The following is a 137,592-nucleotide window of genomic DNA, read 5'->3' on the forward strand; positions in this document are numbered from 1 at the left end:
GTAAAAAGTCATCCCACTTGGGATGGGATAGGGCTCCATTTCTCTTGAAGTCAATAACTGTAGATGAGGATTATATAAAATAAACACAGTTGATCAGGCCAAAGGTCCATCTGCTGATCCCTCACAGGACCCCCTAAGTCCTTAAGGAAACTAGAAGAAATAAGGTTTTATGAGCTCCTCTCAGATTCCAGAAATCACTGTCTTGGTGACAATCAGAAGTTTTGCATCAGACTAGAGTATTCAATAATCTTTGATAAACCTGCCTTCTGTAAATTTGTCTGTTTGCTTCTTTGATCTCCATTCTTTCTGAGTAATGCTAACATATTCAACTCATAAGGTTATTATGATATGTAGCAAGTCAGAGCTAGCAAATATAAGTGGCTAATCCAGGGTTACTCACAGTTGTTCATCACATAAGGTACTGATTGGTCTTTTGACATCTCTACTAAATCAATATTTCAAAAAATTGATAATATCCTGTGCCATCTTTGTTCATCACTTAGTTTTTCTTGAATATTGCAGCAACTTATTACAGACTAGATACACAGAGGAGAGTATTGGTAGCATATTCAGTTTTGGCTCTATAGAGCAAGCACAGGTTATATAATTACTCAAAAATATTCAAGCACCATGATATGAATCTTGAACTAGAGCTGGTTGCTCAAAGCCCCATCCAACATGACCTTGAATGCTTCCGATGGTGAGGCACCCACAACTTCTCTGGGAAACCTGTTTCAGGGTCTCATCACCTTCGTCATTAAAAATCTCATCCTCATATCCATTTTAAACCTATCCTTGTTCAGTTTAAAACGATTGCCCATTGTTCTGTCACTACATGCCTTAGTAATAAGTCTTTCCCTGTAATTCTTTATATATTGAAGGGCCACAATAAGGTCTCCCCTCTTCTCTAGGTTGAACAACATCACTTGTCTCAGCCTTTCTCTACAGGAGAGGTGTTCCAGCCCTCTGATCATTTTAGTGGCCCTCCTCCAGATGCACTCTAACAGGTCCATATCTCTGTTGTAGAGTCATCTATGTCAACATCCTCCTGAGCACTGAGGCAACCAGCTACATCTGAGCAAAACAAGCAAGCAAACAGCACCTATTTTTCCTCCAAAGTGGCACAATTAATAGCAGCTCAAAGCCTAGGACTGGGTAAGCAGTAGCAGACACCAAGCAGCATTGCTTCATGTGGAAAATTCCTTCTTTTCTGTATTCAGGGTCTAATCTCATTCACACTCCATTTGGAAAATTTCCATCAGTGTCAAAAGCCAATTCACAGTGAGAATATTAAGGTTAAGATGAGATCTCAAAGGATTCCAAAAGTTCTGAAAATGCGTTTGATAAAATCTATGGTATGGTCCTGGCAGACACAGTATAGAAAATAGTGAGGTGTCTATTAGAATATGCACTGCCAAAGTTTTGTAGCCTGAATTCAGAGCTTGATCGGTGATATTGCAATTACATATAAATAATTTCAAGCCTATTAAAATAAGGTTTAGCAACCTGCTCATAATTCCAGGAGACAAATCTGTTGTCACCTTAAAACAAATGCTTGTTCTTTTTAATACTTTTATTTGTATTAGAATTTAATTTACCAGTTCCACCGAAAGTAATGGTCTGAATAACAAGCAGATGCACTCTTCCTTCAAATGAGATGACAAAACTCTGAGCTGCACAGTAAATACCTACAGTACAACACGCAGTAATTCACCTGCCCTGTCATTTACTGTTCTTCATATTTTACTAGGCTGGGCCAACCCTTTACTCATATATTCAAAATTGTTTGCAGTATTTCAACAAAAGTGTATCATTTGTATCATCCCAACTTTGGCAAGAATAAAGCCTATTGCTTAATGCAGAAAGTACTTAAGACTAGTTAGAGGTCAAGTAAGGAGTACCTACCCAACTCAGCCTATCCCCATTTCTAGGATTTCTGGCACCTCAGTTACTGTGCAAACATATCCAAGCTTTTTGGAAATCACCTGACTTGTAACCTGCTCATCGTGTAGGAATAAATTTCAAACTGGATTGGCAAAGTGGACTTATATTGTCAGCCTGTGAACAGCTCAAATCTAGGAAGGTATCTATTCTCCTAATAGACCTTAGCCGGCTACTTCATAGCTGCCTCAAGCTTGTATGTGTCCAGGAGAAAGATTTTTTTTTTTTGCCATCAGTAGCTTTATCTTTGGAAAAGTAGGGCAATGTTGGAGGTTGTACTTACTAAAAGCCCTTCTTCCTTTCTCTACTCTTTCCTTTTCCCCTCACAGAAACCACTTGGATGCTTAGCTGTGGCCAACGAGACAAACCAGCTCCTTTAGGAAAAATTTCATTTCCTAATACAATCCTCTCTGTGCTAAATGGTACCTTATTGTTTTCTACTCCAAGGTCATACTCAGCAAAGCCAGTACTTCTCCTGAAATGCATTCTCAGTCTCCAGCAGGCAATATGTGGATTCAAGAAACCAAATGAAAGTTGAAAGTTATACATAAAGAACAAAATGCACACACAAAATTGTCTGTTGGTCCTCCAAAGCCACTCTGCAGCAAATACTTATTTAGGTTTCAAGGCAGAAACCTATATAGTCTCCAAATACAACAAGGACTCCTGTATACTTCGATAACACTAATGTTCGTGATTTCCATACAGTAAGTAAATGTTTTTTACCATCACTAGATTCTTGATATCAACAACTTCTTGGGACAATAAGTTCCATAATTTAACCATATTTCATGTGAAGAAATTCACTAGATTAGAATTTTGTATATATTAAATCTACCTAGTATTTCCAACTTATGTGTTGCACACCAGGGAAAATGTGGTTAATAAAAAAATCTAATTGAAAAATCCAAGACTTCTCACAGCACCTACTGTATTTCACACAAACCTGTGATGTATTCCTTGACACAGTGGTTTAAAAAACTTGGGCACAAATATGAATGGATATCTTCCTACCAACAATGTGAATATGCATCCTTCTTACTGAAAGGAACTGTATTTTGAACAAAATAAAGCAAATTATCACTGTTTTAATTACCACCAAATCTACTGTGTGCTTTTGTTTCCATTCAGTTAAGATTATTGATCTATGACATCCTCAGAATTCATAAGGATCAACTCCCAAAAAGTATCACTGTATAATTCTCATATTTGATCACTAATAAACATTCCTCAGTAAAATGAATTTATTCTTGGTGTCATTGTACTGTGCACCTGTCTGGTACTGCAGGTTATGTACCTAGGAACTGGCAAAAATCTTCCGCAGATTATTATTTTAGAATAATAATAATAGGGACACAAATAATTAATTGCCTTTTTTGTGTGCAAATTTCCATCCACTCACAGTTGCATCACCTTGATTCACAAACATCTCATAATTCTCCAGTATTTGTAACTGTGAGTTTGTTGTATATATATATACACATACATCTATAGCACACCAGGATTCTAATTTCTGGATGTGGTTTTAGCTAAGCAACAGTAGATCATGCTTCCCAGTAGCCATACCAGTTTACCTGAATTATATGAAAGCAGGCGAGCAAGATAATTGTTCTCTGCCCACTTTTTATTTTTTTTCCTTATGTAAGAAAAAAATTTGGAAGAGTAATCAAATATCTTCACAGAGCATCTAAGAGAATTTGTATGCTTCTAATAACACCTGCACTGATGAGTGACTCGCGCTGTCCAGATCCGAAAAGTCAATAGAAAGTGGTAGGCTCCCCATTCAGATTATTTGCCATGGGTATATAAGCTGAGTGTCATTCTTAACATGACACTTTTTTAAGAGAGGATCAACTCACTCTCCCAAGCTTAATCATTATGTTATACACATTAGAGAAAAGCAGCTTTCAGGCACTACAGTGATTAATGGGGCTAATATATCCACCAGGCCAAGCCTCCATCCTGGCCCATATGGACAAACTGGAAACCTGGGGAGTGCCTAGTTTGCACTTTAATATCAATCCAAAGAGTCAAAACAAGGGTAGAGGTATAGGACATTCACATTAAGCACCAGCGGAGTGATTTGGCATTCAGAAGAAATCAAACAAAAAAGCCTAGATTTGGGTATGGTCAGAGTGAACGCTGCTCGGATTCTGCATTTTCTTTGGACACCCACAAAAATACAAGCCTGCTGAAATAAAATGACCTAACTTTCCTATGAATTACATTATAAGCCAGCTGAAGTAAAAGTGAGCCTACACCACCAAGTCAAGTTCTTATGAAGTGCATTGTCCTTGTCATCTGCTTAGATTACTCATTGTCAAGCTAATGCTAGCCTCAAAATAACAACATAAATTGAGCAGGGTAGTCACTGCACACCATGCTGTTCCACTGCAGCAGCCAGAAACCCCACTAACTCCTTAAGAGAGAAACACATAACTCAATGATACAAATATTTCCATTTTCTTAATTTCTCAGGCATTTCTTTTACCTCAGAGAGTGGACGTAAGACAGAGAAGGCTGATCATATGAGTCTGGGAGTTACTGAAATGATAGTTCTGGTAAGAAGAGTCTCTGATGGGATCCTAATGAATAATGTGCATTGGTGACATTAGCAGCAGTCATTAACTTTTGGCCTATATCATCAGCCTCAGGAAACGTGTGTCTTGCAACATACATCATAGTTACTGCTAATTTCAGCTTTAAGCAGCTATGGGCTAAAAAGCTTCCACTGTTGTCATTCTGCATTCATTGCTACTGAAACTGTCAGACAAAAATTGCATTTTCCTGCTGCTCCAAGCAGCAGAATGAAAATGAAAAAAGATCAATGATAACGTCAATCATAGAGGGGAAATACAATGGCATCTTTCAAATATATGTGGCTGTTCTTTAACGAGCATAGGCTCTTTATTTCCCCCTTCTAGTCCATTTATTGTTTTAAAATAATAACTGCAAAGAAAAGAAAAATAACAGCAAACAATGACCCAAATGGACTGAACCCTGAATGTATTTCCCATTGATTTTTTAACTCCCTGTGTTTTTAATTGTTAGGCTGTTGTAAATATGTTCTACACACTCAATTTACTTCAAGTAACTTGTGATCGTTCATGCTTCTATCCTCATAACACCCCTTTTCAGACAGGGCACTGAAGAACAGAGGACTAAGGTTCTTTGGAACATAATTAATGTTCTCTATCGTTTAGATGTCTACTCTGTAGCTGAGGCTACAGTGGGACTGTCACTAGGATCATTTGATGGTTCCTGAGAGCATTTCCTGACCAAAACCACATGTCTCCCTTGGAATGTGATGAAAATGAGATTAGAAAGCCTGGTTTCATGTAGCTATCTAGATATAGATATAAAAACTTCCAAAGAAAAAAATATCCCACCCTAAAAGATTCAGACAGAATTCAGATATCTTATACTGGCAAATCTTAAAGAGCAATTCCAACTACACTGCTGATAGCCCTGCAGTTTCCCAAAAAAAAGCCAATAACATGCCTAGTAGTCTTGTCTATGTACACGTACTCTGAGGAAACTCTACATCTTCTCCAGTCCCATGTTTCAAGCTGTCTCCAGCCCAGCAGTCAGGTCCTTGCATTAGTAAGGCTCTATGCATAAGGCAATACAACAAGGCACACCTCTCAAAGACAAGTACAGTATTGCATTAATGCTGCTCCGAACACTTTGGAGTGCAGTTAGCTTTCACAAGTGAGCTTTAAAGCAGATTGGTGCCTGTCTGCTACCTGTGACCATCCTGGATCCAGAAAGAGGGTATTTTGCCACCTCCATTCCCTGAGCATGTTTGCCCAGTTGGTGTTGACACAATACTTCCATTATGCACCATTACTATTTGTCTCCTTTCCAAACCTTTTGCTGAGACTTATATGGTAGTAGCCTCACTGCTCCAGAGCCTCTAGTACTCTCAGTTCTCAGTACCTCAAATTTCCTATTATGCAAAAAATCTGCTTTTCTTATCAAATTCACAGAGCTATCTTTGGGTCTCAGTTGATTCTTGCAAACTTCTGTTAGAGTAGCAGAAACACAGATATTTTAACTAAAATTTAGTAGCTTGTGCAGTGTCCTGAAATACTTCTCAGTATGAAGGTAACACTGCATGCTCTTAGGTGTTTCTGTCCAAGCACCTACAGAGCTCTATTCTTATTGTATTCAGAAGCAATGGCAGTCATTAATTGTCCTTATCCTCACAACACATCCATGAGGTGAAAAAACACAACCTTTTGTTTTCCTTGTGGAACTCAGACACTGCAAACTCAAGTCAAGATCTTTCATTCTCTGGGAATGAAGTACCCTCATGCCTTTGATTATTACAGTTTAAGCAGAATAATGTCCAGTATTGTAGTGTTACCTCCATGTTGTCATGCTGCCTTGCAAAATTCATACTTTGCATCAGGTTCCAAAAGAGCAAAGAACAATGTATTGGAGCAGGTAGACACCTGCTGCAAGAATCCAAGGATGACATTTAGACAGGTAGAGGCACCACCTACACCAGCCAAAGAAGGGGATGATCCTGAATCTCATTCCTCAAGGTAGCAAATAAGAATGTCAGGAAGAAGTGGTTTTGGCCACAACTGACCTGCAGAAATTACTAAGCCAGACTCTTCCCAGTTCAAAAACGGTGCAAAGGCTAAAGGCCTGTTTTCAGATCTCCACTTAGCATTACCAGGATTGTAGGTTACATCTACGGTTCAATCAAGCTAGGCTGGATTTTGCATCTGGAATGGAGTCATGCCAGGCACAGTATGAATTGGGAGAGGAGTGGTTGGAGGGTAGACCTGCAGAAAGCAGCATCGGGGTGCTGGCTGACAGGATGCCCAACATGTCTCAGCAGTGTGTGTCCCGGCAGCCAGAAGGGGAAACTGCATTCTCTGGTGCATTAAACACTACATAACCATCTGGTCCAAAGAGGTGATTATCCCACTGACAATCCCACTGATTATCCCACTAATTATTATGCATTTTCCTTTCCTCTTTGCAAAGGATTCCCACAAGGCTGAAGTAACACATCCTGAAATAATTCACGATAGCTGTACTAATCCTATTTCCGTACAGTGGGGTATCACAGGACAGGAATACAATCCCATAAATCAGGATCTGCAATTTAAAAAGGATCTTAAGGTATTTGGATGCATCCAGAGGAGGGCAGCAAAGCTGGGCAAGGGAATAGAAGCCTCGCCTTGCGAGGAACAACTGAGAATTTGGGGTTTGTCTGGTTTGGAGAGAAGGAAGCTGAGGGGCAAACTCACTGCTCTCTCCAGCTTTCTGAGGAAGTGCAGAGAGCAAAATGAGGACTGATACCAATCACAGACAAATGTAGAAGTGTGTGGTACCATGGGGTATGTTCCAAAGAAGGGCACAAAGCAGTGACAATCACACTTTTTGCCTTACAAAACCTACTTTGGTGTGCTTCTTGGCCAGTGATGCAGGACAAGGGCTCTTGTGCCTGACCTGCGCTTGTGTTGCATGCAGAGAGAGCTGAAAAGTGGCAGCTCCAGATAGTGCAGCCAGCCCTGAGCCCTTTCAAGCACAGGCTACTTTGCAGAAGCAAGAAGCCCTTGGGAAATGTAGCCCAGGGAACAGCAGAGCTCAATCCTGCTACAAAAGTGGACTAAGTAAGAGAGTCCACGGGCACCAGTGGTGCCTTCAAGGTGCAAGAGCAGCAGGCAAGAGTGGAGCTGAAAGGCCCTGAGGAGCCCTGACAAGCAGCTGTGCTCAGTGCTGCAGAGGACAAGAAGCAACCCCTGGGAGTCACCCTTGAGGCCCCCTGGGAGTCTCAAAAGCTTCCTCCCCCACAGATGCAGGGCACAAGAGCCACCTTCATGGAGCACAAGCAGCAGCCACCCAGACAAAATGGCCCAAAGGGGCCCTTGCATGGGGCCACGCTCAGTGCTGCAGAGGAACGCAAAAAACCTGCAGGGACACTTCCTAGCTCACTGTGGTGGACAAAAAGCCTTCTTCCTCCCAGTTGCAGGGCACGAGAGGCTGCCTTCGTGGTGCATGAGCAGCAGGTAGTAACCAAACCAAACGGGAGCAGAGAAGCCCTGACAAGGGGTCATGCTCAATGCTGCAGAGGAAGGCAAAAAATTCCCAGGGATCAGTGCCAATCTGCCAATTCTTTCCTGACCCCAGCACTGGTGATCAGCTGTTCCCTGAGCATGTGAGCAAGACCTAACTCCTCATCTCACAGTTGATCACACCACCCAGGAGATGCCCAAGCCCTGTCCTCCCTCAACCTGGAGCCATCTCAGGGGCTACAGAGCAACCAACTGCCCCCAGCTTTATCTGGCTTTGGGGAAAGAAGCCTTCCCACACCCAGCACGTCACCAGTGGCTGCTCCAGATGGGACCCCGGCAACATCTCTGCATCCCATTTCTTACAGCTGCTGCCCCTGGCTCTGTAGGGGATGACGACAATGAGCCCCTGCAGTGCTCCTCAAGTAGGCATTGCCTTGCTCTTGCCACTGCTCTCCAGCTGAAAACGATTTCTGTCCCTCAGATGAGGTTTGAAGTTGGCCCTTCCTGGGGAACTGACCTTGCAGTAGAGAATCTCCAGCAGCCTTGTCCAGCCTCCTGTGGTCTTCATTCTCAGCCCCCACCAAGTGACTCCACTGGCTCCTCAAGGACTTGCTCTCAGATGACTTCAGGCTGCCCCCGGGTCAGCTCTGTCAGCTGACACGGGAGTATGGTCCTTCTTATCCTGTGCCGGGGCATTGTGACTGCTGCGTTGCCGGGTGGTTGCACTGTGACATGGGGGTGACAGGGCCTCCCCTGTGCAGCCCTGCCCATCGCCATGCTTCAGAGTTAGGCCTTTGTGGTGCTGCTCCCAGGCAGCCCCTGTGCCAAAGAGGCCCCGGGGGCTGTCCCTGCCCTTGGTGGCCAGGCATTGGGCACAGCTGCTGAGCAGCCCTGTACATTAATCTGTACATTCAGACTGTGCAAAGAAGGGCATTGATACCATAGACATTCCTTTGGCTGTGGGCATGCCAGAGGGGAATGAAAGGCATTTGGTTCCCTTTGCATAAACTTTGCAGAGACACAGACAGCATGCAGGATTTTCTCCCAATTCCTTACAGACGCACCAAGGGACATCTGCTACTAGCCTGATTATGGTGAGGTTGTCCTCTTGGAATGAGAACCTGAATTGTTTTGTGTTCTCGACCATCTTTTTCCTTGCACTTCAGTAGCTCTTCTCCTTCACCCTTGTTACCTTTCTTGAAAGTGATGGCAGCCTTCTCAGCCTTTGTCTTGCTCTTGCTACTAACCATCTTCTTTCTTCTGTTAACTCTTTGCTGAAGCTCTTGCAACCCATGGGAATACATGCTTTCCCAGCCGTTTCTGAATGCAAAAATCCCACAAGTGGCAGCAACTAAGCAATGTCAGCTAACTGCTTAGCAAGCCTGTCACTTCTCTCATGGCCTAAGCATATCACTCGGGATCACCTACTGCTCAAATTCTAGGAGGGATTTTGAACCAGCTATTTTCTTTCTATTTGAATCTCTGCCTATTTTCCTCTGAGATCCTGTTGTAAAATAGAATTGATTTGGAAATAGAAAGCAAGCCAGATTCTTGGTCCCAGATGTGATTTTCCTGGCAATGGAAACAGCCTTTGGGGTAAAGATAGCAAGCTCCATGCACTAGACAGTAACCACTAACACTTAGTACGAGTTAGGTCAAAAGATCCAAGAGTTACCATTCTGATTCCTTATTAATGCACACAGCTGTTAAGAACTGGACACTGCGGTTGCTTTCTTCGTTAAAACACCCTAAATATTCCTCCAGATTTAGCCACTGGAGCTGTATTAAATCAGCAGCGTTGCCTCCCACGCACTGTTCTCTACCCTTCTATCTAGTACACCAAAATAATAATGGAAGATCACACTTTGAATGGAGAAGACAAACAAAAAAAGATTAAATTTTCACATCCAAAGCACACAGCAGTGACAGAATCCCTCCTCCTTCTGCCACAGCACATGAAGGAAAATCCACTTTTATTCTTAGAATCTTACATTTCTTAGACTCTTTGAAAAGTTGACACTAGATTTTATTTTCAAATTAAACCAGATCTGCCATTTGTTTAAAGACCACAATACATATCTAGCAGTATGATGTCATCAGGTGACAGTTTCTTCTCAGTTTAGTACCTAGGCCAATCTGGTTTATATTGAATTAGGGTGGCTGATACCTCTTGGATCAGGTGAACACAGTTTCAAATGAGCCAGAACTGGTCAAGAATTTGCACCAAATATGGCAATCAGATTGAAATAGACATGTTTTTCAAAAAGTCTAAATTTTTCTATGTGATTTCCAAACTCAAGTTTTGAAATTTGCTTTGAAGTTTGTTTAAATTTAAAGTAAAATAACAGAATCACAGAATATTAGGGATTGGAAGGAACCTCAAAATATCATCTAGTCCAATCCCCCTGCTGGAACAGGAACACTTAGATGAGGCTACACTACATGTAGAAAAGAAAATTATTTGGTTTTGGCCACACAAAATGCTTAACCAAACAACCTTTTGGATCAAATGAATGGGTTGTATTTTTTTTTTTTTTTATTTCACCACTAGTTTTGGTGGGCCAAAACATTTTAATGCAGAAAGTAATAGTTAAGTAGAAAAATAAATCAAAATCCTTAGTACTTATGTCATTCTTCTTTTATGAAGAGCAATTTTATGCTAGCATCTAAAGAATAAAAAAGTAATTTTGGAAAAAAACATACAGGGAACACCTTAGAAAATTAATTATTCTAACACCAGGATAATGAAAAAACAAGCCAATGCCTTCAACCCTTGTGAAAGGATATGAAAACAAACCAATATGGGTACAGGTGTTATTTATCTAACTAAATATAAACAATTACTGTAAGGGGGACACGGCTAATTTGATCCAAGCTTAGAAACACTTCACACACAGACAAACCTAAATCTCAAACACTGAGCCAGGATTTTAAAGGAGAAAAATCTAACTAGCAGAGGTATGAAACACCATTACTCGGCCATTCAACCTGTGTTTTTTTAATGTGCATAAGGTATGGAAAAGAGTCACTTGTAACAGCAATTGCTCACTTGTAATAGAAGAGCATTTGACTGAAATGCATTTTATAAAATGACAGAAAATAAAGGTGTACAACACAAACATGGAAGTTGTTTTACTTTGGGCATATGATATTTATTTAAACTGTTACATAGGAATAGCTTTATACAATAAGATTTCTGAGTAGAATTTTTTCTCTTTCCTCCTGTGTCTGTTCCAATCCTTAATGTCCATACTTTAGTTTCCACACTCTACATGGGATGAAGAATTATTTATGTACAAACTTGAACTCTGAAAGGCACCTCAATCAGCATGACACCTTTATATTTATTTGTAGGATATCCCTTGCACAAAGAGAAGTGAGAGCGGGGAGTATACATTGAACACAAGTCAATTAGAATAGTCATTAAAGAATAAGAAAAATTAAAAATCTGGCATATGAAAGTCCCTTAGTATATTTATAATCAAACATTTTTTTCTCACATTTTCCTGCTCTGTAACATAAAACCTGTATATCTTCCCAGAGTTTGTTTGTAAGCCATACAATTCCAAATAGCCATGCTTAAAGGCATTTTATGAACTGTTTTACAACATGGCATGATAATTTCCCTGTGGAGATAGTCACTGGACACAAATCGTTCCTTTGTCAGGACAATACTTCAAGTTCTTGATAATGTTTCTTATTAGCTTCCGGGAAAAGCTGCCACTTGGTTACATCCATGTTCAGTTCCTTTGCCAGTCATCTATCCAATTCACAAGGTTCACAGACGAAAACCTCGAGTGTCCTGCACAAAAACTCAACAGATATCATCTCCTCCGCAGTCAGTGTTACACCATGCATACATACACGAGCTGCCTGTGAATTCCGTGCTGATGAGGCCTAATGGAAGCAGAAAGCTTTGCACCAGCAACGTCGATGACCAAGCTCAGAAACAGTGACTTTCAGCAGCAGGCAGTCTTTGCTCTCGGAAGCCTTGTCTCTGTCTCAGCATCTCACAAGTTCCATTTCAGCAGATTTGAAATACTTATGTTGAGTTTCGCTCTTCATCCTCCTTTCTTAAGAGTTTTTGGAAGAAGGAAATGGAGAAAAAGAAAGTCCAGAGGAACAACTTACACCAGGATATCACTTCTCTTGCTGCACCATACTACCAAGGTTATCATGGCACATGTCAACATGACTGGGATCAAGATGAGAGTTATGAGAATTTCATCTGGTGGATCTTCCCAGTGAACCTTTTCTGAAGTACAGTTTGAAAAAAACTGTTTATGAATTCCAGTAATAAAGCCTTCTGTGAGGGGATTTGGCCAAAAGCAACTCGCATTCTTGGCTTCATGTTCTGTACACTGAGTAAAGTTGTCATAATACCTAGGAGAAGAAAATGAAGAGAAGTTTAAATAGAACACATGCATACTACACTTAGAGAAAGCCATACAGAATCTATAAGAGTGGGTCTATAATGTAGATACTCTGCTGAAGGACCTTTAATGGAGGCTGTGGGTACCAAATCCTGCCCAGGAGCCAGGAGAACTGACTCACACATACTCATACAACTGAGAGACTTCATGTGAAATACTGAAATCGTGGATGGATGGTGGTCAAAACCCAGTATTTTGGATGCTGTTACTACAGCCAGGACCTCCTAATGCCACTTAAGTAGAATAAGAACTTCCTCACTAGAGACATCTACGCTGTCTTTAAAAAACATACACACAAATGTGCCAAGAACAAGACATTCTGAGCAAAAGATGGATAATTCATACCTCGTCCATCATTGGGTATGATGTTCTGGCAAAAACGATGATGTGACTCTGGGACTGAGCCACAACATTCAGTATTGTGTAACAATTTAAACTCTGTTGTACCGTCAGGCAGCAAGAAGATAATGGTAAAATAAATACACAGAAAGTTAGCTTTTGACAATCTTTATCTTCTTGTCTCCAGCAAATGGCCAGCAGGAAAAAAAAAATCCTAATTACACATGTTCACAATGCTCATGAAAGACTGGAAACCCCCTGTAATTCCTAACACTTCAACACAGCATGTGCCGAAATTTGCCTGTCCAAGTAAAACTTATATTTATGAGAATTGGCCACCCGGCAGGAAAAAAAAAAAAAAAAAAAGGAAAAATAAAAGCCTAAATGAGTAATTGTATGGGTTTTGTGGTGTTATCATAAGCCAAGGAAACTCAGGAAGTGAATGGAGCATGGGGGAGGAGATCAGAAATTAAGAAGACGAAGAATGTCTGGTCAGTACCTGAATAGGATAAGACATAAGGAAGCCGAATTATTATCTGATGCATTTTTAAATATTTTTTTCAGTCCTGTGTGACTCAATAAACTCACTTCAAAGGTAAATTAAATATAGAGATGAGAGAGCAAGAAACCACATGACACCCCAAGGAACAGCATCCTGCACTAGTAGCTAAAGGCCTTTCCTTCCTTTTCAGTACATATAAATACAGTAACTCCTGATGAATGACTCATTCTGATATTAAGTACTACAGGTGACTAATGCTGACTCAATCCTTTGCTGTGAAGTAGTAGAGGAAAGATATTCAGTGTCTGGGTCAAGACTGAAGTCCACTGTCTATTGCCTGCCTTTCAGAGGAAATGTCTGCCTGCCCATGCTACAAGCACACAGGTTGAGAACACAGGCTGCTGCTGAGCATCTATGTTCTCAGGGCTGTGTTCACAGAAGAAGAAAAGGCTTCACACAAAAGTCCTTCTGCAACCTCCTCACAGTCCTCAAGGAGTCTGAGCTGATGCTGCTTTATTCATAACCAAATACACTGAATGATCTGACAAGTCCACACCCAGATACTCTGGCACACAGATGCACATATGCACAATGTATGTATATTTTAAGCAAAGCAGCTAGAAAGGAAACTTTTGTAACAATGTCAGCAGCTACAGGGAAACAACAGGAAATAAGTTAAAAATAAAATAGAAATCTTAGTGTTTGTTATTTTACTAGGGTCATTCTTCCATATGACCTAGTAGCATCCATTCTTTGTGTCCTTGGACTAAATTAGAAGCTGAAGATGTCTAGCTGAATATGGGAGCGACAGTCCCTGAGGACCTGAAGAATAATACATCTAAAGGCACGCCCACAAGGTTTAAACGGACTACAATGCAGAGACAGTGGAGCTAGCATCCAGTTGCCCAGACAGGTCAGTGTCCTCTGGCACAGACACCAGGCAGGGCTTCAGAGAGCATCAGACTCCGCTCCAGCCCTGCTCTAGGCCATGCTCTGGTGAGCAAGCTGTTCCCATCAATGGTTGCTTCAGCTCCCTGCTGCCACAGCCACCTCAGTTCGCCCATCTCTTCATGGAGAATGACAAAAAACAACAACCTGAGCAGACTTCATGTAAAAGTAATTATATAAAACCTTTCTTTTTTTCTGTTTTTCCTAGGTGTAAAATCCTATAGGAAGTCCAGTGTTCTTGCAAGAATTATGTAGATTTTTTTTCATAAATGTTAGATGGTGTAAACAAAAACATTTCCACTCATTTTGCATTTCAAGTACAACACAGTTAGAAAAATCTGGTTAAAAGTTGACAAAAGGCCAGATAAAACTAATTAGGGAATTATGTTGTATTGGAAAGCCTGAATCCCTAAGAGCCAAGCTAGAATAAAAATGTTGTCTTAATAGTTTGAATTCCTTACAATTTTCCCTTAATACCCTTTCCCTCAAGAAAAAAAAAAGCTACCTGCACAATAACTGCTTTTTCACACAATTGTGAGAAGGTGGATAAACAAGCCTCAGCTAATTGACAATTACATGTCTGCCAGTATAGTTCAATTCAGTTAAATATTTATGTAACTTAGCAATTTAGAGTTTATGCACAGCAACAGAAAGTTCATGTAATAAAAGTCCTCTGCATGGTACAAGGTAACAGCTGCCTAGGAACGGAGCAACTCATTAATATGGCACAGGCATTTTGCAATTGATCAATTCATTTGCAAATTGTTGGGCTTTTTTAAGAGAGAGGTAGGGGTTAATAGTTATTTAATTCCAATTCAATTCTCCTATGCTTAATTTTCTTATGCCTTACATAATTCTCTTTAATCAAATGGTAAACGCTAGAGTAGGAAACCTTTTCATTCTGTATAATAAAATTACTATCACAAAGATGCCCTAGCCTGTGACTGGAGGTACTTCAACACAAATGCATAAAAATTACACGCTTTGTGAAAGGAAGGAATAAGAAATGACATTTTCTACTTACTCCCAGAACAAGTAATGGGAGCACAGTACAGAAGCACAAGCTCCTTCACCTCTCATATTATAAAGAGGTACGGAAAGATTATTCTCTGTGCTCAGTCACATTTTCATCTCTTTCAGGTTAGCTACAAGGACCATGGTTAGCTAATAATCAGAAAAGGTAAATTCACTGGGAGCAAGGACACAAGCTTTCTGAACAGGCCTGAAGAATTAATGCATCTATGAGTTTCAACTCTGTTCAGGAGACCAGTACCAAAACCAAAAAACTAAGCATATTCTAAGCACCAAAATTCATATAAATACATGCTTTCTCCTGATAAGCTCAGGAGAATCATTTTACGTTTTACTGAGGAACCACCTACTTCGTTATAGAACCACAGAATATCCTGAGTTGGAAAGGACAGACAAGGATCATCAAGTCCAACTCCTGTCCCTGCATATGACAACTCCACAGTTCATGCCATGTGTCTGAGGGTGCTGTCCAGTCTCTTCTCGAACACGGTCAGGCTTGGGGCCGTGACACCTCCCTGGGGAGCCTGTTCCAGTGCTCCAGCACCCTCTGGGTGAAGAACCTTTTCTTCATGTCCAACCTAAACCTCCCCTGGCACATCTTCCTGCCATTCCCTCAGGTTCTATCATTGGTCACCAGAGAGAAGAGATCAGCACCTGACCCTCCTTCTCCCCTTGTGAGGAAGCTGTAGCCACCATGAGGTCTCAGTCTCCTCCAGGCTGAACAAACCAAGTAACTTTAGTTGTTTCTCATACCACTTCCCCTCCAAACCCTTCACCAACTTTGTGGCCCTCTTCTGGACACTCTCCAGTAGCTTTATATTCTTTTTATCCTGTGGCACCCAGAACTGCACACAGTGCCACAGGTGAGGCCGCACCAGTGCAGAGCAGAGCAGGACAATCACCTCTCTCGCCCGGCTGGCAATGCTGTGCTGGATGCACCCAGGACACAGTTGCCCATCTTGGCTGCCAGAGCACACTGCTGGCTCATGTTCAACTTGCCATGGACCAGAACCCCCAGATCCTTCTCCAAGGAGCCGCTTCCCAGCATCTCACCCCCAGTCTGTGTGTACAGTCAGGGTTGCCATGTCCCAGGTGCAAAATCAGACACTTAGCCGTGTTGAACTTCACGCGATTGATGATTGCACAGTTCTCCAATTTGTCCAGATCCCTCTGCAGGGCCTCTCTGCCCTCAAGAGTGTCAACAGCTCCTCCCAATTCTGTGTCATTGGCAAACTTACTTAGTATTCTCTCAAGTCCTGAGTCTAAGTCATTTATAAAGACATTGAAGAGTGCTGGCTCTAGGACGGATCCCTGCAGAACCTGCTAGTGACTGTTTGCCAGCCCAATAAAACCCCATTTACTAGAACCCTTTGAGCCCAGCCCATCAGCGAACTGCTCACCCACTGTATTGTGTGTTTATCCAGATGGTCATATGGCATATTGTTGAAAATACTTTCAGAGAACATGAAAAATACTTAATTCATCTTTGGAGCAATCTCTGAGCTGTGACACATTTGTCTTGAAAGACAATTTTCAATATTCTAGAATAATACTTTCAGAGCACAAACATGTTTTCTCCAGTACTTATGTTTCCACCAAGACAGATAATAACAATCATGTGGTTAGTTTTTCTAAAAAGTGTGTAAAGTTTTATTTTGTGAGTTATTTTACTCATGAGAAAACACATTTATAGATATTTACCAAGAACCTGGACAACAGGCAGTTATTATTAGGAATACTAATGCACACATTTGCCTTAATGGGACAGTGCTTCATGGAGTGTCCATTCAAACTATTTAGACAGCTGAATGCCTCACCCATCTCAGGGTACTCAGTTGCCTACCACTCAGGCACTGTTCAGTATAAGTGGGGGCTTGAATCTCAACCATGGTTTCCTACAGGAAGGAATGTGATAAATTATTGCTCTTTTCCACAATAACAATGCACAAAAAAAACTGCAGAGACGTCTGGTTTACAAATACATGAAAAAATACAACTCCCTCCTCCAAGAAAACAAATCACTTGTTTCATTAAGAGTTTCAACAAATGAGAACTTTCTGAAGAAAAATTGTTCTTCCAAAAAATCCCAAACAATTCTCAAAAAGCAGAGTCCTATATGTCATATTACTGAAGACAAACTTTTGAAGACATTCACTGGCTGCAGCCAGTAGACCCAGCAGCAGTTCCAGTAACAGAATTTTGCCACCTCTCCAGAACTCATGGATAGACTACTCCAGAGACACTCTGCACACATGCAGTCAAGGATGTTCAGTCATTGCTTAATGAGAGGGTCATAAATTAAAAATAAATAAATAAATAAATAAATCACTGCACTTTCACTGTCCCGTTTTACATAAGTCTGTTTCACACTTAGTGATAAAATCATAGAGGGGCATAGCAGAGTATGTACATTATGAGTTATTTTTTGTTATTTTGAGTTCATTAAGTATCTGGAAAATACAGGGAATATTCTCTCTAGAGTAAATGAGTCTTGATGTAAATCAGTTAATATATATTCCAGGGACACTTGCTCCTTCTGCTGTTCTACGATCTTGGACTGGAATCTAGAGGAGCTGTTTCAGGATAGTACAAGTTATATAATGTACTTTAATAAAGATGGTTTAAAACTTTTTTTCCCCCATATGGTTCAACCAAGAAATTTCTTTATACACAGTCATGTATTAAATTAGAGTTCAAAGTGAATGATCATCCTTGCAACCTCTACCCAGTCTGGAACGAGAAATGCAGACATAATAATTATAAATATCATGTGATGAGAAAGGCTCTTTTTACAGCATTTCCAGATGAAGTGGAGGCAGGAAGTACCTCACAAAAAAAAAAGCAAGCCTATTCTTGTGTGAAATGCAGCCAGATTTTGTACAACCGGGTGTAATAGTCTGGATGAACCTCAAATAATCATTCAAACTTTAGGACTATTATCTCCTGAGATTTTACTATCACATTAAAAGTCAAACTTTAGTTTTATAATCAGCTACGAGCCTACAAATACAGTGGAATCTTTTTGAGCTTTTTTCATTCAACATCTCTCCAATCATACTTGTGGCTGTATCTCACCATTTCTTTAACCCTGTATCTTCTGCCAAGAGGAGTATTCCCACAGACACACTTCTTCCACCCTAATCAGATCCGATCTGTTGTTGTACCTCTCCAACATAAAATTCAGCCAGAAGAAAATAATGCACTACAAAACATAAGGAAGCAAATGAATATGGGGGGGAGGGAAGGCAAAAAAACCCTTGCTGGTTTAATGACAACATTATTTAGTTCACTCTCATGTTAGTAAATAATAGGCACTGTGACAGAATTACTCACTTAGGTTGAAAATAATAAATACATTGTGGTGTCCTCTGAACTAACTACAGATCACCACCCTTGGCTTCACATCAACAGCTGTCTGAAAAATGAAAAATGTTTGAATAAACCTAACTGAGAACCTTAAAATGCACAACTATTACTAAATTGTTATTAATTTCCTAAAGATACGGCAAGAAAATATAAAGAGCAACTGTAGATGTAAGCAAATAGTTTATATACCCAACAGCCACCTCTGATAAGCAACAAAAACTACTACATTAAGCAAATGTAGAAGGAGGGAAATCCAGCCTGACACACAGTGTTATGTTATAAAGATCTGAAATTCAGTAGCACTGGAATTTTACTAAGCCAGAGGCTTCTATTAGCAAGTGGGCTTTGCCTTCCATCATTCCTGAATTATATTTTAATGATTACTCTGTCACAAACTCAGCCCATTTTGGGGGAACACCAGTTCAGAAGGGAGGTGTTCTCTGAAGCCATCACTATATCAAGTCTACAGGAGCCAGTTCCAAAACTCCCTTGAATTAAGACAGAAATCAGAAGAGCAAGCAAAGGCAAATCCCACAAAAAATGAAGCAAATGTATCCAACTTCTTATATGTACCACAATTCCTAAAGTAGCCATTCCCATCAGTGAAAATGTGTGGAAAAAGGTGTATTTAATATACTGAAGAAAAGTCTGTGCTGGGTCTCAGAGGCTGTCAGCCACCTCAAAAATTCCCACCTCTCCAGTTGAGAGAGAAACAGAGATACAGGGAATGTTCTGGAGAGGGCACACGAAAATGCAGGCTGCAAGACCAGCACATGGAACTGGCACCCTGCAATCCAAATACTGAAATGCTCCGCAAATGTCTGGCTTGTAAAGGTTCATTCATATATTGTGTCTTCCAGATAACAGTTTGTTTTGCTCCTTAGAGATGATTACAACATTTCAGTGTTACTCTGCTCTATGCAGTGATCTGGCTCAAGAGATGTGGCTTCAATATAGTTTGTCTAAACCATTATTTACTATGGTATCGCATGAACAATGAATTATGTCAGAATACATTATTTAATCATGAACTCATCAGGGACAAAGACTCAAATGAAGAAGGTTAACTTTGCCAAATAAATCCTTCTGGAGCTAACTTTCAGAGTAGCAATGAAGAAACACGTGCTATTTAAGTGGTGAACATGAATTCCCCTCTAAGTTGCCGAAACTGAGGCAAATCCCTTCCACCAGTTTGACACAACAGATATTAAGTTGCTATGTTAATTAACACACATATAGACACTTTGCATTTCTGGCTTAAAATTGTACATTTCTTAATCCTAAGAATAGGGTCATCTGTAACTCCTTGCTTTTAAATCATCACAGCTCAGTTTCTAAAGTTGACTTGAATTACAGCTTTGATGATAGTGCAGCAACCACAGTTACAACCGCAGCTCATTTCTGTGTAAGCTCATCAGACATAGTAGGGCTGCTTGTTAACAAGTTCCTTGGTAAACAGATGTCGCCATGTCTGCAGCGGAAACCCCGCTATCTCAGTTCAGAGTGATGTTAACATGTAACAGTGCGAACAGGACTCAGGGATTCAGTACTATTTTAGGAAGTCTGATGCCTGCTCTCTGCCCTGGTCCAACACCAGCAGCTATTGTAGTAACACTGACATTTGATGGGAAACAGAGAGAAAGGCAAAGAGGAAAGAAGAGCTATTTTTTATTCACCAAAAGTCAAAAGAAACCAGAGAAATTTTTAAAACAGACTTTAGTGCTGAGAGCTAAAAAAGACACCTCCAATTCCCAAACCTTGAGAAAAAAGCTTGGAAAAAGAATGAGACTATATGTGGAGAAGAAAGAGGACTAATTAAAAATGTACCTTTTTACTATACTGTACCTTTCATTTTAGAAAACTGTGACATTATAGCTGATGAAGATAACAGTAATTCCAGTGTATTTTCTCACTTTTCCTGTTTTCTTCTGTCTTCTGTGAAGGATTGTTTGAGACATATTTGTTTAATATTTTGCGCATAATTTTATGAGCAGAGCTTAAGTGTGTAGTGTGGGTCTGGAGGGGCACAAGCCATTATGAGATCTACAACAAATGTTTACCAACAGGTTTTTAAAACTAGTGAAATCCCTAAAGACAGTCACTAAAAGCCCCTGAAATTGTGCATAATTGTGCCAGCAGAAAATAGATAACAGGGCACACATGAGTTCTCTGGGAGGTATATATAAATCCTCTTTCTTTCCTGTTTGTTTGGTGACTAGTGAATTTTCTGCAGCTGAATTTCAGCTGCAACCATTCAAAAACTATTTGGGAATTCAGGTCATGTAGCCAAAAAGCAAGGCCAGTTTAACTTGGCACAGATTACAAGGTTTCTACACTCCGCTGTATTCCTCTTCCAGCACCACAACATGCACTCTTCATGGACTGGTTTCTGAATCATCACGCTGTACAGCATGATGCTGGAGGACCACAAGAAACTGTGGTGGTTTGCTCTGCAGATGCTCATGAAGAAGAGGTATGGCCAGCCCAGTCTATATGTGCTCATCAGTTTGACAACTCTGTTCCTTATTTGTCCCTCTGTAAAATGAGGCTAAAGTAGCATTGTCCAACCTCACAAAATTACTGTGTAATAAGACTATATGGTCTCTAACGACTACCGTAAGATGGACCACATGTGTCATATACAAATAGTTGGCACCCAATTTAGATGCTCAGAAACTTCCCAAGTACATAACAATCCCTGTGTTCTTTGATTTATTGTCTTTCAGGTGTTAAAATGAAGCCACAGTAGCTGTATCTGTTTCCCATTCTCAATCTTGTTTGCTGTGGTGCTCAAACTGTAGGTAGCGGCTTAAGCAAAGCAAAGCAAACCTTCCCTTTACAATTTATGCTATAAAAGAGCCAGAAAAATGTGTCATATTTTCCATATCACTTTGCAACATCTGTACTTCAAAAACTCACACATGTAAGTACCCCTGCAGTGACAGTGAGAGACCACTGAAAAATGAATAAACAAAGCCAGCATGGATGACTGTATAGTTTTGGTTTCAAAATCAGAGGGCTGTTATGAAATGCTAGCTAAAATAGAACAACTGATTTCTAAATAAGGGATGGTAACACAAAAAGAAGGTGCAAGACTGCTATTCCAGACACTGACTTGTATATGCAAACATTTTAGTGGTTTGTGGTTTTTACCAATGGATACAGGCAAAAAAAAAAAGCTAATATGGCCTATGTGTCATCTAACTAATACCTTTCATTCATTGATTTGCAAAGGAAGCAAACATCCTCATTGTTTTCTAGATGAGAAACCTCAACCATAATATGGAATCACAATTTTCCCACAGCAGAGTAGTTCATGGCAGAATCAGGAATAGAGCCTGGGACTGCTGGGCTCAGGATACAACCCACACTGCTTACAATGACTCCAATTTTTATCCTGCAGCTATGGTACTTAACAACACTATCCTTGTGAAACCTCTACTGTTTGAGCTACACACACACACACACACAAACAATATGCCTACATATGACTTAATTCCTTAGGAAAACAGGCCAGAAAGTGGCCTGTTTTTCAGAGAAAAGCTCAGTCTTTGGGGATTATTTGGACAACAAAGCACCAGGTACACCAGAACCTGACATAGGAGAATGGAAGGATGCCATGAACTTTTTGCTCTGCATTTGACTGACATACACAGGAAAGGAAAATGCTGTCCATACTGAACTCAGGGACAGAAAAAAAAAAAAAAAAGTTACAATTGAGCAATTATCTCAGAAAACACACAAAATTGCAACAGCCTGAAAGAGATTAATGAGTGACTGAAACCTGAGCTGCTCAGTTGCAAATAAGGAATATATGAACTACCATATTGAATTCAAAGTATTAAAGACATCCCATACCTCAGTCCTGAGCACACGCAAGAAGCTCTACTCCAAGAGAGTACACAATAAATACATGATAAAGCTCCAGAGAGCTTTGATATAAATTTCAGTTTCATTTATGTTACTGAAGACAGCACCACAGTTCCCAGGTTAGGGGGACCTCAGTTACAAACTAGTTCTTCACAGTTATCCACGTCCTCTCTCCCTTTGTTTCCACAAAAAGCAAGCCTCAGCACACAAGCCAGATCAGCTCCCTGACATGCTTCAACAGCGCTCTAACAACAGGCTTTGAGAAGATAAAGCTTCTGGAGCATTGCACAGCAAGTGAACCACACCACAATACCGGAAGTCAGACACAAAATAGAGGTGGCACTCATTACACCTTGCTTTCGTCTCACTTCATTCCCCTGCAAATGCATCAAGTTAGTGTTTTCCACCCAAAGATCAAACCCCTGTCTACATTCAACAAACAGCTTGCCAATTTTAAGTTCCGCGAAGGTCCTGCAAAGCTCACTAAAATAAATTTACGTTACATAGACTTGCATTTCCTGACAACCTTTGAGACATGCTGCAAATAAGTCCATAAAGGTGAGGAGGTAAAACAGTTTAAACAACACTTTTGTGACTACTTTAAACTTGATTTTCACACCTACTGTTTCTCCCTTCCAGAGTTTCTCATTACAATGACGACCTTGTCAAAGATATTTGATGTCTGGGAAAATGTATGTTTCATAGCAGAAAATAATAAGTCAGGAAATAAATAATTCCATTTAACAACAGAATGGATGTTTGAGTTGAGTTGAGCCACACCAAAAGAAATCTCAGTGTTCCTTATATACATGGAACCAGGAATGTTCTTGAGAGACCAATAGCATTTATATGCCCTAAAGAAGCTGATTCTTCAGAATGAACTCATGACACTGATTCCAGTCTTTAACACAGAAAATGCATGGACACCTGATAACAGTTTACTCCCTAGTGAGAGGGAGTTTTTTTGCTCCTGGTCATACTTGTGCACCTGGCTTGCTGTCACCTATGGAATCTCATCGCCATCAACTCATCTGTGATGACTCATCACCTCTCTAGGTACTGCAAAAATGGAACATGGTCCTGACAGACAAAAAGCAGGGTTTCTACTTACTGATGGTTAGCTAGGTTCTTCTGTGTGTTCAAAACATGTCAGACTTCTCACAAGATATGTTCTGCAAGCTTGTTTCTCCTTAGATTATAAGAAGTACCAGTGTGATGGGTGTTACCAACTGATACTGTCTTCTCTCCAAGTTCCATTGGCTTTTTTTACCCATCCACAAGGCAGAAGTAAGTTTTGGTTAAAGTCATACTGTGCTGCTAGCTTTAAAGTAAGCAAAATTACGCACAGGAGCAGTTTAAAAGACAGAAACCTGCATGAGCAGCAGAGTTGGCAGTTTGTCTGGGGCCCCGGTTAGAGTCAACTGTCTTGAATAACTAAGTCTCAACAGCAAAACAAATGCATTCAAAACCACAAAGACATTTTCTCTAACATCACAGGCCCCAGCAAAACTCCTGCCAATTTGCAAGCAAGATGTACTCCTTTCCATCAAACTCTGCAGCAATGAACTAGCCTCCAATCTAAGAATCCTACTACTAAACCAAACATATCAATACTACTATTATTAATCTATTTCAAAATGCAGATGAACATCTTAGATGAGCATGGATATTAAGTGATTTACTGGCAAGCCAATGTGGGAGTGGTCACTGCTAAGCTGCAGCAAATGTGCTGCTTAACTTAGGTCTAATGAAACATAGTGTTCCCATAGGAGCACAGTTCCTCCTCCAGCCAAATCACTGAACATACTGAGAAATCCTAACCCTCAACTTCAGCAACAGGAAAAACAAAATTACAGCTAAACCACAGACCTAGAATGGAATTCCTCAACAGTAATGTTTTATTGCCATTTATATAATCACTTCCAGACTCAGATAAAGGAGGTGGCATTGTAGTGGGAACAGCATTCAAAATCCTCCCTGTAAACAGTCTATCCAATGTTAAAAATCTCCTAACTTCAGTACCATAAAGTGGTAAGGGACTGAACTGTATTAATCTGGCTAAGCAGCATGATAATAATTTCTCACTAATCATTCCCTGGAAAGAACTTTGGTAACTCTAACACAGTGGCTTTCCCTGTAATCATAATTATAAAACATCAGTCCATAAACTTTATTCCTATGGTAAATGAATCACAAATAAAAAGATGCTTTTTCAATCTGTAGATCAGTAAGACACTAAACCAATACAGTGCAATACAACTATACCACTGTAACTTTCAATTAGCCAGCCTGAATATTAGAAACAGTTTATCCTCTTCTACATGCACCTCAGAACAAGCTCATGTATCTCATTTTTGCAGACAGCTTTGCTCAGTTCCATCCTCCCGTGAAGTGGACTAGTATTGTTCTGAATTTACCTTGTTCTAAAGTAAGGCAGCTGAGCTGGAATTACACTGCAGCTGGTGCTGGAGCTTTTGTGTGGACACATTCACCACAAGAGTCCTTTTCTTCTGATTATCAAACAGGTCCCTACTCCAAAAAGCAATAATTCATATGAATGAGAAGAAAACTTCTTTGCTCTCACTTGAAGAATGGGCATCTCACTTGCAGAACTGTAGCAAATAGTAAACATCACATTTTGTTAGTAAACATATTTCCATGCTTCTGCAAGGGGAGCCATGTTTTCAGCAATACTCAGAAATGAAGAAGAGCAAGACCCACATCATCTAGACAAATGGTAAGTGCCCTTGTTGATCAATTCTTATCCCATTTATATTCAAAGCAATATCACTGGAAATCTAAGGAATGCCATAGCAACATTTTTACAAGATTACTGAGCTTCACTGTTCCAAGGTTTCTATAGCTCCTCCAGCCTCTTTCAAGAAAAAACAAAGCTGAACGTAAATGAATCTAATAACCAAAGGAAAGGGGCCTTGACATGTTCCTTAATTATCCTAAAGTAAGCAGAGCCAGAGACAACAAAATTAAAGGACCCTGAACAATGTCTGTGAATGCTAAATTTGGAGTTCTTATTGCTACAACACAGTTGTTTTCCTTCCTGGAGTATTCTGACTGCACAAAGCACTACCTGTGTGTCGAAAACCTCAGTTGCGTCACGTTTACAAACTGGCTGGTAACACTGCATCCTCAAATACCACCCCCCCACCTCCCCATCACTAATAAACTCTTACATTTGCCACTTATTTCCTGCTCAGCATTGCTCTTTACTTCCCAGTTGAAACAACATAACAGGTGGCTATGGACTTTCCATACACAAACAGGTATTTGTTTGCAAACAGTCAGTAGAGGAAATAATACAGCTTAATAGTGTGCTGAAAGGAGAAATTGTACAAAAGCACAAAATAGCTCAGTGACTCAGAGAATTTAACTGCATAAAACATCCTAAGTGAAGACAGTTATCTTGATACAAGAATTCAATACTGTTCAGCAGGGATTCTTCTTTAAGAAAAATTAACAAAAAACCACACTTCTCCCAAAAAAATCCACCTAATTAATTCCTATTATGGTATTACGTTGAAGCAGAATGGGTTTGAATGCTAAATTTTGTAAAAGCCCTATGTACTTCCGAACCTGTGTGACATAACATGAGTTTTGAGGAAAAGAAATATTTCATAAGAAGTTCTCTCAAAAAAAATAATGTTCTACCTGTGCTTTGCTGCCTCTAGAATGGGAAAATTTTGCCAGTAGAAAATATCTTCAGTGCATGCAAACAATAAATTTTCAGTTTAGCAGCAAGGACATGCTTGTCAGGTTAGATTTCAAAGCAAAATCCTGAATGGATTCTGCATGCTTAGAAACTAGGCTGCCTTTACAGTCAGTGGAGAGACTGGAGGGTCTGATGTATATTCCATGATATATGATCTCTTTCTAAGACACCTTCCTTAAGTTTCCACTGAGTAGGGAGTCCAGGATAACTACTACATTGGACAGATGAATCCAACACCTGCTCCATGTAGCAAAAAAAAGCAACCTAGTCAACAATTACACTCAAATATACCACTGTCGGTGATGGAGAAACATACAACCAATATGTTATCCTTGTATCTATGTAAGCTCAACTCCTTTCAGAAAGTATCACCATCACCATTGGTTTGCACAGTCTTCCCTCCAGTCAGCCCAAGTGCAAATGCACTTGGTGCATGCATGTATTCAAGTTAGTCACTAGCATCAATTACCTGTTGAGGCAATTCTGCTTTCTCCCAAACACATCAGTCACTTTGTTCATTCAACTTCTGAAGTTTGGTATGAATAATGGCTTGACAACACTTTTCTCAAAATGTTCCAACTCCGTGCTAAAACCATTATCCCAGCACTGTTTCCAAAATGAAAGGCTCACCCACCTTCACTCCAATCCTCCAACACCGAGGGAGGAGCCAGAGTCAGGAGGAAAAAGCCAGTCCCCAGCTCAGAACTGCTCTGAACTAGTCATTCACAGCACACTCTGTGTCATCTCAGCAGCTCAAGGCTTTTCTTTCCATCTAGATGAACCAAGCTGACATGCAAGCAGAGCAAGTGTGGCTCAAATCCAGTTCCGTACTACAAAGCCAGGCCTCCAGACAGCTATTCAAAACAGGCACTTGTGAACATAGTCATTTTTCTGACCAGCAGACAGAAAGTCAGGGGAAAAGAAATATCAGATGAGCCCTCCTTATTCATTCCAGCTTATATCTACAAACAACTGCTTCAGATTTGATTTTTAAAAGGATATTAAAGTGTCCTTTGCTGAGTGGAAGCTTTTATTAGATTCCACTTAGGTTAAAGTAGCCCAGGCCTTTTGTAACACCACAGCATCGTTTCTTAAAATGGAAACAGAGGAGAAAAACTTGACAAGCACCCACTGCAGCATGTGTACAAGTTGTAAAAGAAATTTTTAAAAAATTCACCTGATTTCAAGTTGAACTTTCCATCATAATTTCAATACCCCTCCTTATTTAATTTTTATGAGCATGCCAAGAATGTAGATTTTTTTTTTTCTGGTTATGTAAGGAAAATAGGTTTCATATACACCAATAAAATTCTTGTAATTACAAAATCCATTTTCTTTGGGAGGAGACTGGCAGTTGTTTTCTGTTTCAAACAGAACACAAATAACGGGAGTCAAAAATCAGGCAACTAATTACACAACTTGTTGTTGTGCTTTACAGCTTCCTCAGTCTCTTCTGACATTTCATACAGGCAACAGAAGCAAATGGTAGACTCAAAGGGCCCAACTCCTTCTCCACAACTGTTTATGGAAGACCTGAGTATTGCAACACTCGCTGGAGTTGCTTAAGGACAAGTCAGCAGCATCCTAAGCAGGTGCAAAAAATTCTAAGGCAAGAGATTTCAGATGACATGTAGCAAGACTGGCTGCAGATCAGACATGGAGGGACCAGCCATCTTGAGGCTGTCACCTGAAGGAGGCAGCTGGTTCTCAGCTTTTGGCTCTGCCAACATTACTTTCTTGGGTCCTGCGAAGCTCCACATTAATTTTAGAAAGAACAGTGTAATATGGTGCATCACTTGTGAAAGATCACAAACCCTTGCCATAAGAAAGCTATTATGGGCTCTGTTAATTTTTAAGCACTGCAACTAGCCAATTGGTGGCTTTACTTTCTGAGCCTTTACCTAATTCCTCTTTGGGTGATGAAAACACTGTCTGATTTCCACAATGACAGTAAAAAAACCCTACTTTTTCCCATGCACAGCAATAGTCAAAAGCAGAAACAATCTTACATTTTTGTACCTGTTTTTCATAGGTAGTAACACTAATACCTTACACCTGTATATAACATGTCAGTCTGGATATGTATTAGGTATATGTATTCCCCAGTAATATGATGTAAAAAGCCGTGATAGATTGCAGTGCAACAGTCAAAACTCAGGTGGAAGAAGGATGTTTATGTAATGTGGAAAAAGGGACAGACCACATGGGAAGAATACAAGGAGGCTGTTAGAGTATGTAGGGATGTTGTGAGGAAGGCCAAGCTCCACTTGGAAGCAAATCTCACCAGGCAGGTCAAAGACAACAAGAAAGGCTTCTTCAAGTATATCAGGAGCAAAAGGAAGGCTAGGGAAAATGTAGGTCCGCTGCTGAATGAGGAGGGTGCCCTCGTGACAGATGATTCAGAGAAGGCAGAGTTATTGAATGTCTTCTTCACTTCAGACTTTGCTGCTAAAACTGGCCTTCAGGTATTCCAGACCCTGGAGGTAGATGAGAAAGTCTGGCAAAAAGGAAGACTTTACCGTGGTTGAGGAACATCAGGTTAGAAATCATTTAGACAAACTGTACATCCACAAAACCATGGGCCCCAATGGGATGCACCCACAAGTGCTGGGAGAGTTGGCAGGTGTTACTGCAAAGCCACTCTCTATCATCTTTGAAAGGCCTTGGAGAACAGGAGAGGTGCCTGAGGACTGGAAAAAAGCCAACATCACTCCAGTCTTCAAAAAGGGCAAGAAGGATACCCAGGAAACTACAGGCCAGTCAGTCTCACCTCCATCCCTGGAAAAGTGATGGAACAACTTATTTTGGATGCCATCTCCAAGCCCGCGGAGGAAAATAAGGTTATCAGGAGTAGTCAACATGGGTTCACCAAAGGGAAGTCATATTTGACCAACCTGATATGACTGCCTGGGTAGACAAGGGAAGGGCAGTGGAAGTTGTCTACCTTGACTTCAGCAAGGCTTTTGACACCGTCTCTCACAACATCCTCATAGGTAAGCTCAGGTAGTGTAGGCTGGATGAATGCACAGTGAGATGGATCATGAACTGGCAGGATGGCAGAGTTCAGAGCGTTGTCATCAATGGTGCAGAATCTGGTTTGAGGCCTGTAGTTAGTGTTGTGCCCCAGGGGTCAGTGTTAGGTCCAGTCCTTTTCAACCTGTTCATCAATGACCTAGATGAGCAGACTTAGTGCATCCTCAGCAAGTTTGCTGATGATACCAAACTGGGTGGAAGGGCTGACACACCAGAACGCTGTGCTGCCATTCAGTGAGACTTGGACAGGCTGGAGGACAGGGCAGAGAAGAACCTAATGAAGTTTAACAAGGGCAAGTGCAGGGTCCTGCACCTGGGAAGGAATAACCCCAGGCACAAGTATAGGCTAGGGGTGGACCTGCTGGAAAGCAGCACTACAGAGGACTTGGAGTTCTGGTTGACAAGTTAACCATGAGTCAACAATGTGCCCTTGTGGCCAGGAAGGCCAACAGTATCCTGGGGTGCATTAAGAAGTTGAAGGATGTTATCCTTCCCCTCTACCCTGGCCTATTGAGGCCACATCTGGAGTACTCCATCCAGTTCTGGGCTTCCCAGTTTAAGAAGGGTAAGGAGGGAGTCCAGCAGTGGGCTACAAAGACAATTAGGGGCCTAGAGCATGTTTCTTATGCGGAGAGACTGAGAGAGCTGGGTCTGTTCAGCCTGGAGAAGAGATGTCTGAGTGGTGACCTCATCAAATGTTTATAAATATCTCAAGTCACTGAGACCAGACTCCTTTCAGTGGTGCCCAACAATAGGATGAGGGGTAATGGACACAGACTGAAGCACAGAAGGTTACATCTGGATATGAGGAAAAACTTTATTTTGAGGGTGCCAGAGCACTGGAACAGGCTGCCCAGGGGGGTTGTGGAGTCTCTTTCTCTGGAGACATTCAAAACCTGCCTGGACACATCCCTGTGTAACCTCATCTGGGTGTTCCTGTTCTGGCAGGGGGATTGGACTAGATGATCTCCAGAGGTCCCTTCCAACCCTAACCATTCTGCAATTCTGTAATAAATTATAGATTACATAGACCATAATGAGATCGATCTGCTTCTTAAGCTACCTTCTAACAGATAAAAGTACAACTCAGAGCATCAGTGATCACTCCCAGTCCCACAGGCTTCATAACGGAAGCAGACACAGAACACAGTTCTAGATGCCCAAATCTTCGTTTCAACGTGTCCCTTCACAAAAACCATCTATATTATGAACTGATACTCAATACGAAATGGTAGATTTTAGCAGTCATTGAAATGTATGAAGGACATTTGTAGACCCAAGAGAAATGTAAAACATCGATTTCATGAAAGCTGAAAAGAATTTTCACCTATGCACTACACCAGGGCAACCTTTTTCTTTCCACCCATTACACAGTCAGCTTTTATCATAGAAAAGATCTTTAATTTTACAAAACAACTGTACCTCTATTATTTTTCATAAACACAATAGTAATATCATACACAGCCATCAAGTTTATCAATGCAACTAGGAAGTTCTGTGTCTGCCCTTTGCAAATTATACAATAGGCTTAAGAAGGTGACTAACGTCTTTAAGAATGCAGAACACTGCATGTCTTGTGTTATATATACTTTCCAACATTGAATTATAGACTGTTTTGCAAGGGTAAATACAAACGCCAGAGCCCTGACAATTATCTGTGTAAACAATTTTTTAAAAAGTATAATTATGTCATAAACTTCTGTAACTGAAACAGGACCCTGATTACAGAACAAATTGATAGTATTATCTACTTATATATATCAACTTACCAGATGTCTGCTGGAAATACAACACAGAAGAGAAGAAACAGTCTAAGAGTTTGCTGGAGTATAAGACAACTTCATGACACAGCTGATCAGTGAGCCAAGTAGGGAAGACACCCCACTGGGCCTGTTGCTTGCGAACAGAGAAGGACTCCTGGGTAATGTGACAGCTGGAGGTCGCCTTGAGTATAGAGATCACAAAATCACTGAGTTTTCTATTCTTGGAGAAGTAAAGTGAATGGTCTGTTGGAAAAGGACCTAGGGGTGTTTGTTGACAGCTGGCTGAACATGAGTCAACAGTGTGCCCAGGTAGCCAAGAAGGCCAACAGCATCCTGGCTTGTATCCAGAATAGTATGGCCAGCAGGACTAGGGAAGTGTACTTGTACTCAGTGCTGATGAGGCCACACCTCTAATACTGCATTCAGTTTTAGGCCCCTCATTACAAGAAAGACAATGAGGTAGTTTTTAACCTGGAGAAGAGGAGCCTCAGGGAGACCTTATTGCTCTCTGCAACTACCTGAAAGGAGGTTGTAGCATGGAGGGTGTTGGTCTCTTGTCCCAAGTAGCAGGATGAGAGGAAATGGCCTCAAGTTGCACCAGGGGAGGTTTAGATTGGATATTAGGAAAAAGGTTGCCAAGCACTGGAACAGGCTGCCCAGGGAAACAGCTGAGTCACCATCCCTGGGAGTGTTTAAAAATCTACAGATGAGGTTCTGAGGGACATGGTTTAATGCCAGAGTTGAGTTAATGGTTAGACTCTATGATCTTGAGAGTCTCTTCCAACCAAAATGATTCTGTGATTCTATTCTATGAATCTATTGATATACCTCTTTGTGTTGTCAACAGTTCACCACATCACTAATAGCACATGTAGCCTGAAGCAAGAAAATATATTTTGTTTTTAATCTCTGCTGAGTTAATCTGGGTTACTACACATCCATGGGTGATCCGTTCAGAAAACAAGAATGTAGAAACAGTCTTGCAAACCAAAACAGAAGAACCACGAAAGCTTTTCTTAAGTATTCATTTGCATAACATATTTCTTTCGCATTTTCACTGCCTCTAAAAATATGCTACAGTATTTGTATTGCATAATTGATATCAGTCATCAGTTATGCCATATTTATTTTACCACCAATTACCTTTAGACAGAAATCTTAAGTTTTGCTTATTTTGAAATAGAATCTTCAACAATAAGTTCCATGAAGATTGTTTTCTATTACTGATCTTGCACAGCAAAATTCAAAGAGGACATGAAAGGGTATATCAGCTGCCAGTCATTAGATTTAATAGTGAAGCGATTTCTAATATCACCTCTAAATTGCTTAATTTTTGCAAGTGATTCTAGTCATTAGGATTATTGTCATCTTATATGCTGAACTATTTGTTGTTTGACTTGGTAAAGTAAGCACTGACATACCAATCACACCTTGTGGGTGCAAGTTGCTGGCCACTAGTCTGATGCATCTACTGTGGTACACGTCAATGTGACTCACAGCTAAAACGGCTAAAATATTGCAACCGACATCTTCTGATGACCTTAACTTCACCGGTGTTGAAAACACTTTCAGAACTTTAAGAAGCAATTAGCAATATTTACATTGGTGATTTACATTTGACAAATGCCAGATTTCACTCTTTGTGAAAATGACTCATGACAAATAAATGTTACAGATGTTAAAACTTGCTGAAAAGTGCATTTGAAAAACGGAAATCTGATATTAAAAATTGAAGAGTTTTCTGCTATCGGTAACTAAATGGAATTTTTTTCCCTATTTAGTAGCAAGCTTAGAAGATCCCTCTCTTTTCTTCTCACACTGGTAAGAACTTTCATAAAGAATTGCAGAATTATCAGTAAACTGAAGAACAGGAAGGTCTGAGATGTTAAAAACCTTGAAGAGATAGAGAACGGGCTGCTAAAACACACTATTTTGGCATGATACAATCATCATCATTTTCTCAAAAGCAGATCCAGCGTCCCGAGTGGTTTAAAAAGAAAGAAACAGTTATCCTTGATGAAGAATAAACTCCAATCATCCTCTCTTCTCCCCATTCCTCAGCAATGGTATCCCTGTGTTGAAGGTTTTGTAGACTGCAAATACAACATGCGCTGTTGTATAAATAACAAATAACATTGTTTTATTTCACCACATCTGAGCTTTTGGAAGTTTGTGTATTTAATTCAACAGCCTCCTGAAAACATTTCTCCTTATCCTGTTCATTCAACCTGTTTACTGGTTTCACGGAAGCTCTTCAAAGCTCTTTGTAAAAAGCAAGATTTTTCATTGTCTAAAATAAAAATCCAAGAAATCTCACCAGATGAAAAGCTGACAAGGCTTTGCTAGTTTGTAGCACAGCTATTTCAACAATTGTTGCAGAACAAAGTGATGGCCTTGCATTTGTAAGCAAAAGGGTCTGCAGGTCTTCACAGAATTTATAAAGGCCAGTGTCCTTAATACATCATTAAAATTCAGAAGTCATACTCAGAATAATTCATTAAAAATTCAGTGTTCATGAATGTTTTTCACTAACTTTCTGCATCATGTAAGGTGGCCACAGCAGACACAGATTTATGAGCACATTGCCATAACTTTGCACTAAAAGAGAGAAATAATATTAGAAATGAGTGTCCAAAACCATATAGCCTATTCAGCCCCGCTTCTGGAATTATCAAATACATATTCCATTTTCACAGCCATGAATTGTATAAGATGTCCTTCCTTCTCCTATGTGGTAAAGGATAAATATTATAACTGCATTAAGTAACCATACTTCAGCCTTGGCATATATCAGAAGGAAAGCAATTATGCAGTAATGGGGTATTCTTGTGTGATGTGGGATCCTGGTCTCTGAATTCAAATGAATTCACGTTCATCAGGATGTATGCTTATCTACACAATGTAAAACAAACCTAATATATTTCATATGAAAGTAATGGAGATTCACCTGAACTTGAGTTCCTTTTAAAGATTGCTCCAATATAGTCTCATTCAAGGAAAAGCTGTGCCTTTGCATTAACTTCACAGAGACCTTGTGGCTAGAACAGGAGACCCAAACAGCAGGTTAAAATACACATTTTCAACACAGCTCGGCATCTCGCAATCTGGTGAAACTTTAGAAATTGTAAGGTTCTTTTATTTCCAATTTTTTAAGTAATGGATGGCAAACATTATTTCTGCAATGAAAAATTGCTATTGTCAGCTACCAGCATGACAGCAACACAACTGCTCAAATATGACATTCTTTTCTATTGTTTTACTTGCTCATGCCTAACCAATTTCTAAGCTGCTTTTCTTTGCTTTTGAAAAGAAAGGCTTAAGTCACAAAAGGAAAATAATAGGTTCTTGGGGGTAATTGTTACCAGTCTAGTTTTGCCACTGCTGTCTTGACCTCTAGGAGTTTTAGAAGGATTTTTTAACACAGAGGTATCATAAGTTTTTATATACTAAGACAATGAAAGAAAAACACAGGTAGAAAGGATGAAATATCAGTATTATCTACATTTCACTGAGAGCTTAAAAAAAAAAAAGCAAACAAAAAAATCCCCACAGCAACCATATCTGTATGGGAAACCCAAAGAAGACCATCCTACTAAGGAAGAAAAAGGAAATGCTAGCATCTACCACAGCAATCCTTGTTTTTCTATAATGCACCAACCACTTACTGGTAAATAAATTACACTGACATGTGGGCACATAAAGTGCAGGTTTCTTTAACCTTCCTTCATAGAGACACTAAGCTGAGAAAGAATATTCTACAAAATTTGGACTGACAAATCTGGGAGGAGTTAAAGCAGGTTAAATAAGGAATTTTGGCTCCTTTCCCCAGTAGATCTTTGGGGAAAAAAGGGAATTACTCTTAAGACACAGACAGAATATTACACAAAAACACTGCAGAAGATAACCTGGAGACCAGACAACAGTGCAGTGAGCTTTTGTTGTGCAAACACAACTGTGATTTGCAGCACTCTATCATAACTTTGTCCAAGGTAAAGCATAACCAATGTCTAGTCTGCCTACCGGTATATAAATCCTGACATAAATACAGACACACACACACCCCTATGTTGCACAACTGAGGATGAGTGGGAGTCCCTTTAATCAGTACTGTTCTGGATCTAAAATCACATCTGTGCTGGCCGCTCAAAGGTCCAGCTCCAGGCAGGCCCAGTTTGTCTTTCATGTGACAAAATCATATGCAAAAATCCAGAACTGGGACTTTCCTGATAATGTTGAAAAGAATGAGTCAAAAATGTTTGCTTTCTAATTGTGAGACACATTACTGTGGAAAAGAATTAGCTCACACAAACCAGCGCCTCACTTTAGCTGCAAAACAAACTCAGTGGTTTGTCTGAGATTTTCACAGTACATGCCTCTTCTACAGATGTTTTGATATTAACAGCTGGATATAATCACCAATCAGCAGCTAAATCAGACTTCCTGCAGCAGTCAATGGGGAAGACCAAAAAAAACTTACACAATCAACCTAGAAAATGACTCATTTTGGAGGGCTCTTACACACTCAGCCAAGCAGAGGTTATTAGCACCAAGCTTTAAAAACAGGGGGCATACAATTTCATCTTGGATTGCATATTTCTTCCACAATTTGTTTTCCCTTTGATCTTAATGTCATCTGGCTCTCTTTTCTTTATTATTTTACTGGCTTTTTGAAAACTAGGCACTTTTATGATTAGCTTAGTTTAGTTGAGCCAATTGTAACAGGCAAACTCTCACTGACTTTAAAATTGAGCAACAGCTTTAGAAGTAGTTTTCCAGAAGATTACATCAAATTTGGCTCTACTCATACACATCTTCTTTCCTTAATTCTTTTTTCAAATCTTCAACATCTGTACAGAACACAATTGGACTCCATCATGTTTCAATGGGACTGAAGACTCTTGCTTCTGTTTATAGAATTCATTTTTGATGAAAGCGTTCTGGGAAAACTACACTGAGGCTGTACAGAAAATAAAACTGTTGTTCAGCATGAGGACAGACCTTGGATCATGCTCACAACAAAGCAGGGAATTCCACACAGTACACAAATCTTTGCAATCAATCAGCTTCAGAGATACACTTAAAGAAAAGTATTGCCCTCTCCTATCCTGCTAAGGGCTCAAATTTAAAACTTCAGAAAAATGAGAATTGTAACATTTTCTAGGTGCCATAAACCACTGCTAGAGAACCACTGCCTCACAGTAAGTTAGGGGCTCTCTGGGCCATGAAGAGGCTTGATGAGGAAACTGGAGGAAGAAGTCTCTTACAATCAATTCTTTTTCCAAAACAGAAAAGCCAGACAGACCTCACTTGTGTTACATGCACCACTTTGCTAGGACTCTTTTCCAAAACACAAACTTCTATTTCACACTCAGCCTTTCGATCTACAGCTACTCCTTGGCTGGCAAACACAGAATAACAGACTGCCTTACACTGAAACAGATGACACTTGACCAGATGAAAGATAACAATCAAATTCTACATTTCAGTCCAACAGCAAATAAACGCTACCAAGGCTGGTCTGTCCCCTCAGAAAATTTTTAGAGGACTCAAACACTGGAAATTACATATCACCACTATCTTTTGGATTATCAACTGTTATTTCATTTATTTAGTTGCAGTTGCAAAATATTAAGAATATAATACAGAAATATAATGTTATGTAACGCAAAAATATATAATATGTATGTTATTAAAAATATCTATAAAATAACAGAAATAGTACACATTAATAATAAAAAACTTCCTGTGATTCCCAGTATTCTGTCAAACAAAAATTATATTTGCTTTTGTTAACTCCCCATAGCTTTCACCCAGACTTCAGTCTTTGCTTGTTCATTTGCCATATATCATAGTTTCCTGTCATTTAAACCACCGAGTCACATTTTCACCTTCAGGGCTCCCTGTGAACAGCCTAAAAGCAAAACTGTGAACAGCTGATCCCCTCCTCTTTTGTCAATGAATGTCTCCAGCTGTTTTTTGAAGTTTTTACCTTTGTGGCAAGGTGTTTCTGGTTGTCCTTCGTATTCCACTATCTAAGCAAGAACCACTGAAACCCACCACATCTAAATGACTTAAAATATTTTTAAATGTCACTTAGATCCCTCATAATATTTAAGCTTTCAAATACCTTTGAACAATCTGACCCAGAGTATTTGTATCCTAATTTCTGTATGAATCTTCACAGGAAAATGTGAAAACTAACATGTAAACTTTCTCCTGATAGCGCTTCTGTAAAACTTTAACCGAAATTTTACAGGTTTTATGTGATCATTATACATTTCCAGCAATATCAAGATCAGCTGTGGAGCCTAAAACTCTTATACTGGTTTCCAGTACCAGCTGCCACACAAGTCTCTCTAAAGTCAGTTAAAAGTCTGCTTTTGAAGAACACAAGTTTGTTAATAATAAAGACATAAGTAATGGAGCTGTCAGAAAATCTTACCATATAATTAAGTTACAGCATATTGAAGTCACTGAAATCTCTCTCACAACTGTTTGACAAAACAGTGAAGCAATGCAGATAAGTGCTATTTGCAGTCCCATAACCAAGGGCAGCCATTTGTAACTGAAAAGTGCCATGCAGAAATTACTGTTTGAAGAAAGAGCTTTCTTCATAAAAAACTCTCAGTTTTAACTCACTACCTGATTCAAGTTGACTAATTTTTACTGCTGAAGGCTAGATGCAAAATCATGGTAAACTAATACCACCAGGTTTAAACAGCTGAATTTCAAGGGACCATGGCTAGAAATACCTTGTTTTCATTAATTTGTCAGAATACTCCAAATAAAGAAATGTGTCAGTCCCATCTGTCAGGGTTCCTCCAATGAGCTGGAAAAATTTAGCCTATATACTTCTTATATAAAGCACGATGTCAAACCACAATGTCTGTTCTCAAAAGAGTAAAATTCTTAATGTGCTGTTTCTTCAGTGCCACGAACCCCTAAGTTAAGGTTGTAATCAGACTGTTAATGCTTGATTAACACTTGATTGAAGAAATTCATTCCAAAACAAATTTCAGCCTCTACTCTCTCCTAAGCTAGACCCTGAAATATAAGTGTACATTATGTAACAATGGGAAAGATTTTTCTTTTGGAAGAGGCCAGAATTGTTCTTCTGGTACTGCACATGAGGAAAAATGAACAAAGCCTCAGACTGACCAGTTTCTTCAGACAAAAAAATATCCATTGATAGGCAGGAATTTTCTTGAACAGGGAATGAAAATGACACCACATGAGAAGCTCAATTGGAAAGAATAAAAGCAAGGTAGATCCTTAATTCTAATTGAAAATCAGGAGAACTCTGAGACTGCAATTAGCTTCAAACCTTGGAAAAACCTTGCACCAAAATATTTAAACTCTTAAAGAATGCGGCCTGCTTCTTCACCTGCATTAATAAAGGCACAATTTAATATTTTGACTCTTGTAGATACCTTTCTCTGCTGTAAGTGGTCCTATTACTTGAGGACACTTATCAATATGAACAAGATATGAACAAAGAACTCTGGTATGTGACTGCAATATGATTGTAAAGAAGATCAAATGGAGCAAAATTACAGGTCTTCCTTCAAAGAAACAAAGTAACTTAGTGATCATCCCCCTGTATGTGGTGCTGGTGAGGCCACACCTCAAATACTGTGTTCAGTTTTGGGCCCCTCACTACATGAAAGACATTGAGGTGCTGGAGCAAGTTCAGAGAAGGGCAACAAAGCTGGTGAGGGATCTGGAACACAAGTCTGATGAGGAGCATCTGAAAGAACTCTGGTTGTATGGAGAAAAGGAGACTGATGGTTCTCTACAACTACCTGAAAGGAGGTTGCAGCATGGAGGGTGTTGGTCTCTTCTATCTAGTAGTAAGTGATAGGAGAGGAAATGGCCTCAGGTTCCCTCAAGGCGGGGTTTAGATTGGGTATTATGAAAAATTTCTCCATGGAAAGGGTTGTCAAGCACTCGAACAGACTGTCTAGGGAAGTGGTTGAGTCACCATTCCTGGACATGTTTAAAAGATGGTGTAGTGACAGTGTTAGGTTAACAGTTGGTCTCAATGATCTAGAGGGTCTCTTCCAACCAAAATGATTCTACGATTCTATGAACTTATACCTAGATGAGTTTCAAAATTAAAATTATTGCCCCATAATGGACAGAAATTTGTTAAATAAATTTAGCAACACCTGCATTGCAAGGATGTTCTTTTCCTTTGTATACACACATTTCTTTGTCAGACTTGAATGCAATTTCTGCAAGCTTGATAAGAAGGGCTTACCTCCTATTGCTTTTACTCATGGTTGGAGAGTTGCATGAGCACATCTTTCTTTCCTGTGCCATGAGTGTTAAGGATCTACCTTTTAAAAGGTTGCAAGGTTGTAAAGTCATCTAGGGTGTGCAAATAAAAGTGTTAAGAAGAAATAGCCTCTCAGATGTTAATATGCTGTCAGATTATGAAATATTATCAACAAGCAGGGCATGTCAACATACGTGTCAGCAGCAAGAGAAACATGGGGAACTGCTGCAACACAGCACAGCAGTCCAACATTTCATTATCTATTGTGCATATTGGTGACCAGCAAGTTAAAATCTTGCATAAGGTGACTGCCAAATCTTGCATCACCTGAGGCGACAACAAATAGGACACAAGACCAACAATCATATGAGACAAGAAAATGCTGTGACAAGTCTGGTGACAGCTAGCTTGTGGCTACCCTGCCTCAGGAGCAGCCCCCAAAACAGCACCAGTGCACTTTCAAATCCAGGAAGATGTTCTGCTTCATGCAGAGCTAATTCACTTGAGTCTCAGTTTCTGAAGTGCTGAACACCTGCAGTTTCCTCTGATTTCAGTTGGTGTAGAGGGTACTTGGTGCTTCCGAAAACCAACCATTATGCATGAGCAGACGTGCTCTGAAGAAGCAGATGCTCCACAAAGCTGACAAGGCCACTCTGCTCCTCCAGAGCAGAGTTTGAAGTGTACAGCTTTATAGAGAGATGTTTAAATACCTCCAGCAACCACAGAACAGGAACAGAAATAAAATAATAACGCTACCCTCACTACTGTCAGTCTTGCTGTATTTTAGACATCCAGACAAAACAGGTGGTGCTCACTTGCTCCATGTTATCTGGCAGGCAAAGAAACAAACTGCAGCAGTTTCAATAGCACAAATCATTTTACATTTGGACAGGAACTGTTTCACACAAAAGATGGATTTCTGAAACAGTGTAAGAGGAAATGTTCCTGTTATCTTACTGAAAAAAGGAAATCAGAGGAGGGAAGTGCATTGCTTCCACCAGAGAAAACAGAATAGTGGGATTCTAAAAGCACATCGCTTTAGTGGTTTCACACACACAGAGGAAAGAAAAGATTCAAGTAACATTTGCGTAAAGTGGACAGAAATATCAGTTAGATATAAACACAACTGTCTGAGGTAAAAACAACAGCATATAGTATTGATTAGTCCATTGCTTAGTTTTCATTGAAGTGCTCTATTTTGTGCACTCTTTAAGAGTGCACTCTCTGTCCCCATATTGCAGGGACTTAAGAGCTACAGCTTAGCCCTCTGCATCTGGCAACAACACACAGGAGGATTTCAGTTTACCTGGAACACAAATGTTTTGCATGCATTAGGGATATATTAGGGATGTAGGTATTATGGTATTCTTTATATATTAGGTGATCCTTTTTTTAAAGGACAAACACCACTATAACGTGAGAACTATCAAAACCAAAACTAACTCTTACATGATAAATTCTGTCAGGTTGCACCATTTTTTAGAGTCCACTTTCTTCATCATGTCTTCAAAGAACTTTCCACAGGCAGGCAACTTTTCTAACATGAGAGATTCATTGCAGACATTAGTCCGTTGACATGCACCTAGGTAAAAATCAGAAAGCACCTTAAATCTCAAACACTGAAACACAAGAAGCATGAACAGACAACTCACAAACTCCTTCACATGATTCTGCTTGCCACCTACATTGTTTCAAATCTAACATTCAACTTTCTAAACAATTTTGTAGGTAAAATATACCTTTACATAAATCTATTAAAAACATAACTTAGTATCAAATACTATAGGTTACCATATACAGCAGGGACTGTATACAGTCCGTATTACATTCGGCCCTTTGAAGGCAACCACGAGGCTGATGTGGCCCCCAGTGAAAATGAGTTTGACACCCCTGATATACAGCATCGTCTTTTAGACCTAGCATAAAGAAACCTACCTAGTCACTTTTCTAATCTTCCGTCTTCTGTTCATACTAACCTACTACTGCCCATTTGCATTTATAGTTAAAAGGTAACTGGAATTACTGATCATATACTTTGGTGTAGAAAACCTTTCTCAAGCCTATATAGATGTGTCCCATTGAACTAACCATATGACTGTAAATGAACAGGGATGTTGGAAATATTTGTACATCTAACCAGCTCAAGGGCTCAAAATCCCACAGTCAAAATTAAGCTTTCTTTAATATATATTAGAGAAATTATCTACCACTATGTGATGCTGATGTTACAAGGATACAGCTACTTGCAAAGAAAAGAGTGAACCTTGACTTGAGCAAGCCTCTATCTTTTGCAGTCTATAATGGCAAGTCCACAATATTTAGAGTCAAAGGTTTTTCTCATCCAGCCCATGCCTGCATTGGAACACAAAGATAGTACTTTGATACTTTTTATGAAATTAAAATTCTGAAAAAAAAAAATCTATTCAGACTAACTAAAGCACTTGATTTTGATAAGGCTGAAACACTTTGTTTTGATTAAGTTGTTAAATATGTCTTTATAATTGCCACTATTTTGATTGCTCTTCTATATACAAAATGCATACATTTTGTAGAACATTAAAATTACCTACAGGTATATGTATGTCAATATACTTAATAAAAATGCCTAAATTATATCAATCAGAAAAAAAAAAAAAAGTGATTTCTTCTTTTTACATCACCACAAACCTGAGAAAAGCATTTACCTGAACAAAACTGCAACCTCAACAAACCATTCAGGACATGTCAGGCAACCCTCCTGAGAGCTCTGGAGGAACAGCCAAAAAGAATGGACCACTTTGTCCTTTTTTAATCATAGAAAAAAGAAATCTAAGCAGAATCAGCTCTTACAGCTTTTTACTTCTTCATTTTCATTCACACCCTATTTACACCACGGAGAGGAGGTATTTCTTTTCCTTCTATTAGCTACTTTGAGAGAAGGATCCCATCACTGTTAAAAGAGACAGCAGTTCTAATTTTACATGGTGACAGCCAAAGACGCTGCCAGGTGAAGTCAGGTGTGCAAGCCTTCTCTTTAAGAGAGGTCAGGTGCAGCCCTCACTCTCAACAGGACTCTGTTCCTCACTGTTTAGTCCAAAAAACTTAGGGCAAGATGAACGGTTTCAGGCTTCATGTCATGACCCAGCCATCAATTAGAAACTTGAACACCTCCATTCGAAATGGGGCATGTGATTGTAAAACAGGCTCAAGTGCACCTTAAGTGTCTCCCCTACAAAGGAGATGGCCCCTCTGGGGCCCAGGCAGGAGTGTCTTGCAATTTAACCGCAGTTTTTGCAGCTGACTCTTTAGTTGGGCAAGTCAATGACTTAGTGATGCCATGTGTCAAACAGGAGACAGTCATCACATCTGACCAAAGAAACACTTTGCTTTCACGTACTTTCCAACAGCAGCAGGCCCGTAACTGAAAGGCCTACACCACACCTGAGACCCCAAGCCTACTATTTCACAGGACTGCAAACCTCTCCAGGTGTATGGCTGACTCACTGGGACCTGACCCTATCTCCTTCATCACACCTGATTGTCAGAGCTCTCAGAGCTCAAACTAAGCCTCTATCCATGTCACACACCAAAAAAAAAAAATTTAAAAAAAAATCACAATGACAATTAATCACCATTAACAGAAATTATAAAGTTATGAAACAAGGACAGTGGAATTTCATCCTTGGGAAGTTAACATGATAGCACGGACCTTGCTTATTCAAGCATCCCCACCAATTCATCTGGCAGCAGCAGCAGTTATACTTCCCACAGCTAGATCTGCAGATGAACACTAAAGCTGGGCAGAATTTAAAACCAGATATGAAAATTTCATAGCTGACAACTTAAATCCTACACTGATACTTCGACAAATGTTAGGCAAAGCTGCTTCCCTGGCAGAATATTCTCCATTATATCATATGCATTGACAAATTATTCCAGCTCCTTCTCAATGGGGTGTTTAAATGGATTTTCCATGGCCTTGATATTTTTGGTTGGTTCTCTTTAGAGATTCAGTGTGTTGCAGGGTTATAGAAAAAGCTCTGACAGAATCATTCAACAGGAATAATCTGATGACACAGGACTTTCTATCTAAATCCCCAGCCAAAGGGGTTCAAAATTATGAAACATACTCCAATTTTACCATCCTTACACAACACTACAACGCTCTGCTCATAAAGCCAATGGACAAGACAAGTTGTAAAAAATGCATGTCAGCTAGTTAATTGAAACGACATAGGATGAAAGGGCTTCTCAAACAGCTGCCATTAACAAAACAGAAATGTAAGTTTGAATTTTAGAAGTAAAGCTCACCTGTGAATCCAAGCGTCATAACACCATTAACTAGGGGTGGGGGAAAAAGAGAGATGAGTTAGATATCTCCATATTATTATATAAGAGAACTAGTACAGATACAAGTAAACTTGAGCATAACTTAGGTTTCAACAAAATATTCAAAATGTTCATTCAAACATTAGTTTCAGTTTTATTAAAGTGTGTGTCAAGAATGGCAAAATGAACATTTAGAGAACATTATCTTTTTATATTCATTTTTATCTGTCCTTTTAATGGCTGAGTCATGCAGACTTGTTATGGGTCTGTCCACACCACTCTTTCCTGTAGTTTCCAACATTAGGGATTAGGGACAGGGTTATTTTTACTTTTAGCTCCTTGAGGGTGAAAAAGTCGGAGAAGATAATGAATTCATTCAAAATGTAGGTGAACTGCACATCCTAAGAAAAAAAAAAATCTTTTTGCTAGTAAAATTAAGCAAGCACAGAATTAGAAATAAGTGTACTCTGTTCATTTAGAAATTTAATACTGTGTTTCATGATCTCCACCTTTTGCACAATGAAGTCATACATTCCAAAAAATATTATGTTCAAAATCCAAAAGTTTCTCAAGCAGACATTACACTAACACAGGTATTTCAGAAAAGCATCTAAATGGAAACAGACTATTCCAGAAGGAGTCTTCTGATCAATGACTTGCAGTACATCCAGATGGATTAGATTAACAGAAGCCCACTGTGTTCCCACAGCTCCAGCCACACTTAGGATTTTGCAGATATAGCTAAGAGAGATATGGCTTAAATTATTTTTATGTCCCACTGAAAAAAAAAAAATGCTGACAAATCTGTATAGTCTTCATCTTGCATTAGAAACAAAATGAGTAATTTCACACAGATGGCTGCCTCCTGCTCCTTCTTTATACCCTACACATCACTCCAGTAACATGAATCAAGATATATGTAGCAGAATATCAGTCCCAATCATCTGGATCTAGACTGTGGTGTTCACTGAGATATGCCAAGCTCTCAACTGACTTAACTGCAAATTGTTGTGTACATACATCTGAAGAATTTAGATCCTTCTAAGGAACATATTTTTGTCTTCCAGACAAGCATTAATCTCTTAGTTACTAATGAGTCAGAATGTACTGAAACTGTGAAGGGCAGAAATCTGTTGCATCTAGACTCAGCCAAAACTCCACTACAGTCTCTGATGGCTGTATCTCTTTCACAAATAAAGCATTTATCTTTCCAAGCCATTAGCTTTTATGCTAGTAAGTACACTAGAGACTGAGTAGGATTTTCTTTAATCCTCACTTGAAAATGTGCCTTATCAACTGCAGAAAACAGAAGATGAAATTAAAAGCACACTCCTTATGAGGAAGCCAAACTTACTCATCCTGAGGAAACAGTCTAGACACGCATAGGTGCCCTAGATGCTTCCATTGAGGACCTCCAACTCTTATTCCATCAATTCCTACCACTGATCTCTGGATCCTTCATAGCTATTGCTGCAGTAATCCTTGTGAGACCACAGTGAGGCAAATATAACAGGATTTACCATGAGAGAGACCCTGTAAGAGAAAACAACACGTCCATGTTTTACAGGCAAGAGCCTGAGTGACTACCCCAGTGTCAGGCAGGGACACTGTGACAAACCAAGTACCCAATAAAGGCTCACAGGTTTGTGCTCACAAATCCCCCTGCTCACAGGAAAATGTGCTTTTTGCTTTTTCTGACCCACTCATAACAAAGTAACACAGGATTTTTTTCACCTATCCTCAACCAAAAGCATCCAGATACCTTCAGAGAAGGAACAATTCAGACCAGCACGTGCTATCCCCACCCCTCTTTGCTGTCTTTACTCCCAGATATGCAACTCATAATAAAGATTTAATCAGGAGACTACAGCTTGTTGGCCATGACAGTTTACACAAAAAGTATAACCTTTCCAGCAGCTCTTTTAAGAAAAGGCATGTTCAGCTTATTCCTTGAAAGGCAGATGCCGTCTCATCTTGTTAGAAGATACACAGAAGCAGCAAAGTAGGTCAAAGTGTTGGAAGATGTTGCTGTGATTCCAAAACAAACAGTTGCCATATAGTCCCACCTGAGCCAACATTTAAGGGAGGGAAAAGGAGGTTCAGTTTAACTGTACCAGCAGTCTACAGGTTAAATCATGTTAGTAATGGCCACAGCAATGGCCTTTAGCTTTATTTTCTCTATACAGCGTAGCCACATGTATAATTGCCCCTAGTATTAGTGGAATCAGATGCCAAGGGACCAACCAGCTTAGAGTCAGAGCAAGAGGTGAAGGAAAGCACCATCAAGTGAAAGATGGAAGAAAACAGCTTTGAAGAGCCTTTGGAAAGAAAAAAAGAAAAAGAGAAGATAAACAAAATAGGATTAAGTAACAGAAAATAAGAAATCCAAAAAAAAAAAAAAAGAAAAAAAGAAAAAAGAAAACTTTTTATTAACAACTTCAAAATCTTGTATATGAAAAAAAAAAAAATTTGATCCTAGTCCTTCACTGCAGCCTCTTACTATTTACTCTCTACCCTCGTTTTGTAAACAGGACACCAGATCTATGTTGGAAGTTATGCACTAAAGAAACACCTGTTTCTCTGCATAATTTGAAGTTTTATTGATAGCAGCATGTTACTGTGCAAGAACTCTTTTGACGCACAGCCCATGAAAGCAATTAAAACCACAGTCTGCAATGGCAACTGCTGCTCCACAGTCATACACCTATGATTTGCTGGAAACACAGGAGAGAGATTAATGCTCTATTAATATCATTTTGTCATACTGATCAAATCTCATTACCCACAATTATTTTAAAAATCTGATTCTAAATACTGAACAAATCAATCTTACAGAGGTCTACCAATGTTTCTTCAGGTATTTAAATGTTAAATAAAGTTAACGGTTGCATAGGTGGTATTAAAGATCATATTAAATTCACCAGTCTTTGATGTAAACCTCAAGTTGTACCATTACAGGCTTTCTCACAGGAATGCACAAACACTTCAGAATATCTAATGCATAAGAAACTCCATAGAAGTAACTTAATCTATGCTCTGACACCATGTCAAGAAGCATCCTACTGCAGAAAAACACTGGTTACAACTGGGATAGGGTTTCTTCATCATCTGTCTTCCTGGGCATTAACAAGCTCAAGCACCTTATTTCGCTAGGGTCTGTACGAATACAGAAGCAAAAGACCAGCTAACACAGGTGTCACATGACTGTCTTCCAAAGACTTCTCTAAAAGGCCACTATGGGAGCAAGTCAAATGTATGTGGCCAAGAGACCTCAGACTCAGAGGCTGAGCAATCCTGAAACTTTATGGGAAAGCCTATAAAGGTCTCACCAAGGTCTGAGCCCTCCTGCTTTGAATAACAAGACTGCAAGACAAAGCAGTTTCTTCAAACATATTTCATCAAACACACCTTTTTCCCTGGAAACCCTGCATACCTAGCTTCAACCAAATACTGTCAGTAAGCATTTCTTAAAGGCAGATTAAGGTACATCTCTCTGTTCCAATTTTGCATCGCATTAGGGCACACAGTTTTTTATCTCCAGGTTGAGCACAGTGCTGGCAGGAAGGGCAGAGTTGGCCCAAGGTAGGATATGGCCATGGAGCTGGGAGTGCAGAAACTGGTCCTGACTGTAAGAAAAACAGGTGAAAGAATTTACCATTTCTGTCCTTTCAGCTAAAACCCAAGGTTTGCTATCCCAGCTGTTGGGAGAAAAGGGGCTGATCCTCAACTAGTATAAAAGAGCACTCATTGCATTTTGACCATCTCAGTCTGCTAAAGAGCTGACTCACACACATTGACTTACCAGACACGATAACCAAGTTACTGAAACAGATTTGGCTGAACACTTGCAGTTCTACCACCTGCAAGTCAGCGAGAAGAGTCTTAACACAGCTTCCTACAGGGCTGTGGAAACTTGAAGCAATGTGTTTCTCAACAGCCATACCTGACACCTTGCTCAACTGCCTTAGGAAGCTGGCTGGTCCTCCCCCTTCTGCTGCCTGTGCTTAAGGATCTAAGGTTTTATCCTTACTGCTCTTACAGGCCTACTTCACAGCCCTAAAACCTGCAGCTCCAGGCTATTTTTTGAATGATAAATTGCTTCTTTGAGCCTAGTTCTTATTCCAGCTAATCACACCAGGGTGTTAAAGCCTCCACTGAAATATCTAAGTAATAATTGAGCATGAAATTGCTATATACATAGGCAAAGCATAAACTTGTGCTATGAATAACTCCGAAACACATTCGGGGGGGACGATGGGGGAAAAACTACGATGACTGACAATGAGCTGGGGTGACACCAGTGCTTATCCCCCAAGCAGGCAGAGCCACAGACAGGAAACAGGCTCCATCAATGGCTCCCGCATGGCAGGGGATGAATGCAGGCAGAAGCAGCTGGAGATACGGCCAGAGACAGGATGGGAGATAGGGCGACCCAGTAGCTAGGTATAGAGCACACACAAGAAAACAGCCAGTAACCCAGGACTACTTATGGAGCAGCTCAGGGCACCCGAGCCCATACACAGAGGTGAGGGGGACCCAGTTCAGGGCACTGTTATTGCACAGACAGTCCTGACAGCACGTCAGCAAGCAGTCAGCAGAGTGCAGCCTTCCACCCAGGCCTAATGAACATGATTCAAAAGCTGGTTCAGCTGGATACCTTTCCCTGCTACACAGTGAAATGCATGCATATATTTATGGGGGAAATGAAACATACCTCCTCAGGTGGCCCACTCTCAGAGAGAAAGCAAACATGAGTAACCATACTATTTCAAATATAGAAGTTGTTGCAAAAGCACAGAAAGGAAAAATAATGCTATTGGTAAAAAAACTAAAGCCCTACCTGCCCATCTTTAAATAACCCTCCGTACAATATCTGTGGCTCAGAAGGTCATCTTTTGTTCTCAGTGACTAACTGTCCCTTTGACACTTCTCTTTATAAGAGGAGCAGGACAGGGTCGAGAGAGAACCGGATGCAAGGATGTCACATAGTGACATAGTTTCACATAGTGTGAAAGCAGATGAGGAAATCAGGCAACTGAAGTTCACAGAGCCAGGCAATGACAGGAACACAAAACACAGGAAGGATGCCAGGAAGAAACAGAAGCTTGCAATAAATATAGTACTTGAAAGAAGTGTTAAACCGGCATTCAAAACTGGCCCAGAAAAAAACATGCCTTATCACATGTAGAGGCAGAAGCAAGGTGAATCTGTGTGTTGGAAGGGTGGATTAATTTGTCCTGATGTCCAAGAAGTTATCTAGAGAGCTAGTGTAACACAGAAGTCAGCTTTGCATTATACCCTGCTTCAATGCTTTATCTTTGTAAATACTTTTTTTTTCTTGTGTCAACTATATGGAAGATGCATATTAGCCACGGGAATGTAACATTCACTAAAAGCACAGTTCAGTGCTGTACTTTATCATAGTTTGGGGCATTATATTACTGCTTTTGAATTGGTAAGGCAATTCCAGATAGTTAGCGATTTTGGACATTAGAAACTTCTTCCTGCATAGCAAGAAAAGCATGAAATGAAGTAATTTAAGCTTTTTCATTTCATCAGTGCAAATCAACAGGGAGCATTACCGAGGGCATCAAATGTTCAGTTTCATGTTCATTCAGAGTTCCCCAACTTTCCAGTGACTGCAAAGAAATGTGATGATTATTCTGAACTCATACTTCATTTGGGAATTTTTCAGAGCAGGAACACAAATGATTATGCTTTACATTCCTTTGTGAAGTTCTTAAATCACTGTTGACAGCATACAAATACTACTGCACAATTTCTGAACAGCCTGTGTCTACTTCCAGAGGTGTTGCATGGGTTTTCTGTTACTTTGTTTGAAGCCAGTATGTCTTATTTAAAGATATGTACATATATATGCAGTATTTTTAATATACACATATTTTAAAGTTTATTATATATCATTAATAATTTATTTATTGAATAAATATTTCACTTTATTATACCAGTTCAACAACATACTTAGGGAGGGGATTACTTAGCAATCAACCAAACACTAAGATCTGTATTGTAATAGAAGTTGTATGACTCAACCCAAAATGTCACATGTTTTCTTCACCTCTTTTCTGTCCCATTGTGTTTTTGATTAAACACTGTGTAACTGAAGTATAAAATTGTATTTTCTACAGCCACTGACTTTCAAACAGTGGATGAACTAAATATTCCAACAGCAGAATCAGTTGTTTGAAGTAAACTCTCTTCACACTCTTTTAGAAGAGTGATATAGACAAATGCACTTCTTGAAAGAAATCCCAACACAAGATCCTTTCAGAGAGTAGAAGTGGAGATTAATAAGAGAAGTCCCTTTGTTTCTAGAGTAGAAAGTTGTGGCATGAGCAAGTGTTTAAAGATGACACTCAAAAACAATGCCAGGACCATAATTTGATTTAAGGTGGCTGGAAGAGAGTTCCAGAGGACTATGTTCCTCAGGAGGTGCTGCAGCCTACAGCCACCAGTGACAAGGATAATGGCTTTCCTAACAGACCCAAACAATCTCTGGCTGAATTCACTTCTGTGTCTGTTCCCTAGGACATCAGGAAAAGATTGCTATTTGGGATGTATCTACAGGCCTTCCAAACGTTTCATGCTCCTCATTGTCATTTCTGCCTGTGAAATGTGCTCTTCTGGGTCCTGGGGTACTGTGGTTGTCATACAGACGTACAATCTCTAAACCAACCAGAGTATAGCTCTTAATAATTTATGATTACAGATACGTAAGCTTCTAGCTAGAGGAAGTGAAAATCTTCTCTTCACCCCTTAAACATCTGCACTTCTTCAGGTTCATTATAGCCTAGTGATGTACTGCTGCTGCAGTCTCCATTTTACATCAAGGTCACAAGCAGGAACCAGCATCATGCCAAGTACAGTGTGATTGCAGAAGTGATCCTGTGCCAGGACTTCTGTCTCACCACTACCTCCTTCTCTCAGAAAATGTTACCAAAGCAACTGAAGAATATGACAATTTCTCTCTACCTAAAAGATGAATGCGAAGTGTTTCTGCCAAGAGGCCAAGAACATCCTGGCTTGTATCAGCAATAGTCATGGGAAAGGTACATCAACAAATGAGGCAACATAGTTCAGATTTATTCCCCACAAAAGGCCAAAGAGTTTGCAATTACTGTGTAGAGACACACGCTGCCAAGTCTGCATGCAAACTGTGGCCACCACCAAAGTCCACCATCCACATCCAGGACCTCAGTCTGACACTGTACCAACCTGATCACCTGGAAGCACAGGTTTGATCTAATGGGTGCTCATTATTGTAACCCAGCTGCCTGACATTAGTCTAAAAGGCAGGAAAACACAAATGAAAATGTAATGTGACATAAGGTTTCCCTATAATAAGGAAACAGAAGGTCAGCACAATACTGACTTTAAAGTACCTATGCACCTGTAAATGAGTCCAAAAAAACCTGTCCCTCAAGGCAAATAAAGACTCTAATCTGCTTTTGTTGAGTAGCCTGAAAGAGAAGCCAACCAAACTTTTTCTTTACATAGTCTTGGGAAGCGGAAATGACCTTTGAAGGTTTCGCAGACAAGGGTCACGGCACACTCTCTCCTGAGGAAGTGTTTAAAACCATGGGATACTTGAAGACATAAGACATTAAGTTTTTTCTTCCCTTGACAGGTAGAATATTTTAATCAAGATACTGCCCTCATAAAAAACCTAATAATTTTTTCTCCTTTTTTGACCAGACAGCAAAAATCCCCACCCTGCACATCCACCTTCATGCTACGTGTACTTCTCTCGCAGATTCCTAGTGCCATTACACAGCGTGTCAAGTCATTATATCAACATAATGTCAATGGAGTCATGCCTTCAGCGAACTCTATATGTACCATGAAATAGTAAGCTGGCCTGACCAAACGTGGGTTGTTTTCCTTCAGTAGTCCAGCTTGCCTACTGGTGCTTCAGAGCTCTGGATACTCAACTATACAATCACAGATTATTTAAAATGGTATTTTGCCATGATGAACTCACAAGAGCAATAAAACACTAACAAAATCTCAGAGCTTTGCATGTCTGCATATACTGCTGTATATGTTACTGCTCACAGCAGGTGTGCATGGCTCTTCACAACAGCATCCTGCATGACCCCTGTGCATTGTAATTTTCCCTGGATGGATACCCATACAGAAAACTTTGCACAACAGTAGATTGGCATTACTTATGCCAATCCTGGAGTAAATCATGACTCTCAGTGGACCTGAGGAGCAGAACTAAACCCCAGAGGAGCACAAACTCCCAGGTATCCCCTCTCATGGCACAATGCCTAGCAAGCATAGCAGGGCACCTCTGGCTGCTCGGGCACAACCCAGTGCTTCTCAGTTCGCACTTTCTGTATCTATTTTCACTTAATATTTCTTAACACAGTTCTTCTGCTTTGTTTTTCAAATAGCATGTGCCACTTAAAGGAGTAAGAGGATACAAGAGTGAAAGGTTTAAATTTCTTTCTTCTTTCCACCATCTACAGTCTTCATACATTAACACTGTCTTGTAAGTTGACTACAATCACTCCTGAGTAATAGAAACAAAGCACTTACTAGTAAGCATTCCATAAAACAACTTACAGAAACAAAGGTATACATAACCTCGGTGCCAGGGAAGGTGATGGAACAGATCATCCTGACTGAGAGCACATGGCACATACAAAAGAACCATGAAATCGGGCCCAGTCAACACTGGTTTATGAAAGCCAGGTCCTGCTTTACCAACTTGATTTCCTTCTACGAAAAGGTGACCCATCTAGTAGATGAGGGAAAGGTTGTGGATGTTGTGTACGTAGACTTCAGTAAAGCCTTTGACACCACATCCCACAGCATTCTCCTGGAGAAGCTGGCAGCTCATGGCCTGGATGGGTGTACTCTGTGATGGATAAAGAACTGGCTGGAGGGCCAGGTCCAAAGAGTTGTGGTGAATTAAGCCAAATCCAGCTGGTGGCCGATCATAAGCGGAGTTCTCCAGGGCTCAGTTCTGTTTAATCTCTTTATCAATTATCTGGATGAGGGGATTGACTGCACCCTTAGTAAATTTGCAGATGACACAGAGCTGGGTGGGAGTGTTGACCTGCTGGAGGGTAGGAAGGCTCTACAGAGGGATCTGGACTGGCTGGATAGTTGGGCTGAGGCCAGTTGTATGAGGTTCAGCAAGGCCAAGTGCTGGGTCCCGCACTTGAGTCATAACAATCCCAGGCAGTGTTACAGGCTTGGGGAAGAGTGGCTGGAAATCTGCCTGGGGAAAAAGGATCTCGGGGTGTTGATTGACAGACGGCTGAATATGAGCCAGCAGTGTGCCCAGGTGACCAAAGAGGCCAAGAGCATCCTGGCTTGTATCAGCAATAGTGTGGCCAGCAGGACTAGAGAAGTGATCATACCACTGTACTCAGCGCTGGTGAGGCCACAACTTGAATATGTGTTCAGTTTTGGGCTCCTCATCATAAGAAAGACATTGAGGTACTAGAGAGAGTACAGAGGAGAGCAATGAAGCTGGTGAGGGGCCAGCAGCACAAGTCTGATGAGGAGCGGTTGAAGGAGCTGGGGCTGTTCAGCCTGGAGGGGAGGAGGCTGAGGGGAGACCTCCTCGCTCTCTACAACTCCCTGAAAGGAGGTTGTAGCATGAAGGGTGTTGGTCTCTTCTTCCAAGTAGCAAGTGACAGGACAAGAGGAAATGGCATCAGCTTGTGCCAGGGGAGGTTAAGACTGGATATTTGGAAAAAATTCTTCATGGAAAGGGTTGTCAGGTATTGGAAAAGGCTGCCCAGGGAAGTGGTGGAGTCACCATCCCTAGAGGTGTTTAGCAGGTGTTTAGATGAGGTTCTTAGGGACGTGGTTTAGTGCTAGATTTAGGTTATGGTTGGACTCTGTAATCTTGAGAGTCTATTCCAACTGAAATGATTCTATGATTCTATAATATTACAAGACAGTAAAACCTTTAACTTGAATTTTTCTTTACAGCTATTAATAATCTCTGTCCTGTTTTTCTTTCACATCAATATTTTATTACGAAAATTTACAGAGAGGATAGCATTTATGATCTTGTTTTTTCAACCAGGCTAAGACCAAAAACACATTTCAGCAACAACAGATCAGCAGTGCTTACATTTACATGAGAAAACAAAGAATGTGCTAGGAATATGCCAGTTAACAAGTATGGAAAAATATAAAAAGTAAACACCAGATGGAAAAATATGAAACCCTATTTCTTCTTGAGATAAGAGTATTGCTAGTGCACAAAAGAAATCATTCACCACTATTTGTGGAACCAGCTTGAAACAGTAAAAATTACCAACCTTGAAGAGCAGGCTCCTAAGAAGATCTTCAGACCTGCACATTTTTTAGCTCTGGGATGGTTGATGTGCAGCCTCAAGTCCCCTGCTGCACAGCCACCCTATTGTGGTAACTATCCAAACCTTCTTTGCAGAGGTTTTTTTCCCCAAGTTTTTTAACCTATCTATTATAAAAATGCCTTCAATACCTTGAGAATAAAGCAAAAGCTCCTTTTGGGGGTTAGACAACATCTGCATAAAGCCACCTGCAAACAAATTTATGTCTCGCTATTATTGTGTGGCTAACACTCCTCAGCTAACAGTTCTCTTTTGTAACCAGGACTTTAATAGTGGCATTAGAGCTGACTGCTTAGTTTCGCATAAAACCAACTTTCCTGCATTGCTATGGGAACCTCTTTATAACTCTTTACTGATGACCTGAGGAGTAAATGATGTGCTTTAACTCACCTCAGCTTAAAGAAAAGAGCACTCCATACACCTCCAGCCATTTCATTGCATATTCAGATCTTTCAGCCCAAAAAACAGGAAGTAAAATGTAACTGTAGACATAATCTGACCAATATTAGTTATTCTCTACTGATCCATAGAACACAAGGGCTTGTTAAACTCAAACACCATCAGTGAAGCTGCAAAACACTCTGTCTAAACCTGACTGCTTTCACAGTCATGGAGACGTTCTTGAGCTGAAATTTTCCATGGTTTTGCTCCCACGCTGAGGCAAACTTTTTTTTCACCCTGAAGTCTGAGGAAAATCCTCCTCAGAATTTTTGAGTCAGGCAAGAATTCGGTAGAAAGGGGAGGAGGGAAAAATGAGGACTTCCCTCCCTCTCATTTTGCAAACGCATCAACAATTCTTTTCCTCACAAACATCTTCATTTTAAAAGCTCCAAAGCCAGAAGGAACCCCTCAGATCATCCAGATCTACTCCTTTTGTAACACAAGATAAAGAAAGTCTTCCGATAATTTCTGCACCAAACCAATAACATCTACTCAAATGACAGGATATTCTTCCATAAACATTTCCAGTTTAGACTTTCAGACTGCAAGTGATGGAGAATCCCCCACTTCCTATACGAGGTGTTTATTTTAGATTATTTCTGCCAACAATTTTTATTTCTTTGAAAAGGTTTTTTATCATTTATTGCATGATAATCTGTGAAGTAGCTGGAAGGAAAAGAAAAGCCAAATATGTCTAAGGCATACTCAGCATGCAACAGCCAAAATCTTCAGCAGACCAGTATAGGATCAAACATCCCTACAGTGTTATAATGCATATTCTACCTGTTCTGTATTGCCCTACCAGAAAGGTAAGAAAAAGACGAGTTAGAACCTACTTTAATTAAAATTCTTGGGCTGAAGACACTCTTAGAGGTGTTTAAAAGTCATATATATATGCTCTTAGGGATATGGTTTAGTGCTAGATTTAGGTTATGGTTGGACTCGATGATCTTAAGGTTCTCTTCCAACTGAAATGATTCTATGATTCTATGATATATACAGTCACATTAAAACAATGTCACTTTTTTCATTTCTATTTTACAGTTTATCTCAATGCAAGCATGGCTGTGAAGAGACTCTTATTAAAAAAAAAAAAAAGGATGTTTTCATAAAACAAAATAATACTTCTATTCTGAAATAAGATGGCTCATGGAACAGCTTTCACTAAAATAAAAAGGTGTGAATTAGAAGAGGTTTCATTAAGTTTGTGAAAATTAATCTCTTTACAAGTCCTAAATGAGAACACAGTTTGTTTACTTCATAGATCTCTGACAAGCAATTATTTCAATAGGAAAGACACAGATGGTAGCAAATGTTGTTTTGTAAAGGACGCCATCACTGTATTTATTTCCTTGGTAGGAGAAACTGCAATTTCATTTGTTTGCCTCCAACACAAGGCATGAATCATCTTTATTTTAAGTAGAGAGGTGGGAGAAACTGAAACAAACTGTACAAAAATCACTGGTACTGAAATGTTTAAATACAACTTAATGGGCAAAATTGCCCTTGAGCTGACCCAGCTATGCTCAAGACCCTTTCCCTAAAATCTCATCGTTTGTGTTCTGTACCTATAGCAGTACTTGTGTACCTCATATATTTCTGGCTTCAGTTAACAGCCTATGACAGTTTGCTTCACATGTTTGGCTAAAACAAACCTAAAAGCTAAGGCTTCAGACCTCAAAGGCATTTAAAAACCTTAACTACTATGCAGGTAGGAAAACCTTCCTTAATTTAAGAGCTAGAGTTTAGTAGCTAAATGCTTTCAGGACTGGGTCTCATTGGTGCAAACCAGGTTCAGAAAGGCTATTTTCTTCCTTCACACCTTCAATCCAGAGTTACCTTCAAACACTGAGTGCCATTCCTCCTATCTGCTGGGACCAAGCCAGCTGGAGATGGCATTTGATGCTCTGTGCTACCACCTGCAGTCTGCTCACATACACCACAGACAACTGAACTCAACATGCAGCAGTTTGCCCTGTCAAGTGCACAGAGTATGAACCTGACTCATGTTTGTCGGTGCACACCTCAGGGAAAAGGCAACACTGTCCCAAGAAAGGGATCAGAAGGCACAGAAATGGTGAAGAATGGTGGGAAGGATGTCTGGATCAAACAGCAAGTTGGAATAGAGGTCACATTTATACTTGGCGCTTTGCCTTTTTTCTTTTAAATGGCATCTGCTAACTGTCCTGTTTGTCTGGCATTGAAAAAACATGTTTGTGGAAAACAAAGCATCGTTCTTGTTGAGATGTGTTTTTGTTAAAACTCTGTGGTCTGACTCAAAATCAGATGTTCTGCCTTTCAAAGGTTTATTTGTTTTACACGCACACCCACCTGGGTCTATTGAATTCAGGACTCACACAATGGTTTTTCCTTTCTTCATTCCACCCTCTGCAGCTGCAGAACAGCATGATACATTCATAAGAAAATAACAGAAAAAAAAAAAAACTTTTTATTTGGTTTTCAAACTTTAAATCAATAAAAATGTTTCCCATATGGTTTCTTTTCCTCATTAGAGTCCAGACTCCCCAGGAGTTATGGACACCATGTTCCACCAAGGGGAGCTCGGGAACTTAGAGAATCTAGCCTTCAATACATAGCTATTTCATGATTATTTCCAGGATAATATACGGTCTTTAAAATAAAAAATTAGAACGGGAGTCCAGTTGTTCACCTTTTGCCAAAATGCTAAGCTTTTCCAACCACTGTGAAACAGGATCATGAAATGTGAACAACTACAGCCAGTCTTTGAAATTTGCACAGGATAACTGCTCCAGATAAGAATCACACCATCTCTCTCTCTACGGGTATACATACTGAGAAAGATTCCTCTAAAATTTAAAAAATATCCAGCTTTACTCTAGTAGCATCTTTCAACTCATATACAAAATGCAACACTGAAATGCAGACATTCTGTAAAGGATGAAGGAGTAAATGTTTGGTCAGGGATGCTGAAACAGCAACTACTTGGGTAAAAAAAACATACTTGGTCTGCTAAAAGTCTTGGTGAAGCCCTTAAGTTTACTCTTGCCTCAGCTTCCATACATAGAAGTGGAATAAAAGTATCTAGTATTATTGTAAATACATCATAATTTCTGAAGGCACTTAGATCTTGCAGTAAGTAGGTATCTTCTAAGTATCTATAGCTCTGCTAAGCAAAGTAGAGTATTTCACCTGACAGCTGGTGTTTCCAGCTTAGCATCTCACCCCATTCTGGAGGTTATCAGCACTTCACAGGGGAAACAGCAGTGACGACATGCCTGCGTACCAGGTACCGCACGCAGTTCACACATTCCTTTCCCGCCAGTACACACATAGAGCCCTCCCCACACAAATCCAGCTTCTTCTGTAAACACTGAGTTTCCAGCAAGCGAACACATTGCCTTTTTTGCCATCCTTGCTAAGGAGGGACAACATAGCAGATGGTTCTACATAGCAATAATGTTTCAGGAGCCCTATACAGAAAGATATGCAGAAAGTGCTGGTCTGAAGTTACAGTAGTACAGTCCCACTCCCCACCCAGTCAGCACTGGACAACACTAGATTCAGTGAGAGCTAACCCTGAGGAATCCTGCCAAGTTTTATCTTAATGAGAGAGGTCACATGTCTCTGGTTAATCAAAAGAAGCCATCAGGAAAAAAAGGAGAAAGCACATTCAATTCAAGTAAAAATCTTTCTGAAATAACTGATATTAAAAGGGTGTTTGTATTACTCAAAGAACAACTTCAGTCTTCTACCACTTAAGGCTTTCCTTATTAAAAACCTCAGTTTCATATCATAAAACTTTGAGGGCTTTTCTACTAGGAAATCAAGTCTCATTTCATTAGTTCTTGATGATATCTATCCTTTCCCATTCCAAGCAAAAGTAATGCATTACCAGTTAACAGATATCCTTAAAATCATTTTTGGCGTTATTCTATTAAGAAAGCAAGTAGCAGTCATATCTCTCCAGTGAAAAATGTCTTTCTGTAGCTTCCTGAGCTACATTGTCCCTCACACCACTCATTCCCTGAAAATAAACCTCCAGCTTTATAAAAGTCACAATAACATCAGGATGTCTTCCCATACAAAAAGATTGCTGACTGGCTACCTAAGTTCAAGACTGCATAAATCTTTCACATGTCAAGACAGGTGTTGGTCATTTTTCTGTTCCTTTTCAGCTGGGAATAACAAAAAATCTGAGTGATTAAGGTAAGATTTTAGCAGACCTCGAGCCACAAAGAATCAGATGTATGCGTTTGACATGTCATTCTTTTGACAGAAAACAATGCTACTGACCACTGTCAATGTGACTGTCCAATTATTTGTGGGTCTTTTCACAGTCCAGTTTTACCAGCTTTGTAAAGGCAAGGAGCATAAAGTTAGCAAACAAAGTTATAAAGTCCTCAGATAAACCTTCTAAACATAAGACACCTGATTTTCTTTCCTGTAGCTGTGACTCGTGGGGAATTAACCACATCTCTGGGTTTACTGTTGAGTGAAGAAGGTCAGAACTGACTCCTCCCACCAACTTTTGACCTGACAGCAACACATTAAATCAGAGACTCCTAAAACAAGTTGCCTGACAAGCAAAATACATCAGTTTTTCTAGCAGTACGGTGTTCTATAAAGTTAAAGATTTGAAGAATATCTGCACTTCTATAACTGTTTGTTTCTAACTTCACCACTCTAACAGCCATTAACTCCTCGCCTGCGGCAGAGAACCTTCCCCGACGGCGAAACCCGCCACCCCAGAAACGGATTTGGGATCCGGGATGCCTGGCCAACGCTGGCGGCCGATAAAACCGTTGTTCGCGGGGGGCTGTGCGCCCTGTGCCGTGTTTCGGAGCTCCCCTCCGGCGGTGGTTGGGGGGCGGCAGGAGGGGAGCTGAGCTGGACCAGCGGTGCAGATGCTGCGCTCGGCCCCGCCGCCCGGCCCGCGCTACCGGAGCGGTCCCGCTCTGCTCGGGACCCACAGCCCTGCGGAGCGAGCGACCCCCTCGGCGCGGCTAAACGCAGCCGCAAGGCCCTGCCTGCCCGCTCCCCAGCCCTGCCCCTCCGAGAAAAGCCCGTCCCCAAGGGATGCTCTTGCAAAGGAATGGGGGGAGCTCACACCTCTCCCGAACTTCACTCCCGTGCCCCCGCAGAAACCGCTGCCGTGGGGGGCCGCGCACATGCCCCGAGGATGTTCGGCCGGTCCCCGCCGCCCCCACCCGTCAGCCGCCGGCGTCCTAGGGCGGTAGCGGCGAGCCCCGCCGAACGCTGCCCGGCCAGACCCCCCACACTTACCACACAGCAGCAGAACGGGGAGCTGCCGCCGGCGGTAGCCAGGCGCCTCCATCCCGACGCGGGCAGCAGCGGCGGCGAGTGGTGGCGGGGGACGGAGCCCGCATGGGGCAGCCAGTCCGCAGTCACACGGAACCCAAACCCGCCTCAGCCTCTCCACCGAGGAGGCTCCTCTTCCATGGCTCCGCGTCCAGCCCCGGGCGGCGGCGGCGGGGGCGGAGGGGAGCAGCTCCCCCGCCCCCGGGCTGCTGCCAGCGCCGGGCGGGGTGGACCCTGCGGGCGGGCTGGCTGCGGGAGGCTGCACCGGGGAGGGGCGGCTGCCGCGGGGGAGGGGAGTGTGTGAGCGGGAGGTGTGCACGTGTGAGTGACAGCCGGCCCTCCAAAAACCGCAGCGCGAGGGATGCCTTTCCCACGCCAAGACACTGGGTGGGTGTTTGAGGAGGAAGGACCCTCTCCCCCGCGGGGAAGGATCTGGTCCCAAGTGTCTGAGGGGTTCAGGGACACTTTTGGCTCCTGCCCTGGGAGCCAGATAAGCCTAGCAGCCTCTGCTCTCCTGCCACGACTCTGTCAGTAGGGGTGAAGGCATGAGGGGCTGGAGGGCCACGTGCATTAACCCACCTTGCAGCCCTTTTGTGTTCCTGCTCCGGCAGGGAGATTGGACTGGATGATCTTTCAAAGTCCCTTCCAATCCTTAACACTCTGTGATTCTGTGATTTTAGCATGCTTAATACTTATAGCTGAACATGGGCAACGAGCTAGCCCAATCCTACACAGCACCAGAGCAGAACATCCAGGAGCTCTAAGAAAATGCTTAATGTATTGTTATGTCGCCATTTCATCTCTGCATGGTGCTGTTCAGAGAATGGTACAGCTCCTCATTTTCATCAATATTTAAAAGGATGTGTTCTGGAGCGCTCTCTCTCTAGGAAATTAGCATCTCCAGCAAGAAACACCCAACTGAGAAGCTGCTAAAGAAGCCTTTTCTTAACTAAAAATAATTGTACTGCTTAGTAATAAAGAGCCAGAGTGCATATCTAGGTACATGGACACTCCACCTCAGGAACTGCCTTTCAGCAGAACATTAAATCACTGTCATTGTTAAAGGTCAAATGTACCATAAAACTTTATATTTCAAAAATACTTTTATGCCGTACATAAATGTCCACTTTGTTCTTGTGTATCAGTCAGGTTGTTTCCATTGACTTCATACACTGGCACAGCAAGGTGCTTTCCAACACTTTTGGGGAGAGGGAGCCCAACACAGCAGCAGGATTACACATCGCACGTGCCTCCAACAGCAAACTGCTCAATATACAAACTGATTTATGCTGTTACTCAGGCTGAAGGAAATGGAAAACTTGGGAAACCACAGAGAAGGCTGGGAATCCACGGAGTTAAAATATCTCTGCAGACATTTGAGTGTGTCAGTTAGAATGAACCTCCTATCATTTGTGTGCCACTTTTTCCTCTTAGCTGAAAGCAAATCTTGTAAAATAACATACACCATAAATAAACCATAGCTCAGGGAGATTATCTTTCAGCAGAGGGGCTACCAGTTCTGCTTTGTAAAGAGCTCTTGCAAGCTGCCCCTGCCAGAAGGAACTAGTGAAGTGACAAGTGTGAAGACACATACACCACAGACTTGCTATAGCATCCTTCCTAACAGTAGGACATTTGATTTTCCTCATAAAATCTGTTATTGGCAATATCTGAAGTTACAATTAGTATTTTCAAGAATTTGGACTGATCTTCAGGTGAGTTAGGACATAATTGTCCTTTACATGCAATATTATACATTAATATTTATGCAATATACAGTATATAGGCAACATTTTTGTCAGGTAAGATATGGAGATAATGCTGACAATTTTCCCTTAAAACAAAGAAGATGTATCTCTTTCAGATGAGAAACTGGCAAATTTTAAGTAAACGTTACTGCTTCCAACTATCAAGATCCAGCAAGCATTTCCCGTTTTATGCTTGCAGCAGGAAGTATGAGAGTGCAAATAGTGTCTTTGAGGTAGAATGATAGCTAAAATTTATAGGTAAATGCACTAATCTAGAATGTCATATTGAATCACAAGCCAACTATGCTAGATGAAACTTTCAGCAGTGTGATCGAAAATGAGTAAGTCTGATTCACAGGTGTATCTGAACAAAACTGTCATAGCATTAGAACCATCAGCGGGAGGCAACTTTGTCCCCCTTGCTGTTGCAGCAATGCCAACACATTTACTTCAGAAAGGCTGTAAGCCTTTTTATTCTGCAAATCTGCATTAGTAGCATCATGTCTGTACAGCAGCAGTAGAAACCAAATTCACCTTCAAATAAAAAATGCTGTAAATGCCCTTTGCAGTGCAAAGCTCTGAATCCCATCCCTAACAACATGAAGTAACCTCAAAACCATAGTCTGTTGTCATTTCCAAACATACAGCCTCCAGAGATCACGCGAACCCCTTTTTAGGTACCCTGCAGATAGTGCTGCAATCACATTAATTGAGGTATTGTTTCAGAATACTTAAATCTACCGTTATAAGAAGACGCTGACTAAAACAAAAATAAAATAAACAGGTAGGTAGTTGTTTCAGTATGGAAAGTTCCCAAGGAGTCTGAGATAATAAGAGATGGAAGGAGTCAAGCCATCCAGGACAGATATTATTGTGAGTGCTAGAGTGCCAAAGCAGTGCAAGATAACACAAAAAAGGGAAACAAATCATGCATTCGTTTTTAATGTAAACATTAGCAAAATGTGCACAACACTCTATTCCTACTGGACTAAATAAAGCCAAAATTAATGTATGGGGTTTTTTAAACACTTCACTGTCAGTTATGTTCTAGAGTGCTTGAATTTTTGCTCAAAAAAATGCATTTATATTTTCATAACAGGCTGTCCAAGCAGCTTGGGAAATGCCAGCGAGGGAATATGTAGACTGTCTCCATACATGGTTGTGTCTATGAGAAGTAACATAGCTTGTAAAATCACAGAGAAAGGTACAAGAAGAAACATGGAAACACACACACATATTTTTCTTTTTAGAAATAATAATGCTGTTACAATTTCTCTTGATATAAAATCTTACAGAGCTGAAGTCTGAAATCTTACAAGATTGAGTCGTCCATACTCTTGCAGGGAATATTCAAGGATCATTTTATAACCCTTGATATTCAGCTGACTCTGCAGAGACTGGTGAAGCAGCACATAGTGCCAACATAAACCTACCTGCAACAGAAAGTAGCAAAGCCTACTCGAGTTCAATCTGAGCCCATGATTTCTAACTCCACATGTGGACTCCAATCAGTGCAATTATGAACCAGCCAGCATCTCCTTAGCATGAAAACAGACAAATTGTCATTCTTAGGCACATGAAGGACTGATTTGAGGGCTAAGGACCTACCTAGGACCCTAGGTAGGATATTCCATAAATTTCCATTCCATGGAAAAATGCAACACTATATAAAATGGAAAATATTGCCATAGTAAATAAAAGGTTATTTGAAGGCACAAAATGCTTGCAATAGACAACATGTCAATTTTCTCCAGTCTTAATTCCTACCCTAGTTCTCTTTCTAAAGTAAAACAGGAAAAAAAACCCACATGATTTCATTAAGGCTGAGTTCAAATTGCTATTTCATTCACATAATTAGATTTCTATCATAATAAATCACACTGTTTTGATCTTGTCAAATTCACAGTCCCAAGGCAACCCCAGTTCACGCACAGATCACTTACACCTCTTTCTAGAGACACATCTCACAGCATTTACTACAGATTACATAACATGTGAACCCCAACAAAAAGATTATTTCACAGTGTTTTATTTGTCCTGTTTCCCTTGCAATCCGATGGTGCAGAGCTCCAGCTTCCATTACTCAAGGACAATACCCAGAAAGCTTCCTTAGTGTCATACATTTGCTTTACAAGTACTGCCTCCCTTTTCCCTGATTGAGAAATGATGCACAGTAATACTTCTTAATGGGAAATTCAGAGAAAATCCATTGTCAGTGTGTCTAAAGCACATCACTGATCATCACTGCCTTTCAAAAAGCTGAAAGGAGGAAAAAAAGATACTGCGTCGGAGACACATGATTGCCCATGTTCTGTATCACTGTCATAGGTCTTGCCAGGAGTCTCAAATGTATCAATTTGTGAAGGGTTTTTCAGCCTTTGAGCACATACTTTCATAAGCCTCGGGATTCCCTCCAAATCACTTCAGTAATGGAGACCAATTTTTTCCGCTCACATAGCAATGGAACTCCAGTTTACATTTAGGAACACATACATTAAAGGCTTAAGCGAATTCATTGCACTTAAAGAAAAGAAGGCATCTGCTCAAGCTCTGCTGACCCCAAACGATACAGTCCAGCTCCGTGTGCCAAGTGACTGTAACTCTCACTTGAGCAAATGACATCTCAAACATCTGGAGGAGCACAAAAATAAGAACAGGACAGGGGTGGGAACAGTGAGTTTAAGATTTTTCTTGGTAGTACTTGCTATCTTCACTGTACATCAAACAGTAACGCATGCTGCTGAAACAGCTGTGCTCAATCTCTAATTCACTGAGAATTAACTTGCATTTTAAGGAAATTCCAGCTATTATTGAAAAAAGATGTGTGTTTATGGTTTAGTTACCATGAATAACATCTATTCTTAAATAAAAGTATAAAATGTAGAAGAACGGAAAAAAGGTTCTTTTCAAATGTTCACTGTTTATGAAGGCTTTACTCTTCATAATTACCCTTAACAGAAAATCTAGCCCTCCATATAAAAGTCTCCCACTGTTTTTAAACTCCAGTAGTACAGTGTTACTACATCTCATGGAAGTATCAGTGAAATCCTACACAGAATCTCTTCTTACCATCACTTTTTATTTTCAACTTAGAAAAGATCAGAAACAACAAAATGAGATAGCTATAGTCCCCATAAAAAGTTAAATTTACCAAACATTAAATTGTTCCATGGAAAGAAAGTGAACAGCTAACAAAGATGAGCATGAATACTTTAAATAACCTAGATTAACTGAGACAGGCAGCTATTTTCTTGGTAGATACAGATGTAAAATATTCCAAAGGCGAGCTATCTTTACCATTGTCTCCCAAGATTTCTAAATCAGAGGAAGGATGTAAGTGGATGACAGGCAGAGCAGGTGTGGTACCACCAGCAACACACACAATCACTGTCTCCATTTACTTTATCAACCACTTAACTAATTAGTTGCAGCTTAATGATTTCAGGTGGAATTTACTACTTGATGTTGGTGAGGGTAACAGCCATACTTGAAGCAAAGTCCAATGTAAACAACACAGTGCTGGACTAGGGGAAGCAAGAAGTATCAGATAACATGAAATCTCCCCTGGTGAAAAAGCCACACCAAGATTTAAAGTTTGTAGTGAAGTCAAATGGGGTTGAACACATGTAGGGAGGGTGGTTGTTTTTTTTTTTTTTTTTCACTGATGTTGCAAGTGTATCACTTGTCTCAATTATCTGTTAAGAGTTTCAGATAAATGGGAGTTTCAAAATCAACCCCAAAACAGAATAACCCAAAACAAAAATATAATTATACTTCTCTGAAAATGCTTAAAGCGCATGTTGGGGTGGGGGGGGGGGGGGGGAAGCAAACACAAATATTTAACAAAAATACATACACCTGTGCACACCATAAATTAGGCAACTGCTTTTAAAACATAATATTACCTCCAAATATTTTTAACTTGTTCTGTCTCCTGCACACATGTCCCAGCTGTTCCTCTATGGAAACAATCTCTCTTTATTTTTTGTCTACTCTTCAGAACATAACTGTTCTCATTCTGAATAAAATACATGTCTATGATTGAGCTTGTGAGGAAAGTTGTTTTCATGGGTTGAGACAGAAATTCCATCTCTTACAGGAATAAATTTGCTTTAACTGGTTTCTTACTACATTTCTTCCTTTCCTGGAAGAAACTAATAAAAAGATCAAAAAGATTGTCATTTCCTGAACATTTCTTTCATTTGTCTGTTTTGCTGAGTATGAAATCAGCATTTTGGGTAGCATTGTGACAGTTTGTGGGATGGGCTCAGAAAACCTGAGCATGAGACTATTCTTCAGGTGAACACTTCTATGGATTTACATTAAATTGGTCTGTGTAAGAGATGAGCACTGATGTTTCCTGCAGTAATATCACACAGTTTTACTTTTCTCAACTAATTCATTCTGGAACCCAGCAAATATTCATTAGCAGAAAGGCTTTCATTAAACTTAACTTCAAAAGACACTGATCTTCCTTAATGGACTACAGAAAAATGTGCTGTTCAAACAGTAACTGAGAAGACTCAAGCAAAGAAGCATTAATATTATCTAGAGATCATATTAATGGATTTGCTTATTTAAAGAAATCCTTTGAAGCTCATTATCTTGACCAAATAAGAGAAAGTAATTATCTGCCCGGAGACAACATGGGTCATAACTAATAGGATACTAAACTCTTCCCCTGAGAGACACCCTGCGGTAACAGCCTGAACTGTCACTCTTGCAGTCGCCTGCAAAGAAACAATAGATGAATTAATTACAATTAAGTAATAGATTATAAACCCATCTTGTTTCATAATGCATGTAATAACAGCATGGATCTAATGTAAAAGTGGGAATTTCTGTTTCCAAAGTGCTGCTTACAAATTTAAGCTCATCTTTAGCCTCACAGATCAAAGTATTGATCTTTTTCATGCTTTCCTCTACCCCTGCCTGAGGTGTGACTGTCCATGCAGCTAGATCTCTCATCCTGTCTGTCACATCCCTTATTAATTCAACTCACAATAACCACTTCTGCCATCAGTTTATTTTTTGTCTACTCTTCAAAACATAATTGGTCTCATTCTGAATAAAATACATGATTGAGCTTGTGAGGAAAGTTGTTTTCATGGGTTGAGACAGAAATTCTATCTCTTATAGTTATAAATTTGCTTTAACAGGTTTCTTACAACATTACAGTCTCACCAGCTCACCATGTTAAGAAAATCCTACTGCTTAAATCTGGTTTTTTTTTTCAAACTTGTTTGCATTCACAAGAACCCTCAAAGCCCTCATTTCCTCTGCCTTTTGACAACACCTTTGTATGCTTACACTACCTCTAGACCTCTCTAATCCCAAAACAAATAAAGCATATAAAAAAAAAAAAATGAGGCTGCTCCAGCTGTATTAGCCACAAAGACTCACACCCACAGAGATCACCATGGTGTAAATCAGATGTGGTATCATGATGTGCCCAAGCTGCATGATGAAGTTTCCTCACCTTCTCTGCTCTCTGCTGTACTCTGCTGTTCCTACCCAGAGAAGGTCATACCCCAAAAGGCAGCAGGTTAAATTGCCTCCTCTCTGAAATTAGGAAGCATCTGGGCCCCAGCTGAATTGCATGAAAGAAGTTCTGCCATCAGCAGAGCACAGAAGCTTTCTCATGCTCTTCTGCACACGGTCAGAGATGCCTCTGAAGCAGCAGGGCTGCTGCTATGTAGGTAATTTTTCTAACACAGTCAAAGGACAGTGAAAAAAAATGGGGAATTTTGTTCTCTCTCAAATTTCCTGATTGTTCCCATTTGTGTTGGAAATAACTACTGATCAAGGAACTTTTCAATAGAGCTTGTGTTGTGTGGTGCCTGTACCTCTACGAAGGCAAGAGATAAGCCTGCTTCATATTTTCTTCCATATCTACCAGACCAACTAATCATGAAGCCTCTCCGTTGCCTGGTTTCATCAAAATGGGCTTAGCATAAATAGTTTAATTCTATGGAGGTGGGAAAATGCGAAGTTAACCTGAATGTTTTTCACAAAAAACGGATCGGAGCAAGTACATGTGCCATTGTACTGGCAGCTCCAATGGACTAAATCTCATGCTCAACAGAAACCAGTCTGACAGCAACTAAAGTATACAGATGGAGGGAAAAAAAAAAAAAACCAAACAAAAAAACCCCCACACTTAAAGAATCTGGAAATATTATTTAATTCTCAAAAAAGTAACTGAAAAATTTCTCTTACATCTCTCAATTAAATTTTGTTCCATTAAATGAGTATTTCTGAAGATAAATAACATCAAGGTAAGCTGTAGTTTAATAAATTCAGCTGCAAAGCATATGGTTAAGCAGCATGTTGCGTCTACCCTGCTGTCTTAAGTTCTACATTGTAGTGCTCCCAGGTAAGACCACTAAGATCACTGACTTAAAATCTTCTCATTTCCCTTAATAACTTGTAAACAATGTCCATTATCTTCTTAAACTGCAATTTTAAAACCTTTTCTGTTATTCCACACGCATTTCTCATCTTCACAGGCAACAACACACTAAAGATATTTTCTAAAATTTCAGCTCCCTCTAGTGTGCAAACATTTAAAAAGCAGCTTAGTGTTTTGTGTTTAAAATAATGTAGGAGTGAAAAGATTTAGACAAAAATATAATGTAAGAAAATACTGAAAGTTATATTCTTCTTTTCGGCTGTGACAAGCAGCTGGTTTTTGAGCTTGTTCTGTGCTAATGTCCAGGAATCAGACACCATGGACTTAATCTCATATTACCCTACAGCACAACAGCCGATGGGGTATGCTCCAAAGAAGGACACATAAGGGTGACAAACACACTTTTTGCCCTACAAAACCTGCTCTGGTGTGCTTCCTGGTAGGTGATGCATAACAAAGGTTCTTGTGTCTGCCCTCCACTTGTGTTGCATGCAGAGAGAGCTGAAAAGCAGCAGTTCTGGATAGTGCAGCCGGCCCTGAGCCCTTCCAAGCACAGGCTACTTTGCAAAAGCAAGAAGCCCTTGGGAAATGTAGCCCAGGGAACAGCAGAGCTCAGTCCTGCTAAGAACATGGACTGAGTAAGAGAGTCCATGGGCACCAGGGCACCAGTGGTGCCTTCAAGGTGCAAGAGCAGCAGGCAAGAGTGGAGCTGAAAGGCCCTGAGGAGCCCTGACAAGCAGCTGTGCTCAGTGCTGCAGAGGACAAGAAGCAACCCCTGGGAGTCTCAAAAGCTTCCTCCCCCACAGATGCAGGGCACAAGAGCCACCTTCATGGAGCACAAGCAGCAGCCACCCAGACAAAATGGCCCAAAGGGGCCATGCTCAGTGCTGCAGAGGAACGCAAAAAACCCACAGAGACACTTGCTAGCTCACCATGGCAGAAAAAGTGCCTTCCTCCCCCCGCTGCAGGGCAAAATAAATTATTTTCAGGCAGTAACTTAGTGAAAAATGACCAGTGCAAATCTGCCCCAGGGGAAAATTCCTTCCTGACCCCAGCACTGGTAATCAGCTGTTCCCTGAGGACGTAAGCAAGACCTGGCTCCTCATCTCACAGGCTGATCACACCACCCAGGAGATGCCCAAGCCCTGTCCTCCCTCAACCTGGAGCCATCTCAGGGGCTTCTGAGAGCAACCAACTGCCCCCAGCTTTATCTGTCTTTGGGGCAAGAAGACTTCCCATACCTGGCAGGATAATAGTGGCTGCTCCAGCTGGAATGCTTGGTACCATCTCTGCATCCTACTTCTTATAGCTGCTGCCCCTGGCTCTGCAGAGGATGAGGACACTGAGCTCTGCAGTGCTCCTCAAGGAGGCATTGCCTTGCTCTTGCCACTGCTCTCCAGCTGAAAAAGATTTCTGTCCCTCAGATGAGGTTTGAAGTTGGCCCTTGCTGAGGAACTGACCTTGCAGCAGAGAATCTCCAGCAGCCTTGTCCAGCCTCCTGTGGTCTTCATTCTCAGCCCCCACCAAGTGACTCCACTGGCTCCTCAAGGACTTCTTCTCAGATGTCTTCAGGCTGTCCCCAGGCCAGCTCTGTCAGCAGACACAGGAGGATGGTCCCTCTTATCCTGTGCCGGGGCATTGTGACTGCTGCGTTGCCGGGTGGTGGCACTGTGACATGGGGGTGACAGGGCCTCCCCCACACAGCCTTGCCCACTGCTGCTCCACCCACCATGCTTCAGAGTTAGGCCTTTGGGGTGCTGGTCCTGAGGCGGCCCCTGTGCCCAGGAGGCCCCAGGGGCTGTCCCTGTTCTTGGTGGCCAGGCACTGGGCACAGCTGCTGGGCAGCCCTGTACATTAGGCCAGTGCAAAGAAGGGCACTTATACCATAGACATTCTTTTGGCTGTGGGTATGCCAGAGGTGAAAGAAAGGCTTTTGGTTCCTTCTGCATGAAGTCTGCAGAGACATAGAGTGCATGCAGGATTTCCTCACCGGTTCTTACCCACACACCAAGGGACACCTGCTACTAGCCTGCCCATGGGGAGCTTGTGATCTTGGAAAGAGGACCTGACATGAGGAAACATATATTCACTGAGAAGATGGTCAAACCCTGGAAGAGGCTTTCTGGAGAGCTGGTGGATGCTGCATGATGGTCAAAGTTTAAGAGGCACTTGGACATGCCCTTAATGCCATGCTTGAACTTCTGATAAGACTTGAAGTGGTCAGGCAGTTGGACTTGATGGCGGATGTAAATTCTTATCAATTTTTTTTCTCTTCTGTGCTCACCATGACTCAAATAGCTATGAGGCTGTTATTTGCCTGAAATGCCAGGGATTTTTCAGCTCCAAAACTACTTTTAAGGACACATATCAGAGCAGTTTCAAGTGGAAACAGGTTCTGGTGTTCTTTTTTCTGAACCTGTTTCAGAGCCAAGCTCTCACACCATGCACAAATGCGGCCAGGAGCTGGCTTCACTTTAGCTTGAAAAATCATCCCTTGCAGTCCAGCACATGAAAGCAGCAACAGGCATACAGGCCAAGCTGACCATTTCCTGAAGAGGGAGAACTTGAAGAATGAGCCCAGGGAAGAGCAGAGTTCACTCCTGCTACAAACTTGCACTGGGTAAGAGAGCCAGAGAGCACCAGGGCATGAGCAGAGCCTTGGAGGTACAAGAGCAGCAGGTAAGAGTGGAGCTGAAAGGGCCCAGAGGAGCCCTGACAAGGGGCTGCGCTCAATGCTTCTCCTTCTAAACCACCTCAGTGGTAGTGAAAAGATTTGACTTCATAGCAAGCCCGCCTGTTTATTAGACCTTCAGAAAGGCAGAGTATGGCGATTGTGGTGCTACAGATGCAGCAAGTAAGGGTACAACTGAAGCATTTGAGTCAGATAACATCTGCTTTTTTGGTACAAGATGCCTAATTTAACCAACCGCAAATTGCTGGGTTTGAATGACAGCTGTTTTGCTGCATGGTGAAGGGCTTCTGTTTGAATTCAGGTATCATCTGTGTGTCCTTCTCGCCCAACAAAACTTTTCTGGTGCTACACTTTTTACCAAGGCCTGTGTATGGGAATATATCAGAAGACTGGTGAGGAGGTTAGTTAAATGTAAATACGCTCAAGTGACTTGCAGCTGTCTGTAGAAAAAACACATACATCACAGTAATTGTTTTACTGACCTTGTATGCTTGATGACTAGAAGCTATGTGTTAGATAACATAGACCTGTGAGAAACTCTAGACAACTTATCACTATGTCCGAGATTCCCGCTTTGTTGTGAGAAAGAGAGGGAGGCTGCGCCTGCCTGAAGCCTTGAAATACAGGTGACCTCAGCAGGCCCAGTGATCTTAAGAGGGCTGAAGTACTGCAGTGCCTGTGTTCCCGCTTGTGTGACCTCTGCATGGGAGCTTAGGTGCTACTTCGGACATCCCCCAATAGAAGTAACTAAAATAAAACTTTCTATCTGCAATGCATTCATGACCTCTGGCTCTTCTTGCAACATGCCTGCGTTGGTTCACACAGCCTGTTGTGACAAGAGAATGGGTAATGGTTTTAAACTGAAAGAGGGCAGACTTAAATTGGACGTAAGGAAGAAATTTTTTACAATAAAGACGTTGAGCCACTGGAACATGTTGCCCACAGAAGTTGTGGATACCCCTTCCCTGGAAGTGTTCAAGGTTAGAATGGATGGAGCTTTGAGCAACTTGGTCTAGTGAAAGATGTCCCTGCCTATGGCAGGGGATTGGACTAGATGATCTTTATATGTCACTTCCAACCCAAACCATGCTATGGTTGTGTGATTCTACATGTTAGAAACTGTAATATGTACTGGGTGAGGTCAGCTACAAGAAGTTAAATAATAGTTGTCATTTTAATTTTTAAATGTTTTTTGAAGCCCTAGATCCAATTCTTTAATGACATCGGTATAATAACTGAAGGTAAACAGTTTACATATGCTAATTTTGGAAGTATTTGTATCATTTGCTTCTGAAATGAGGTATGAATATTACCTACCGATATATTCACCTTCTAATTTCAAGATTGTACACCATTCATAAGAAGTTTCCACTTCCAGATGAAAAGATCCAGAATTTTATCATGACAGATGCTAAACTTCAGCTGATATGTTCATAAAAATTTATCTGAGCTGAGGACATCAAATGATAGTAAGTATGAACTCAATATGGCACAGAGATCCAAGAGCTAAGCAGCAAGTCCCTAAATTTAAAAAAAAAAAAAAAAGAAACACAACCACAAAAAAAATTTAAAAAAACCAACCAAACAAAACAAAACAAAAAAACACACAAAAAAAAAACAAAAACAAAAAACACCACCCCCCCCCAATATCTTTAAAAAGAAAAAAAAAAATCAGAAGAAAATCTGGAAAAAATAAGTCATCTGGACAGACACTCAAAATCTTTTCAGTAAAACAATACTGCAATATAGGAATCAATAGTATTTATATTAGTGTGACTTACAGTGTTTAATTAACTTGCAATAATTTAGCAGTATTGAAGTGAAACATTTCACATCAAACTTTTTGTCATGTCTATACAAAGTTTACTGAAAATTAATGGAAGGCATTTTAAAATAAGCATCATAATACATGAACCAACCACTGATCACTGATCAAAAAACAACAGTGAGTTCTACAAGCGTTTTCTCTCTCTAAATTGTTTCTACATTTGGATTAAATCCAAAACAAGTTTTGAGAGCACCCTCCCAAAACTATTCAGAACTGGGCATATGCTGCAATGTCAAGTGTGTACTACCAGCATTTCAGCCATATTTTAGATTGCTAGTGGGTGGCATCAAGAGTGCCATCAGCTCATGACGTATGGAACAAATACTCTATTAAAAAAAATCACAGAAAGATAAAGTGGTCTCTCACACAGTCCTACTGAAAATGCTGCCCATCACAGTTCAACATTTTAGTTGACTATCATCATGATGCTGTGGCTGCACACATCCTATTAAAATGAATTTCCAATTGTCTAAGCGTCATCAACAACTTAGTATAGCATCCAGACACAAAATTCATATTTAAAAAGAGTAAATTAGTTTGTTGCACCTCTATTCAGACAATATCGCTCAGTATCTACTCAGCATCACTCTGTGATATTAAGAAGTAAAATAAATTAAAGCAGCTACCATATATGTGAGACCATTGTAGTTGCTCAGTACCCTTACAGGTAAGCCACTCGGTATCATCACACTGTGAAAGTCCAAGTAGGTTCAAATCTACTTTTGAGACTATAATATAATTTAACAGCAGAAGTTAGACTAATGTAGCTTAGTCTGGCATGCCTTGCAATTTTCATGATTTTTATGAACGAACACTGTCTCTTAGAAACTTCTTTACTTTGAGGGTGACAAAGCACTGGAACAGGCTGTCCAGAGAGGTTGTGGAGTCTCCTTTTCTGGAAGCATTCAAAACCTGCCTGGACACATTTCTATGCAGTGTACTCCAGGTAAACCTGCTTTAGCAGGTGAGTTGGACTAGATGATCTCCAGACGTCCCTTCCAACCCCAACCATTCTGTGATTCTTTCTTCTTTGACAATTACTGCTGACATACTTCTCCTAAGATCAACAACTGTACTGCACAGAATTTGCAGAATGATGTACAGAAGATGACTAGTGTCTGGGCCATCTTTTGAAGGAGAAAATTACAGTGTGGTACAAAGAGATATTTCTACAGTCCACCACTTACTGGTACTGGAAAACGCTGGTACTATCTGTGAAGACTTTAAGGTATCCACTGACAACTTAAACCAACAAGAAAGATTCTTGACAAATGTTCCTGAGGAAAAGCATATTTAAGAAGCATGATCATCCACTTGTTCTTGAGGATACAAGCCTTCCAATGGTGATACTAACAGCTTATAAGGATATGAAAACACAGTATGGACAGAACGTAGTCCATTTTTAAATAACCAAAGTGTGCCAACACCTGGGTTTCTCTACAGCATAGCAGATACTACCAGACAGAAATACCTTTTACACAGAAAATGCTCCATGGATGCTCTGTGAGGTCTCATACTTTCAGTGCTTGTTTCCTCTCTAGTATGTATGCAGCAGAAGTGACTTGTAAGTATAGCCAGTTTCTCACATCAGACATGCTGCAAGGGACCTGTGCCATTCACTTTTCTATACATCGAACCTGCAGATGACCCTATACTGATCTGTTCTAGGCTCTGTTCCACCTACCTTCTGCCCAGAGACCCTCCTGGTAAAGAGGAGGATTTTCATGCCACCAAATCAAGTTAAGAATGAGTACTTGGCAAAAGGCAGCAGTGCTCTTACCAGTAGTGCTTAGTTCAGAGGATTTTCAGCTTCATATGGTCATCCTCAGATGTAAGCAAGCTTTTAGAGAGCAAGAAGGAATCTCTTGGATAAGCTGCACAGCTAGCACACTCCAGTGCCCAGTGTATTTCACAGCTGCACTGAGTTTACAGCCCAGCTGGTCTACGGTGTGCTAGTTCTGACTCGTGCTACCCTGTGTTACCCTGAACTAGGAAGACAGGCACAACCCCATTGGTTTGACAACAGACAAGCCTATAGCCCTTACCAAGGCCCTGTTTGTCTAGTGGGATATGCCTACGATCTGGGCTACCAGTAGGGTTAACTACCCATACAATTAACCTACAATTTAGCAAATTGCTCAGTCACATTATAAAACCAATCTCAGCTGAGCAGGGATTACAGGGGCTTTCCTCCTGCAGTTCAAGCAAACAAACAAAAAAAACGCCCAAGGTATTTGTACTATTTGCACTTCCTTTTGACTGTCCAGATGGATGTTCATCTTTGACACCTTCAACTGCCTAGGAAATCTACTGATCTAATTTTTCAACTTGGCTAACGTGTATAGATATAAACCACAACAATCTTGAAACTTACCCATCACAAAAGAAAATCTATTCAATCCTGTATTTTGCATTCTAACAGACAAAGCAATATTTGTACCACTTCCCCATTTTATATGCCTGTTCTTCCTGCAAACTTTTTTAACCTGTTTTCCAGTGGCCTAGACAAAGAGAGTCATGAAGTACTGGGCCTGACAGAACTCCTCTACCTTGACAGGTCACAGTCAGGTGGATAAACTCCAACCTGAGTCAGAATAAAATGGATTACAATAGCCACTATTTCTCTTATAAACTCTGATAAGAAAGGCAGTAAATATTACATACATCAACACAATATTAAAATCAAGGGTTATGTAACCCAAACAGTGAATAGGTTCTAAAAAAAACATTCCATAGTCTCAAGTTTTCCCATAATCAATCTGATTATGTGCTATCATCATACTACTAAACACCTATGTTAACCAAACTAATAATCAAAACAAGTTATGTGCCTTTTTTAATACTGATACCAAAACCAGACAGGATCAAGACTGCTTTAAGTTAGTTCAGATCAAGTCTCACAGAAGATCCACTTGATTGTAATGTTATATTGATAAGTGGAAAAACTTCTACGTTATCAGCCACTGTATTTTCAAAATAACTTGTTTGACAGCTGAGTTGAGGGAAGGCACTGATTCCCATTCTATAACTTTGCAATATAGAATAAGGCAGGTTTTTAATGTCTTTTTTCCAATCTATTTTCTACAAACTGACAAATACCAAATGGCGATCTAGATGCATCAACACTCTTTCAAAATAACATGTGTTCTCAGCTCCCTAAGTCATGGTTTTTATATTTTAACCTTGCACTTCAAGGTCTTGAAGATATTGGCTTATCACAAGCTACTTTACCACTTTGAAGTATGAATATTGTGCACTGAATTTAACAGTGCTTTATGCTCCAAAGCTATCCAAGAGTCAGAAATTTTATTAAAAACAAAATAATTGTTTCATGAACCTACAAAGAACTGTGATTTGTCCAAGTAGGTGGCCAAACTGGTAATTTGAGCACCACCCCCCCAGTTTTTAGCACTGTCATATTAGATCTCAGATGTTGGCCAGATAAGCATTGAACAATCATTGATAGAAATTATGCTGATATATCTCTCCAGTTACCATCAGTAAGCGAAACAGATAAGTGCAATTATTGCCAAAAAAAAAAAAAAAAGAAACCCACAAACAAAACCCACAACAAAACAAACAACAAAACCTAAAAGTGCCATAGCTATGTTGGGAAGGAGAAAGAGGAAGAATCAACCACCCCAAGGCTGGGTTCTGTCTGTGGGTTTTCTGACTCATAGGAGGCACATACACTTGGAAAAACCTGACTCTGCAAATTACCGCCCTCTTACAACCTACATAAACGACTCTGATTTCACCACAGCTTTTTGGAAATACAAGAAATTAAGCACCAAGACATTCAGACAGGCAGCAGTGGGCCCCCTTGCTGTGCCCAAGGCCTGTTAACGGCTTTGCTTACAGCCGTTAATTACGGTGTTAATTACGGTGTTAAGAGACGGACTTGCCGCGCCTGATCCCCGAGCCTGGCAAAAGCGCTGAGGGAGGCCGGAAGCGCAACACCACTATCGAACACTTCAGGTAAACCGTAAATAGAAGATATTTAAATAATAAGTAATTTAAATAATAAGTAATTTAAATAATAAGTTATTTAAATACACCTTGGCGGCCTCCGCCACCAGGAACTCCAATCATGGCTGGCCGCGGTTACGGCCCCGCCCCCCTTCCCCGCCCCCCAAGAGCAGCCCCTCGGCACGTTCCCGTGCGGGAAGAAGCCCCGCCCACCAATAGACGTCGCGCATCCTCACAGGCTACCGCCGCCGGCCCCGCCCCTCCCCCTCTCCCGTCCTGCCTTCTTCCCGCCCCCTGGCGGCAGCCCGCCAATCCCGAAGGGCGATGTGGCTTCTTGCCCTTGGGGGCCTCCCTCCTGCCCGGCTGCCGCCCTCTTTCCCAGGGTGGCTGCGCCTGAGCCGCGTGGCAGCCGGCGGTTGGCGGCCCCGGACAGCCAATGGGGGAGCGGCACCTCAGAGCGGGCGTCTGGTTTTACGCACGGCGGCGCGCACGCCCTCTGTTTCGGCAGGCCGCGCTCGTGCCGTGGGGCGGTAGCCAATCAGGGGGCGCGGCGTGCTGTGCCGTACGGGCCGGAGAGAAGCGCACTGGGCAGCGGCGGGATGAGGCCGAGGGGGCTGTGGGTGCTGCTGCTGTTGGTGGGGCTGGCACAGATCGCCCTCCTAGCGCGGGGCGCGGCGGCCGAGGAGGACGGTGACGGAGGTGAGTGAGGGGGGCCCTGGGGTGAGCGTGGGCAAGGGGCGGGCTGCGTGCGGGTGAGGTGGGGAGTGGGCTGGCGGCGGCGACCGTGAGGCGCGGGGGTGCTTCGGCCTCCGGTGTGCGAGCTGGTTCCCCTGGAGAGACAATCACAGAATGTTAGGGGTTGGAAGAGACCTCAAAAGATCATCTAGTCCAATCGCCCTGCCGGAGCAGAAACACCCAGATGAGATTACACAGGAAGGCGTCCAGGTGGGTTTTGAATGTCTCCAGAGGAGACTCCACAACCTCCCTGGGCAGCCTGTGCCACAGTGTTCTGTTACCCTCACTGTGAAGAAGTTTCTTCTCATATTTAAGTGGAACCTCTTATGTTTATATCCATTGCCCCTTGTCTTGTCATTGGTTGTCACCGAGAAGAGCCTGGCTCTCGTGACACTCACTCTTTATATAATTAGTTAATGAGGTCGCCCCTCAGTCTCCTCCAAGCTAAAGAGACCCAGCTCCCTCAGCCTTTCCTCATAAGGGAGATGCTCCCCTCCCTTAATCATCTTCGTGGCTCTGCGCTGGACTCTCTCCAGCAGTTTCCTGTCCTTCCTGAACTGAGGGGTCCAGAACTGGACACGAGGCGCTGGTGTCTGGCCCCGGAGCTGGGCGCTGCGGGGAGCCCGGGCCCTGTGCAGCGCTGGCGGGGCGCGGCTCCCCGCAGGCCGCTGGGCTGAGCCGCGGGAGGCAGAGCGCTGATCCCCCGCCCTGAAGGTGCCGCTCTCTGGGAAACGCTGCTTGTTAAAGTGCAGCTCGTCTCCTTTGTGCTGCAGATCTGCCTTGCCTCTTATAAACACAGAATTAAAAGCTTATAATTAGCCATGCTGGTAATTACTGGCTTTTAAATTACCAGCAAATTCGCGATTTCATTATCAGAGGGAGTGCTCTTTTATTTACCCCTTAATTCGGGGGATCAGTGCACTCTGTGTGTTTCAAACTGATGGTTTATTTTTCCTAGAAGCAAGGCCCTGTGTTGCTAGTTTCTTGGTGTTTCTTCCAGTTGTCTTTGAATTTCGCTGATATGTGTCTTCTCCTTTACAAAGTTAGGTGAAACAGAGCTGCTCTGATTTATGAAGTTCAGAGCCTGTATGTAGGAGGCAGGCCTTTGAAGGTGCTGCTTTTTTGCTGACATGTGAATTTTGAGAAATCCTACATATACACTGCCGTATGTTAAGTATTAGAGAGTGTTCAAGGAGGTGGGATTATGGGTGACCTCCTGAACTCCTGTCTTGCAAATTCTTACTCAGTGAACAGGTACTGAAACTCAACTAAATGTTTTTCTTTCAGGTACCTTATCTGTGTGACCAACTGCATGATCTGTAGGGATCAGGGTTTGGTTGTGTTTGTTTTTTTGGTTTTTTTTTAAACAGGATATAGCATCTGCAGTAAGGAGATACCTGTATTTCAGCTTAGAATTAAAGAAAACCTTCACACAAAGATTCTGTATTATGCTTGTTTCTCTACTTTTAACTAGAACACTTGGTTTTCATCACTTTGCAGCATGCGGCAAAGCCCAGTACTGATTTCCTCTACTACCTTCAAATGATGAAATAACACCTGTGATGTTACAATGAAGCCCAGGTCCTGTGGCTGACAGTGGAAGCTCACCTGTCTCATGGGCCACACTCTCATCAGTGTTTTTCATGTGTGCTCTTCTTATTATTATATGAGTTCTTGGGATCAAAGATGCACAGTGATAAAAGTATTTCCTCCTGTGTGGAAGTTGAACACTAATCCATTGCACGATGTAAATAATTTTTCTATTTCTATTGGGTATCTCAAAATGGTGTGTGTATCGTGAACTAGGCTTTACTTTGCCTTTGCTTTAATAATGCACATAATAAAAGTTTTCCATTTTTGCACTTGAAATGCAGACCTGTTTGAAGTTGAACAAATTTAATTTGCATCAAGCAAGTAACCTTATGTAAATTCATGTTTAGGACATGAAAAATTAAAATGAAACCAGGGTTGTTTAACTGTATGGTTTTGGAAGTGAAGTTTGACGCAGACAATGAAGCAAATATGCTCACAGCAAGGTTAGCTTAGGTCATGACCATTATACCCTTTGAATCCTGATGAAGGAAAAGGATTGTGTAGAGCTGAGGTGTCAAACTCATTTTTACCGGGGGCCACATCAGCCTCGTGGTTGCCTTCAAAGGGCCAGATGTAATTTTAGAACTATAAATGTAGCTATTCCTGCAGGAGTAGGTGTAGAGGATCCACTACAAAAAAGACTGAGGAAGACTGCTTTCACAAAAGAAAGCTTTTGAATGCTCTGGCAACAGATTATAAGACTTCCACATTTCTGAAAACTGACTTAATCCAATTGAGAAATGGTGAAAGATCAGTGAAGTTACTGTAAGAATTAATTTCAGTTAGAGTAGCTGTCATCCTGAAGAAGGCCTGCCAGCCAGCAGCATGTACCTGAAGTCTTAAAATAAGTTGTCATCTTCATCATGTTTTTTGACGTGTTTAATAATGTGTTGAAATGCTTTGCTGGAGTCAAAGGGAGTGGTCCATATTTTATTGGAGGGCAGGTTTTAGCCACAGCTGTCGCAATTGGTTTGTCCACCTGCTTTGCAAGTGACTTTAAGAAACAAAGACACTTCAGTTTGGGTTCAGCTATTTTATTTTCCTGAGCTGTCTTATGCAAATATTTATTAGCTACTTCTGCCATTTCAGGTGTCACAGTTAGACTCATTCTATCTCTGTTCTCTTCAAAGTGTTGCCATTAATGCAGAGGGAAGTTTTTTGCTCTTAATGAAAAAAGCCCAATTTCTCCTACACTTGGCCAGGTCCTTGAAGCAGGTCTTTCAGTCCCAACACTAAAGGGCATGTCAGAGGCAGCTATGATAACCCTAGGTGTCAGTGAAGCTGAAGACTAAAGAGAGTGAGTTTGCACTGTTAATGACAAATTAAATTTTTAGGTGTGGTTAACTTAGATTTTGGAAATGCATGCCCTCCTTAAACCAGCTAGGAAAAGCTGGAATCCTGTTGTTGTGTGCTACTGCTTAGCTTCCATCTAGGAGGAGGAGGAGGAGGAGTAGATGTGTATAATGCCTGTGACGATGTCAAGGAAGTTTTATGTTGGCAGGCTACACAGAGACAGATCTAGGGGTTTAACATTTTCCAGCTATGCAGGGTGTTTTTGTAGGTGATGGTTTATTCTCAGCTTTCTAAACTATCCCACAGCAGCTGCAGTGGTCTTTTTCTCTTTTTTGGGGGTGGGTGGTTAGCATAGTAAGCAGGGATGAGAGTGGCAACCTGGTGGTTAGTTTCAGAAATGCGTGAGCAGAACTGTCCGGATAGTTTTGCTCACGTTCCTTTGTGTCAGGAAAAATCAAGTCTGAAGCGATTTGCTTGGAAAAACAATGGACACTGTGCAACTCACGGGGAATTCAGGCACAGACCAACCACGAACACCCTGCATTGAAATGTAGCCCTCAAAAGTGCTGAGCACACATTAAGCAGAAGTTTTGACTGCTGAAACCCCCTGAAAACCAGTGTTTTCACCAGGGCAGCAAGTACATGGCTGCTGTAGGTTCAATTGCCCTTTCAGTGCAAGTACTCAGGGGCAGCAACACAGGAGGCATTGTTCACATGCAAGTTGTGCTTTTAGCTGCTTTGTAGATCAGATGAAACAATAGTAGTTATTAAAGAAGCTTGATCTAGGTGGCTGCTGTTGTGTGATAAATGATCTCCTGTGATCTCTCCCCTCATCAGAAGCTTTAATATTTTTGTGGTGCGTGAAGTTGGGTTCTAATTAAAATGAATGTGTTTTTCTCCAGGGACACATATTGTTTTCTGAGATCATATAGGCTTATTTTTTTAATAACTTCTTCTAACAGAAAAATGGCTATTGCAGCTTAACAGGTGAAAATCGTATTTTCAGAATTCTTGTCTTGAATAAGTAACTTACATGTATTTGATTTTCTGTCCTACTGCAGTAACTCCCGTCAGCTTAGTCAAAAGCCAATTAAAGATGAGAATACTTTTGAGCAAGAAACTTTTTTTTTTTTTAAATCCTGACACTCCCAGGAGTTGAAAGGGCCTTAGCTTCATTGTTGCACAGTTTTCATTTGGGATGAGGCATTTTCATTACTTGTTCTATGACTGAAATTCCTTTAAAGTCGTTCAAGAAGGTCTGCTTGCCTCAAATGATAGCAGTTTAAAAAAAAAATTAAAAAAAAAAAAATGTTTAAAGGGACATTTGAAAGATCAGATATTAAAAAACCATCTCAAAATCCAAGCCAACAAAAACTGAACCAGTTGAAATGTGCTGGCTTCAGGTTTCATATGCTAATTTTGCTTTGGTAATATAGCAAATCTGCTTTCTCCCTGAAAGGCCTGTTCTGGACCAGCAGTTTTGGTCTCCTTAAATCAAAGGCCTGCCCAAAAGTTCTGTGGAAAAAGTGTTCACTCCATTTATTTTGGAAGAGTACCTTGCATCTGCCAAGTATATAGGAATGGATTTTCATGGAACTCCAGTGACAGTCACTTACTTACTTGATTTTACACTCACTCTGCAACCTGATGCTGACCCAGAGCAGTGTCATGCTCCTGTGGATGGAAAGCCTCTTTAATGAATTGCAGACCTGAAACATCACTGTAACTGAAAGCAAGATATACTGAGATGGCAGGGGGTAGGACTGAGCAGTCAGAAACAGAAACAATTTTGAAATGCTGCATCTAAACTACCTTGCTAGGAATGAAAAGATAGCATTTGAGTTTATAGCAAGCCTGTCTGTTGATTAGATCTTCAGAAAGGCAGAGCATAGCAATTGTGCTACAGATTTAGCAAGTAAGGGTACAACAGAAGCACTGGGGACAGATAACATCTGCTATTTTAGTACAAGATAGCTAATTTTTCCAACCGCATATTGCTGGGTTTGAATGACAGCTGGTTTGCTGCAGGATGGAGGGCTTCTGTTTGAATTCAGGTATCATCTGCGTGTCCTTCTTGCCCAAGAAAACATTTCTGGTGCCACACTTTCCACATTTCAACAAACTGCGCAACAGGTAGGGATTGTCACGTAGGTCTGTATGCATTAATTCTTGTGTCTGTTTTGTTAGTTTGTCCTGAAGAGTGGGATAAATGTTGACACGTTACTGAAATATTGATATTGTTAGCTGGCATAGCATGGACAATGATGGGCCTGATCAAACATCAGAGTCCAAGCTCTTTGCAAACTGAGGTAGCTGTCATGTGGAGCAGGAACTAACCTGTATTGATACTTTTTCTTAACCACAGGATATTATCTTTAACCTGGTAGTGTTACTTTAGTGTTGAACTTGTCATAATCTAATCCCTGTTGCATTTTTACTTTTCCAGAATCTGTTACAGAAGACACTGGTGATGATGATGCTGCTGATGAAGATGACGAAGACGACGAAGATGATGATTCTGAAGTTAAAGAAGAAAATGGTGTATTAGTCTTGAATGATGCAAACTTTGATACCTTTACTGCAGACAAGGACACTGTGCTGCTGGAGTTTTATGCACCATGGTGGGTTCACAGCCTGTGGTACCTCGTTGGATGCAGGATGGGGTGGCTGTTGAGGGCTTCTCTGACAGGACACACTCCTAAAAACTGAGCTTGGGTTGCAATTTTGAAGGTGACATAGGAGTAGCTTGCCTGCAGGAGAAGCATTGGACTGCTGTAGTCCAGGGTAGGAGACAGTTCTGGTAGTGTGGAGATACCCTTTCCCTGTCCTCGTGCAATGCAACATAAAACAGCCTGCTCTTTCTGTTTCCATTCCTGCTCTGTGCCTGTCAGGGAGCAGAGACAGTCCCAGTTAGCCTCAGAGAAGTTATGCAGTGGGGTCTTGCAGCCTGCTATCATGTCCTTGTGCTGCCCTATTAAGAACTTGTGTATTTACTCGTCTAGATGAAGGAATGTAGGGTACTTCATTAGCAGGGAAATTGCTAGAAGGTTTTCCTTCTGAAGTTCAAATTGCTGTCCTTGCCAGAAGAGTGTTGTGTGAATAAGGACATCGTTTGTTTGTAATGTCAGTTTAAACAGTGCCTCATGCATCTACTTGACGATGATAATTCTGCTGCTGTACCAGGGTACATAGAGTAACACTGGTGTGCTCAGGAGACATACAGTGGGTTTACCTGCATACAACTGAGACAAAGACTTTAGGCCAGAATTTATCTTGTCTTGCATTCTTATGGATGAAAATAATGGAGATGATTAGTGGGGGGTGGGAAACAAGAGTAGAATATATTTGCAGTCAAGCTGTTGAGTTAATTTTGCAGTCAAAACCCCTGCGTTTGTGGCTTGTTGATCTAAAGACGCCATACTCATTAGTCCTTTTCTAGTCTTCAAACAGAGGGCAGAAAATGGTCTTGCTTGAGGTGGATTTGCATTTTAAATAAAACCACTCTCTTTAGAGATAAACCCATCCCTGCTTCACAGTAGGTATTATTTTTGCAGCTGTAGTTTGTCTGCATGAAAACTGAACATGAAGCTTAATGTATCTGAGCAGAAAGATGTGTAGTCATCACAGACTAAGCACTTATCTTCTTTCTCTTCCTCCTGCCACTTGAGAGGCTGAGAAGTACAGGCTATCTGCTATACAGAACTTTCCCTCTTTTTTTTAATTTTTCTTAATTTTCCTGGTTTCTTCTTCAGCTTGTCAAGCTTTCCTTACACTGGTATCCTCTGTCATGCCAGCTTTTGCAGCAGAAGCCTCTCTTCTTCCCAAAGATTCTGGTTTAGCCAGAGAGAGAGCAGGTGTTTTGATGCTATGATGGGTATGAGATTTCATTAGACCAACTTAACTACTGGTTCATTTTTCCCTTAAGTTCAATTTAGGGTGCTGTGTAGAGAAGATGAACCTAGATTAGGCAGAAGCTGAAGTCTGAATGAGACCATATTTGGAGGGACAGGGAGGGAGGAAAAGTGCAGTACAAGACCTGAAATTTTGTTTTGAAAGGAATTGTTGTTTTGTTTTTTGTTTTTTACGATGGCTTTATAAAACACGTGTTGCCTTTTGAATGGGAAAAAAAAAAAAACTTCAGATTTGAGAAAACAGCACATTAGCTACAGTTACTCTCTACCTTTTCGTGATCTGAAAACATAATAAGACAAGCATTCTTATGTTGATATTGTGAACATCTGTCAGAAGGCATTTGGAAAATGCAGAATAGCAAAATATTCCTGCGGGTCTGCCGCTCATTTATGTGTCTACTTGTATCTTCCTCTGACAGGTGTGGGCATTGCAAGCAGTTTGCTCCTGAATATGAAAAGATAGCCAAAACTCTGAAGGAAAATGACCCTCCCATTCCAGTTGCCAAAGTAGATGCTACGGCAGCCACTTCACTCGCAAGTCGATTTGATGTCAGTGGCTACCCAACTATCAAAATACTGAAAAAAGGCCAGCCTGTTGACTATGACGGTTCTCGAACAGAAGATGGTAAATACTAGTCCTTTGCAATTCTCTGTAAGAAGCCAAAGACGTGTATGTTTTCCTTCTTAATGTGACTATTTTGAAGGACTTTGATCTCAAGTTGCTTTATCTTAAGCAGAATAATATGAAGGCTGAAATTTTGCCTGCCTTCCAAGTTGGCTGCATGCTAAAGGCCAAATTTGCAGGAAGTGCGTAGTGCTGTTAGTGATGGAAGGTTTCTAGAAATAAGACTTGACTAGAAGAGGATAGTTGCTGAAGAATCAGCTATTAAGAAACATCTGGTCTGTATATTGAAAACCACTTGTTCTGATGTTCTTGCTTAATGAATGTGTCCAACTTCAGTCAGAGAGGAAAAACAACCTTTTCTGTCTGTTTTGAGATGGAATTCACATGCTATGGTGCTGCAAAGTATAGATCAGCATAAGTAAGATGCTCTGTGGGTTGAAGAGAAGATTTTCTTGGCAATACCAACAATGAAATAAAGCACAGAGGAGCGTGATTAAGAAAGTGTTCTCATGTAAGCTTGACATGCAAGCTTTGGCCTAAGACCATTCTTGATACCAACTGTTGCATTTGGTATGATAATGCGAACTTGCTAACTGAACTGTTGAACTGTATTTCAGCAATTGTGGCCAAAGTAAAGGAAGTTTCTGACCCCAATTGGACCCCTCCACCAGAAGCTACCCTGGTATTGACCCAGGATAATTTTGATGATGTCGTGAATGATGCTGACATAATCCTGGTGGAGTTCTATGCTCCATGGTAAGCAAGAAGGCAGCCACCTGTACTTTCCTAGCACAGCTGGCCTGAACACTCTTGGTGAACTTGTTTTCTGTTGTTAGGCCTCCTTTAAAGAGGAGCTCTGTGTAGCTCTGGTATACCTTAGTTCTAATCTGGAACTAGGATCACATTACAGATCACTTGACTAGACAGCAGGGGGTGGTCTCCAAAACTTCACTGAAGATTCTCCTTATTTACTAATTTGGGAACATTTTGAGAGATACTGAAGAGCAAAGGGTTTGGTCCTTGGTTTAAAAGTGGCCTCTAAAAATGAAACTACCTGTAGTAATGTGGGGCCAGACATAGAGGCTAGTTTCAGATTGGAGAGTCTTCCTAGACTGAAGTGTCCTATTTAGACTGAATAACCCTATTTCTACTTTTTCCATTGTGGAAGACTTAACTCTGCCAATGCAGGACCTATGGCTTGTAAAAACAGCCCTCCTCTCTCTTCCCCTAGGTGTGGACACTGCAAAAGGCTTGCTCCAGAATACGAGAAGGCTGCCCAGGAGCTCAGCAAGCGCACACCTCCTATTCCACTGGCTAAAGTTGATGCCACTGCTGAAACTGAGCTTGCAAAGAAATTCGATGTTACAGGCTACCCAACTCTGAAAATCTTCCGCAAGGGCAAACCTTATGACTACAATGGTCCACGGGAAAAATACGGTACTGCATTTTTTGCTTTTTCTAGTTTTCTGAGGGTTTGACCACAAATGTTTTGACATACCTATAGGACTTGCAGACAAGTTAACATCATAGCAACGGTAGTTGGGGAAACTTGAAAAAATGTGCTCTCATACCTACATAGGCCACTAGTATTAATTAGTCTTTAATCCTTGTATCATCTTACAGTGGTATTATAAGCTCCTTTTGGCATAAAGTAAAATACACATGGCAAAGCAGTGGCAGTACGAGTAAATGGGTAGCCTTTATTTGCACTGGAGTGTGCCATAAGGACTGGCAAAGTGTTCAATATTAGGTTTTAATAAGAGAGAAGACTTTAGACTGTCCAAGTAGAACTTTGGCTCATAGCAGGGTCAGGAGACAGTGAAGGGTCCAGAATTTAAGAAAGGAAGGTTACTTGAAAGATCAGCTGATATGCATGGAACTGGTGCTTGGTCACCTCTTCTGAAACCAACCTGAAGGAATATCCAGAACTGCAGCTTTAAAAGCTTGGGCTGCAGTCTTGCTGATTTGGTCTTTTAGTTATTGTGGGAGGGCTGCACAGAAAGAAAGGTGTCTGTGGAAAACATGGTATTAAATGATGTTGTAGACTGAATGCCTGAACCTTTCAGTTAAATACATGTTCTAAACAACTTTTTGGGGGTGGGTTTTTTTCATAGGTATTGTTGACTACATGATTGAACAGGCTGGTCCTCCATCCAAACAGATTCAGGCTACCAAGCAGGTACAGGAATTTCTGAGGGATGGGGATGATGTCATCATCATTGGTGTCTTTAGTGGTGAAAATGACAAAGCCTACCAGCTGTATCAGGAAGCAGGTAAAGCATGTTTTAAAATACTAATGTGTGTTTTGTTGAGATTCTGCCCAGGACTTTGGGCATGGAGAGATACTTTATTTCTGCTCTTGGTTCAGTGGGGGTGGTTGGAGAGGAAGAAGAGGAAGGAGACTGAAAGATGATCTTTCACTTGTACTCGAGAAAAAAAGCTCACACCAGGTTGTGAGACTATAACTAACATAGCAGCCAGTTAGAGGAAATAGCGTCTCTCGGTACTGTGTCCCTAAAAACATGCAGACTAGAAGGAAGCAAAATTCCTAGCTGAGGAAAAAATTGCAACTTCTTGGCTTAAAACCTTGCTAGCTTTGTCATCTGCTATTGCTTGTTTCATATCTGACAGTTCCAGAGGCTGGGCTCTCCCAAACTTGTTTGGGGTGGGCAGCCTGGAGAAAGAATCACCATCCATCTTTGATCAGTTTAGCTAAACCATTCCTGGTAATGTTTATTCTTAAAAACTGCTGTGACATGACACATTTACAGTCCTTTTAATGATATTGACTACCACACAGAAGAGGCTAAGCACTCAGAGTGCTCAGTCGCTTTAATCTATCTCTGTGTCTCACATGATCAAAATACTTGCAGCCATTCTTCGTTTTTGCCAGAACCTTGAGAGCAATATGGGCAAGTTGTCTCTTCTGGCTATATGTGCTTCTGGGGCTACCATAATTTCTAGTTTAATTAGGAGCTGATTTGGTTGCTCAGGCATGGCAAGATATTGTCTACCCTGACTTCAGCAAGGCTTTTGACACTGTGTCCCACAATATCCTTATGGGTAAGCTCAGGAAGTGTGGGTTGGATGAGTGGACAGTGAGATGGACAGGGAGCTGGCTGGATGGCAGAGCTCAAAGTGTTGTGATCAACAGTGTGGAGTCTGGTTTGTGGCCTGTAGTTAGTGGGGCTCCCCAGGGGTCAGTACGGGGTCCAGTCTTGTCTGACGTATTCATCAATGACCTGAATGAAGAGATTGAGTGCACTCTCAGCAAGTTCGCTGATTATATGAAACTGGGAGAAGTGCTTGATAACACCAGAAGGCTGTGCTGCCATCCAGCCAGATCTGGGTAGGCTGGAGGACTGGGCAGAGAAGAACCTAATGAAATTCAACAAAGGCAAGTGCAGGGTCCTGCACCTAGGGAGGAATAACCCCAGGCACCAGTACAGGTTAGGGGTTGACCTGCTGGAAAGAAGCACTGAAGAGGACTTGGGAGTCCTGATGTACAATAGGTTGACCATGAATTCAGCAACGTGCCTTTGTGGCCAAGAAGGCAAATGGTATCCTGGGGTGCATAAGAAAGAGTGTGACCAGCGAGTCAAGGGAGGTTATCCTGCTCTGCCCTGGTGAGGCCAACCTCTGGCCTACTGTGTCCAGTTTTGGGCTCCCCCATTTAAGAAGGACAAGGAGTTACTGACGAGTGTCCAGTGGAGAGCTATTAGGTTGGTACAAAAGTAATTACAGTTTTGCACTGTTAAATTTAAGTCATTATAACTAGGCTCAAACGCACCTTTATTAATCAGAACAGGAACCATTACAATCAACACACTTTTGCTAAAAATAAGTTTGTTTATTCCTGTAGCATAACAATGTATGCTTTGGGATTTGACAAACTCTTGGAAAGCATTTTCTGCATCCTGCTGTTCGTGGAAGCAGTTTCCCTGCAACAAGTTGTGAAGATGCTTGAAGAAGTGGTAGTTGATGAGAGGTCAGGTGAATATGATGGATGAGGCAAAACTTTGTAGCCCAATTTGTTCAACTTTTGAAGCATTGGTTGTGCAGCATGTGGTTCAGCGTTCTTGTGGAGAAGAATTGGGCATACATTTAAGAATGTATTCCAGTATCACTCAGCAAATTTCAGTAATGCAAAAAACACAATTCCTTTTGTACCAACCTAATACAAAGATGGTTAGGGGTCTGGAGCGTCTTTCTTAGGAGGAAAGGCTGAGGGAGCTGGGTCTGTTCAGCTTGGAGAAGGCTGAGGGGGAATCATATTTATGCTTATAAATACCTCAAGGGTGGATGTCAGGAGGATGGGACCAGACTCTTTTCAGTGGTGCCCAATGACAGGGTAAAGGGCAACAGGCGTAGGATGAAGCACAGAGGTTCCACCTGAATATGAGGAGAAACTACTTTGACGGTAACAGAACACTGGAACAGGCTGTCCAGAGAGGTTGTGGAGTCTCCTTCTCTGGAGACATTCAAAACTCGCCTGGACACATTCCTGTGTGATCTGCTCTAGGTGAACCTGCTTTAGCAGGTGGATTAGACTTAGGTGATTTCCAGAGGTCCTGTCCAACCCCAACCATTCTGTGATTTTGTAAAGATAAAGAACTGTTTCCCAGAAAGCAAATGGATTGACTAGGTGACCTTGTGAATTCCTTTCCAACTCCACTTTCTGTTATTTGGGGGGAATCCAAAAGGTCAGAGGCTGATAAACAATTAGCTGTTTCACTGTATATGTTTTGGAAGCTGTTCAAAGTTTTAGATACGTAGACTATCTCACCAAGCACATAGGTTGTTGAACAGCTACTCGAATTGTATGCGTTTTCACATGCTTCTCACCCCTGGATGAGAGCTGTTCTCCAAGACTCTAGATTGTTGCATGTCCCACTGAAAATGGGAAGAGAGTTCCCCTGCAGTGCAGCTTCAGGGTTTCAGTCAGGAGGCTCTCAATTCTGTTTGTAATGACTTTCTTCTCCTTAACCTTAAATTTTCAGCTAATGGTTTAAGAGAAGATTACAAGTTCCACCACACCTTCAGCAGCGAGATTGCAAAACTATTGAAAGTATCTCCAGGAAAAGTGGTTGTCATGCAGCCAGAAAAATTTCAGTCAAAGCACGAGCCCAAGATGCATGTTTTGGATCTTAAAGTGAGTAGCTGGTCCAAAGTAGAACGTTTGTGCATGGATTTAAGGTTCTCTTTCTTTGTATATATGAGCAGTTGACATCTTCCTGTTGGAAGTACTCCACTAGATATGAGGCAGCCTGTTTGTAGCCTGGAATTCTGTTGCTTTGTTTGAGAAAGCTTTATGAAATAAACCTGGAGGTTATGTAATCAAATAATGATTTCCCATTAAAATATTCATTTTAGGGGTAGAATACTAAATTGTCTCTAGTGCTCAAGGATTTGAAGAATAAGGTGATGGCATTGTTTATAACATGCCCCTCCTTGGCATTCATGCGTGCATCAATATTAGTTTCCAGTACTGTGTAACAGAAATGCCACTTTAATCCATTTTTCTGAAGGTTCTTTCCATCTGTGTTTTTTATTTTTTTTAAAGCAGGACTCTACTGATGGATCAGAGATTAAAGAGCATGTGCTGAAACATGCTTTGCCTCTAGTTGGTCATCGGAAGCCTTCCAATGATGCTAAAAGATATGCTAAGCGTCCTCTAGTGGTTGTCTATTATTCTGTAGACTTTAGTTTCGACTATCGCGTTGGTAAGTTAGCTAAGATTACCCATTCCCCACTTCGGGAGGAAGCAAGCAGTAACTAGAAATTACCAATTGTATTGTGTTCTGGTTTTTCAGCTACTCAGTACTGGAGAGGCAAAGTCCTGGAAGTGGCCAAGGACTTCCCTGAATATGTGTTTGCTGTTTCTGATGAGGAAGATTATTCTTCTGAAATAAAAGATTTGGGTCTGCTTGAGAGTGGAGAGGATGTCAATGTCGCCATTCTGGATGAAGGTGGCAAGAAATACGCCATGGAGCCAGAAGAGTTTGACTCTGATGTACTCAGGCAATTTGTACTGGCATTCAAGAAAGGTATGGTTTTACAAGTGGGGTTCTCTTAGCCATTTGCTTTGTTTTACCTCCCAAGTGTTTTTCCTGAGGCAATGAGTACAATATAGTCATATGTGAAACCTTACAGTTCTCTATGGCTTAAAGCTTTTGGATATTTCTTGTGTGTTTGTGGTTTTCTCTTTTTTCTCTTTTCCTTTTTTTTTTTTTTTTTTTAATCTCAGTTCGTTAACTTTGCTTAGACTATGCTGTGGCATCTAGCTATATTCTAACAATGAGCATGTTTGGCAAGCCCAAAATGTTCTTACAGCTTTGAAGTGCAAGCTGATCATTCATATTTGGGACTAGGATAATAAATTACTGTCTAATAAGTTGTGGATGGACAGCCATAGAGGGAGAAAGGTTCAAGGGAATTGTGAAACAGGTTGTTGCCCATATTTCAGAAAGTTATTGTGCCAAAAAGTCACCAGCGAGCTAGCCTATGTTTCATGCAGAGTTGAGCTCATTTACTGGTGCAATGCTTTTTCCCTGGTGGGAGGATGTGCTTCTGCCCTTTATTTTTGGGAGAGAGCATAAGGATTGCTCTTACTATATTCTAACAATGGTGTGTGTTTTGCTTCCTTCTAGGAAAACTGAAGCCTATTGTGAAGTCCCAACCAGTGCCTAAAAACAATAAAGGGCCTGTGAAAGTGGTAGTGGGTAAAACTTTTGATACCATAGTAATGGATCCGAAGAAAGATGTTCTCATAGAATTCTATGCCCCATGGTGTGGACACTGCAAGAAACTAGAACCTGTGTATACCGAGCTAGGCAAAAAATACAAGAATGAGAAAAATCTAGTCATAGCCAAGATGGATGCTACTGCCAACGATGTCATGAGTGACCACTACAAAGTGGAAGGATTCCCTACTATCTACTTTGCTCCAAGAGACAAGAAGAACAACCCTATTAAATTTGAAGGCGGGGACAGAGATTTAGAGCATTTGAGCAAATTTATAGAGGAGCATTCAACAACACTCTCCAGAACAAAAGAAGAGCTTTAGATGAGATGAGGGTGGTGAAAAATAATTGTTTGTACATTGTAGTTAAAAACAAGTTACTGACAAAACTTGTGAGAGAAGAATTAAGCAGTTTGAGCAAGGAAATTCTTGAGCAGTAAAGCAATTACAGTATCTTTTTTTTTTATATGGCAGAAAAGTTTTTCTGGACACTGAACTTCTCTGATATGAATGTCTTATGTTAGTTATGGTTTTGATCTTGGGAGAAAAATACATCCTTTATTTTTTGTGACTATCTTGAGCTTGGTTATTTTACTCTAATGCAACTACTTTTTAAGTTAAAAGATATTACAAAAAAAGAGAAAACCAGATCCCTCTGCCAAACAGATTTGTCTTGTGTTGGTATGTTTACTAGCAGGAGCAGTGTTTTGAGCCTGTCTCTCTTACATTATATTTCTGTGTACTTACTCATGTGACTACATTACTGTATTCATTGCTGAGGGTAAGAATGGGAGTTTTCTAAAGTGTGGATGAATTGTTCATTCCTATTGAGATAAGACACAGTGACTTGCTACCTGAAAGTGCTCTAGACCTGTCTGTAGAGAGCGTGATGGTAAAATAGCAGGTTTTGCTAATTTACCTCTCTTTACTAGTGCATATTGGCCCATTTGTATCTTAGTCTTCCCAAGTGTTTTTTGGAGAAATTGGAGTGTGACAGAAAGAGCATCCAGTGGGTGGTAACACTTGAATGCCGGTATCAGATCTGTGTTACTGTCTCCTTTACTTTTGCGGAGAGGAAAGTTTGGTAGTTATGCTTTGGGGAAGCAGACTGAGTCCTTCTGGTGGACTTTATTCCTGTGGCAGTTCCTGCAGGTACAAAGGAGGATTGCATGTACTCTGTGCTCCACTTAGCAGTATGGGTGTTTAAAAGTGGATTTTGATCTTGAATGTCCCAGTTCAGATACATTCACAAATTTATGGACCATGTTGGGCTGGCAGGTTTGTATACTTGAGAAGCACTGTCTGCCTCTTCTCAGAGCTGTGATGCTGTAGTGTGTGTGACTTGAGTGTCACTGAGGCAGTTTTGATCTGCATTATGTTTTACAGGTGGCATTTCTCTCCTAGCAGCACTGATTCCTGTCTTGCAGAAGACCAATATCATCAGTCTTCTTTTGGCGTTTCCTTGTATTAGTTTTCAGCTTTTTGGAGAGTGTGCAAGTCTAAACCCCCTGTCCAATCCTTTTTCTTCTGGGGAGATGCAGTGTTCTATGTAGCATGTCCAGGAGATAGCTGTTAAGGTACTGCCCAAGGACCCAAAACGGCCTGCAAGGGGGTACCTAATCCCTACATAATTTCCTTCTGCACTTTGCATCCTTGTTGAAAGGATGTGCTTCCCTGCTGCCTTAACTGACTGTTAATGACCCACCCAACAAAGAATGACTATTCATTTATTCTTGCAGAGGTGTTTAAAGCTGCACAAAGGTTTTTCATAATTAACAATTTATCTGAAGTTAGTGAACAAAGCTCACCAGCAGATGATGAATAAAGGGGATGGTATCTAATCTCTGAGTGCTGGGATGTGCTTGAATGCTGTGCAGCTCCTGTTGTTTATCAGCAAAAGCTGAGAAGTGCTAAGCAACTGCTCAGGATCAGCTGTCAATTGCTGCTTTGTGTTAAAGCAATGTAGTCTTTCACTTCAGGCACTGGCATTGTCTGTCACCTCTTTTTATGGTAGAGGGCTTTTTATCTACTGTCCTTAAATGTACAGATATGTGCCAAGCTTAGGCAATATTTCACCTGCAAGACTCTTACCAAGTTTGTTATTTTCCCATCATGTGCCATTTCTGTTTGCAGCTTTTCTGTAGAGCCTTCAAAGGCCGTGATCTGTGTTAACTGTCTGTGTATAGGCAACAGGATGAAGATCAGACTTAGCTGAGCATCGGCTTGCGCTAGAGGAGACTTCTTTCAGCTTTAGAAAGTACACGTAAGCCGAGTAGCCAGCTTTGTCCTGTCTGCAAGTTGAGATCAACTCAGTCCTGCAAAGAAGTAAGCACTTTTAAATCAGTTCTTAAACATAGTTAAGCTTATATCCCTGAGCAAATACCTCCCTTAATAGTCCGGGGAACAAGTAAATTACTCCTGCTTATTAGTTAGCTGTAGTCTTATAGGGATTTATTCCAAAAGCAGATATCACCTAACCAACAGAAGGACAGAGAGAAATATGGAATGTGTGGAAGGGAGGGTGAAAAGTCCCTTTTTGGTGCTGAGGACTACAGTCAGGGCTGAAGCGTAATTCTTCTTGAGACAATAAGCGTTAAAGTTGACTGTGTTTCTCACCTCTGTTCTTGCAGGTGCTAACTTACTAACATCATTGCCAATGCTGTCCTGTTTTCTGTAGACTTCTTCCCAGCAGGAGCTGATTCCACTCTGGGGTGAAAACCACCTCTCCAGCCTGCTGGGAGCCCTCGTGATATCAAAGGCACAAGGCCCATGGGAACATCAAGATAGATCTGCATGGTGCTCCTCCATCTTTCTCTTCCTTGCCTTCCCGGTGGAGGCAGCCTGGTACACAGTTACTTCAGGGCTGTGCTCAAAGACCTGAATTTTGTTCTGGAGCAACAGTGTTTAAGTCAGAGCTAAATAAGGAAGAGGAATACACTAGTTGTAGTATTACTTAGTCTCTTGGCAACTGTGAGCTGCAAGAGCAGGTAGTGTTACCCCAAGTAGGTTATGAGTAGTATGGGGAATGAGGATTTGATCCATCTTTACAGTAGTGTCATCTGGCTGTGCCGCACACCTTTGCATCTGCACCCCATAACTAATGTATTTATCTTGATCACTTCCCAATAATATGAGGCTATTGTTGCCTCTCAACTTTGAGCAAAGTCAGACATGAAAGCAAACTGCTTTCTTTAGCTCTGGTATCCTATGCCCTGTTCTTTGCACTATCAGCATCACATCGACTATCTGTGAAACTCAATGGGATGGCTACATTATTAAGTCTGTTATCTCTCTGTAGAGAGATAAAGCTCTCTACCTAAAAAACTATATTAATATGATTCCCTTTTAAGGGGAACAGGTCACACCATCTTTTGGAATTCATTAAATGCATTATGCATGTCTGCTTTTCCCTTCCTGGTGCATTAGGATGTTTTCCTAAGTATCCTAAACTCCACTCCTAAGTGCTGCTGATTAGCTTTGATGTTCCCTTCTTACAGAAGGAAATAAAATGCACAACAAGGGAGCTCCCCTCACTTGCTCTTACCCACACCTGCATGAGTATATGGCATCATTCTGATTATAGTTCCAGGTGGAAGAAAGCCTACAGTTTATACTTCAGCACAGGACCAGTTTGTGTAGTAATAACAGCTCCCAGGTGGGCTCCAAGGAGCCTGACCTGGTGTAAATACACTTCACACATGCATCCTCTAGAAAACAAAAATTTTTTCTGTAAATGGTAGTACATCTTTTAAGTAGTCAGACTTGAGACTTGTTCATGGCAACTTCCTTTCCCTGAAGGATCAAGGACTTCTGACCCTCTACTCTGCTCTGATGGGGCTCCACTTGGAGTGCTGTGTCCAGCTCTGCTGTGTCCAGTACAGGGAAGACATGGGCCTGTTGGAGAGTGTCCAGAGGAGGCCACAAAAACGATCAGGGGACTGGAACACCTCTCCTGTGAGGACAGGCTGAGACAGTTGGGGTTGTTCAGCCTGTAGAAGAGAAGGCTCTGGGGACACCTTATTGCCACTTTTCATTACTTGAAGGGGGTCTATAGGAAAGATGGGGACAGACTTTTAGCAGGGCCTGTTGTGACAGGACATGGGGGTAATTGTTTTAAACTAGAAAAGGGGAGATTTGAGGTAGACATGAGCAAAAACAATTTGTAATGATGGTGGTAAAACACTGCAACAGGTTGCCCAGAGAGGCTGTAGATGCCCTGTCTGTGGAAATATTCAAGGCCAGGCTCTGAGCAACCTGATCTAGTTGATGTCCCTGCTCACTGCAGGGGGGTTGTACTAGATGACCTTTGAAGGTCCCTTCCAACCCAAACTATTCTATGACTATGGTAAGCAGCAACTCTAGCACAGACAGGGCTCCTTGAGGAGTCAGTTTGTCAATACTGTGTAGGACATTCAAGGTGACAGTAAATATCAGTCTGGGATCTTGATACTGCATTAAGTGCTACATTTTTTGGTACTTGAAGAGATTATTAACAGTAGAGGGACATGCCTCTTTGCAATTGAGGTTGTTATTTGGTTTCTACTTTAAACAATTTTGTTCTTCAAAACTATAAATTATGGTGATGCCTGGGTATGGCTCAAGATCTGGCTGGTAGCAAGCAAGCAAGCAAGGCACTACAGAGTTGGAGACTACTCCACAAAGTTTACCTGTCCTCTTGTACCTGAGGCTATGCATTGAGAAAATGGGCTTCTGAAAAGTAGAATGTGAATAAGAACACATGATACAGTTTAAAGGCTCTACAGAAAGTAGCATTAACTGTAGTGGTCAGACTTCTGTCATTTCTTTTGTGGTAGGCAAGAGAAACTGCTGCGAACTGTCCATGCTCCAGAAGGCTTTTTACTGACAGCCTGCACTGGAAATAGACAATGATCAGAGGATTAAATATTGTAGTGTGTATACTTAGCCCTTGATGTGGGGTAATGAGTACATCAAGCCTTGTGCAAACAAGTCTGTAATCCACTTAGTCAAACTGTTACAGAGCCCTGTATTTGTTAAGCAATTTTGCTTTGCTGTGATTAAGCTGTAAAAGGGGACCTTCTTCAGTGCAGAGCCCGGATCTGTGGGCAACCCTGGCAGGAGGCACTGCAATACTGGAGCAGCCTGCCTGTGTTGGCAGGTATTTCAGCTAGTAGTGCTGCACAGCTTGTGTGCAGAGGTGTCGCAGGAATCACTGCACATCACTGCAGTGCATTTATCAGGGGAAATGTCTCCCTATTACCAGCTATGAAGAGCTCCACTTTTCCTGCATGGACCTGTGGTGGGTCACATGAAGTCATGCAGACATGGGCAGGAGAAGGGTTTTCCTAGCATGCATGACCTGTCTTGATATCTGTGCCCGGAATCCCACAGAGCTCACAAAGTCAGTTTGTTTTCTCTGGAGGTTGCTCTGCGCTGAAGCCTGTTCCTTTAGAATCAGCTGTGCATGCTGTCAGAGGCCACAGACTGATGTCATGTTAATGTTAGTGCTGGAGTTCATGTCATGAAGCCACTCTGCTGTTATCTGACCCTTTGCAGCATTGCCTTCTGCACAATTCCTGAATGTCTGGACAAGCTCTGTGAACACTGTGTCTTTGCAAAGGCTGAGTGAGACTGCTTGGGTCTGGAAGGACATGGCCGTTCTCCAGTTTCATTTTTGTGTGTAGAGAGGAAGAGATCTGCTCTGTGAATTACCATGAATCCTTACTTCAGAAAGGCGAAAGTTTCAGTTTCAGAAATGCTGTTTGTTCGAATCCCAAGCTGTGTGTGGCTTGACTAACAAAAACATAAAGGAGATAAAGATATGTTTAATCCAATCATGCAAAGAAAACCCTTATCACAATTGGTAACCCAATACTCTGATGGATTTCCTTATGCTTGGGTTTTGAACTGCTGGTTGTTTCTTTATAGTAAAAGCTGATTCTTGTCAGCCTGCTTTTGATTAATGCCCTCTTCCTTGAAATGTCTAAGTTACAGGAGCCTCCTGAAATTCGGTATGTTTCGCCTTACAATAGGTGGGAATTGTTCTGCAATGCAGCCTGGTAAATTGCTGCTCAGAAAGACAGAAGCAGAGTAAGAAAGCACAGCAGAAGCCTCAGAAAAAGGCAAATGAGAAACCAAAGCTAAATGGGAGCATTTGCTCACCTGTTCTGAATATTTCACATATCAGGCCACAAGTTTTCAGCTCTTTGCTTTCCACATTCAGCTTAATAACTTGTATTTAATCTATGCATCTGTTCTAAAAAGGTTAGCAACACAACCAAAGCTCCACAACTCTATTAAGAGCTGATGCTAAACTAATATTGACTTCTGAACCACAGAACAGATTCAGAAAATGGAACATGTCTCTTGAAAGTGGTACTTCTTTGGGTAATGAAAGCAGTTGTGCATTTACTTGACATGTGAAATATTTCATGTTGCTTCTGCTTCTACCTTTGGACAGTAGATTTTTAGTTGTGTTTTAATGCAGAATTTGGCTCTTCTTTTGTACTTTGAGTTGGTTTGGGTATTTTACAGTCTCAAGATGAGCTAACAATGGAAAGATAGCCAGTAAAACTCCACTACCTTAATTAAGCTGTAGCTGTTCTCAACCAGCAGATCCTCCTTGACAACCTAGTGCCAGGTGTGTTGAGATTTATTCAAGATTCTTTCAACAAGCCTGAAGGAGCAGAAATAGAGCACATAACTACAGCAGATTCAAATCAAGAGAGGTGCTTATTGGTGTACTAACCAATCAATTGAAAAGTGGCCTTACTAATCTGCCTGCCCCTTTATTTTTGTGAGCAATCACCCTCAATGTTCAATTTGGACAAACTCGCCGATCTTTAAATAGAAAAGTCACATTTTAAATAAAAAAGATCGCAGTGGGCTTTGTTTTTTATTCTTTGACTTGCATGACAATTCTGTGGTTTGAGTGGGTTTCTTTCCCTGATAATGCAGCCTGTTCTGCTGAGGATTGTGGGAATGGTCAACCTTCAGCAGACATAGAGTACTTAACTTCAGTCTGAGGGGATCCTGTTGAACTATGGATATATAAGGAATGAGTCATCCTTTTGGCTGTGGAATGCTGCACTCTGAAACTCCAACTTGTTGATGGAAAACATATAGCTTGGAAAGAGACTGTTAAGATAATGTGTAAAAAAAAATCACAACACATATGTAACCATGAATAACAGGCAATACAGGTAATTACCCATATATGCCAGTAGCGAATACAGATCAATAACTATGGGAGTGAAAGGAAATCTGGGAAAACATTCAGTCTGAGATATGCATCAGCTCAGACATAGAATAAGAAGAACATTATGAAGATGTTCTAGTGGGAACTGTAGGTCTTGCGTTACTGTTTGGGGAAAAAACAAAAGCGGAATTGGACTGATTTGAAACCTCCGTAATTTTCATCTTATCAGTAGCTCAAATCAGTAACTAATTTAGACCACACATTTTTAATGGTGATAAAAGACTGGAGGAGCATTGCCTGACTTGAAATGTGCTCCTTGAATAGGGGAAGAAACTTAACAGCTAGATGTAGTTGCTTCATAGACTTTGATTTCAAATAGTCCATCAAACGCGTTTAAAAATACACTGCTGGACTCTTTTGTTTCACATCAGAAAGAAGTGGTTATTATGTTTTTCTCTGCTGTCTACAACATTCCTGCTGGGTCAAGTTTTCTTTTTTTTCTTTTACTATGTTGAACTGAGTATTGACGTCTTAAAATAAGAAAGATTTATCCATCATTATGGTGGGAACAAAGTTTTCCTCATCCCAAGTCACAATTTATTAAACCCAGTAAAAGAGTCAGTACCTAAAAATTAGGTGACTGGTTCCTACAGTGGAATGTGAAGTCTGAAGTTTGATATCTGGGATGCATCTACAGGGGAAAAATCCTTCTGGATGGAGAAAATTAAGCACCTCAGACAAGATCTGAAGCAAACAGGTGGTGAGTAAGAGGCAATCAACCTCCAGCCTGCAGGAGATGCTGAGGAAAGAGCCTGAAAGCCACCTCTCTTTTAGGCTTAGGTAGATTACTTGAGGTCATGGGAGTGGGCTTGCAGTCTGTTGTGATCCTCAGCACAGCACTCTCTCTCTGGAAAGTGAGTGACTGATGTGCCCTATCCAATAATTTCTCCTTAAGCACGAGGTGTGCCCTCTATGATTTCTGTAATAGTGGTTATAGCAACTGCCCACAGTCAAGGAGGTATCTTCCTCTTTTCTTCCCAACAATTATCAGAGAGGATGCTTTAGCTCTTTACCCATCAGAGACAGCCAGGCTGTCCCTTCTGTAGCATCTGTTGGAGGTTGGGTTAGAGAAAGAAAACAAACCTTTACTGCATACCTGATGGAAAAGACCAGCTTAAGGACTTTGTTGGCAGGACAGGCGAGTCCTTCTCACCCAGTACTTAGATCTGACCCATATTGTGCTGGAACAAGGCAGCCCGAGAGAGGCAATGACTCTGTTACCAGATCTGGTGTATGGGGCTGCTGCTCCTAGCCTGAGACAATAGTCTCTATGGCTCAGGGGATGCGGGAGGGCGCATGTCCTCCTCATCCCTGCGCGTACAGCCAAGCAGCATGGAGAAACAGTGGTTTGAGAATTACCTTTCTGGGCTACTTGCTTTGGGGGCAAGACTTCTAAAGTTAAAGGGCTTTAAAAAGTTGGGGATGAGACAAGGAAGTAGTGCGCTGAGGGCAAGAAAAAGAAAGAAAAGAATGGATGGAAGAGAACAAAGCACCAGTGAGAATGGGAACATAAGGAGAGATAAAGGAACCAAGCGGTAGGAAAAGCAAAGATAGTGAGTGTGTTATAATGCAATACTTAATCAGCTGACACATAGAATCATAGAATCATTTTGATTGGAAGAGACACTTGAGATCATTGACTCCAACCATAACCTAGATCTGAGCACTGAATTGTGTCCCTAAGAGCCTCATCTATGTCTGTTTTAAGCTCTTCTGGAGATAGTGACTCAACCACTTCCCTGGGCAGCCTGTTCCAATGCCTGACAACCCTTTCAGTGAAGAAATTTTTCCTAATATCCAATCTGAACCTTCCCTGGTGCAACTTGAGGCCATTTTCACTTGTCCTATCACTTGCGTATTGGGAGAAGAGACCAACACTCCATGCTACAACCTCCTTTCAGGTAGTTGTAGGCATCAATAAGGTCTCCCCTCAGCCTCCTTTTCTCCAGGCTAAACAGCCCCAGCTCCCTCAGCTGCTCTTCATAAGACTTGTTCTCCAGACCGCTTGCCAGCCTTGTCACCCTCCTGTGAACTCTCTCCAGCAACTCAATCTCTTTCTTGTAGTGAGGGGCCCAAGACTGAACACAGGATTCAAGGTGGGGCCTCACCAGTGCCAGGTACAGGGCAACCATCACTTGCCTAGTACTGCTGGCCACACTATGCTTGATGCACGCCAGGATGCTGTTGGCCTTTGTGTGTTTGTATTCATAAGGGAGTAGGAGTTAGTTTCCAAACACAAGTTACCTGCTGCAGATATTTCCATTTTCCTCAGACATCCCTTTTTTTTTCCTTTTCTCCCTGAAGATCAGACAAGTCTATGGCCATTACTTCAAAATCAAAAGAAAATTAAGTAACATCTCTAGTGCTCTGAGCTCTCCAAGCTTCCATCAAACCACTTTTAGCTTAGAAATGCGCTGAATTCCTCACTCTTTGCCTCTCATGAGGTGTCCACATTCCGTGAGTCCACATTTTGTATCATGCACCAGTCCCTCCCTTCCCACAAAAACTCAGAATTTCTCCTGACAAATACAAACCTCAAGTTTCCCTGAAGCTCTGGAACCCCACAGTTTCTCCCTCATTAAACTTCCTTAATTATACTAGAGCCAGATTTCCTACCTGGACTACGCTGTTGATTTGCCCCTTGCCCTTTTCCCCACTCGCAGCCCTGGGAAAACGCGTGCAAAGGCCAGCAGGTTGGCTCACACACCCCGCTAAGGTAAGGGCAGCAGCCACAAGAAGAGTCATGTGCCTTTTTTATCTGAGCTCCTCTCCATCGTCTCTCCCACTCTGGTCCCCAGACAGGCAGGAGTGATGCTGGCCACCGTGCATTGCACTCTGCTGTTCCAACACCATGTTAAGGAGCCATAAGGCACAATTATGTTTTACATAGCACATTCTGTCTCAAAGGGTCACCTCTGCCAGGACCACCCTGCTGTGCTTTCAGCATGTCACCAAACTAATCTCAAGTTTGCTTTCTATCGTCTCGGGTGTTTTCCCTTACAACAAATCAAACCGAGAGACTGCAAGTACAGTATGAAAAAAAACACGGTGCCGGGTCTGCTCGATGGCGCAAAAGACTAGTCAAGTGCAGTAGTGGGAAGGGGGGAAAAAGAGAACGAGGAGATCAATCTGTAACTGACTGTGAACAATCATTTGAGATAACCCACTACCTTCGGACCAGCCAAGAGCCACTGCGTCTCCTACGCTATTTATAGCTCCCGTATTGTATAACTGTTTGGTCATGGATAATTGTGCAGAGTAGTTCCTAGTTTTTCTCTGGCAATATATTCTTCTCTATATCCAGGAAGAGCAACGAAAGCCATGTCTGCAAAGAAACACTTTTAAGAACCCCAACAAAAAGCCATCATTCCTCCCGCTAGAGGCCCCGCTGCATTCTGGGAAGTCAGTATGCAAATCAGAGCGGCCGCGGTTCTCACCGCCCCTCCCCTCCCCGGAGGCGGGGCTTGCGCAGGCGCAGTGGGCGAGAGACAGAGCTTTAACGCGTTCAGGTTTACTTCGGCTGCCGTCCTTGGTTGGGGTGGTGAGAGGGAGCGATACACACCGCAGTGCACTCTGAAGGCGTTTCCTTTAGATGTTTGACCCACAATTGTTTTAAATGGGTGTCGAATGACTTCTTAAATTGTAGATCGGTGTTTTCAAGACAACAGTGAAAACTGTTTTAGGTGACACTGTTAGCAGAGCTTCCTTCGGAGGTTAAGTAAGACTTGTTTTTTCCCCTACTCAGGGTTTCAGTCCTGAGAGAAATACCGTGTATCCCTGTGAAAACTTCTTGTGTTTTCTGGGATATTTGGAAGAGGCAAAACGCAGAGCATGGATCTCATGGGTGTGGTTTTTTAAGCTTCTTGCACCCAAAAGGAAAAGACATTAGCAACTTGCATTCACATAGCAGTAAGTCCTAGGAAATGAGACCATATATTGCCTTTATATTGGAATCCCAGTGAAGCTGAGTGTATCAACAAATAAAGTTGCCCCTTGCAGCACTGCACGTGGGCCAGGCTGATGGAGACATGGCTGCCTGCTGGAGCAGTGGGAGACCCAGTGTGAAGGCGACTCGAGGGTTTCCTCCTGCAAGGAAAAGATCAGCTGGTGATTAGAAAAAGAAAATAACCAATATGCTATTTATGCCTAGAGATCCCTATTCAGCTCCAGCAGCTGGGGTTGTGGGTGCCTTGGCATGACTGTCTCCAGCAGGAGTGGTGCATTGGGAGGGATGGCAGGAGGGTATGGCATGCCAAAATGGAAGAGGAGATTGCTTCTGCATGTGACTGCTGCAGGGGTCCCAGGGAGGATTCTGCTGGGTCTCACTTCTTTAAGAGGCTTTCTTTCAAAATGAGCATGCCTGCCTAGAGGATGTAGCAAGTGGGAGGGACCAGTGGTTAAAAAACAAAATCAAGACTGGGTTTCCAAAGCAGGAGAAGAAAACTCCACGTGAAAGAAGAGCAATCTAGCATCATATACAGTAAAATTAAAAAATTTAATTTTAAAGATTTAATACCTCTGAAGGCAGTGATGAATAATGCAGGCGCCTTTCCACACACTGGATACTGCATAGGTTTTATTAAATATCTCTGCAGTAATACAGATTTTACACAGCACATTGCAGAAGAGTGGAAGAGGTCAGACATGGCTTCTCTTGCCCTAGACATGGCAGAGCTGACAGTGGGCCAAAGCCAAACCCCAGCCCCACACAGCAAGGGGAGAGGCCCCATGGGAGGCCCTCAGGCCCTGCAGGGAGAAGGCAGGGCCCAGGGAGGCTGCTGAAAGCTGGGGTGAAGCAGAGAAGAGAAAATGGCACTGATGCCTGTCCACCAAAGGGTGGCTGGGGGCTGTTGCTTGTGCAGGTAGGGTGGCACCACAGTGAAAAAAAAGCTGACATCAAAAAAGAAGAGGATGGGTGCTTCCTACCCCTTACAGAGGTGCAGAGGTGGCCACTTCCCTGCAGCCTCCACCTGCCACCCCGCCCCTTGCAGCACTGCACGTGGGCCAGGCTGATGGAGACATGGCTGCCTGCAGGATCAGCTGGCCAGCTGGCCAGGCTGGAGCAGTGGGAGACCCAGTATGAAGGTGACTCGAGGGTTTCCTCCAGGCATTTGCAACCCCTCCTTCCCCCAGAAAAGACATGATGTTAAGTTTGGAACTGGCTTTGTAATTTTTGCCTGCCTGGCAAAACACCTGGCAGGACACCAGTTACTCAAAGGTGGATGTTGCAGCATGGGATGAACAGGCAGTGTCTCCACTGGGATCCCAGCAGGCACAGCTGGATGGGCAGCAGGTGCCTGGTCAGCAGCTCAGCAGAGGGATACCACGTATACAAACTCCAATAACCAGGACCAGGCTGTCAGCATTACTCCTGAAGCCCAAATCCCTTGGGATTTTGAACGACCATGTCCCTGTCATATGCTTGGGAGGGCTTTCGGGTAGGGAACTATTCAGGGCCCTGCACTGGAGGTAGAGCTGAGTGTTTCCAACCACCATACCCATGATAGGGCTGGGAAAGGGAGCACAATTATTATCATCTTGATTAACAGTGCTAAGTTAAATATTAGTTTGTGGCAAAGGAGAGTTTCTGGAAGGCTATCTTCAGTGCTCATTAAGAAAAAACTTTCTCACCCTTGGAGAGGGGATGTACTGAAATACTACAACAGAGGAATTCAGGAACTGATACAGAGAAATTATATATGGGATTTAAATCTATGACAGCATATAGGTTCCTACCATTCATGTCATAATGGTTCTTGATTTCCAGAGCTGTGCCTGCAGAGCTTGTGGAGCAGTTGCATCATGTGAGCACAAGTGAGCTCTCATAGCCTTTCCATGCTCAGCTTGTGGACACAGTGAGGGAGGTTGTGGAGACGGTGATAGTGTAGGAAACTATTACCTTACCAATATAATAGGCCCAGGCAGGGTCTCCCAGCAAAGTATATTTTAGTAAGGATTTTGCAAGACCGGGCGTTCTACCTGAAGTTAGGCACACAGAATAGGACAAAAAGCCCCTGCTTGTCTCTCTCCCAAATCCCGTCTGCAAATTCCCTCCACTGTTCCCCATTGGTTGGGTACTTCAGGGTTTACAGGCTACCTGATGCCTGCCTCAGTTTACCTATCTCATTCATCTAATTCTAACAACTCTCCCTCCTGCAAACCCCCTTCCCCTTTATTGATTTATTTAAAAAATTGATTCCTGGCTCTTTGGTTACCCTTCCCCCTAGCTTAACTTTTTAAATACAGTAATCAATTTGCATTCTGGGATTAGTTTGAAGAGACTTTGTTTTACATTAAGGTTTTATAGTCTGATGTCTCTCAGTCCTTCCCCTCTGCTGTGGTCAAGCACCAGGTCCCTGGTTTTGTAAAAACAACATTCCTCCTTCAGTGTCTCCTTACAATAGATGTAGTGCAACTGTGCCTCTAAAGCTTAGTCCACAAAAGGAACCTTTAGTTTGTGTGCTATGTATTTGGTGGGGCTGTAAGTCACTCACAAAGTAGGCATAATTGAAAGGAAAGCAGTGGGGAAAAAAATAACCAACCAAACCAACCAACCAACAACAACAACAAAAAAAACTAAAGGGTAATGGAAAAGAAAGATAAACAAGAGCAATAGCATTTTAGCTAGGAGGCATCAGTAATTGAGAAATAAATGTATATTTCAAATAGATGAGAAACGTTTATATAAGGAACCTACAAGAAAATAAATATGTAGTGGCTGGGGGTATATTCCTCTCAGCACAATTAACATCTCACAGCTGACCTAAAAAAAACACCAACACATAACACCTCCAGCCTAGAAAGAAGGGATGGAGACAGCTCCAGACTAAGAGCTGTGTGTCAGAAGTGATCGTCAAATAAATATTTGAAGATCATGAAAGCCAACAATTCAATACCTTTCTGCATAAAGTGAAGGCCTCCACCTTGCTCAGTTGCTGTGTTCTTTGGCAATCAAATGGCCCATTCACTTAAAGCACCTAGAGCATAAATTCTTTTGTCTTAGATGTGAAAGGTTTAGGCAGCCATCACTTTATTTTTGCTATTTATCCTTTGACTATTATTCCATTTGATTAATCTGTGAAAAGCATGCTTGAAGTTGTAAAAAGTGAAAACCATGTAATTAAAGAAGAATCTCAGGTGACTTCTCTTTCCTCCTCTACCCCCAGCGGTGAGTAATGCTTTGAACTGCTATTGCAGAAATGCCTTTGAAGCACAGTGCCTGTGTTGTTAACAATGGTAAAAAACAAGTAAGTACCAGGCACTATCTTCTAAAAGAGAGTAGGAAAGAAAGCATAGTCCGTGAGGGATTAAGATTAAAAAATATATTCTTGACTCAATGCTCATTTATTCCAGAAAATCAGAGCCTAACAAAAAAAAGGCTTGTCAGCTTACAAATTAAAGGGAACAGGACTTACAAAAAATGTTAAAGTCACTAAAGCACTTGAAAAGCAGAAGCAGAATGAGGAATGTTTGATTACATGTGTGTGGTGTTTGAAATATTCCTGAACCTGGTCAACTGCATCCCTGCTTTGGCCTGCTCTAAGCTTCTGAGGTCACACTTTTTCTTCAGGATTCCCTGCTTGCAGACTCCCACTCTTTCCTTTGCATCAACACAACTAATCCAGGAAGTGATACAGTGGGGAAATAATACTTCTAATGTTACCTTTTTAGCCTGACCAGTTCACTGTGCATTTGCAAAAGGACAGTGAAAAAAAAAACACAAAAAGACCGTGCCTGGAAATTGCCCTGGAAAATCTTCAGGAGCATGGGTTTTTATGATCTTTAAACTGTTGTGTGTGCAGTAGCTCACTGTCTCATCTGAGGAGGAGGTTAAATAATCATAAAGAAAGCAAATATTAATATAGCTTCTACTGATTTCAGAGAGCTTGGCTTAAAATAGTCCAGAGGCTCAATTCAGCTTGATGTCTATGATGTATCAGGCTTCTTTGGGCCATAAAAACTGAAAATACAGACATCGCTACATTTCAGACCAAGCAGGTTTCCAGAACAGAAAACTAAATTATTTTCTAAAATTTGGAACAATGACTGGATTTTGAAATTTGGCCCATTTAGCCAAATTTGGCCTCTGTATTTATAATACTAGGTGGGAACCAAAATAAAATGTCTCATTTTTATTGTACAGGGATACTGGTATCCCTATGGCACCACAAATAACGGATTAATTTCTTCAGAACAGTGCTGCACTTTCATTCCAGTAGTCATTAATTGTATTCTGAAACCAAATAAATCGGGAAGTGATGAGTTATAGCTTCATCCAAATTATTCTTCCAGAAGACATGTCAGTCTGTTGTGCTTGAGACTCAGCATGTCCAGCTTGGGTCTGAGAAAGCTTAGTATGACATAAGTAGGGGCACTGAAGCAGCACCTCTTTTATGGGAAACTAGTGTCCAGCCAGCAACAAAAGTCAGATCTCTTGTCTTTGGTCTTCCTCCTCAAACCCAGGACCTTTTTTACCTTTCCTGATTAGCCAGGAATTCATAAATGCTTTTTAAAATTTATTTTTTCCCTCCTGCAGAGTTCTTTTGGCTAGATAAACCTACTGAGCAGAAAGGGAGGCAGGAAAAAAGGAGCAGTTCATTTGCATGTTTTACATCAGAAATATTGTATTCAGGCTTTTCAAACAAGTTCCTGATCTAATAACGTCTTTTTGGACTATATCACAGTTGGAACCCATTTCACTTCCTACTACTTCAAAATCTGTTTTGTTGTGAAATTTAATTTCTTTAAAAAGTTGCAAAATTGAGCCACTCTCAGCTGCCTCTCAGTGCTTTTGTGCCATTGGTACAGCAAGTGAATATGCATGGGAAGTTTTGACCCTTAAAATGGATTGTATATTTTCCTTGAGTTTTCTTCACGTATATTTTTTCACACCAGGGCCCTACTTAACTTCACAAATACATCTTTTATGTATAATCCAGACTCTGGTTCCTATCCATCAATTGGAAAGCCAGGGTGTGATCAGTAAGACTCGCTCGCCTTCTAACAGGGTAAGTAAGGGTAAGTAAGTCTAACGGTGCGTAAGTCTAGTGACGAGTGGAGACTAACTGTAGACTATCGTGGCCTGAATGAAGTTACACCACCACTGAGTGCTGCTGTGCCTGACGTGCTAGAACTGCAGTTTGAACTGGAGTCAAAGGCAGCCAAGTGGTATGCTACAATTGACATTGCTAATGCATTTTTCTCTATTCCTGTAGCAGCAGAGTGCAGGCTGCAGTTTGCTTTTACCTGGAGGGGCATCTGGTACATGTGGAATCGCTTGCCCCAGGGGTGGAAACACAGTCCTACCATCTGCCATGGACTGATCCAGACTACGCTGGAGCAAGGTGAAGCTCCAGAACACTTGCAATATATTGATGACATCATTGTATGGGGTGACACAGCGAAAGAAGTCTTCAAGAAAGATGAGAGAATAATTCAGATTCTTTTGGATGCTGGTTTTGCCATAAAACGAAGCAAGGTCAAATGACCTGCACAAGAGATCCAGTTTTTAGGAATAAAATGGCAAGATGGCCGTCGTCAGATCCCAATGGATGTGATCAACAAAATTGCAGCAATGTCTCCACCTACTAATAAAAAGGAGACACAGACTTTCTTGAGTGTTGTAGGTTTTTGGAGAATGCATATTCCTGACTACAGCCAGATTGTGAGCCCTCTCTATCAAGTGACTCATAAAAAGAACCAATTTGAGTGGGGCCCTGAGCAATGACAAGCCTTTGAACAAATTAAGCGTGAGATAACTCATGCGGTGGCCCTCGGACCAGTTCGGACTGGACTAGATGTTAAAAATGTGCTCTACACCGCAGCCGGAGATAATGGACTTACCTGGAGCCTCTGGCAGAAAGCACCAGGAGAAACCCGAGGTCGACCCTTAGCTTTTTGGAGTCGAGGATACAAAGGATCTGAGGCCAACTATACTCCAACTGAAAAAGTGATACTAGCAGCATATGAAGGAGTTCGAGCTGCTTCAGAAGTGATCGGCACTGAAGCACAGCTCCTCTTAGCACCTTGACTGCCGGTGCTGAGTTGGATGTTCAAAGGGACGGTTCCCTCTCCACATCATGCAACCGAAGTTACATGGAGTAAATGGATTGCACTGATCACACAACGAGCTCGAATTGGAAATCCTAGTCGCCCAGGGATATTAGAAGTGATTACAGACTGGCCAGAAAGCAAAGACTTTGGGATGTCTCCAGATGAGAAGGAAGTAACACGTGCTGACGAAGCACCACCGTATAATACACTTTCAGAGACTGATAAGCAGTATGCACTGTTCACAGATGGATCCTGTCGTCTTGTAGGAAAACATCGAAGGTGGAAAGCTGCTGTGTGGAGTCCCACACGACAAGTTACAGAAGCCACTGAAGGACAAGGTGAATCCAGTCAGTTTGCAGAAGTGAAAGCCACCCAGCTGGCTTTGGACATTGCTGAGTGAGAGAAGTGGCCAATACTTTATCTCTATACTGACTCATGGATGGTAGCAAATGCCTTGTGGGGGTGGCTGCAGCAATGGAAGAAAAGCAACTGGCAGCGCAGAGGTAAACCCATTTGGGCTGCCACACTGTGGCAAGACATTGCTGCTCGGCTAGAGAGGCTGCCTGTGAAAGTTCGTCATGTAGATGCTCATGTGCCTAAAAGTCGAGCCACTGAGGAACATCTGAACAACCAACAAGCAGATCAAGCTGCTAAGATTGAAGTAGCTGAGGTGGACTTGGACTGGCAACATAAAGGTGAACTGTTCCTAGCTCAGTGGGCCCATGATGCTTCAGGGCATCAACGTAGAGATGCAACATATAAATGGGCTCGTGATCGAGGGCTGGATTTAACTATGGACACTATTTCACAGGTTATTCAGGAATGTGAAACTTGCACCGAAATCAAACAAGCAAAACGGTTAAAGCCTATATGGTATGGGGGGCGATGGTTAAAGTATAAGTATGGAGAAGCTTGGCAGATTGATTATATTACACTTCCACAAACATGTCAAGGTAAGCGTTATGTACTTACAATGGTGGAAGCAACCACTGGATGGTTGGAAACATATGCCGTACCTCATGCTACAGCCCGAAATACTATCTTGGGCCTTGAGAAGCAAGTCCTTTGGCGGCACGGTACGCCAGAAAGAATTGAATCAGACAATGGTACTCATTTCAAAAACAGTATTATAGACAATTGGGCCAAAGAACATGGTATTGAGTGGGTATATCATATTCCATATCATGCACCAGCCTCTGGGAAAATTGAAAGGTACAATGGTTTGTTAAAAACTGCACTAAAGGCACTTGGTGGTGGAACCTTTAAAAACTGGGATTCACGTTTAGCAAAAGGCACTTGGTTGGTCAACACCAGGGGATCAAGCAATCGAGCCGGGCCTGCCCAATCAGATATTCTACGGACTGTAGAAGGAGATAAAGTCCCTGTAGTACACATGAAAAATATGTTAGGAAAGGCAGTCTGGGTTACTCCGGCCTCGGGCAAAGGCAAACCTATTCGTGGGATTGTTTTTGCCCAGGGACCTGGCAACACCTGGTGGGTGATGCTTAAGGATGGAGAAGTTTGGTGTGTACCTCAAGGGGATTTGATTTTAGGTGAAAATACTCAATACTGAACTGCATGATGTGAATTGCCATACTAACAGTGTTTAATAAGTGTCTTTCAGATCAAGACAGTGATGATGAAACCAGAGCTAGCTTCTTCGAGTGGTGCCTGACAACTTCTTCGAAGTTGATGTTTTTAACCCACAAACAGTGGTCATGAGATGCACTTGTACCATTTTTTTTTTCCTGCCCTGGGAGACTGTTGTGACAAAATGAAATTAATGAACTTTTCAAAGGATGGTCCACTGATTAAAATTACTCCTGTGTATATATGTACATATGTATATATACATATATATGTATTAGTAGTGATTAATTAGATTGTATTGATAAGGTTTAAGTATTTCCGTGAATGGCATATTATAAGGGGTGGAATGTCCTGGTTTTGTTAAAAAACAAGTTTCTCTTTTAGTGAATTTGCCTGTCAGCTAAAGCCTTCATATTAGCTGCATTTTCCTGGAGAACCAGATACATGTTTTGGTAAACCTAGCAATGGAATGCAAACTTATTGATAAGCATGGATGGACATCTCGCAAGAGGGGCAACGAGAAACTGGTGACCAAGAAACTGACCAGCTGTGTGTAACATTCCATTCACATGAATACTTCATATAAAGTGGGAGATTGCAAGGATCTTGTCCCTTTTTCCTTTTTCCTTATGGCTGACATTAGGAGAGGACCTTGCTGGTCATCCCTGTGAACTGAGGCCTAGTGAGAGACTGAATCCAGCTCCGGTTGGCTGCAGAGTCCAATCCAGGACTTTGGGTGCCGGCTCTGCAGTTGCTGAGACTTACAAGATCGGTTTTGTATATTTTGTATTATTTTCTCTATTCTTATTAGTAGCATTAGTAAAACATCTTTATTTTTTCCAACTCTCTTCTCTCTGTCCTTCTTTCCCTCCCGATCGCCTGTCCTGAGTGGGAAGGGGGGAGAGGGAGGGGCAAAAGGGGGAAGTGGGGGGGAGAGGAGGTTAACAATACATCTGCCAGGGTTTGATTGTCACCCCCCAGTCTTAACCCTCGACAGTATTGCAGAGATTTTCAAGGGGTGATAGGATTAGATCTGTAAGAATAATCCCTTATCGTGGCAGAAACTCAAAATATTTGTAAACTCTGGTAGACCAACACACAGATCAAGATTGGTCCTATGCTCATTACTCCTACCTTCATCTTTGGCCTTGCTCCAGCCACATCCCTATGGGCCTCAGATTCAGTATTGTTTTAGCACACTAATTAGATACCCTGCATCATGAACTGGGGTTCAGAGCTAAAGGAGGATATATATACCATGTTCTATACTACTTTTTTTAATATACGTATAATAATACAGGCTGGAGCCTTGCTGACTCTTCCAGAGGACCCCATCTGCAGTGAAGACCCACTTTTAATGTACTAGGACAGGTCTTTAAGAACTGAAGAGGATTCCTTTATGTAGCTTGCGTTAATTTGTTTGTTGTGAAACACTGCTCTCCTGACTAGCTCTGTTAAATTTAATGCTGACTTCTTCCCTTTCATTATCCACTGTGTGTTTAGCTGTGTCTTTATAAATTAAAACTACAATAAAAATATTTGACATATTAAGTGGTGGAGTTAGTCTTACTACAGAAGCTTTTATGATTACTTATATATGGTTACTTTTAAATTAATTTTGACTGAAAAAAGGTGACAAACATTCTACAGTGTGCTTCAAATATAGTGTGCTACACAACATTGCAACATCTAGTGTTAGTTATGGGGCTATGGGCATTTGTTAGAAGCAGCAAATTACCTCATTAGACACTTTAACATGTCCCATAAAACATGTTCCCAAGAGTGCTTGAGGAATGCAAGACAACACATGATTCAACAAGTGTGTTCACAAGCTCTTTACATCTACCAGTGTAAACAATAAGAGGTGGCTCCTTCCATTGTGTAGGAATGGAAAAGTAGCTAATGTTTGTGAAAGCATTATCCTCAAGAAAAACAACTTCTCCTTGAGAAGAAATCTTTGATCAATATTGCTGATCTTGGCAAACAATAGTATAGCTCCTGTCTCAGAAAAGAACTTGGTTCATCAGGACAATAATTCAAAGCACTGAGAAATAAACCTTGCTTGATTTCCATGCAACCTTAATCTATCCAAAGAAAATACAGGAGTCTGGAGCCAATAAATGAGTCTTCGAAGTGAACTAATCTCGCAATAGGGCTGCAGTGGATGGAAATAAGGTCACAAAGACATCTCTTTTTTCCTTTACCTTATATTTCCTAAGAGAAACACATAGTTTATTTTTAATAATGTTTTCCTGAACATCCCTGGACTCATACAGTTTTTAAAAGTGTCACAACTGTGGACAGGAAGCAGTAGTAAAAAACATGTTTGGTGATGTAAATTTCCCAGTGACAGCTGGGCTTCCTGGTCAAAATCAACCAACTAAATATGACAGTATGCCATTCATTTTATTTGAAAAACTTATTTTTGTTCTCTGTACCATGCTGGCAAGCTCTCCAATTCATTACAGACTTACAAGAGTCCACCGAAGACAAAGTGATATCACAAGTCTAACTAAATTTCTCATTAGTATATACTGCTTCTGTTTTCTTCCCAGGAGATTTAATAAGCCTATAACACTTCAAAATTACCAGAAACCATGTGTAGTGACTACTTCCCTCCCCCCACCCCCCCCCATAAATGCAGTAATAAATGGCAGGACATTTCAGAGACTGAACGAGTGATCAGACATGATGTAGTTGCGCAGAGGGACTTTGTTGTTTCATCTGAGGGAAAGCTTACAAATTGGCAGTTACGTAACTGGAAAGTGGAACAGAAATACCATCTTTTGAGCTTTTCCAGACATGGTGAAAAATGTTTTTCTAATTTCTCACTTTCTGTTTTAAAGCTACATCATGATTTAGTATGCTGAATTAGCTAAATGTTAAAAATCATTAAAATTATTAGTTCAGAGCAAAAAGCTTTCCTGCCTCTGAAGGCAAGAGATCATGACAGAAATATTTAAAGACTTGTAATGTTCACGATTATTAGCTTACTTGAAAATAATCTGTTCCAGGACTAAAGTTCATTTTATTTACTTCTGTTCAGACAACTTTATGAAAAGTCACCTGAAAACTGATTTCTATAAATTTCAGACAAGAAAATTATCTTGCTGTTTGTTTTGTTTTGATGGGCTGACCATTTCCATTCATAAAAATTTATTTCAGTTTAAATTTTCTACCAATAAGTCTCTTGCCTCTCTCTATATTTCATCTTTCTAATCCAACTTGTTCATCTAAAGATGAACCAATATTGCAATTTCCTAACATATGGTGATATGTCATCTTATTCAGGAACCTACAGATGCTGAAATAATGTTATGCCCCATATAATCTGATATATCAATTACATTTGTCATGTGGAACATCTGTGTTGAATTGCTTTTGGTAGGCCTGATCAGGGAATAAGACTTTGCTATGGTGACAATATGGATTTAAAAATAAAAATACAAATTATGGCCATGGATGACAATACTATCATATTCTGAAATATCTCTATTCCAGCTAACAAAGATTTAGGGCTACCCCTGACAAGTGCTTAGCACATGATGGTTTCAACTTAGTATTTCGAATAATCTTATCTCTCAGTACTTCACACTAAGATGGCCTTTAAGTAAAAAAAAAATAAATAAATAAATAAATAAATAAAAGGATGCCTCTTTGCATAAGGTATTATTTACACTACATTTTTTTTATTCAGGTTACAACCTTTTACTATACACTCAGTTTATGACCATATGCAAGCAGTTAAATGGTTTATGGCAAAGCGCTGCTTAGTCAAATCTTGTATAGGAACAGTGTCAACCAAAGTCCTGATCTAGCAAAATACTTCAATATTGGCAGTACTGTAAGCATGCAGTTATTTCTTTTGATATTGAAAATATTGTGCATCAGTGTAATGCTGAATCAAGACCATATAGTGTTTCATCTGTGCTGGTTGTCTAGACTCTGTTACAGATGTTCTTCTATAAAGGCTTTGGCAAACTGCACATTTGTGCTCCAAGTGGAAACCAGTTCTCATCTTGCTGGTTTCTCAGTAACCCACCCCAAAACTATAGTGTTAGGAAAGGCTGAGGCTTAGAGGCACAAGAAAATTAGGATAATTCAGTCCTTGGCAAGAAGGCGAGGAATGCCTCCTGAATTTTGTATGCCTCAGTGCATCTGCGAAAGTGGGTCTCAATGGTTTGCTGAATGGCTTTGAAGCAACTAACAAGAATTAACTCTTATTTCTCCCCTGCAGCCTAAGTTTAAAGTTAACACTCAAAATAAGACATTTTGTATGCTAGAAATGTAAATAACAGCCACTTTCTATGCTTCCAAAATGCAGTAAGGAATGTGAAAGCAGGTTTTTTTAAAAGACTGCAAAGCGCTAGGATGGAAGGATTCAAAGTTTGGAAAAATACTCATTTTTTTTTTGTTTCAGGGGAAAATAATAGTAATCACTATGTTACCCTTGAACTAACAGCATCTGTTTTTAATTTTTATTCTAAGGTGTCAGTCAAGGCTAATGAGGAATTTTAACTTCAGTTGAAGGTCCTCTGACAGTTATGTGGTCCTTGAGAAAGTACTTTAATAAGGCATTGAATAGCACTGGGCAAGAACGCACACACACATTACTGTATATATTCAAGCACAAGTATGCTTATGTTGCTACGAAAGTCAGGAATGACCTAAGGGAGCCATGTTTGGATTCAGTTTACGTTTATAGTAATGTTTAGGCTATTATAAAAATCTGAGCCAGAGATTCTCATTTAGAAGGTTTTCCTTCTAGACGTTCCTTGTATTGTAAACCTTTTTCAAGGTCAGTTACATTAAAAGTAGGATGAGAAGTTGAAGTTCCTTCTGAGTTTGGGTTCAAACCACAGCATTTAGGCAGATTTTAGTTCAAAAAACCTGTGTGTTTGTATTTCTCCTTGAAAATAGTATTCCTTTATATCAAAAATATTGGATTATTTCCTGTGAGAACATACTTCATTACTTTTGTTCAAGTTGAGCGAATACCTGAAAACATAGTTTTTAGATTACCAGCTACAATAGTAACATTTTGCTATCTCTGCTATTTACCCGCTGGTTTAAAATTCATGTAGAAACTGGTAAGAACATCTAATGTAGAGCCATTAAGATTGCTTTGCTTGTATTAATGTAATTTAGTTCAGTAAAAGGCATAAACCAACTTATGTGTTTACAGTGTGGGCTCATGGCTGTTTTACAACATCAATTTTAGATTGATGCTGGTTAGAATACTTGAACTTCATAGTACAGACAAAGCTTGCTATAGGAAATAGCCAAGTATCCTCCTTGATGCAATATGTATGTGGTGAGATGTAGTTTGTGAATTGTGTCTCAGCTGGAAAAAATTAGCTCTCCCAGCATTTCAGAATTGTGATCTCTGCTGTTTTGTACCACTAGTGCAAGGAAACAAACCAAAACATTTTGAGATACTGAATATGTTTCCAACTACTATGTGTGAAGAATTTTCCTTTATGTGTTTCTATTCTATTTCCCTCTCTACCCAGAAAATGCTACTTGACAATGAACTGCCGTGAGGAGAGCCAGGTTACTCAAATAATTATAATTGACCCATTTTACAGGGAGTTTTTCCTGCTGATTTGGGAGTTTTCTCTGATTTCACATAGTGGTCCCTGAACCACCCTGACTTCTGGAGAGCAATGTAATACACTACAGAGGAAATTCTCAGACTAAAAATTACTGGAAAAATCAAAATATGTCTGAGGAACAAAATATGTTGAAAAACAGGCAAATTTTTTCACAGAGTTCTACAGAGAACATTTATCTGGTATGATAACTCATAACCAAGGCCAATACTCAAGAGACCAGTTTCTACAGAAGTATGCAAGAACCTCTAATCAAGAAAAAGCATTTTTTTCTAATCCTCTTTAGCTTTTTGTTGTTGCATTAAAATTATCCTCTGTTCAAGATCATTACCCACAAAAACACCGCTTGAGTTTTGTCCCCCTGATATGGCAAGAATTTGCACAACTCACCAATGCCTGAAGTAAAATATGGTTTGTTTCAATATCTTGATTACCTTTCATCACTGTTAAAACTCATCTCTTATCTTAATGAGTGTAAGTAGGGTCCCAAATTGACTTCCTCTCTGCTATAATTTTACATCCCTCTCTCATAACTCCATCTATTCATCTCCTCTTTTCTCTAAACAGGCCCATCTTTTCCATGAATCGTTTACTTTCCTTATCTGTGTTGTTTTGGTTTGGTTTTATTCAGAAAGCACAGATGAATAACAACTTCCTTTTGAAGAATGGGCTTAACTTTTAGTTTGCCACGAAACATGTTCATTTCCATTTTTATAGATCCTAATGATTCATCCGCATGCTGAGTTCCTTGCTGTCAATGGAGCAGACACTTCCACTGAGTTACCCATTGCATTGCTTAGGTTTTCTATTTTGTTACATACATTTTTTTCATCAAACAGTATACATATGTTTCCTGTTGGCTTCCACTGGGTCATTCTGTCTGCATTGGTGCTTTGTAGGTCATTCATACAAGTCACTGTGAAGACATTATCTGGACTTTTGTATTATTTTAACTTTTAATATGGTCACTCAGTCTTGCTCAGAGTGTGACCCCAGCCAATGGGCCACTCACTTGATACACCTGAGTGTCAGTAAGGATGCTTATCCTTGGTCCGTCTCCCTCAGTTCCTGCTCCAAAAATCTAATGAGATGAAAAATTGAGGTGAAGTAATTAACTCACCTTACTGAGTACGAGTGACGAGGATTTGTAAGTGCAGCTGGTAAATTCATTGCAATAAGAGTGAAACTTGGACAGAGAGGCAGATGCAAGTCCCAAGACTTCCAGAAAAGTAGCCAGATGAAGAAAGGGCTAGCATTTTTTGTTGTAGATTCCTTTGTTTTACAAATGATATAGAGCAACTGTGATGGTTTGATCCCGGAAAGGTATATCTACCTTGCAATCTGGATCAAAATAACATTATAAACAAACCTAAAGCACAGCTTTTGTGATAGATACTAGAATCTCCTCTGGAGAGTGAAAATATAATTAAACCCTTCATTTTCCTTTCAGTCCTCCTGCCCTAGCAGACCTTTTCACAGCAACAGAGATACAGAAACAGAAAACACATGGCAGCAGATGACAAAGTGGATAATTTGTCATCACGAACACATTGGGAAAACCACATATTTACAATTATTTCTGTTAGATATGAATACTTTTGCTGACTGGTCTTTGCCGAATGGAATTTATGTGCCCTGCTCTGATTTTCACTGAGGCTTACTACCCAGATCTTGTCCCAGAGACCATAACCCTCTACCTTTTTTGCCAAATAGGTGGTAGCACTTACAGTCTTCTCTCTTTCTGTCTGTCCCAAATAACAGACCCATACCCTCAGTACCATCAATGTCAGGGAGAACTGCATCAAATGAAAGGGAATTTTTTACACACTCATGATACTACCATACAAATGTTTGACGTAATATTTAAATTGGCCAGCTTGGATTTCTGCAGGTACATCTTTCCTTTCTGGATTCTGTTCACTTCAAGACTAGGGTTTAAATTGCTGTTCAGATTTAGTGGCAATATTTTTTTATTTTCTGGATTTTTTTGTTGTTGTTAAAATCAGCTGTCGTGTACTTTTTTTTTCTCTAGTCACCCTTGCAAAGATAGAGAAATCAGTCTGCAGTCTTAAGAAATCCATCTTTAAAACCATCATACAGATGTGACCTCCCTTATAAAATATCTTCCCTGGATGCTAGTCAGTTTTACTAGAGAGAAATGTTTCTGTAAGTTCTTTACACTCTATGCTCTTCCCCACCTTTCACCATGTCACATCTGGGTGTAATTTGCATTTTTCTGCGGCAGTTTTTCCCTTCCAATTCTCCTTGGCTTCTTAAAAGTAAAGTTCTTGGGTTTTTTTTTCCCCCTGGTTCTATTTTATTCTCTGCAGGTTAGGTAATGCTTACTGACTACCTAAATCTTACACAGGTGCAAGTACTATTTTTTAATGTTGCCTTTTGTCAAAAGCCATCATCAGCACCCTTTTGTATTCAAAAGAGTGAAATGTAAGAGTTGTGCTTCAAAGGAGGTCATAAAATACTGGCAAAGTAACAATTTACCGGGAAGATGTTGACTAATTCAATGAAAAGCTAAGCTTTAGGGAGAAAAAAGTAGTTACTTGTAACATATGGCGGAGGAAGGTAAAAAAACAACTCTTTGTGGAGTATTATATGATATTACACACTTGTAGAAAACACTGTCATGCATTGACTCCAGGGGGATTCATCAGCGTGCTCAAGTGAAGCATGTAGTCAGCTTCAGAGGTCCAGACGTGCCAATCAAGAAGAGACATCTTGTTTCCCCTGCCACTGGAGTGCTGAACTTCTGCTGTGATACCTGGCAGTGGCTTAGCTCCAGATAGCAGCACTGTACAATCACTTAGGAACCTTCTGAAATGTCCAGGGAAGCGGTACAAATCAGACAACTAGGGTTAATCACTAGGGTTTCAATTTGGTCCCATAGCCAGATGTGTCACCTCTATTTTCAGATGGTCTCCTGGAACCATGGCTTTTTTACTTCTGCCAAAAAAAGCCAACACCAGAAATTCAGTGCTCTGTACACCATATGTAGAATAATTATTCACTTTTATTTCAGAGGCAAATGCACCATATACTGAACTATCTACTGTAAAAGCTGCAGTAGGTAATAAGAACTGACAGTCACACCACTAAGAGAGTATCTGAGAAGATACAGACTACAGACTACTAGATGTGGTGGTCAACCTGTTGGGAAAAGCAGATGCCTAAAAAACGTTAAAAAGACCAGTCAAGGTTAGCAGTGGGGTGGAATATAGAAAGGTTAGTTTCACTAACAGTAATAATTTCTTTTAACCCACTACCATCGGACCAGCCACCAAATTTCTTGCTCTGGCTTTTATATAAATTACTCAGATCACTGTCCTACCCAGGTTAGGATGATCTTTCTAACTAATCCAAGTAAAGCAGATGATTAATGCACAGTATACACTTTGTATATACGAGCACCAATAGAGAATCTCTCTGTCCCCTTGCCATGTTTCTTTGGCAGTTCAGATGTCAGAACTCATTCTTGGGTTGCAACAAATTTGCATGATGGGAAATATAAGCAAATTACTGAGTTGTAAACTCTTCTGTGCTCTGAAAACGTTGTTTGAGTTGAGCGACTATCAGGAGAGAGGTGTGTTTTGTTACTGGTTTAAAAATAATATTGGGTGCTTTGAAAATGATGCAGAGAGATGGATTTTGTGGGGCTTGTTTTACTTTCTGAGCTCTTCCGGCTATAATTAAGGAAAAAAAAAAGCACTCCAGAAACCTGTTGATAAAATACAGCAGATGGCAGCAATGTACAAAGGAAACATGATCCTTTGCTTATCTCAGGATTACCCTGAGCATACAGACTTCACCCTTCCTCACACTGCCTGATCCAGAGCTGCTGATGTCTCCGTTTTACTCATCTGGATTTTGACTCACTTTGGTCTTTTTGTCAGCAAGTCTCAAATCAAAAATCAGGCAGGAATATTCAAAGCTGAATGCCTTAACAAGTTCAAAAGAACATCACCGAGATGCTGTCAGCATAAATAAATAACCTGAAAATAAATAGCTGTTGATATTAAGACATACCTACTCGAAAAAAGAATGTCATCTAGACTTCATTTTAGCTGTATTTTTAAAGCATCCGTGTCAATCAGTTAAAAGTGTGAATGAGAGAAATCTAATTTAATGGCTTTTAGAAAGAAGTACCTCATGGGTTCATGCTTATTTGGAAAAGACAGAGCAGTACAACTCTCCTGAATGCTATCGATTACGAAATTTCATCATCTATTTCCTGCAAAAAGTATAAAAACTTTCAGCTAAAATAGGGCATGCCTTACTGAGAAACACTGTATTATTGATGTATTTCAAGAGATGATGATGTAATGTTTAGCATCCCAAGAATATTTGACTAAAAATCAAGGGATAAAACCCCTCCATTTGATGCTGCTCAGAAGACCTTTATGAAGGAGGTCTCCTGAGTCCTTCCCTCTCCTCTCTTCCATGATGTTCCTGCTCATTCTCTTTTCTGCCAGATTAGTAACTCCAAACTCCAAGTCACACCCTGTGAGGTTTGTGTTGGAGCAATTTAAGACCCAGCTTTATGTTATAGACAGATTCAGCAGAATTAGCTAAACGGTGCTGCATCCGATCTTCAGCCACTGCTGAAATACTTATCAAACCCGCAATCAGTGATGCTCTGCATTGATATGTTGGACTGCGACCTCTGACAAGGCGGTTGTGGCTGCCCTGATGATTTGGCTGTGGGGTCGTGAGAGCCAGCATTGCCAGAGGTGATGAGCTGCAAGGTGGCTTGGACACCAGTTGTCAGAAAACGGGCTATGATGCTCAGATTTCAGCCAACCTGTGCCTACCTTTTAGAGTGCACATGATTTACACTCCCGTGAATTACGCACAAGCAACATGATCTCGGTGCACACTGAGGCATGTGCTTTCAGCTGCAGCAGTGGTTGAAACCCCCCACAGAGAGGTCCCTGTGGCCAGTTCCAGAAACAGAGCCATCACCAAGTGGTCTCGAAAAAAAGACTGAGCGTGGCTTTGAGATTAGGAGTTAGGAAGGAGACAGTTAATTTTATATACTGCGGTTTTCTGACCTCTTTGGCCTCATGGTTTCATATATGTTAAGGACAGAAGCAAACTGCTGTGATTTGGCAAAGCCCAGGCAGCGCCTAATGCAGTGTTTCTCAGGCCCACCTGCAGGATTTGTTTAGACTTTCTCTCAGGAATGCCATCAGTGACCAGTGTTTGGGTAAAGCTCTTTAATACCTAGACCTGAAGACAATACTGTCCTTGAGAAGTATTTCTTTTAAAGGAGCAGTAATGCTTTCTTTGCCTTCATCAGTGGCCAGGAAAGTAAATTAATAGAAAGTAACTGAACAGTAAATGAAAGTTTTATTTCTGTTTTTGTTTTGTTTTTTGGTTTTTTTTTTAATGACATCTTTTTTGGTCACAGCCAATTCCGCAGGAAAAAAAAAAACAATCATTAGATGATAATGACAACACTCATCTACTGCAAGCTAGACTAAGATATCCTAACAGAAACTATGTTGCAAGTAAAACTTATCAATATAGAGCCCAGTTTCATTAGCTCAGCAATTCTAGTAAGTGAAATAATTAAAACTGAGTCTAAGCAAAAATATTTGGAAAAAGAGAAGCTGATCTAGGAAGAGTCTTGCAAAGTTCATGCTATCACCACATTGCAACCATTGCCTTTCAGAAGAGAACAAGCAGAGTCTAGTATGACTATTTTGACCTAGAGAACCATGTATCTTTTCTGTTTGTCTGGCATCAGCTCAGATCATTGACAGCTCAGGTCACTGTGGAGTGTAATGCTTTCCTTCTCACAATGGCAGTATGGTGTTCTTAAAATTATTATTTTCGTATATCTACATACTTGGTGCTACCCCTCATGAAAAGCAATTTCTGCAATGAACTAGTCAATGAAAATGAAATTAATTATTTCATTACTCTAACTAACCTGGAGGCCAGCCTGTTGGCATCCCATCCAATTAGTTCATTTGATATCTTTTATTCTCTCTTTTTTTTTTTTTTTTTCCTTAAAATGTGTGCTGTAGCATTATTCCCACTTAGAGAGAAAGCAAAACTCTATTTTTTGTCAGTATTGTGATGGATGTAAAAGAATGCTACTGGCTGTAAAACAAATTAATTGAAATTGTGTGAAAACCTGTCTTGTTCTGAGCCGTATTCAGCATGAATATCTAAGCATTTACGAAAAATCATCTCTAGGCTTCAGTGTAACTACAACAGCATCCCCTTAGCCTTTAAAAAGATATTATTACACTATATGTATGCAACACAGAGAAGATAAGAAGATTAATATCCATTATCTTAGGTATGTCCTTAACATAAAATTTAATCTTCCAATTTTTCCCAGCCAACGAGGCATAAAGCGTACGATCTGCTACTGCTGGCTGAGTGCTTAGGTACACCTGTGTTTAGTGAAACTGTTCTTCCTATATTTTGTGGATTTTAGTTTCAAGCTATGCCTGTCAATTTACTTTAGTGTCTTTTTATGGCCTATTTTTTATCTCTAAGAGAAGTATTACACAATACTTTCTCAAAACCTCAAATCAATTATATTATAAGAGGTATAATCTGAGACAAATTCATAAACTAAATACTCTCAATTTTTTGAAAAACAATTCTAAATTTAGGTTTTGCTTTGAATATGGTAAAACGGAAATGATCTGACAGCGATAAGCCATACTGCAGTCAATTTTTCAGGTCATTCTGTGGGTAAGATATAAGGTAGTACTCTATCTCCCCTGCAGATGAATGCAGAGATATTGGAAAGCATAATTACAAGAAACAGTGACTCAAAAAGGGAGAATGTATTCTCCTAAAAATACCAAAATGCCAAAGGGACAATTAAAAAAAAAACCAACCTCAAACAATGAATCAACAGATGTCAAAAGTAAAATGAAATAAAATAAATAAAATAAAATCAATTATGATCTTAGAGTTTTATATTTTTGCTCTGTAGGAAGCAGGAAAATATTTTAAAAAATGGGAAATGCATTGAATTACATGAGTTTGTTTTGTAAAAGGTATGCACTGTGCAGAAATTTTATCTGATTGTTTTATTACTGTTTCAACTGTTATACTTTAAATCATGATAGATACTATTTATACAGGCTTAAACAGAATATTAATTAGAAGTGATGGTTAAACCTGAATATAAACCAAGATGTTAAGTGGGTAGTCTCTGTGAACACTTAGAATTAGAAATTGAATGTATGAGTCGATAGTCATTTCAAGCTATCCAAAGAACTGTAGAAAAATCTATAGTTTTGAGTGTGAAGGAGTTTGGGTTTTATACTATTGCATTTATTCGTGCAACACATTTTGATATACATGGATCCTCTTGGCTGTCATTTCTCCTGAACCCACAGCAACAGAATTTCTTAATGTCTGTAAAGTCAAAAAAAGAAGCTGGCAAGGATTTCCTGGACTCCAGGATGCTGGATGGCCTTTTTTACAAATCCCCTGCTGAGAGCAGCTGTGTATATGCCAAGTAGCATTTGAGCAACACGTTTAAATAGCATTCTCCTGACTGCACCCCAAGAAGCCTGTAGCATGAGCACCCCAAGAGTTTCTTGCAATATCTCTGTTCCTATTATCGCATGGCATTGCTTACTGCCATCTGACAATGATCTGAGCTCTCTGCTTCACATACTGCTGCTGGTAGGAAGAGAATTAGAATGTAAATGCTAATTTCACTAGGGATTCACAAGTCTCAGTAAAACCCAGCTGACTCTCCAACAGCTGCACAGATCTGTAGTGTTAACAGTAGTTAAGGGTCTAGTTCTGTCAGCAGTGCCACCATGTGAAAGTCAGGGAGAGAATAGATACAGCATGTTGTAAAATAGCATTTTTTTAAATGTTGAAAACAAAGATTTAAAATCCTTTACATTGTCTAAATATTGATATATTATAAATAATGTATTCTAAAAATAATACTTTAATTATGAATACAAATATTTTAACTGCGGCTTTTTCTGAAAGTATTATTTTTCTAACTAGAAACCTGCTTCTAAATCAATATTTCCCTCTACTCCACTCTGGTGAGACTCCCCCTGGAGTACCGTGTCCAACTCTGGAGCCCTCAGTACAGGAAAGACATGAACCTGTTGGAGAGGGTCCAGAGGAGGCCACCAAGATGATGAGAGGTCTGGGACACCTCTCTTGTGAGGACAGGCTGAGAGAGTCGGGGTTGTTCTGCCTGGAGAAGAGAAGGCTCTGGGGAGACCTTATTGTGGCCTTTCAGTACTTAAATAGGACCTATAAGAAGGATGGAGACAGACTTTTTAGCTGGGCCTGTTACAATAGAACAAGGGGTAATGGATTAAACAAGAAGAGGGGAGATTCAGGCCAGACATGATTAAGAAAATTTTATAATGAGGGTGGTGAAACACTGGCACAGGTTGCCCAGAGAGGTGGTGGATGCCTCATCCCTGGAAACACTCAAGGCCAGGCTGGACGGGGCTCTGAGCAACCTGATCTGGTTGAAGATGTCCCTGCTCATTGCAGGGGGGTTGGACTAGATGACCCTTGAAGGTCCCTTCCAACCCAAACTGTTCTATGGTTTCATGATTTTAATGGTGTGGTTTTGCCTGAAAACCAGAAAATAACACCATTACTTATTCAATCCATTGTCATTATTACCATTGCATAACTTGCTGTAATTAGTTCTATATGTTTAAAATACTACTTAATCCAGAAGGAATACATTGTAATACACGATTCGATTTTCCTGCATAAAGCAGTCAAACAAAACTTACATGAAGCCAATCTGAGCATTTTCATTCTGACATCTAATTACATTTTACTTTGATAAGAAAAAATTATTGAAATTAAGCAACAGTAAAAAGCAGGAAAAAACTTTAAGGGCAGTAAGCTGTGAATTTTCATCATCATCATCATTATTATTCTCCCTATTATTTTCTATTTCCTTGGGGTTTGTAGGGAGTATTTGGTATTAAAAAATAATGTTGGAAAATTAAAATAATTTTTAGCTGATAATTATTATGTCTCTGATATTCTGCCATCCAATGTTTATGAATTATTTTACAAAAGCCCACAACATCTGTTTTCTCTGATAACACGTAAAGAAACAGAAGCATAAAAAGTGTGAATTGCTCCAAGCACAATGATGCATCTGGGAGAGCAAAGAACAAACCCAAGGCCTCCTGACTCGTAACTTCTTCCTCTGTTGTATCATCAATGAAGAAGAGCACCAGTGAGATATGAAAAGGACGTGTAGCCATCAGCACCTTGCAGGAGATGTTTAGTATACACAGACATATGAACAACTTAAAAAAATGAGACCAAAAGGAAAGAGAGAATATGAAATCAGCGTTATACCCCACAGAGTAATCCCCCAAAGACAAAAGGGCTACTAAGATGGTATATTTAGGACAGAAATTTCAAATGTTATTTTCTAGCTCATCAGCTGTAAGACTCTGGTTGCCACAAGCACTAGATCCTACATTATAACCCTAGCTTGGTCCAGAACTGTTTTCGCATATTTACAACCTACTTGACATCTCAGAGCCTTTCCCTCCCTGTTCTGTGTATCCCCCCTATTCTCTGGTTTTCACTCATTTCACTTATTTACACTCAATACATGTTTGTATTTCCTTCTTTTCCACACTGACTTCGCATCTGACGAACAAGTATGCAGAGAAATCCTTCTGTCCTGCTGCTTTCCTCTCTTTTTTGTCCTTATGGGTTGCACTAGGGCATCTTCATTTCGGGGAAAGCCCCACTGTTGGCAAAACTTTTAGCCCTTTCAGTGTACTGGAGGAGCACCAGAGTCACTGATAAATGCTTCAACAAAATGAAACCCTGGAAACCCCCAGCTACCTAATTAATTCTTAAATGTGTGTTTATAGTAGACAATATTTACTTCGAGTGGCCTTCCTTTTGCACCTTGTATCTGAAGTGAGGTCTCGGCTATCCATGGGCTCTCTAGACTAGGGGTAATTTCACATTTACCTCAAAAAAGAGCATTTGATTTATTAAATGAATGAATTTACTGGTAATGTAAGTAAGTAGAATTTTATTCCATCAGCTAAAGTTAGACTTTATTTAAAAATTATTTGCATTCATACTAAATTAGAAATTGGAATGTTAGTCTATTGATTAACTATAAAAATAAAATATATGTGTGTATTTGTGCCACTATCCTGATATTTTTACATATAATTGACTTGTTTCAGTCATCAGTTAAATAATACAATATCACCAGTCATGCATATGTGCATAAGCACATCTTTTGTATTAAATAATACTTAGCTGTGTCTACAGTATCTTGAGTTCCACTTATTCATGCTTTGTCTGTTTCTAGCCATTTTCATAACATGTTGTGGATGATTTTATGTCTTAGTAGATGTCTCTGGATAAAGAATATTTTCAATAACTTACTGGGAGACACAGATTTCTCCAGCAGGGAAGTCCATAGCAGATTGACTCTTGATCAGATAATTCAGCTATGCCAGGCTGTACATCTTGATGTGAGTGGCAAAACTCCAGAAGACATGGACACATATAAACATTCCTTCTTCTTGTCTTCAATGATAATACATTTCACAGTTGTAAACTTTCCTCTATACATTTCGCTTTCCGTAAAATTCTTGCTTGAGGTCTAGTTATGTGACAATTAATTTGCCAAAGTTTGGGGCCATTCAGTAAGCTGAGGTTAACAACATGCACATAAAGGCTTACAATAAATGTCCTTTTCTATCCATATAACTGTGGAGGAAAAGAATATTAGAAATAGCATTTGCCTTCTAATTTTCCATATTGTATTGAAAAATCTTGGTACTTCCAACTGAAATACCTGAAAAAGGTTTAAAATTACACTTTGGTAGAACAAACCTACCTGCAGGTTAAGGCATATGTGTCAAAGGTGCTACTTGAGCTATTTCAGACAGCTGTAATCCATAGGAAGAATGAACACTGTAGCACATGTGGCACGCGTTCAGCACAGACTTTGCTGAGTAAGGACCTATAACTTTAAAACATCAAAATTTATGCTTTGTATATACCTTCATCGATATACGCAGGTACACAAAATCATAACTTCTGCTAAAAACAACTTCTCACTGTAACATTAAGAGCCAAGTTTTTATATTATTCCTTGATACATATTTCCTCTAGCAGAGATTTATGGCAGGTCTCAGCATCTGGACCCAAAGTCTGGGCATGTAAGTAAGCTACTGGCTGGGTTGTGAAGGCAAACAAGCTTGATTCGATAACTTAAAAAGCAAATTGAAATGGTAAATACTTCTTTCATCTTTCAACAAAGTCTGACAGTCTATAATTGATTTAAATCAGCTGCATGAAAAATGTTGCTGGAATTTTTTGTCACTTTGTGAAATACCAGAAAGGTTACCCACCTCTACTCCAAACTTCTTCAACTCTTTCCAGTTTATTATACATTTCTTTGTGAATTTTGAATGTGTATACAATAAGCAGTAAAAAGATAATCCCTTGTTGGGTGTTTCACACCATAATGTAATGATGTATCTGTAGCCTTGAAGCATCTCATTCACTTGTTAGGCCTGAACTGCTGTTCTCAAGAGCCAGTTTTAAGGATGCTCAGGCAAAACAGAAAGGATAATGTGTGGATTCATCTATGCACGGGTAAAAAACTTAAGTAAAACACAACAGAAAACAAAATCAGGGAGAAGTAGCTGAAAACCAATGATTAGAACGGATAATAATCCAATATAATAACTCAGTGAAAAGTATCAGCAATTCTAAAACTGTATCTATCATCCTCATTAAACTGTAGAATGAAGAACACTGTGAGAGCATCATGCTATCTGACAAAATCATATCTTTCAAAGTTTTAAACCAGACTGGTATTTGTAATTATTACTTCTTTTTAACAAATTTGATATTTTTATCTCTTTTTAAGAATAGATTATATTCTTCTCTGCTCTTCCACTGCTACAAAACAGTGTGGGACGGATTTGCATAGGTTTATACTTACAAAATAAGTGTAGGTATTAATAAAAACCACTTAGCCAATAAAGCCCTGAAGCACTTGGATGAAACGAAGTATCATCATCTCACAATAAAAATTTCCTATTAAGTATCAAGGAAGACAAATGTTTTACAGTGGATATAGCATGTTTGTTAGTTTCTGAATTTTGACATTTCAGCTACTTGATCTCCTTCAAAAAAACTAGGCATTTGGAAACAATCCAGAAAATTATTAGGATCATTCTATTTACACAACACTAAAGTTTTATTGAAGCAAGGCAGATTCAAATAGTCTGTTAAATTTTGAAAGGTGCTGAACTAAACTGCTGCATGTCTTGGTATTTTAACTTACTGATGTACTGCTTTCTCTCTCTGTGTTTTGGTTTTTTTTTTTAAGTCCTGTAATTAGAAATAAGTTGCCCCTTTCATTTACTACTGAAAATAATTTCAATTAACAATAAAATACAAGACATATGTTTACGGAAAATGTTATTGACATTAAGGAAAGAAACCACACAGCATTTTTGGTTCTTTGCAGTGCTAACATTTTGATCTAATCCATTTTAGATCTCTGGCAGCTTAATGGGGTATGATCACATCTCACTGCCGCATGCAGTGCTAATTGAGTTTAAAGTCAGCCTGTGATTTCATACTACCATAAACTTGAATTTAACACTTACACCAGCACTGGATAAAAACCACAATGAACATGTCATTTGAAACACTGACCCAATATAAACTCTCCCAGCTGCTTCAAATGTGTTTACAGCCTCAGATGACGAGCTTTGCAGTGGCAGGCTTTAGTACCAAAGCAGTTACTCTCTTTCTCTCTGAGCGACTCTGACCTTGAGATTACTCTGACCTTGAGATTACCCTCCGTTTTGCTGTGGCTGATGCAAAACCTGCACAGAAAATACACCATCTGAACAAGCCCGTGCCCTGAGTAAGTCAACAGCAAGGTGGTCACAGACGCACTCCTCTGGATTGAACATTGCACTCGTGGGGACCTTGCAGTGCCCCGATGCGACAGACTTGCAGTCAGCTCAACAGCTGCTTTTCTGAAGATAAGATTGCCATCTTAAGAGTTTGCAAGTCTTTCTGCAGCCCCTGTTGCAGCACCAGAGGAAAAAATAGGTATAAATGTATACACTAATTTTACATGTAGAGGGGAAAAAATAAGGCCAACCAATTTGTCTTGAGAGAAATTTTGCAGAACAGATGTTTATCTGTTCTCTCTGGCTTTCACTCTTTATGACAAACAGAATGTTAATGTAACAGAAAAATGGAAAAAAAATCTGTTTACAGATTTCTTTCTACAGGCCTACAGTCTCTATATTGCACATCTAATGTGGCAGTACAGACATTCATAAAGGAGCCACAACAGCGCCCTCTATAATTTTTAATTATAGCCAACTATCAACTTTTATACCAATATTTAGTATTGTACATATATTATGGTATATGTAGGGCCCTGACACTAAGCATTTTTCAAACTTAGTGCCAAAGCAGCCTCTACTGATTATGAGATCACTGTGAAAATTTCAGCTATTCCATAAATGGGACTAAATCCTCTTCTGATGCCCCTTCTGTTCTATGGATGATGTGTGCATAGGTTTTGTTTTTCCTGTCTTTAAGTAAATGTCTCAGAGAAGACAAGATTTTAAAAGGGACAGATTTCTGAAATGAAACAGAGTAAATTTTATGGCAGTTGGTAAATTGGTGTAGTCCATAGTCTACATGTATTATGAAAAATAATTTATTTCTTTACGCACACATCATGTTTTGAAACATATAGATAATCAAAACTTTAGAAAATATAGTATAATGCATAAATAGAAAATAAAGTGCTGGTGCACCAATTCTTACATTGCTATCCCCATGGGAAATGGTCAGAGTTCATGAAAGTTTTTACTGCCATTTGTTATGGACAATGAATACTGAATGGCCAAATAACAGCTACTCAAGGTCTCCACTTGTTTCTGCAAGCTGTGTTTTTCTTTACTCAGCACCCAGTGCAGACTTACATAAGAAGTTTGGGACTAGCTGTTAATTTGAAACATTCACATATTCAAGGCATGCTTATTTGCAAGTTAGATCGCAAATCCAGCTCTAACATATAAGACTGTTTCTACTAAAACAGATCGAAATTATGTTTTTCTTGGCAGACTTGACTGCAACTAGAAGACATGTCTATAAGCAGCTTTGGGGCCAGCAATGCAGTGTTTGTCCTGACATAATTGGAGATTTTCTGCACATGTGATTTCTATTGGTCCTTTCAGTCAAATTTCATATCCACTATTAAATTTAGAACAATAGTGAATAGTAAAGGTTCAGATGTTTCCTCTCTTAAAAAAAAAAAAAAAAAAAAAAACAACAACCAGGAACCTTCTCCTGAGGTCTTTTATAAATATACAGTGGGCAAAACCAGTTTGAGACAAATTCTTCATATATTCAGCAGAGTATACAATAGTAGTGATCAATGATATTATAAAAATGCTTTGGAAAGATTGCTAACCGCTTAAGTCAGGTCCCAAACTTCTATTTATGTGTTATTGTCTGTGAAATTTTTTCAGATAATACATTGCCAAATATCACACATTTTTTAATGAAGAACATGCTAAACCATACAGATCTTTCAGTAGTCCCTAGGAGAGTATACATTTCAAAGCTCCTTTGTCAGAGAGGCATTGGGAATCCTCTCGTGATTAGTAATTTTTTGGTTATTGTTCCCTTTGGGCTACAAGTAGAAGATTTTTTACAAAAATAATCCCACACCATAGAATTGTTCTGTAATTCACTAACGCAGGATGTTAGCAACCACCAAATGGAAATATTAAGCTTCTACAGCAATATCAATTTGGTCACAACGTACATCTGGTTTATTTTACAGTACACACTAAATAGCAAAATTATAGCAATCAATATATTCAGTTAATTTTATTACTGAGTTGTATTTTATTACTAGGCAAGGGTCTAACTGTATTTTTCCAAATAAATGTGGGAAATATAAATGTAAATAAATGTAAAAGTGCTCCAGATATGAATATCTTATTCTCAAAAATTGTGAAGCTTCTGCAGTTTGAGAGAGGTGCCATAAATGTGAATAAATGCAACAATGAAAACAGGATGAAAACGCCTGACTCCATTCAGTGCAGCAGAACTGACATTAGAACATTAACTTTTACATTTCCTGACTTCTTACATTTTAACAGTGTAACTCTGTGTGTTTGAATGTAGTGTCTCGTTGATTTTTGCATTTAATTTCCTAAGTTTAGTGTTGTTTTTGTTGGGTTTGTTTGTTTGTCTGTCTGTTTGTTTGTTTGTTTTTTAAGAGGGAGAGCGAATAAAAACACAAAGCCTTCTGTTTATGCAGTCCAATGAAGCTGATTTGATGCTTTTGATGTGGTACTCTCTATATGCTGGATAAGGCACACCAGGGATAACTATTTCTCAACTGTGCAGTTTAGAAGACCCCTCTGAATTGCCACTGTCCTTCGGATACAGCTGGAATCTCAGGATTAATAAAGTTTCTTTTTACCTGCCTTCATACAGTTTCTCAGGAAAACACTGTACATACTATAAACAATCAAGCTACAGTTCTGAGAATGTGTGAAATTCATTCAAAGCATGAATCTGAAGCTGTTCATGCTGGACATCACTGCATCATTGTACAAACCGGTTTTAAAAATGCAGCTTTTGTAGCAGTTTTCTGGTCCCTTGAATCTATACAGAGAGAACGGCAGAAAAAGCTGGTGAAATAAATTTGGATACTTACAAAGTGTATCAAATGGCAGCAGTTCTTTATTCTTGATCCTCTCTACTTTCACACTAATGTGAACTTCTTGATCTGTGAGACACACTTTGTGGAAGAGGCACTATGAAAGAGTACATGATGTGCAGAGCTTATGCATTTGACTTCCACGCTCTGAGGAGGTACGAGGAGAATTCTGAGTTGGTTACAGGGTATATGGGCTAAGAAGGTGGAATAGTACAGCACTTCCAGCGGGTAGTCCATTAACCTTAACAATCCCATGAGGTTCTGCTTTTGTGCAGGCATTGCTATGAGGCTGAAGATCAAATACGAAATGAATCATTCACATTTTGATTTAGTTTTGTCTAAGTTTAAGAAACAGAGCACAATCTGATAGCTGGGTGCAGCAAATACTCTGCAGCTACGCTCCATGATCCATGGTAGACATCAAGCCACAGCCAGACTGTGACGTTTTGAAGATCTACAAGAATTACAGGGAGACAAGCATTTACTTGCTGTGTGCTGTAACTAACATGACACATTGTCCATTCTTATCTGAAAAGTTGATCCAGATGTGGGCAAGGTTTCTCCCTCTGCATACTTGGCCACCCAAAACAAATACGACATGATTCAACTCCTACTTATCTTCTGATAGCGAATTTCAATATTGGATTCACATCTTCCAGTACAGAAAGTACTTTGAAAATAATTTTAAATTTTCACAAATATGAGCATCACTGACAACTTAGTTATGGCAAGTTTCCACTCTAGTGATGACATCCTGAGATGCTAAGCTTTCTTTTCTCTAGGCATCAAAAGCACTTTATAAAGATTCAGTATGCTAACGGTAGCCTTAGGAAGGACCACATGTTCTGATTGAAGAGGTCGATTAAAAATTTCTGCTGTTTACTGTCACCATTTACTGCAGGGTGACAATAAACCATAGCAAATGCTCTCTGTTAACCCCACACCCTCCCCACTAGGAAAGGTAATAGGGGGAAAAGGGAGAGAGACAAGTTGGAAAAGTTAAAAATGCTTTACTAATGCTACCAAAAAATACAGAAAAAAATTAAAAATACACAAAACCAATCTTGAATTTCCTGGAGTAGCACAGCGTTGCCCGTGGTGGAGCTGGCGTTGCTCCAGTGACTGCAGGGCAGGCACCCAGAAGTCCTGTGCTGGACTCCGCAGCAAACCAGAACTGGATTCAGAGATGCAGGGTCTGGAACCAGGCCTTGGATCACAGGCACAACAGGCAGGGTCCGCTTCAGATGCCGGCCGTAGTCAGAGAGAGTGAGACCCTTGTGACTTCCCACTTTCATAGGGTGTATGACATGTATGGGATGGAATACTTAGTTGGTCAACTGTTTCGTCCATCCCTCCTTGCAAATACACCCCTTTAACTTACGGGATGTGTAAAATTTATCAATAACCTTGGGTGCCTTAGCAATAAGACTAAACCTGGGCCTCTTCTGCACACCATTGCTACCGTTATCAGCTCTGGAGTGAACAGTGTCTGAAAACATGCAGCCAAATTCAGAAAAGTGCAGCTACTTAGAAGAATTTAGCTGAAAGGAAAATTCATTAGAAGATAAACTGGTCTTGTTTTAAACAAAACCACAACATTTACCAATCAGTTTAAAACATAGACTGATAATTCTCAGTTTTCTATTAAAAAGTTTTCTATAAAAAAGTTTTAACATTAAAAACTTTTTCAATAATTTTTGCCCTTGTTTATCTCTGGGTTTGATAATTTTTGTTGTGAGACCTAAATGGAATCCCACTTTAGTTTTACCACGGCATGAATAACTAGAACATACCTGTGTAACTTCCATCAGAACAAAAGTCACAATTTTTTACCTTTGGCATTGGGCTTGCACATACGTCAGTGACTAACTTTGCTGAAGAAGTCATATAGCTCTTTTGGCTAGGTGAAACCACAAAAATCCCAAAATTCTTGCTCTCTTTAAAGATAGTCACATAGTTTAAGGCATCCAAATCAAGATCAAATACACTTAATAAGATGGCAACATATGCAGAAAATCAGCAATTTGCTATATCACAGTTTGTTTGCCAAATCATGTACTTCTCTGGAGGACTGCCATCCCAAACCCAGAGGATGTAAAAAGCAAATGATTTTTTATTTTTAAAGAATGGCAAAATGTTGTCAGACCAGAAGATACATGAAAAAATACTGTCAGATGCTCAGTTTACTGAAACTTTCTGAAACAGTGCAGTGCAGATGATAGGGCAGATTTTGGCTTAGGAGCAGGTAATACATGCTACTGGAACAATCAGCTGACATACAAAAAAAAGCCTGAAAACACTGTAGGATTAATATACACATTTCCCGTGACCTCAGTTTTCAAATTCAGAATAATTAACGATAATGAAAAGCATTCCCAAGCTCAGGTCAAGACATGTTGAAATGCTGGTAACTACTAATGCTTCATGTATTTTCTTTGACCTTTCTTACCACTGGAAGTTACTAATTTTTTTAATTAAGTTATTTATTTGAGAAAAATGGCAGGGTAATGAAAGCCAGTGGGTCTTCAGAAAACAAAACAAAACAAAACAAAAACAAAACCAAAAAATTATAAGAGGGAAAAACTAAACTTTCCAAGATTCTAGGCTATTTCTTTATTACCATGCATCACACCTATGATTGGATTGGATTTTAGCAGCATAGTATTGACTCCTGTTCTCTTAATTGCATGTGGCTATGAAATGAAAACTTAAAACAGAACATGATTTATATATGACACCATAGAACAAGATTCTATTCTGCTTCTGTTTGTGCTATTTGAAAGCAAAGTAGCTGAAATAAAGATAGCCAAATCTGCTCCTTTATGGAAGTGCAATAAAACAGAAAATAATTTCATTGTCAAATAATATTTCAGTTTATATTACATGATTAGATTTGCAATAAACTGCATGGTTGGTAATGTCACTTTTAACACTAATCCTGGAAGAAGTAATAGTGTACCTTTCAGCTCCCTGATGCCAATGGGCTGAAAGCAACCTGCCATGGAACAGCTGATTACCCAATGGAGCATTGCACCTGTGCAACCGAAAAAAGATTTTGGCAAGTTATCATTCATATTTTTTAAATTTTACTCCAAACTACATAACAAGTATAGCTCTAGTCTACATGTATTAATATTCCAAATGCTTGGCTCATTAGTCTAATCAAATGATGGAAGGACCACACAAATGTATGGGTTGTTCAGCAGCCCTGACCTCACTTATTCACATGGATGTAATAGCCCTGCCGCTCACTCATGCATAGAAATGATCACAAAACCAAACAATGCTGTGCTCATTCATTCACTTGATTAGTTAGTCACTGTTTCACTCGCCTGGTTGCCTCAGTTCTTCATACTTACAGGCTTAGAATCTCATCTTGCTTTCCCATTGAGTAGTGCTAATTAAAATTCACTTAAGACCCACATAGATGGACGAAGTCAGAATTACACCCTCAGTCTAATAGATACTAAACTTCATTAAACAATCTTTCGGTGTGACTTAGAAGTATTTTACTGTCTTAAGTAGAAATTTAGTGCCACACAGGTCTCGCCTAGCTTTCTCTTTTTCTCCTCTTTACCTTTCATGCTTTGAAAGCAAAAAATGCGATTCTGCCCTGGGTATTATTTAAGTAGGTATTATTGAAAGCAAAATGTGGCCTTTTGCATCTAAATAATAGACAAGGTTTTAACACTCATGTCGTTGCCAACAATCTATCCTTCATAAAGCATTTCTCAGTATCAGTCTGTGCAGACACTCATTTGTTCAAAATTTTCTTTCCTCAAGCCCAGTTTCCTTAATTTCTCTTGATGGTGTGTTTCATACCACATGTTAAGGCTTCAGAGAGGAAAGTATTATGTAACATTTTCCAATTGTTAAACCAATTGCCTTTTTGATTCTATGATACGAGTTTGGTACACACTCAAATTGGTGATTCTTTACATTATGTATCTGACCAGCATATTCAATTGACACCTGAAATGTAATGTTGTCTGCTCATCTCATGACCAAGTCTTGCATCACTGCATGACTGATGTTAATGTACAGGTCTGTCTGTATTTGTACACACACATAAATCACTGCAATGGTGATCCTTTCTGTCATAAAGCACAAACAACTCTTACCATCTACTGATTTTAGAAATAAAACATCATTTTCCCAGTAATAGTTTCACAGATCAGCAATAGAGTGATTTTCAGTTTTACCATTTTGATCTTCAGAGATACGTATATAAAGAATCACATTTTTTGCAAAAGACTGCCAAATAACTAGAAAGTAAACTCATTGACACAATGTCACAGCAGTGAATGCGTCTGAGTAATCCTCTTTCAAAATTTGCATTTATTTGTGAATGTTTTCATCGAGGGCTGGAAAAACAAAAAGCCAGGGGTGCTGGAAGGCTTTGCCGTTCATTGTTGGAAGGGACCAGCATCTCAACTCGCTCCAGGCTCTCCAAAAATATGCAAACAAGGAAGCAGAACTGGGCAGCAATGTGGCATAATCCTGGACTTGAGAGAAGCTTTCTGCAACCCATGCCCAAGGGATGAAATTTGGAATAAACTATCATCTGAAAAGGCTCCTGCATCATGAGAAATGCTAACACAACTCTGAAGCATCTTCAAATATGATACGTATTTTGTACTTCATATATCTCCATAAAACTTTGTGAAGAACATCTTATTTTTATGGCTTGCACTAGACAAAGTTTATTTAATGAGTGGATGAGTACAACAATCTTTTTACTTTCAGGGTAAAGTCTTTACCATACATCTTCTTAAATTGACCTTTTTTTGACAATATAACTTACTAGTCCTGGAAAGATCTAACAGATTATCAAATCCTGGTCTCCTCCAGACAGAGAGCTTGACCCACAAGGACTGTGGTGACCCAGACAGGAGGGCCTGTCCAGATCTGTGTCTGTTCAGGTCTCTGGCTGCAGGGAGTGCCAGAGGCTGCTGCTGCCAGGGGAGGGAGGCAGCATTGCACCTGTGTGAGGTGTGAGCAGGTGTGAGATCTGCTCAGCATGGTGGTGGAACTCAAGGAGGAGGTTGAGAGACTGAGGACCATCAGGGAGTATGAGAAGGAGATTGACTGGTGGAGAAACTCCCTGGCGTGCCAGCCAGAAAGGCCCCATGTAGATACCCCCACAAAAGGTGATGGACCCCCTGCCCTATCAGGCAGAGGTAGAGGACCAAAAAGAGGAGGAGGGTTGGGAGCAAGTCCCACTTCAGCGTCATGTGCAACTCCCCTCCCTACCTGCCTTGCTTCTGCAGGTGCCCCTCTGTAATAGGTTTGAGGCCCTGGATCGTGAAGGAGAGGTAGGTGAGGATGTGGTGGAAGGCCCAACTATGAGGTCACAAAGGAAGAGGCAGTTGACTCCACACCTCCAGACTGCCTCTGGTAAGAAAGAAAGAAGGGTAATTGTAGTGGGTGATTCCCTTCTGAGAGGAACTGAGGACCCAATATGCAGAGTTGACCTTCTTCACAGGGAAGTGTGCAGTCTACCTGGAGCCCGGATCAAGGACATCACCAGGGCACTCCCCAACCTGGTGCACTGGACAGACTACAACCCAATACTGATCTTCCAGACAGGTGAGCATGAAGCTGCATCCCATAGTCTGAGGGGAATGAAGAAAGACTTCACGGCCTTGGGACGGTTGGTGAAAGAGCCTGGGGCGCAAGTTATTTTCTCTTCCCTCCTTCCATTTTCAGGTGATGACATGAGATGGAATAGAAGGATCCAGTCCATAAATGCTTGGCTATGAGGATGGTGTTACAGGCAGGGTTTTGATAATGTCTGGTTTTATAAGACACCACAGTAATACATGGGAAAGATTTATTTCACAGGGGCAAAAGGATGCTGGGACAGGAATTAGCAGAGCTCATTTGGAGAGCTTTAAACTAGATTCAAAGGGGGATGGGGATGTAGCTGGGCTTGCACCAGTGGGGCAGCACTCCAGTATTGATGAAGACCAGGAGGCCTCCCATACCCCTAGGGTGAAATCGGTGTGCTCAGCTCGCTTGCCGAAATGCCTGTACACCAATGCACACAGCATGGGAATTAAGCAGGAATTAGAAACCTGGAATGACCTGTTAGGGAGCAGTGTAGGGGAA

The 137,592-nt window shown here is 40.7% G+C and overlaps 2 protein-coding genes across 7 annotated transcripts; one reads left to right on the plus strand and one right to left on the minus strand.

Annotated features, from left to right (window-relative positions):
* Nucleotides 1-11,103: 11,103 nt before the first annotated feature.
* Nucleotides 11,104-76,474, minus strand: RAMP3 (receptor activity modifying protein 3). 5 transcript variants are annotated; one of them, XM_065832984.2, is made up of 5 exons: nucleotides 59,646-59,928; nucleotides 56,712-56,774; nucleotides 43,558-43,587; nucleotides 40,717-40,849; nucleotides 11,104-12,359 (listed from the first exon to the last, which is right to left on the minus strand). In XM_065832984.2, the coding sequence occupies exons 3-5, from the start codon at nucleotides 43,574-43,576 to the stop codon at nucleotides 12,104-12,106; spliced, it is 408 nt and encodes a 135-aa protein (XP_065689056.1). In that variant the 5' UTR covers nucleotides 43,577-43,587; nucleotides 56,712-56,774; nucleotides 59,646-59,928; the 3' UTR covers nucleotides 11,104-12,103. The 5 variants fall into 5 exon arrangements, with proteins under 5 accessions (XP_065689056.1, XP_071660796.1, XP_065689055.1 ...); XM_071804695.1 differs by lacking the exons at nucleotides 56,712-56,774; nucleotides 59,646-59,928 and adding an exon at nucleotides 76,420-76,474; XM_065832983.2 differs by lacking the exon at nucleotides 56,712-56,774.
* A 335-nt stretch (nucleotides 76,475-76,809) lies between these two features.
* Nucleotides 76,810-91,803, plus strand: PDIA4 (protein disulfide isomerase family A member 4). Of its 2 annotated transcripts, none has more exons than XM_065829922.2 (10): nucleotides 76,810-77,029; nucleotides 82,398-82,572; nucleotides 84,282-84,487; nucleotides 85,105-85,243; nucleotides 85,719-85,924; nucleotides 86,602-86,760; nucleotides 89,488-89,639; nucleotides 90,051-90,210; nucleotides 90,301-90,534; nucleotides 91,138-91,803. In XM_065829922.2, the coding sequence occupies exons 1-10, from the start codon at nucleotides 76,930-76,932 to the stop codon at nucleotides 91,551-91,553; spliced, it is 1,947 nt and encodes a 648-aa protein (XP_065685994.1). In that variant the 5' UTR covers nucleotides 76,810-76,929; the 3' UTR covers nucleotides 91,554-91,803. The 2 variants fall into 2 exon arrangements, with proteins under 2 accessions (XP_065685994.1, XP_065685995.1); XM_065829923.2 differs by having other exon boundaries at nucleotides 76,811-77,029; nucleotides 90,054-90,210.
* The last annotated feature ends 45,789 nt before the right edge of the window (nucleotides 91,804-137,592 follow it).

Source organism: Patagioenas fasciata, chromosome 2 (genome assembly GCF_037038585.1).
Source record: "Patagioenas fasciata isolate bPatFas1 chromosome 2, bPatFas1.hap1, whole genome shotgun sequence".
Taxonomy (NCBI): Eukaryota; Metazoa; Chordata; class Aves; order Columbiformes; family Columbidae; genus Patagioenas; species Patagioenas fasciata.

Coding starts and splice junctions, on each gene's coding strand:
- RAMP3 (XM_065832983.2), bottom strand. CDS start 59,697: ATGGAGGCGCCTGGCTACCGCCGGCGGCAGCTCCCCGTTCTGCTGCTG. Junction 43,588..59,645: donor CCCCGTTCTGCTGCTGTGTG/GTAAGTGTGGGG, acceptor CCCCACCCCTAG/TTAATGGTGTTATGACGCTT. Junction 12,360..40,716: donor AACCTGACAGAATTTATCAT/GTAAGAGTTAGT, acceptor TTCTTCTCCTAG/GTATTATGACAACTTTACTC.
- PDIA4 (XM_065829922.2), top strand. CDS start 76,930: ATGAGGCCGAGGGGGCTGTGGGTGCTGCTGCTGTTGGTGGGGCTGGCA. Junction 86,761..89,487: donor CCAGCTGTATCAGGAAGCAG/GTAAAGCATGTT, acceptor TTAAATTTTCAG/CTAATGGTTTAAGAGAAGAT. Junction 90,535..91,137: donor TGTACTGGCATTCAAGAAAG/GTATGGTTTTAC, acceptor GCTTCCTTCTAG/GAAAACTGAAGCCTATTGTG.